This window comes from Schistocerca gregaria, chromosome 3 (assembly GCF_023897955.1).
Source record: "Schistocerca gregaria isolate iqSchGreg1 chromosome 3, iqSchGreg1.2, whole genome shotgun sequence".
Classification (NCBI taxonomy): domain Eukaryota; kingdom Metazoa; phylum Arthropoda; class Insecta; order Orthoptera; family Acrididae; genus Schistocerca; species Schistocerca gregaria.
Window position 1 is genome coordinate 768180137 of NC_064922.1, and position 144179 is coordinate 768324315.

The 144179-nt window shown below is 43.1% G+C and overlaps 1 pseudogene; it reads right to left on the minus strand.

Annotated features, from left to right (window-relative positions):
* Nucleotides 1-55977: 55977 nt before the first annotated feature.
* LOC126356667 (5S ribosomal RNA) lies at nucleotides 55978-56095 on the minus strand (annotated as a pseudogene).
* Nucleotides 56096-144179: the final 88084 nt, after the last annotated feature.

Here is a 144179-nt window from a genome sequence, read left to right on the forward strand (position 1 = left end):
CAACTACGAATACTGGTATGTGTTGTCCATAATATACTTTAGATGTACTGAATTCAGTTTCAGTGATTATTTATTATCTTTTTGATGGAAACTACATTAAAGAAAAATCAAGAAAAATGAAAAATATGTGCGTTGGCTGTCTCAGCACTTTGCAAGGGAATCTGAAGTCTTGTTTTTTTGCCGAGTGTTGACGGTAACACTGAAGCAGCCGAAAGAGTTATAAATGCAACTGTAGCTCACTCGAGTACATACGCATCATGTATTCAACGAAAGCGAGTTGAACACAAACGGAAAAGCATTTACACAATACTGAAACAGCCGTAGTTCTTTCGTACCTCTGTTACGAAGTAAACCATCTACGGCCACACGCCAATGTCGTGCACGCGTGCAAGCAACCGCATGGCAATTTCAGATGTGTGTACCAAAGAGAATCCATGGCTTGAGCAGGGTAACCAGAACATGTAAAAATCTCCCAGGCAGGGAAATCCGAGTAGAAACGAAATCTACTGCTCTCTCTATATCATAAAAGACAGACGCAACACGTCGTACTCGTGAAGTGAATGACCCCTCAAACTGTACCATTTTACATCACACTACAGAAATTAAAGATTTTCCAAATTCGAGACAATATGAAGCAACGATACGGGACGTGTAATTGTATGGCGTCCTGGAGGATCCGACAAGTGTGATAGGATAAACTGTGAACATGATTGTTCGATTGTCGCAAGATTACCTTCAGAATTTGATGAAACAGCGAAACGGTAAAACACATCCGGAATTGGTTGAACTCATTGAAAATATTGTTCCTGTACCTATCAGTAAAATAAAGCAAACAAAACTGTGGTTATCAAATGGATATTTGTTAGCAGTAAGTGAAAAAGAAGTGAAAAATAGTTTACACAAGTACAAACAGCACTAACAGACTATAGAGTTTCTGAATTATATACATATTGTCAAAATTCTCAATTCTCATATGTATTTTTTGGATGACTTCTACCCTTCTTTAGACATGAAACGTCTCTGTCTAGTCGTTTCATAGGACACTTGTCTCCCTGGATTCTGTGCATCCTATTCTGTCCACCACCTGATTGCGGTTTATTAACTTGTGTTCCATAGGAAATCATGACCTGTATTTATTACGTTTTTTCCCTTCACCTTACCCTCTGTATGCGTGAATGTGACTGAATGAGTATTTTTATGAGTGGTTTCGGGTTCCTTTGTAGGGGATGCTGAGTTCGTTGTCGCCTGCTAGGCAAGTGATGTTTGCATCTCGTTTGGAGGGTAGCACAGAATGACCAACTTAGGATCCCAGTACCTGGACAGAGAGGTTTACCCCTTTTAGTCTGAAGCTGGTTTGTCTGTCAGGTTGGTGGCGGAAGCCTACCCCTCTGGTAGCTTCCGTTGCACTGGTAGTTACGCCAAGTTCGGTGGAGAAAGGACACTCTACAGCTAGCGGTTGGTGAGTACAGTTCGTAGCTCCTAGAGAAGGTTTCTGCTGATAGGAAATAGGTCGATTTAGAACTTCCCTATGTTAAACTCATGGAATATTTAAGTACTGCAGCTTAACTGAAGCGTGTGTAGTTACGTATTTTCGGAATGTGGCATAATCATTTTGTTAGAAAAATCGGCGAAGATGGTGGTTGAACTTAAAGGGGCGGAAGTTGCTTTGTTCCTTTCGGATATCATGGTGTGGAATTTCTAGCAGTGAATATGTTTAGGAAAAGCTAGTCAGGTGAACGTTAGAATAATAGTGTTTTCAAGCGAGTGTGATTTTTACAGGGTGTTTCAAATATGACCGGTATATTTGAAACGGCAATAAAAACTAAACGAGCGGCGATAGAAATACACCGTTTGTTGCAATATGCTTGGGACAACAGTACATTTTCAGGCGGACAAACTTTCGAAATTACAGTAGTTACAATTTTCAACAACAGATGGCGCTGCAAGTGATGTGAAAGATATAGAAGACAACGCAGTCTGTGGGTGCGCCATTCTGTACGTCGTCTTTCTGCTGTAAGCGTGTGCTGTTCACAACGTGCAAGTGTCCTGTGGACAACATGGTTTATTCCTTAGAACAGAGGATTTTTCTGGTGTTGGAATTCCACCGCCTAGAACACAGTGTTGCAACAAGACGAAGTTTTCAACGGAGGTTTAATGTAACCAAAGGACCGAAAAGCGATACAATAAAGGATCTGTTTGAAAAATTTCAACGAACTGGGAACGTGACGAATGAACGTGCTGGAAAGGTAGGGCCACCGCGTACAGCAACCACAGAGGGCAACGCGCAGCTAGTGCAGCAGGTGATCCAACAGCGGCCTCGGGTTTCCGTTCGCCGTGTTGCAGCTGCGGTCCAAATGACGCCAACGTCCACATATCGTCTCATGCGCCAGAGTTTACAACTCTATCGATACAAAATTCAAACGCGGCAATCCCTCAGCGCCGCTACCATTGCTGCACGAGAGACATTCGCTAACGATATAGTGCACAGGATTGATGACGGCGATATGCATGTGGGCAGCATTTGGTTTACTGATGAAGCTTATTTTTACCTGGACGGCTCAATAAACAAAACTGGCGCATATGGGGAACCGAAAAGCCCCATGTTGCAGTCCCATCGTCCCTGCATCCTCAAAAAGTTCTGGTCTGGGTCGCCATTTCTTCCAAAGGAATCATTGGCCCATTTTTCAGATCCGAAACGATTACTGCATCACGCTATCTGGACATTATTCGTGAATTTGTGGCGGTACAAACTGCCTTAGACGACACTGCGAACGCCTCGTGGTTTATGAAAGATGGTGCCCGGCCACATCGCACGGCCGACGTCTTTAATTTCCTGAATGAATATTTCGATGATCGTGTGATTGCTTTGGGCTATCCGAAACATACAGGAGGCGGCGTGGATTGGCCTCCCTATTTGCCAGACATGAACCCCTGTGACTTCTTTCTGTGGGGACACTTGAAAGACCAGGTGTACCGCCAGAATCCAGAAACAATTGAACAGCTGAAGCAGTACATCTCATCTGCATGTGAAGCCATTCCGCCAGACACGTTGTCAAAGGTTTCGGGTAATTTCATTCAGAGACTACGCCATATTATTGCTACGCCTGGCGGATATGTGGAAAATATCGTACTATAGAGTTTCCCAGACCGCAGCGCCATCTGTTGTTAATTGTAACTACTGTAATTTCGAAAGTTTGTCTGCCTGAAAATGTACTGTTGTCCCAAGCATATTACAACAAACGGTGTATTTCTATCGCTGCTCGTTTAGTTTGTATTGCCGTTTCAAATATACCGGTCATTTTTGAAACACCCTGTATTATTCTTATTTTCTATGTTTTCGTGGAAAATGCTGTTGTCTCTTTGTGTTCGTCTCGTACCCGTATTTGGTAACCGATGATCCTTCTGGCCTACTACTGCACTGCACCAGGTTTTCCTATTACCAGTTCAATTGTTTCTTATATTATAATTTCAGTAAAATATCAGTTTTTCGTGCGCGTAGAGGAAATGTTTGCAACGGTTTGTCTCTGAACGGTGCACGTGTAAGTTGATACGGTTTGGGGCGTTCTGCCTTGCCAAGTTAATTTTATTTCGTGGTGACAAAATCATTGTGGTATTGCACCATTAAAATTTCTTACATTTGTGCTTGGTTTAATGTCTTAATTTCTGAACAGTTAACTCCTAATCAAGTTTACAACGTGCTGTAGTTCGGCAGTTCGTAAGCGGCGGGAACGGTTTCTTCGTCGTATATCTACTCTATAAAACCTTGCGAATCGGATAAACCTAATTCCAGGCTAGTGCATAAGCATAATCGTGAAAGGTATCTCTCTGATACATTTTTGTCGTGGGTATGTAGATGGAATGATTGAATTATTGTGCTACACTTCTCTCTTGTGTGTTTTTCCTTTTTCACTGGGCTATTCCATCATTTTTGCGGATTATTTAGTTAAATTTTTTTCAGACACCAGTCATGTGCATCAAATTCAGTCATGAAATAAATGTGCCACCTAAAAGACAAATTCAGCGCCCTCTAGCTATCTCATTGATGCCACTTTTCAAATTAATGTTCTATTTCCTGATTTTTTTTAAAAAAAGTTAATCTGATTGCTTGTAATGAACGAAAACGGGAGAAAAAATCAAAGTGAACGGTGTACTGTCTCAATATTAAGGAATTCACATTTAATTAAACAAGCTTATCGATGTAAGACATACAATTCTGTTCATATTGTTAGTTTCTTTGAAAAAATTGCATTCTTATAATTAAATTCTTAATTTAATTAAACTGATAATTTTAAGTTCGGTCTTTTCTTAATTGTTAGGAAGGGCTTGGGCTAGTGGCAACCCTGTAATTTTTTAATTTATAATTGTCTTTGTGAGGTGGCTTAACCAGAAATTGCGCACAAGGGTTACATCTCCATTATTCTTGGTACGTAAGGTACGTCCAGCCTTGGCTAGGATCCGTTTCCAGTTCTAAATACTTACTTTACAGACGAATCACTGACTTACCCGTATTGGAACACATCAGTTTGATTCAGATGATGATAGAATTACTGATTTAATCATTACTGAATTCAGTTTACTAAATAACAACAATGGGAAAAAGTTGCGTAGCTCTAATCGTTGAACTAAATTTGTTTAAAAGTACCTTCACAAGTATTGTTGCTTCCTCTATCATGAGTAGTGGTTATCACACTGAAAACAACAAACTTGTAAATTTTGATATGCAAAAATGTGCTTTGTGAAGATTAATTATAACAGAAGATACATATTTTAATAATGATTCTTTGGAAAGACTGAAATGTGTATTTTCAGGTAGCAGTACAAATATTGCTTTTTTATGAAGCCGGTTTTGTACTTACAAAAATACATCTTATTTTATGTAGAAATTCACATACGCACGAAAGGAATGTATGGGAAGAAAGAATTGTAAAATGTCATTGGAGAAAATGGAATAAAATATTTGGAAAAGAATTTCATCCAGTGTGTACATACAAAATACTTACTGATTTGCAGTTAATAAAAGAACAATAATAAAATGTTTACAAACTTATTTCACATTCAGTCATTCAGCATTAATCATTTCCACATCCTCATTCCTTTTAACAGTTTCATTCTTCATTTTATACAAATTTTCTGGTTTTGATACACTTCAGGGAGAGGTGCTGTATAGGCTGCCAATGAATTTGGTGAAGATTAGACATCTAAATCATAATTAGTTTCGTAGAGTTTTCTACCTGGTGTATCTGGTTTCTGTTTTTATTTTATATAACTCCTGCTGTTGTAGTTCCCTGTTTGTAAACGCGGTTGGACACCGAGAACGGTGAACTGCTTAACACACACACACACACCAGCGTTTCAGTTACTAATGGTAGGACATATTTCTTTTAAAGCTTTCCCATCTACTGTGAGTGAAGTAATAGAACCCAGTACGTTGTCCCCGATAGTGAGTGTTCATCGCAGGTGAGGATATCATCTGGAGTTCCTCAGGAAAGTGTGGTAGGTCCGTTGTTGTTTTCTATCTACATAAATAATTTTTTGGATAGGGTGGATAGCAATGTGCGGCTGTTTGCTGATGATGCTGTGGTCTACGGGAAGGTGTTGTCGCCGAGTGACTGTAGGAGGATACAAGATGACTTGGATAGGATTTGTGATTGGTATAAAGAATGACAGCTAACTCTAAATATAGATAAATGTAAAGTAAGGCAGATGAATAGGAAAAAGAATCCCGTAATGTTTGAATACTCCATTAGTAGTGTAACGCTTGACACGGTCACGTCGATTAAATATTTGGGCGTAACACTGCAGAGCGATATGAAGTGGGACAAGCATGTAATGGCAGTTGTGAGGAAGGCGGATAGTCTTCTTCGGTTCATTGGTAGAATTTTGGGAAGATGTGGTTCATCTGTAAAGGAGACCGCTTATAAAACACAAATACGATCTATTCTTGAGTACTGTTCGAGCGTTTGGGATCCCTATCAGGTCGGATTGAGGGAGGACATAGAAGCAGTTCAGAGGCGGGCTGCTATATTTGTTACTGGTAGGTTTGATCATCACACGAGTGTTACGGAACAGGGGTGGGAGTCTCTAGAGGAAAGGAGGCGTTCTTTTCGTGAATCGCTACTGGGGAAATTTAGAGAACCAGCATTTGCGGCTGACTGCAGTACAATTTTACTGCCGGCAACTTACATTTCGCGGAAAGACCACAAAGATAAGATAAGAGAGATTAGGGATCGTACAGAGACACATAGGCAGTCATTTTTCCCTCATCCTGTTTGGGAGTGGAACAGGGAGAGAAGATGCTAGTTGTGGTACGAGGAACCCTCCGCCACGCACCGTATGGTGGATTGCGGAGTATATATGTAGATGTAGATGTAGGTAACAAGTATGGGAACAATGTATCTGTAATTCTTGAACTCTTGACCGCGGTACACAGCTCAACACTCTGAATGTTCTAGCCTGACGTAATCTCGGCATAGCGAGGACGCCAAGACTTTTTGCAGAGGAAACAGAGGTAGCACTCTACCTAAATGAACTGTCTCGCTTTTCCTATGGGGCCGCATTTCATAACCGCTGCGTCACAGAGCGAGCGGAGCAGCCGAGCGTTGCGGTAGTCTACAGCAGCGCCAGCGGCAACCATCGAGATCTTCAGACCGCGCCAAAGCAGCCGCGCAGGCCAGCCAGCGGTGAAGGAAGACCTCACGGCTCCGAGAACATCGCCTGCACAGTCTCGCCAGCAACATTACCGCTTGCCGTGCTGGGGGAAAAAAAAGCAGAAGTACTGTCGTGACAGTGTCGCCTACGGCTCAGAAGAAGCAAAATTGTCGTCTGCTACCGTAACTGGTAGACAGCAAATTGTCGTGTCTTACACACCCAGTGTCGTACGACAGATCAGATCTGTCCCCTCCCCCCCTTAAATAGGGACTTATCCGTGCCAGGGCCCGTGGCAACGCCCGTATACCCGCGCACGTGTATTTAGGGCTGTGGGAGCGCGGATACCTTCAGGCGAAGTGGATGCCAATACGGCGGAAACAAGCAAGGTGCCAACCAAGCGCGAAAACAGCACTCTTTTGTACGACCACACTACTGACAAAACTACAATGGACAACCGGCAGAACTACGGCCAGCCCCCCCCCCCCCCCCCTCCACCAGCACCGCCCCATGACAACGGCAACTCACCGCAATCTCCTGACGGAAGTTACAGACCCCACTCCCCTTCCAGTGTGAACTCGTCGGGACGAAGCAGCCCCAACAATTACTCAGAGCCCCTCAGCAACTTCCATGTCACCACGTATGTCATTACGCGGCTTCCAGCGGAATGCACTCAACCAGAACTAGCTTCCCTCATACGCAGGTTCAAAGATAATATTAAACACCTTACCTTAACCAGGGACCACAGAACCAAGGGCAACAAGGCCTTCCTAGACATTAAGATGAAGAATGTAGAGACTGAAATACGCCGCAAGATACGCGAGTCAGGCTACCCAGAGGCAGAAGTGCGACCACAAAAACCCCGCGACGGAAGGGGTACAGTCAGACGCAAACCAGAACCATCCCTAAGTGTCGTCCTCAAAAAAATCCCGGTAAACACCAAGGATGATTCAGTCATCGAACAACTCCGCAATCAGGGTCTAAAAATAAAGACTGCATGGAGAATCACCTCCAAGGCAAACAACGCCCCAACTGAAAAATACAGGGTCATTACGCACGACCCGCAAACAGTGGACAAAATGCTGGCGGAAGGCGTGGTGATAGACTACAAGAGAAGAACAGCAGAACCCCCACATGACCCCCTCCACAACCGGCACAGTGCGGGAAGTGCCTCACATTCAGCCACACAACAGCCAGATGCACTGAACAGGTGAAGTGCTCGCGATGTGCAGGCGCCCACAGCCTCTCCCAGTGCAAACAGATGGAGAAACAACAGTGCTCCAACTGCGGCGGGGAACACTCGGCACTGTCTTACAAGTGCCCCCAGCGCCCAGAAAAAGCCACCAACAGTGAAACCACGGCCCCCATCAAAACAATTGATGGCCCAGCGCCCCTCCCAGCTGAAGAAATCTTCCCAGAAGAGGTAGTACTCAAGGACGACTTCATCAGGCTCCTCACGACGGTCTTGGTCTATTTATTCCAAGACCGCCGTGACGAAGTTAAAAGATCCATAGACAGAGCGTCCAAACAAATCCTCCAGAAGGGCATGTTCGCCACACAAGCGAGAAACTCACTACACATAACAATAACTGACCGATGGGACCCAGAACTCCACACACAATGGCACCCACAACACGACCACACACCACGACACCGCTCCCTCTCTCCCACCCCACCGCAAGACCCACGACACCACAACCACACACAGAAGGAAGTAGAAAAGTACACCCCGCCCACCTTACCTCCCCCCCTTAACATGGATGAGGCTAGAGAAGTAAATCACCTGAACCTTCTTTTCGCAAATACGAAAGGAATAAAATACAAACGCCCCATACTAATGCACATGCTCCACCAAGAGAACATACACGTCGCTGCTTTCGCCGAAACATGACTCAAAGATGCAGTCAAATGCGATCTCCCAAAATATAATACATACGGGAAAGACAGGCAGGACGGCAGAGGAGGGGTAGCCATCTACGTCAGCAACTCAATTGCGGCGAAAGAGGTCACCCTCCCTGCCGCCTTTGACAACACAGAAGCCATCGCGGTTGAGATAAAAGACAACAACAGGTGAACACTCAAAATAGCGTGCATGTATAACCTCCGAGGGACTGCGCTACAGGTCCAGTTCATTCAGTACTTTACTTCACTTCCTTGATCTATCCTAGTAGGAGACTTCAATGCCAGACACCACAGACTTGGCGACAGAGTAGACAATGGAAACGGACGCAGACTATTTGACCTCCTGACCACAGACCCATCCCTCCGACTCCCACTAAACGAACCTACTTTCATAGGACACCAGGGTATCTCAGCCCCAGTCCACATCCTACACAGCCCCGACTTACACAATTTTCTCCAACCACCCCGGATCGGAGACTCCATTACCAGCGACCACCTACCCATCCTCTTTTTCCTCATCCGCCAACCTCCCCCCTCCACCCCATCCCCACAGACGGACAATAAGCCAGTACAATAGAGCAGACTGGGAAAAATATCAGGACACTATCAACCAGGAGCTGACGAAGAAGGCTTACATCTGATCACCAACAAACTCGAAACGGGTATCACGAAAGCGGTCCAGGAAGCAATCCCCCACCAAATTAGTAGAAAATTGGAAACCCACCATCCCAGAAGCAGCACTAGAACTAATAAGTCAGAAGAAACGACTACAGAGACAGATGAGACGAGACGACAATCCAGACCTAAAAAGACAATGGAACAGAATAAACGCCCAAATCAAAAGACTAATATCTCAACACAGACAACGACAATGGGACGACAGATGCAGCAGACTGGACTACAGGAATGGGGGAAAGTTCTGGAGTAGCTTCAAAACACTCACAGGGCAACGCCAGACACACACCAACACCCTGACAGTAAACAATGAACCTTCAACAGACCCCCTCGAGCAAGCAACAGCCTTTAAAGAAACACTGCAAGACGTATACTCATTCCCGAACGACAACAGATTTGATGCCATATTCAGACGACAAGTAGACATGCAACTAGGAACCCTGATAAACGCTCCAACAACTGAAACCGAAGAACAGCAGGCCCTCACCAAAGACATCACAGACGCAGAAATAGAGAACGCAATCTTCTCAGGACGCAACTTCGCCCCCGGACAGAATGAAATTAGACGTATTCACCTACAAAAAGTCCCCCTCCACGTCATAGTCCACATCCTATCCCTTATCTTTAATTACTGCCTACACAATGAGACAATACCAACTAACTGGAAGACCAGCAAGACTATCATGATACCTAAACCCGACAAACCCAGGACAGACCCAAAATCATACAGACCAATATCCCCACTGGACGTGATAAGGAAAACATACGGACGAATAACAACGGACCGCATAAGGACTTACGTCGAGACGGGAAACCTACTACCCCTCACACAAGCAGGATTCAGACACAACCACTCTACTAATGACCCTCTCCTTAAACTGACAGACAGCATCACGAAAGGATTCAACCAGGGACACTGTACACTGGCAGTGTTCCTGGACATAGAACGGGCCTTCGACAAACCATGGCACCAGGGCCTGCTGTTCAAACTAATCAGCATCGGCATCCCAACCAAAGTAGCCAGGAAAATCCAAACATACATCACCAACTGGACCTGTAGGGTGCACGTCGCCAATCAGGTTTCAGAAGCCTTTACCCCACAAGCTGGCGTCCCCCAAGGTGGCATCTTGTCCCCACTACTGTACACACTTTAAACTGCTGACATACCTACTGTAACGACTCCACACGAAGAAATGGGACCATATGCAGACGACACGGCTTACTGGTGTACAGAACTACGCACAACGACACTGCAACGAAAAACGAACACATACCTCCACCGCCTAGAAACCTGGATGGCAAAATGGATGATACGACCAAACCCAACCAAGACACAGACAGTCCTCTTCAGACACAGACACTTAACAAAAAAGAAACAACAGAACGAACAGGACATCCGACTAACCCTCTGGAATAGCCCCCTACAACTAAACGACACAGCTAGATACCTCGGAGTACACCTAGACAAACATCTCAACTGGAAAACCCACTTGACGTACCTCCTTAACAAAACCCGACTCAGACAAAACCTAATACGACAAGTGCAAGGACGCTTCCATGGCTGCAATACTCAAACAGCACTACATACCTACAAAACTTTCATCCGACCAGTGCTAGAGTATGCTGCAGCCCCCCTGGGAGGCGTACATGCACCGACTGCAAAAAGACTGTTCAGCACAGAACGCAGACTAATACGAAGTATCGCAAGGCTACCGTTTCTAACACCAAGCAATGAAGTATATGAGACAGCCAGAATAGAGCCTCTACAAACAAGGTTGGCCAAAATGAGAGCCAGATACGGAAACCACATCCTAAACAAAAGACCGGACATGGAGGACCTAATCACAGTCAACCACAGAACCAAAAGGAAACCCAAATGCAAGTACACAACACCCTCCCACACAATCGCCCACAACACAGCGAAGACGTACCCCGATCTCGCCCCAATCCTATCACCACTAACAACAAACACCACCATCCCCCCACACCTAGACGAAAGGACCCGAGAATAAAACACTAACACCACCAGGTACACAAGAACATGGCCCACAGAGAACCACCAAAATAAACCAAAAACAACTCCCACTCCCCCGCCAACCCAACTCCCTCCACTCCCCCTCCCTCGCTCTGTACACCAAATATGAAACCTAAAACAAATGCATGTGTATAGTAGAATAAGTACTTACACATACTACAAGATATCTATAATTGTTAACTATTAACGACAAGAACAAATGCATTGTAAAACAAACCTGAAATTAATAAAAAAATCGTAACTTTAATGTAATATTAACAGAAATTTTTAAAATATCATTGTAATTGTTAATATATCACAAAACTGCTAAAATATCATTGTAAATGTTAAAATATCTAAAGATCTCTGTAATTGAAAATGACCAAAAGGAAACTTGCACTATGTAGCAAGACAAATGTAAAAAAAAAGTTTAAAAATAAATTGTATAAACCCATGGCTGAAAAGGGCAAATAGCAAGCCCTAAAACAGCCCGCTCTGTCCCCTCAGAGCAGAGAATGAAATGTGCTAAAAAAAATAAAAAAAAAAATAAAAAAAAAATAAAAAAAAATAAAAAAAACCTCGTCTGGATTGGTGACGCTGCGTCGACACGCAGCGTCTTCGTTGTGGTCGATTGCTGGTGTGAAGTTATCGATGACTGACGACGCGGCACCTGCTACTCCACCGACACAATTGTATTTAAAAACTGGTATCCTGTACGCAAAAGTTTCAAGTGCGTTGCATGAGTAGGACTCAAGCCAAATTTAGGCCAGTGTACCATTTATGAACTTGTTAATGACCAGCACTGAAAAAAATCATGTGTACATGTTCTGTTACCTGATTCGCTCCACATCATTTCGATAGTTTTTTGTTTGCTGTTTTCTTTTAGTCTTTTGTCTGCATACAAGGAAAGAACATATGTTGCACGTGAATGGCATAAATATAGCACATAATATTGTAACATAATTTCAGATGTCTTACTGTAACAAAGCCTCATGGCGTTTAAGGAGAACACTTCTACATAAAAATTATAATTTACAAATATTGCTACACTATTGGTCAGTAAAATTGATAGACCAAGAAGAAATGCAGATGATAAACGGGTGTTCATTGGACATATATATTATGCTAGACTGACATGTGACTACATTTTCACGCAATTTGGGTGCGTAGATCCTGAGAAATCAGTACCCAGAACAACCACCTCTGGTCGTAATTACGGCCTTGATACGCCTGGGCATTGAGTCAAACAGAGCTTGGATGGCGCGTACAGGTACAGCTGCCCATGCAGCTTTAACACGATACCACATTTCGTCAAGAGTAGTGACTGGCGGACTGTGACGAGTCAGTTGCTCGGCCACCATTGACCAGACGTTTTCAGTTGGTGAGAGATCTGGAGAATGTGCTGGCCAGGGCAGCAGTCGAACATTTCCTGTATCCACAAAGGCCCGAACAGGACCTGCAACATGCGGTCGTGCATTATCCTGCTGAAATGTAGGGTTTCGCAGGGATCGAATGAAGGGTAGGCCACGGGTCGTAACACATCTGAAATGTAACATCCACTGCTGAATGCGCCGTCAATGCGAACAAGAGATGCCCGAGACGTGTAACCAATGGCACCGCATACCATCACGCGGGGTGATGCGCCTGTACGGCGATGACGAATCACGCTTCCAATGTGCGTTCACCGCGATGCGACCATCATGATGCTGTAAACAGAACCTGGAGTCATACGATAAATGACGTTTTGCCAATCGTGCACCCAGGTTCGTCGTTGAGTACACCATCACAGGCGCTCCTGTGTGTGATGCAGCGTCAAGGGTAAGCCCAGCCATGGTCTCCGTGCTGATAGTCCATGCTGCTGCAAACGTCGTCCAACTTTTCGTGCAGATGGTTGTTGTCTTGCAAACGTCGCCGTCTGTTGACTCAGGGATCGAGACGTGGTTGCACGATCCGTTACAGACATGCGGATAAGATGCCTGTCATCTCGACTGCTAGTGATACGAGGCCGTTGGGATGCAGCACGGCGCTCCGTATTACCCTCCTGAACCCACCGATTCCATAGTCTGCTAACAATCATTGGATCTCGACCAACGCGAGCAGCAGTGTCGCGATACGATAAACCGCAGTAGCGATAGGCTACAACCCTACCTTTATCAAGGTCGGAAACTTGATGGTACGCATTTAGTCTCCTTACACGAGACATCACAACAACGTTTGACCAGGCAATGCCGGTCAACTGCTGTTTGTGTATGAGAAATCGGTTGGAAACTTTCCTCGTGTCAGCACGTTGTAGGTGTCGCCACCGGCGTCAAGCTTGTGTGAATGCTCTGAAAAGCTAATCATTTGCATATCACAGCATCTTCTTCCTGTCGGTTACGTTTCGCGTCTGTAGCAGGTCATCTTCGTGGTGTAGCAATTTTAATGGTCAGTTGTGTACTTGCTTAGTCTATGTTCATCCGGAATCCAGAATGTACATACTTTGGGTGTACTGTACTACTCGGCATTTCTGCATCACAGATTTTGTAATGTATGATTCTGGTCGACTCTACTACACAACACTACACTACACAACACTACACTACACAGCACTACACTTCACTATTGTTGTTTGTATTAGAACCGAGACAATTTTTCTCATCTGCCTGGATAATTATCTCCTGGCGCACTGGACACAGCTCGGAAGTCGCAGACTCTGTGCTGCTGTGCCATGCAAGGTGTATGGATTGGGGGATAGCTGCCAGGCTCTCAGGAAATCCTTTCTGGTCCTCTCCGAGGCTTATTTCCTCACTACTTCTTCTTGGTTGTCTCTCAGCCATATAGGCTTGGAGTTCATAAGCTGACATCTTTGACACTGTCAATGGGGAGATACGCGCCTAATTTATGTAAAACATTTACGGATAAAAATTTAGATATCAAATTTTTTTCATCATAGGATTTCGACTCACTGACGAGCCGTCCTCAGATCTAAAAAAAAATTGTCCAGTGCATGACATTCATTAAAAATTGTCGTATTTTCAGTGCTAAGTCACCCTAAAATGAAAAATCATAGTTGTTTATGTAAACTGATTAGTGATTAACGTTGTCAATTTACATAACCAACAACGACTTTCTATTTTAGGGCGACTTAGTGCTTAAAATACGATGATATGTAATGATTGTCATACACTGAACAACATTTTAGATTGATCTGAGGATGGCTCTTGAAGTCGGTAATTAGTGAAGAAAATTAACAATCTTCATATAGGATTTTGGATGCACACGCTGATATTTTGTCTGCCAATGAATTTAGCTTGCGCCACAGCTCCTGCCACTTCGATAAAAAAAGGGGTCAGATAATCTACAGAACAGTGGCTAATTACATATATGTTGTCTTTCGAAACTTTTCACTTATTCCTGGGACGCTGCTCGACAGATCCTCCAAGTTCGGATTCACCCATATACACACATCAAAAAAAAGTTTTGCATCATCTCCGTTCCAAGAGTTTCTGAACCTGTACAGAAAATTGGAATAGAGATCGTCATAAACATCATTTCCGCCCTTTTTATTGCTCATGAAAACCACACACTGCATGTTGTACCACCAAACAGACCTTCAGGGACTGTGGTCCAGATTGCTGTACACACCGGCACCTCTGATACCCAGTAGCACGACCTCTTGCATCGATGCATGCCTGTGTTCGTCGTGGCATACTATCCACAAATTCAACAAGGCACTGTTGGTCCAAATTGTCCCACTCCTCAACGGTGATTCGGAGTAGATCCTCAGAGTGGTTGGTGGGTCACGTCGTCCATAAATAGCCCTTTTCAATTTATCCCAGGCATGTTCCACAGGGTTCATGTCTGGAGAACATTGCTAGTCACTCTAGTCGAGCGATGTCGTTATCCTGAACGAAGTCATTCACAACATGTGCACGATGGGGGCTCGAATTGTCGTCCATGAAGACTAATGACTCGCCAATGTGCTACCGATACCGTTGCACTATCGGTCGGAGAATGGCATTCACGTTTCGTACAGCCGTTACGGCGCCTTCCATGACCACCAGCGGCGTACATCGGCCCCACATAATACCACCCGAAAACAGCAGGGAACTTCCACCTTGCTGCACTCGCTGGACAGTGTATCTAAGGCGTTCAGCCTGTCCTAGTTGCTTCCAAACACTTCTCCGACGATTATCTGGTTGAAGGCATATGCGACACTCATCGGTGAAGAGAACGTGATGCCAGTCCTGAGCAGTCCATTCGGCGTGTTGTTGGACACATCTGTACGGCGCTGCATGGTGTCGTGGTTGGAAGGGTTGGACCTCGCCATGGACGTTGGGAGTGGAGTTGCCCATCATGCAGCCTAGTGGCTGCACGATAAGCGTTATTCAACATGGTGGCGTTGCTGTCAGGATACTTCCGAGCCATAATCCGTAGGTAGCGGTCATCCACTGCAGTAGTAGCCCTTGGACGGCCTGAGGTAGGCATGTCATCGACAGTTCCTCTCTCTCTGTATGTTCTCCGTGACCGAACAACATCACTTTGGTTCACTCCGAGTCGCCTGGACACTTCCCTTGTTGAGAGCCCTTCCTGGCACAATGTAACAATGGGGACGCTATCGAGCCGCCGTATTGACTGTCTAGGCATGGTTGAAATACAGACAACACGAGCCGTGTACCTCCTTCCTGGTGGAATGACTGGAACTGACGGCTGTCGAATGCCCTCCGTGTCCGCAGCTCGTGGTCGTGCGGTAGCGTTCTCGCTTCCCGTGCCCGGGTTCCCGGGTTCGATTCCCGGCGGGGTCAGGGATTTTCTCTGCCTCGTGATTACTGGGTGTTGTGTGATGTCCTTTGGTCAGTTAGGTTTAAGTAGTTCTAAGTTCTAGGGGACTGACGACCATAGATGTTAAGTCCCATAGTGCGCAGAGCCATTTGAACCATTTGAATCCCCTCCGTCTAATAGGCGCTGTTCATGCATGTTTGTTTACATCTTTGGGCGGGATTAGTGACATCTCTGAACAGTCAAAGGGACTGTGTCTGTGATGCAATATCCACAGTCAACGTATATCTTCAGGAATTCTGGTAACCGGGGTGATGCAAAACCTTTTTTTGGTGTGTGTATTATTTCTGAAAGTTACAGTTTTCACAAACACTGATGCAAGACGAAGCGCGCCTGCCAGCTAGCTATGCAGCGTAACTAGGGCATAACAGCTGGGCCGTCTGTCCTGGACGGCATTTCGGGGAGGGCGCAGTTTTTTAAGAAGCGAAAAAAATTATGAAGGGCAAAAGAAAAAGAGAAGATGCAGGGCAAAGGAGTAGAAGAAGTAGAACTGAACTGATTCTAGGGCACTAAAATGGGAGTGGGGATGGACATGTGTGAATCATGTGTTCTGCAACAGTTCCATAAGACACATCTCGCCCTGGTACGGCGACACTTCTTCCTCGTTTTCGGCTGCTAGATGGAGCCTCTCTCGTTACGCCAAATGAACCGACGCTACTGAAGTATAAACCGTAAATTTTGTGCTTGCTTTGTTTGTTACGGCTTTGCATTGTTCAGTAAGGGAAAACCAATCACGTTATTGTTGCAAGAAAGGGGACGTCGGAATGTGTGTTGCTCCACGTTTTGAATCGTATCAAATAAAAATAAATTATCGTAATATGTAACTGTTACCCAATTGTTAAGTCATGACGATCTCAATAAGGCAGTAAGGAAAAGAGAGTGAAATTGGTCACTGCACCACAGGCGAACTACAACTAGGTGTCCAATACATTTACCTGGCAGAGTGCAGAGTTCAGCTTAAAAGCACATCGCATCCGTTTGGAAGACCGCTAATGCAGCTCGCCCAGCCGCCAGACGCTTTAATGTGCCGCTTCATCTCGTTGCGGGAAAATCGTGGCTCGTAAAGTTCTTAAGGAACTCGGAGTAGGTACTGTCCATAAAACATATTTTACGCTCCCTCGAAACGTCGGCTCCCATTATAAGTAACTACTGCTCCTATATCATCCTGACATACAGGTAATCAAATGAATCACTATTCCATTAGGCGCCTCACGAAACTTCGATTGGATGAAGAGCAAGTTTGGATATGATATTTGCCTAACCCACTTTCTCATTGGCTCTTCAGTAATGTCGTGATCCGATGAAATCTTCGCATTTCTAACAGTTAATTTCAGACCAAGAGTGACAAATTACCCGTTATTCCAACAGTTGCCTGTCAAGAATTCAGTGCAGCCTGAAAATATCTAGCATGCTTACGCGATAGCGTAGCCAACTTCCGTGACAGGATTATCTGATAAAGTAGGGTATCTCATCGTCGATAGCAGCATGAGTCATCTCTCACACGACCTAGTACACTGTTCTGTAGAACGGATGGATCAAGTTGACGAAGGAAAAAAGTTTACAATGTAGCATCCATTCTTCTATTCAGTGTTCTGTGTCTGTCACTTCGCGATTTGGTTCTCTCAAACGTGTAGTGAATGCTGAAGGTTTTTTTTTCTCACAGTTATTAATGCATGAACAGAACCTCTTTTTAAAATATATATTTCTCGATGTATATTTTTTCACAGGCTCTACATTTTAGCTTCTAAACTCCAGATAGAGAAAATGTTATGGGTTATTCCAGTGAATCACATTTATGTACTCTTATTGTGTTGTGTGATTTAAACCCGATTTTTAGGTGTTGTTTTTTGTAGTGCATGCTGAATTGTATCTGATACTTGTCACCAATAACCTGTGACAATGTGTTTGTTCTTTTTATTTTGAATTCGGTCAAAAGCAATTTCGTCATTTGATTTACGTTCAATCCTTTTGTTCATTTTGAAGTAAATTTTGTCGACAAATGGTGTCCATTGTAATGTGCTATGGTCTTTAGTGTGACAATTTTTGATTTAATATTATCGTGGCTTAGTGAGGATTTGTATATTCTGCTGATACAGTATTGAAAATAAGCTTCTTTATGGCTTCTATGATGGAAAGAGTTGTGGATCACTGTATTTGTAGTTGTAGGTTTGCTGAAAGTGTTGAAGATAATTGCTAATTTTTCTGTTTTGTTGTTCTCATCATGTTCAATTGTGTGACGTTGCTATGCAGTTTATTGAACTGTAATGGAATACTAATATCTCTTGTTGACAAAAAGGCTGTCAGCACCGGAACTCTAGCTTAGGTCAAAGAGGAAAGCGTTTTAGTCGCGGCCTTAGTGTGGTTTATCTTGGGACAAGAATGGATGGGGGGGGGGGGGGGGGGAGAGAGAGAGTTGGGCCTTGTAACATCTTTTATCATTGGTTCTTTTGCTTCTATTTGTATGTTGATTTCATTCGTTCTCTGATATATTGGCACTAACTGATTCGTGTTTTTTCACATATTTGCTTCTGAGCATGGAGTCTCGTGGTTGTCCCAGCTTGTCCCTTTTGAAAAACGAACATTTGGCGTATCAGCTCAGAATATGCCACGTTGAGTGTGGTGGAAGCATAACCCAGACGTCTGAGAATCGAAACCACGCTCTGCTACGAATTGAAATGGCGTCCAGGTGCTCAGAGTAAATTACATGGAAGAACTGGACTGGGTTTCAGGTAAACATAACTTACCATTTGTAAAACATTTATTACAAAAGACTAGAAAGTGCAAATTTCTGGTTTCACACTAAGTAAACTAATTCTAAGGTGCAAATTCCCAATTTCACATTAAAGAAAGCTTCTGCTCAAACACAGTGGCTACTGCTGCTTAATGAATTTAAAACAGAGGGAATCCAAAGAATTCTTTAACAATTTGAAAACAAGCCCACGGCGCCCTTAAATGAAACTGAACGAGAAGTAACAGAATTTAGTCTAGTTTTGAATTTTACGCATTTGGATGGTGTAATTATTCTGATAAAGAGGACCAGCTGGTGTTCTAGAATCTTATACGACAATTCAAATCCACAAACAGAGTCCAACTGACATAAAACAAAGGACATGATGGCTAATCAAGATAATTACTTATATGTTGCTTCTACATCTAAAGGCCATTTAATTAAAAACTTGGCCAGTACTAGATAACAAAAACGTAAGAAACGTCTTACCATAATAACAAATAGCCAATCATGGTTCTTCAAAAATTTAAACTTGGTCAGTTCCAGGTGATAAAATTCAAGGAAATTTAACAACATGAGCAACGGCCGTTCATGGCCGTGAAAAACGTTATCCGGACAGAGTAAAACTCTTAAACTCACATTAACTAAAACAGCCGATAGTAAGATGTCCTTTTTGAAAAAGGGGCAGAAAACAAAATACTACAATTGCTGTGGCACAAGCCCGTAAGAATTCCTTGTGACATGAGTTGGTGCAGGCGGTAGTAGGTTCGACGAAGGCAATGTCGGTAGCTGATGGAGACAAGAAGCATATCCACCAGAGCACTATTTCGTCAAAGGTTCGTTGTGCTCTCTGTGTGTCATAACAGCTGTAAGACTGGAACAAACTAAGGGAGCATCTATATTGCGGCACCACTAGCCCCTTTGAAAATATTCCATAATCAGCTGTTCAGTCAGGAAAGGCTTCCCTTAGCAGGTGTCATCTCCGCCAAGGTCAACAGTTCTCCGTACACAGAATCACCAGTCATTTACACAATTTTAAATATCTTTGCCTTGTCAGATTTACTGTTGTGCATACATTTACTAGAAACAGATCTCAGGCATTGTAACCCCTTGATTCTGTTCAGCACGGGGAGGTGAGATATCGGGACAGGAAGCAAACTCAACACCATCAACACGTTACCTTCTCCTGACAGCCTGTCTAATGTGCCTCAACCAGTACAGTATGTGCAACAGTACAGTGATCTCATAATCCAAAGACCAAAAACATCTAATGAATCAGACTCTCCAAAACACCAGACTCTCAATACATTATTTTGAAGGAACTGAATCTCCAAGTGAGAGGCAGATGACTTAAACCAACAAATGAAATAAAATTTGGATTTTGGCGCTCGTGGAACACACAGGGCCAAGATCGCTACCATAATGCGGACTCGGGAATAACGTCACAGAACCGCTGTGTCAAATGGTTCAAATGGCTCTGAGCACTATAGGACTTAACATCTCAGGTCATCAGTCCCCTAGAACTTAGAACTACTTAAACCTAACTAACCTAAGGACATCACACACATCCATGCCCGAGGCAGGATTCAAACCTGCGACCGTAGCGGTCGCGCGGTTCCAGACTGAAGCGCCTAGAACCGCTCGGCCACAACGGCCGGCAACCGCTATGTCAAGAGGCCACATACCAAATGCTAACAGCCAATGTGACTAAACTCGGGTCCTGTACAGCGCATCAATCCATGGCCAGCCGCGCCCCACTTCATTTCACACACGCCACACTGCCGCTGAAGGCCACTGTTTGGCCCCTCATAGCTAGAGAGCGTATATAGAGGGAGGGAGTGGCCAATGTTAATAGCGTCGCTGATTGGCTAAGGGTCGAGGACGCCATGTTTTTACCAAACTGACGCTGACTTGGTACGAGTGTAAGTAAATACTGTGTGTGATTCTGAACCATTGGTTCTCTTCAACGCTTCGAACGCCAATTCTATTGTACAATTATGTACAGTTGTAATACGGTAATACTGAAGGATTTTTGCATGTTCCCTGTCGGTTCTGTTTACGTAAATTACCTTACACTGACTCTGATGATCGGGTCTATGACTATATTTTTAGAACTTCTCAGCAATTTTAGAGGCAAAATTTATATGCAAAGTGGTTTACTGAGGATCACAGATAATATGAATTACAAATCATCAAGGACAGTCAAGAGGAATGCCCGGTTGCTCCACTGTTGGGTGCAAAAACCGAAGTGAAGATGCTCGTTTTCCCAAGAAATGAGGAAACTGTTAGAAAGCTCGTCTGCTTTCTTTGGGTATCGAACAATCAATTTCTTTCTATATGCTTATAATGCCTACAAAACGAAATTAAAAAATTACGGAACAGCCATTTTACTGATACACCCCTCCATACAAGTAAAAGTATATGAACACTGCAGTACTTCTAACGTGGCGTTGTAGCGCAGGGGTAGAGTTTCAACTTTGTAATCCAAAGACCGTGAATTCGGACCCTGCTCACTCCAATTTTTTTGGAACGTTATTTTCTAGACTTTTAATGGTTCTAGAGCGACAGTTCATGCTACACGGTGTGTTTTAACACGTATACGGAACCCTAAGTCTACATTCTCCCTACTGGCGACTCGCACTTGGCTCTGTAGTCTTGGCCACTCACATTCCTGTAAATTATAATTATCGTGTGGATATTCAGTTACCTATTTTGAATTACTTTCTGCTGTTTCAGTAGAGTACCTAAGTACTGATATTTTTCCGATTTTCTGTGGTATAGAGTTCCTAAAAGTGTGTACAGAATGACATGTTTTGCCAGCATAAGAAAATGTTGTAAGATCGGAACACTCTTAAAATGCTTTATGTAGGGACGAAAAGAGACAAGAGATTACCAATTTCAGCGATGAATATCCGCACGGAAAAATCTGAAATAGCATCACGTACTGTGAGATACATTAAATGAAACTTCTTTTTCTCATTAATCAGTTGTCAATGTTTATATAGCATAATAAAATACAGCTGTTGAAATTCGGCAGACATACACACTGCTTCAAGATACTTCCATTTGCTCACATATTTATTAGGCCTATATTAACATAGACGAATGGCATTTGTTTTAATCATGTACCGAGTATTAAGTTAGAAGATCTGCTTTGGTCTAATGCGTTAAACGCATGCCTTATTTTACTCATGAAATGGCTAGCTTTCTGCTTGCGTCGCTACCTATTTGCGCGTCCCGCGCGCGATCTGGTAAAAATATGGCGGCTACGGGCCGATTGGCCAATCTCTCCCTGTATAGGCACTTTACTCATGGCAGCATGGCGGCGCCCCCTTGCTGCAAAGCGCTCTTTGAGGCGAGAGACCGCCAGTTCTCTAGTGCGCACGGCGGATACCTGAAAGAAGAACGCTGCCATGGCTCAGAATTATGATTGCTATTATTACTATTATTACAAGAAACATTTTATATATTTAAATATTACTACCTGCTCATATAGCATGACGCACAGTGTCCTAGTAAGGAAGGTGAGCCGGATCCAGATCGAATCTGCGCCGCTGATTAATGACCGTGGCTAGTGCGCTGGCCAGCCTGAGTGTGGTTTTTGAGTCGGCTTCCCACGTTCTTTTAAGCAGATGCTGCGCTGGTCTCCACTTTCCGCCTCAAAAAATACGATGAACGATCAGTCGTAATACGATCGCACGTCCTTGGCGGAGTACAAGCTAACTAAAAGAAGGAGAATATTATTATCTCTGTCATGGTAAGCAAGTGACACACGTCTAAAGTGTGGGCTTCCACTAATTAGACTTGAGGGCGGTGAGAGACAATAACAAACTGTTATCCACCCTGTAGCCACATCTGTGGGTAACACTGCACTTCAGTTGGGTCGCTCTTGGTGTGAACGAGACTGTCCAGTTACACTAAACCCATAAGAAGCCTGAATGAATACTTTTTGCAGCACGGACCGCGGCAAGGCGTGCGGGAAGAGAGTTGCTACGAGTCTGGAGGGTACTGACAGGCATGTGGAGCCAGCTGTGCTAGGTTTTACGGTTGAGAATTCATGGCGCGAACAGCCCGATAGAGATGGTCCCATAGTTCTCGGCCAGCCGCTGTGGCCAAGCGGTTGTAGTCGCTTCAGTCCGGAACCGTGTTGCTGCTACGATCGCAGGTTCGAATACTGCCTCGGGCATGGATGTGTGTGATGTCCTTTGGTTAGTTAGGTTTAAGTAGTTCTAAGTCTAGGGGAATGATGACCACAGATGTTAAGTCCCATAGTGCTTAGAGCCATTTGAACAATAATTCTCGACTGGATCTAAATTCAGGGAGTTTGGTGCCCAGGGTAGTATGATAAACTCATCCTGGTGCTTTTCGAATGACAATCTTACATGCGACTTATGTGAAGCATTGCATTGTCCTGGTGGTGGACGCCATCGCTAAGAGGAAAAACAAACTACATGTGGCCGTGGACATAGTCCCCAAGGACAGATACGCTATCGCGTTCATCCAGTCTGCCTTCCAGAGATCGCCCAGGGAATGTCACAAAAGCATCCCCCACACCATATCGCTCTCCGCTCTGGCCTGGACTCTTTCGACGCTTTTTGCATTATGTTTACTTTCAGACGTTTGTCACCGGTGGAGCTTAAAACGTGATTCAGCTGAAAATGCCATTTGTCGCCAATCAGTGTATGTTAAGGTGTGGCACTGGCGCCCAAATTCCAGCTTTCGTCGCCGGTGAATAGCACTGCGTAAGAGTGCACGAACCAGACCCCTGCTGTGGAGACACTGTTAGCGGCCCCTTGGCTCGTACGGGCGGTTAGTTGCTCGCCAGTTGCACTTCTATTCGCCCGGACATATCTCCGCAGGCACCTTTCACCCCTCTCATCTACGGCCAGTGATGTACCACAGTTGCCTGGGCGCCAGTTTTGACTGACGGTATATATACTTCATCCACAGCAGCACGCGACCAGTTCACAAATTAGCTTTCCGGAAAGGCTTCCACCCTTGGTCCGAAAGCCAATGATTGTACCCATCTGCACGTCAGATAAAGCGCTCCGTTTCCTAATTACGACAAATACTGAGCTTTTCACGCATTCCTCCACTGTTTGGTGTGCCACGTGTCATCTGTGAGTGATTATTACACGTTGACGTACAACATAGGCGGTGGGCACATTGATGTGACTGGACCATTTAGTTACATTTACATTCGGTATCAATTACTGAGGACAGTTTTCTGTTCAAGAGATTTCCAGTAAATTAATGGGTAGTAAATTTCGTAGAGAAGCTGCTGTGCACTGGTGTACAAAACTTTAGGATGAAAGTAACTTTCGCTTGAAGTGTCACGGGCAAATAACTTACGTCGATGACACTAGAAACGGCTCTAGTACAGTAGAGGAGTAAATGAAGGAAATACGCCACGAGATGAACAAAAATGACACTTTTATTCAAAGACAATAATCTTGCTGAGGTCAATGCAATTTATAATTGGAACGTTACTTCCTTGTTTGAACTGCAATTTCCTTACCCTTTAATATAAAGGCAGTGGAAGGACTTGACCCATACAGTGACCATTTCAACATGTTTATTTGCATCATAGATAAATCATTAAGAGAATTACAGTCATAAATCAGATAATAATTTCTTTAAGAAACACTATTAAGGCAAACTTTATAAACTACTTGTTATATAAAACCACAAATGAATTAATCTCTTTGCAAACATTTAAAAAACCGCCACTCGGGCCAAGTGTATCTTTTAAAATAAACTTTACATCAAATAACCAGGAAATCAATTATTGTTTCCACACAGATTGAAAACCGCCCCTCCCGGGCGAGATATTAACAAACAACTTTACAAGGTTATAGACAGTTTGAGCAATAATAACCCAGTTATTTCCCCATCAAAATTGACATACGCCACTAAGGCTCAATTGCACCGCAATTTTAAAAAACGGTTTTAATTAAGAGACGTTCTTCTAGAAATCCCTCAAAATTCTTAAGACAAATATTTAAAACATGTAACTCGGGCAACCTTGCAGAGCCACCACAAGCTTTAAAAAACTACAGCTTGTACAATAACTGAGGCCCGAGATTGTGAGGCCACGGCTTGGCCACGAACGGTGGAGGTGACTGAGTACTTATCTTCGACTTAAGATGTATACTCCGTTTGTACTTCCAATACGTTCAGAACACCGAAATCGGAACCAAACGGCAGACGCGAGCTCAGGCGAAGTCCACCGCCCGTACGCCTGCTAGTAGAAGGGGAGGCTCTGCACTTCGGTGGCCCACTGCTTTCGATCTCTGAAACATAAATCAGAAGCGACAAAAGGGAACCAAACAAACCTTCCTCCACCTTAATACTCAAACTTATACAGAAAAGTACTTCGATAAAATTGACAAAATCTGATTTCATTCCTTTAAGCAGAACCACGTACACGAATGATGCAAACGGAACTGGCTCATTAAAACCCAAGCATCACATGGAGCACCTTATGTGGGGCCTGTAAGGTACCACACGGCAATCTTTAGACACAGAACAGATCGTTCGGTAGGGCTGCGCACACGTATCAATGTTTTAGACACTTGCCAGCTGAAGTAAGAACAATACTATTAAGGAGGGAAGCACACGCTTCATAAGAGGCATGAAATATCACATCACAGTCCTTGAAACGCTTTGCTGCCTCAAGAGCAATCATCATTATATTTTACTAACCGTTGGTAGGACTTGAATTACTTAACTTGATGCCAGCTGCTGGATCGATGTGGTGAAGACGCCAGTCCGACAGTGAAAGCGTGTTCCTTCACGGAAGCGAGCACATGCATAGCTTCACGAGGTTGCCAAGAAGCCACAGAGCCGGCCCGCTGTTACTGACCCCAGTACGATCAGGCGCTAACTGCCGCCCCTACTCAGGCACACCGTACTCGCTGTCGTCTCTCCAACGTCTCGCTAGTACGTGCACTTCCGCCCAACGTTGTTCTCCCGCTTCCAGTAGGTACTGCCCGCTATATCCTGAGCCGGCCCAGGCTCCAAAGGCAAACTTCTGCAGAGGGAATCGATAGTGCCTAACCAAAGATAACCCTGGCACTAGTCCCGCCACGGCTCAATAATGGTCCCCTGGACATTAAAAAAAGCAGGACACGATTCTTAATATGGTGTGTGTGTGTGCACCAGAGTCAGAAATGCACGCTCTGCAACGTGCTCCAATGCTGCCCACAAGATTGGTAAGGGGTTCTCGTGGTAGGGCGTCCCATTCCTCCACCAGCTCGTTTACCAACTGCCGAATGGTTGTTAGTGCATGTAGACATGTTGTAATAAATCTCCCCACATCATTCCACATTTGTGACATGGGATCTAACTCAGAGAAAAGGGCAGGCCAGTCCATTAGCCGAAGATCCTCTCCTTTCAAGAGCTCTTCCACCTGCTCTGTTCGAAGAGGTTTAGCACTCCCCTGCATAACAAGAAAGTCAGGGCGGAAATTATCCCTGAAAAGACGTCTGAGGTGAAGCGGTACAGCGTCACAATAGCGTACACCGTGTTGAGAGATTCAGAGGTCAGTACGCCAATTCAACATTACGCCTCCTGATACCTTAATACCTGGACCACCAGAACTACACTACTGGCCATTAAAATTGGTACATCAAGCAGAAATGCAGATGATAAACGGGTATTCATTGGACAAATATACTATACTAGAACTGACATGTGATTACATTTTCACGCAATTTGGGTGCATAGATCCTGAGAAATCAGTACCCAGAACAACCACCTCTGGTCGTAATAACGGTCTTGATACGCCTGGGCATTGAGTCAAACAGAGCTTGGATGGCGTCTACATGTACAGCTGCTCATGCAGCTTCAACACGATATCACAGTTCATCAAGAGTAGTGACTGGCGTATTGTCACGAGACGTTTTCAATTGGTGAGAGATCTGGAGAATGTGCTCGCCAGGACAGCAGTCAAACATTTTTTGTATCCAGAAAGGCCCGTACAGGACCTGCAACATGCGGTCGTGCATTATCCTGATGAAATATAGGGTTTCGCAGGGATCGAATGAAGGTTAGAGCCACGGGTCGTAAAACATCTGAAATGTAGCGTCCACTGTTCGAAGTGCCGTCAAAGCGAACAAGAGGTGGTCGAGACGTGTAACCAATGGCACCCCATATCATCATGCCGGGTGATACGCCAGTATAGCGATGACGAATACACGCTTCCAATGAACGTCACCGCGCTGTTGCCAAACACGGATGCCACCCTCATGATGCTGTAAACAGAAAATGGATTGATCTGAAAAATTGACGTTTTGCCAATAGTGCACCCAGGTTCGTCGTTGAGTACACCATCGCAGACGCTCCTGTCTGTGATGCATCGTCAAGGGTAACCGCAGCCATGGTCTCCGAGCTGATAGTCCATGCTGTTGCCAACGTCGTCGAACTGTTCCTGCAGATGGTTGTTGTCTTGCAGAAGTCCCCATCTGTTGACTCAGGGATCGAGACGTGGCTGCACGATCCGTTACAGCCACGCGGATAAGATGCCTGTCATCTCGACTGCTAGTGGTACAAGGCCGTTGGGATCCAGCACGGCGTTCCGTATTACCCTCCTGAACCCATCGATTCCATATTCTGCTAACAGTCATTGGATCTCGACCAACACGAGCAGCAATGTCGCGATACGATAAACCACAATCGCGATAGGCTACAATCCGACCTTTATCAAAGTTGGAAGCGTGATCGTACGCACCTCTCCTCCTTATACGGGGCATCACAAAACGTTTCACCAAGCAACGCCGGTCAACTGCTGTTTGTGTATGAGAAATCGGTTGGAAACTTTCCTCATGTCAGCATGTTGTAGGAGTCGCCAATCTTGTATGAACGTTCTGAATAGCTAATCATTTGCATATCACAGCATCCTCTTCCTGGCGGTTAAATTTCGCGTCCAGCACGTTATCTTCGTGGTGTAGCAATTTTAATGACCAGTAGTGTATTATGTTAAATCGTGTTCCTATGTGCGTTACGTAATACCATATGGCGAGAGGTGGTAATACACCGCGAAACAGCTGTCAACCGCGCTGGGAGACGAACACAACGGCCTACCACAAGAACTCCTTACCATCCTTGTGGCCACCATGGGAGCAGGCTGCAGGGCACGCACTGTTGTCCATAGTCATCACATTTACTATTAAAAACGGTGATCCGCCATTTTGTAATGACCAGTAAATCATTGAGAATTGCGGTTATTTCAGCTATAACTATTCCTATTGCGTTATTTGAACGAGCGTAAAATGAAAATCTATGAAGTTTCCAGCTATGCCTGAACGTGTCTGAGTCGGTGAAAGGGGGCGGAAGAATGCGTAGGTGCGTGAGGAGGAACTCGCTTCTATTTCGAAGCTGCCGCTATGCGCATCTATTCTGGTCCGCGACGTGAAGGCGGTGCTCCACTAGTTGGGTGGCTACGCCGGACGCACTGCGAGGCAGCAGATCCGCAGATGCAGGTACGAGCCATCGCTCGCTGATCTAGAGATAGCTTTGGAATTTCTAAAGATTTAAAGCAGAAGACGGAACGTAGGAGGTTTAAGTCTCACCATCTTCGGGGTCCCAACAGACAGATCATTAGATCCCGGCAGGGTTGGAAAATACATTCACCCTTGGTCTTATAGCAGGAAACATCCTGGAAATCACCTGAAGATTACGACGCAAGCCAATTTTCAGACATGGCTGAAGGTATGTTTCACCAAAATGTTACTTTATTTCCCGTTCCAGTCGCGTACTGAACGAGGGAAAAATGACTGGCAGTATGATTCTGTTCGTGCTGTAATTTCTGTCGTATAAGGAGACCTATAGCCGAAACAGTTTTAACGGAAGTCTAGAGTGAAGTTAAATTTCGAAAAACTACAATGGGTAATATGTTAACTTTGGAGATGTCGATACACAGAAGAATACGATTTGATAATGATATAAGTAGGCTGTTTAGGTTTTCTTATTGGTAACGCCACGTAGCGCTCTGTATGAAAATCACTGGCTGTGCTGTGTGCAGTCTGTGGCTCGTTTGCATTGTTGTCTGTCATTGTAGTGTTGGGCAGCTGGATGTTAACAGCGCGTAGCGTTGGGCAGTCGGAGGTGAGCCGCCAGCAGTGGTGGATGTGGGAAGAGAGATGGCGGGGTTTTGAAATTTGTAAGACTGGATGTCATGAACTGCTATATATAAATTATAATTTTTGATGACTATTAAGGTAAATACATTGTCTGTTCTCTATTAAAATCTTTCATTTGCTAACTATGCCGATCAGTAGTTAGTGCCTTCCGTAGTTTGAATCTCTTATTTAGCTGGCAGTAGTGGCGCTCGCTGTATTGCAGTAGTTCGAGTAACGAAGATTTTTGGTGAGGTAAGTGATTTGTGAAACGTATAGGTTAATGTTAGTCAGGGCCATTTGTTTGTATGCATTATTAAAAGTCAGATTGCGTTGCGCTAAAAAAATATTGTGTGTCACTTTAAGCACAATCATGTATAAATTGTTCAAAGGGGACGTTTCAGTGAGATACTCATAGCTTTTATCATGTTAAGACGTTTGAAATATTAAACAGGAAGAAACTGGTCAGTATTACAACAACAACAACAAAATGGAATTTCACGACACTTGACATTGGTAATAAAAAGTTTATACAATGAAAGTAAATCTAATTACTGGAAAGAACTGAAAAGGCGGTTTCGTGGCTTAATAATCGTTGTTGGTTTTCTAAATGGTTCAAATGCCTCTGAGCACTATGGGACTTAACATCTGAGGTCATCAGTCCCCTAGAACTTAGAACTACTTAAACCTAACTAACCTAAGGACATCACACACATCCATAACCGAGGCAGGATTCGAACCTGCGACCGTACCGGTCGCGCATTCCAGACTGAAGCGCCTAGAACCGCTCGGCCACTAAGGCCGGCGTTGGTTTTCTCTGAATTTGTTTATTAACTGTCATGACGCGTTTCGAGATTAACCCACCATCTGATAACCTATTAAAACAAACAGATGTAACAGATATTATGTTACAAACTTTGCAGAAACGCAAATTTTTATAAAAATTAGCTCTACACGAACAATATTCGAAAACAAAATGTTTTAAATACATACCATTTTAGACACAAATACAGAAGACTTTGATGTGGAAATCAAACACTGACATTACCAATATGTAGAATAACAGGTAACACCATTGACTGCACAGTTCGATCCAAACTGTTGAAATACCAAACTAGCAATGACCAGCGTCACTCAGGAAGGCTCGGTCACACTAGGTGGCGTAACCATGTCGATGCACTTTTAAAGACGTTTTCAGATCTTCACGACTAATCTTGTAATCAGGTACTACACATTTTCTTCTCTTTGTTACAAGACATATTAAAACATAGATTCTCTTTGTTGGGACAAGCTCGATATTATAAGGGACGATTAAAGAATTTTCATTCCTATGACGGAAGTGCAAAATGGCTAAGCAGGGATGGCTAGAGGACAAAGGTAAGGATGTAGAGGCTTATCTCACTAGGGGTAAGATAGATACTGCCTACAGGAAAATTAAAGAGATCTTTGGAGATAAGAGAACCACTTGTATGAACATCAAGAGCTCAGATGGAAATCCAGTTCAAAGCAAAGAAGATAAAGCAGAAAGGTGGAAGAAGTATATAGAGGGTCTATACAAGGGCGATGTACTTGAGGACAATATTATGGAATTGGAAGAGGATGTAGATGAAGATGAAATGAGAGATACGATACTGCGTGAAGAGTTTGACAGAGCACTGAAAGACTTGAGTCGAAACAAGGCCCCTGGAGTAGACAACATTCCATTGGAACTACTGACACCCTCGGGAGAGCCAGTCCTGACAGAACTCTACCATCTGGTGAGCAAAATGTATGACACATGAGAAATTCCCTCAGACTTCAAGAAGAATATAATAATTCCAATCCCAAAGAAAGCAGGCGTTGACAGATGAGAAAATTACCGAACTATCAGTTTAATAAGTCACAGCTGCAAAATACTAACACGAATTCTTTAGAGATGAATGGAAAAACTAGTAGAAGCCGACCTCGGGGAAGATCAGTTTGGATTCTGTAGAAATGTTGGAACACGTGAGGCAATACTGTCCCTACGACTTGCCTTAGAAGCTAGATTAAGGAAGGGCAAACCTACGTTCCTAGCATTTGTAGTCTTAGAGAAAGCTTTTGACAATGTTAATTTGAATACTCTCAAATTCTGAAGGTAGCGGGGTTAAATACAGGGAGCGAAAGGCTATTTACAATTTGTACAGAAACCAGATGGCAGTTATAAGAGTCGAGGGGCATGAAAGGGAAGCAGTGATTGGGAAGGGAGGGAGACAGGGTTGTAGCCTGTCCCCGATGTTATTCTATCTGTATATTGAGGAAGCAGTAAAGGAAACAAAAGAAAAATTCGGAGTAGGTATTAAAATCCATGGAGAAGAAATAAAAACATTGAGGTTTGCCGATGACATTGTAATTCTGTCAGAGACAGCAAAGGACTTGGAAGAGCAGTTAAACGGAATGGACAGTGTCTTGAAAGGAGGATATAAGATGAACATCAACAAAAGCAAAACGAGGATAACGGAATGTAGTCGAATTAAGTTGGGTGTTGCTGTGGGAATTAGATTAGGAAATGAGACGCTTAAAGTAGTAAATGAGTTTTGCTATTTGGGGAGCAAAATAAGTGATGATGATCGAAGTAGAGAAGATATAAAATGTAGACTGGCAATGGAAGGAAACCGTTTTTGAAGAAGAGAAATTTGTTAACATCGAGTATAGATTTAAGTGTCAGGAAGTCGTTTCTGAAAGTATTTGTATGGAGTGTAGCCATGTATGGAAGTGAAACGCGGACGATAAATAGTTTAGTCAAGAAGAGAATGGAAGCTTTCGAAATGTGGTGTTACAGAAGAATGCTGAAGATTAGATGGGTAGATCACATAACTAATGAGGAAGTATTGAATAGGATTGCGGAGAAGAGAAGTTTGTGGCACAACTTGACCAGAAGAAGGGATCGGTTGGTAGGACATGTTCTGAGGCTTCAAGGGATCGGAGGGCACCGTGGAGGGTAAAAATCGTAGAGGGAGACCAAGAGATGAATACAGTAAACAGATTCAGAAGGACGTAGGTTGCAGTAGGTACTGGGAGATGAAGAAGCTTGCACAGGATAGAGTAGCATGGAGAGCTGCATCAAACCAGTCTCAGGACTGAAAACCACAACAACAACAACAACATGACATTGCCAACAACTGTGTCCGCTTTCTTGCATCGTTCGTCTCCCATCGCCTATCCCATGTCACTGTTAACATCAATTCCTATACCCTCCACCGCACTGAAGGTGTGCCCCAACATTTCGTTCTGTCCCCCCTGCTTTACTTCTTACACATTGCCGATATGGCCAAACCACCTCCTTCCGTCAACCTCCTTCAATATACTAATGAAACCACTTCCCTCACTCTCTGTCCTACGCTCCAGAAATACCAAATTCACCTCAGCCAGTTTAACTCCTGATGTAACCAACGTCTCCATGAGGTTAGCCCCTCCAAATCCCAGGCAATAATATAGGCCATCCCCACCTGCACTTTCCGTCTCCACGAATTCTCCCTCACCATTTACGATCGTGCCACTTAACTAATACACTAAAATACCTCGGACAGGCAACTGACATGGAAACCTCACCTACTATCCATCCAATAGAAAGCCAACAATAGACTAAAACTACTAACTGGGCGGACTTAGGGATTTCACCTCTCCACAGCACCCAGAATACAAAACTGCACATAAAATTGTAGAATGGAGAAAATGGTAGGGGCCGACGTTGGGGAAGATCAGTTTGGATTCCGGAGAAATGCAGGAACACAGGAGGCAATACAGACCCTACGACGTATCTTGGAAGACAGGTTAAGGAAAGGCAAACCTCCATTTAGAGCAATTGTAGACTTAAAGAAAATTTTTGACAACGCTGACAGGAATACTCCTTTTGAAATTCTAAAAGTAGTAGCAGCAAAATATAGGGAGCGAAAGGCTATTTAAACCTGTACAGAAACCGCATGGCAATTATAAAAGGGGCATGAAAGAAAAGCAGTGGTTGAAAAGAGAGTGAGACAAAGTTATAGCTTATCCCCGATGTTATTCAGTCAGTACAGTGAGCAAGCAGTAAAGGAATCCAAAGGCTATTTAAACCTGTACAGAAACCGCATGGCAATTATAAAAGGGGCATGAAAGAAAAGCAGTGGTTGAGAAGAGAGTGAGACAAAGTTATAGCTTATCCCCGATGTTATTCAGTCAGTACAGTGAGCAAGAAGTAAACGAAACCAAAGAAAACTTTGGAGTAGGAAGCAAAGTCCAGGGAGAAGAAATAATAACTCTGAGATTTGCCGATAACATTGTAATTCTGTCAAAGGCAGTAAAGTGCTTGGAGGAGCAGTTGGATGGAATGGACAGTGTCTTGAAAGGAGGATTTAACACGAACATCAACAAAGCAAAACAGGGATAATAGAATGTAATCGAATTAAATCAGATGATGCTAAAGGACTCGAATTAGGAAAGTAGTGGATGAGTTGTGTTATTTGGGCAGCAAAATAACTGATGATGGCCGAAGTAGTGGGAATATAAAATGTAGAATGGCAATGGCAAGAAAAGCATTTCTAAAGAACAGAAATTTGTTAACATCGAATACAAAAGTGTTAGAAAATCTTTTCTGAAAGTATTTGTCTGGAGTGTGGCCATGTACGGAAGTAATACATGGACGATAAACATTTTAGATAAAGAGAGAATAGAAGCTTTAGAATTGCGGTGCTACAGAAAATGCTGAAGATTAATGGGTAGATCATGAGGAGGCACTGAATAGAATTGGGGAGACAAGAAAGCTGTTACACAACTTGACCAAAAGAATGGATCCGTTGATAGGACAGATTCTGAGGCGTCAAAGGATTATCAACTTATTGTCGGAGGGAAGGGTTGGAGGTGAAAATCGTAGAGGGAGACCAAGAGATGAATACAGTAAGTAGATTCAGAAAGATGAAGTTTGCAGTAGTTATTCGAAGATGAAGAGGCTTGCAGTGGATAGAGTGGCATGGAGAGCTGTATCAAACCAGTCTTCGGACTGAGGACCACAACAACAACATTATCTCATTGAAGAGCACATTCTAATAACGTACACATGATGATCTCTGCTACGAGATAATATAAATATTTATTAAATTGTGTCACAAAGTTTTAACGGCTGAAGGCCTTAGACAGGACGATACCCTATTCAAATTATTCATTCTAGTGGATGGTTTTACTTAAATATTCTCTGATTTTCACTGCTTCTTCCTTATCTTAATGCCCATTGTTTACAATTTTATTGCCTTCGTTCAACTTGGACAGGTTATGAACGATATAAATTTGTTTTATCCATACATTTTGTATGGATGTTGTCAGTTAAAAAAAAATATTTTAATGATGTGCTGAGGCGTCGTGGCAATTACACTAATCAAGAATGTATTGATGACATGTATTCTGTAATTACATTTTACTTTTGAACTTTGCTATAATTTTATGTGTAGTTTTGTATTTTGGGTCTATAATATGATTCTCAGAAGCTGTTGTACGTTGCTGCATTCACATGTGCTCGTGTGTTTCTGAAAACAATCAGCAGATAAAAAAAAACTTACGTATCTTGGCTTCAAAGATTTTCGACCCCTGAATATATTAAAAACGATTATTTATGCCTTTTCTCCACCACTACGTGCAATTCTATTGAAAATTTCTCTTTTAGTGTACACTTATCAGCCAGAACGTTATGATCACCAGTCTACTATCGATATAAATCCGCCTAGGCGATAGCAGGGTCACCTGGTGAGGAAAGACTGCTAGTCAGACACACGAACGGTGCATGTAGTATCAGTGAGTGAGCTGTCCGTGTGTAGAATCGGGAAGGTGCGCGATCTCTCTTGAGTTTCATCGAGGTCAAACTGTGATGGCCCGCAGGCTCGGCACGAGAATTTCGGAAACTGCATGACTTTTCTGCTGTTTGAGGATTGCTGTGATGAGCGTCTTCAGCATGTGGCGAAACAACGTTCAGATGTCGTTGTGCCAGGTGTCGTAGGCTTGGCAGACTGGTAAAACAGGGCACGTGGCGAACTCTGGCGGAGCTAACATCGAACTTCAACGCTCGCTGAGTACAAGTGTGTCTGAACACACAGTGCACTGAACACCCCTAATCGATGGGCCTCCGCAGCCAACGACCCATGCATGTACCAACGTTGACACGACGACAGCTCCAACTGTGATTGAAATGGGCACATGGCCACCGGCAGTGGACGTTGGTGCAATGGCAGAGCGTTGCATGGCCTGATGAATCCCGATACCTTCTTCATCATGCCGATGGAACGGCGCGAATTCATCGTCTTCAGGGGAGTAGCTCCTTGACATCTTTACCGTGGAATGGAGACAAACTGCCAGCGGCTCCTTTCTGCTATGGGGAACATACATGTGGGCATCCATGGGTCCAATAGAGCTCGTGTAAGGCATCATGAAGGCCAACGTGTACCGTTCATTTGTTGCGGGTTCCCGACGGTAGTGGCATTTTTCAACAAAATAATGCTCCATGTCACAAGGCCATATTGTAATTGAGTGTGAGTAAGTGGTTCGAGGAACACAAAAGCGAGCTCCAGTCGATCTGCTGGCCCTCAAACTCGCCAGATCTGAACGCGAGTCAACACATCTGTTGTAAGATGGCAAGAACTATGCCCCTTACATGAAGTCATTAAAGATCACCTAACTCACGCTGAGCGAACCGTAGGCTGAACAAAATGACCGACAAGGCACAATGCATCTTGTAGAGGGTATAATGTGGACGTATTGGAATAACTAATGTCGGGTGATGGCTTTAAAGTAATTCACACGACATGAAAACTTAGTAGAAACGCGTCGATTTACTGGAGGCTAGTTTACCCCGGGAAAGTACTCAGAACTGACCGTGGCCGCCGGGGGTGCGGCTAAGGGAAGCGACAATAGGCAGCTTATGGTGGCTCAAGCTCTGAGAAAGCGGTAACGCAGCGCGGCCTCCAGCCGCCTTAAGATGAGTGACAGCGTGGGTGATTGACCCCGACCCCATGCTGGTGTACCGGGAAGCAGCCGGGGAACTTGTACGCCTGTTGATAAATGTCCGTCGTCCCGTTTTCAGGGAAACATGCGGGAAAGCAGCGAAAAGTTACGGTGGAGCGGTCAACAGAGGTCTTCCGTTCCCAGACTGCCTAGAGTGCGGACGTGGTGTTCTTTACTCAGCTTGCCTGAGAAATAGTGAGCATCTCTGTAGTTTAGGACTTAGCAAAGGGAACGATTGAGCATGGAGATAGGAAGCTGTGGTTCAGCTATGTACTGAGCAAGATAGCTAGGGGTGAATAGACGAGCGCAGCCTTGCAGCACCACGAGGTCGGCCGACGTCCTCACAACGACGCCGCCCCGCCACGCTGTATTCGATGATATTGCGCCCGCTCCGATCACTGATTAATTTGTTGGATCACATCGGCAAAGTTTCCACGAGTGTTTCACGGACCGTGTACTGTAGAATTCTTCTCGCACTTCGCATTACGCCTGGGTCAGTCGATAGGAATTACTTTTTAGTATCGCACTTTACTCCACGCAAATGCAATTTATTACCACTGCCTGATAGGAGAGTCTTGTAATGTCATCATTGAAGGTCTTGAGTTAAAACAAATTTGTGCTAATCGACTGCATCTGTTTTCAATCAAGTAGTTGAAATCCCACGTCACTTTTTAAATTAATTTTATGTTCAACATTTGCATCAGGTGTTAAATAGCTGCATATAACAACAATGTGTACCCCTTTTTAATTAAAAGGGATCAATTCTGAATCAATTAATGTCAACACTGCCACCGCAGTTCAATCAGGAGTCACAGGGCCATATTAATTTTTTGCGTTATCCGGTATTGCGGCAGTTTTGCACTCTCTGTTGATCTGTTAGCCAGTGGAGAGAACACACGCCAAAACCAGCTAAGTGACGGGTGGAGTGTTACACTGTAATGTGATGAACGTGGCGTCTGAGCTCATCTCCCCACCTCCCCGGAATTTGCGGAAATTAAATGACTTGTGTGTGCAGATGTGATGCCAACTCTCTCCAGCGACCTATTAAGGCCTAATTGCTTCCATGCTACGACGCGTTACCGCTGTTATGGACATACCGGCTGTTACGTAGGTGGTCATAATGATCTGGCTAATCAATGTGGTAATAATGTTGTGGCTGATCAGTTTGCATGGCTGTAACATTGTCTTCTCTCTCGTATTCGTTTTCTCTAACAAGACTTGTCATTACTATACATTCATTTCTTCTTAAGAATTCAGCATTGTTCCAACGTCCGACGTTGTTCTCTAGGGATACAACAACAATGTGCCGATCCGTCGCCTCCCTTTGGCAGCTGCGACCGCCGTTGGCCACGGAAGACTCGTCTCGTTCCCAGTTACGCAGTACGTATATGAAAGAACGTAACATTTTTCGCAGGAACATTGTTTTTAGTTACATGCGCACCGATGGCACGAATCATGAGAAGGCTCAAATGGCTCTGAGCAGTATGGGACTTAACATCTTAGGTCACCAGTCCCATAGAACTTAGAACTACTTAAACCTAACTAACCAAAGGACATCACACAACACCCAGCCATCACGAGGCAGAGAATCCCTGACCCCGCCGGGAATCGAACCCCGGAACCCGGGCGTGGGAAGCGAGAACGCTACCGCACGACCACGAGATGAGGGCAATCATGAGAAGGTCTCGCGTAATTTGGTTCATTATTACCGTCATACGTGAGTGTCATGAGACAGTGAGTGCCCTCGTGGCGACACGTCAGAGGCGAAAAGCATCGATCGGCACCACAGGTTCCTCCATTTGTGAAGGACTAGAGTACACACTTTATTTGACTCTCTCTCTCTCTCTCTCCATCTTTTCCCATGTATATGGAAAAACAATTGAAATATATAAACAACGTAATCACTCTGCACAGAGAGAGGAATTCTAACGATAAGTTATTTGTAATCAAGAATGATGTCACTTGCCATCTGCATCCATCATGAAGTGACTTTTTGTTGCTCTCTAACGTACTTCCAGAAAATCCCTTAGTACGTAAATGTTGTTTGGCAAACGTCGCTCATTGTTGTTGTAACCGCTGGTGGCATCAGTTTGTCCGCAAGTTTTTATACTTCAAGAGTGAAAATGGACAGAAATTTAAGAAATTAGAATTTCGAGACCAAGGTAAGTCAAGAAAATTGTTCACGATTTCTTTTCAGTAGTAGGTACTAATAGATACGGACCTGGTAGCTTATAAATCGTGCAACAGAAACATTGTAGGTTATGTTTGTCGAGTAATGGCGTCTTTCGCTAATATCTATGGTGAAAATATGAGGGCGGCATCTGTCCCTATGAAAACGGACGTGACGCAGCCTTATTATGGGACAGATACCGCGATGCTTGCAACTCTAACAGGAGTCCATACGATTTTGTTTTACGGAAACATGTCGAGAAAACGCATTAAGACCACCACAGGAGAAAATGGAATTCAGAGAATCTTATACAGGTCGTGAGAGTAGTCGAAGAGGAAGGTAATGCTAAAATGAAAGCTTGAATGAAAAATATACCAGAACGAGCATTAAGGAGAAGACATGCTTCGCGCTATTTCAAGAAAACAGGGTGTGGACCATCGTCATAGTCGGATGACGATGCAGAAAGGAAATTAGTCGCGCACGTAAAGAAATTGCAAGCACGTGACTTTGCTCCCAAACCGCTAGACTTCAGGCCAACAGCTTTCAATTGAGCTGATCAGATGAGATTGAAAAATAAATTAAACGTACTAATGAAAATTACAGGGAAAAGTTAGCTTCTCAACTTTTTTAGAGAAATTCTCTCGTCCGACGACACATGAATGACACCATTCCAGGATTGGAAGACGAGTAGCAGAAGATGACCTTCATCGCCGGTGGGCTCCCAAGTCTTCAGACCCCACACCTTGTGAATATTATGTGTGGTGTTACGTAAGAGACAATTTTTTCCCCTACTCCTGACACTCTTGAAAGAATGTGAGATCACAGTGTTGAAGCTGCGAATTCGGTAACGAAAAACCAGTTGCTTCCATGTATGTCAGGAAATGAGCTACCGTTTTCATAGTTGTTGCGTAACAAATGGTGCTCATCCTGAATGCATAAAAATTTGAGCTTCTCACTTTCCGGGAACGTGAAAATTGTGTTTCTATCTTTTGCAGTTCTAAAGCAATAAATGTTTGAAATCTGTTCTTTCTTTTTGAATATCACAATATACAGTTCTAAAACTGGCAGTATACTTACAATGTGCAGCCTGTATTTTTGTAGGCCGTTCCGTCGATATTACTTTCGTCTACATATGAATATCTTTTCCGATATATCGAGATCCGATAATGACAATTTTTCAAATCGATATATCGATTCCCGTTTTTTTTTTTTTTTTTTTTTTTTTTTTTTTTTTTTTTTTTAAGATATCAGCTGTCCTAGTTTAAACACTGTTATTTACCGTCATGAAGCCGTAATCACGCCGGAAAATATTTCACGTGAATCACCCTACTACAAATGACATCTCCGCCATTGCACTGCCCTTTTATAACTTGTGCACGCGGTACTACCGCCATCAAGAAGGGACGTCGAACAGCTGTGCAGAACTATAGACCTATATCCCTAACGTCGATCAGTTGTAGAATTTTGGAACACGTATTATGTTCGAGTATAATGACTTTTCTGGAGACTAGAAATCTACTCTTTAGGAATCAGCATGGGCTTCGAAGAAGACGATCGTGTGAAACGCAGCTTGCTCTATTCGTTCACGAGACTCAGAGGGCCGTAGACAAGGGTTCCCTGGTAGATGCCGTGTTTCTTGACTTCCGCAAGGAGTTTGATACAGTTCCCCACAGTCGTTTAATGAACAAAGTAAGAGTTTATGGACTATCAGACCAATTGTGTGGATTAAAGAGTTCCTAGATAACAGAACGCAGCATGTCATTCTCAATGGAGAGAATTCTTCCGAAGTAAGAGTGATTTCAGGTGTGGTGCAGGGGAGTGTCGTAGGAACGTTGCTATTCACAATGTATACAAATGACCATGTGGATAACATCAGAAGTTGACTGAGGCTTTTTGCGGATGATGCTGTAGCATATCGAGAGGTTATAACAATGGAAAACTGTACTGAAATGGAGGAGGTTCTGTGACGAATTAACGCATGGTGCAGGGAATGGCAATTGAATCTCAATATAGACAAGTGTAATGAGCTGCGAATACATAGAAAGAAAGATCCTTTATCATTTAGCTACAATATAGCAAGTCAGCAACTGGAAGCAGTTAACTCCATAAATTATCTGGGAGTATGCATTAGGAGTGATTTAAAATGGAATGATCATATAAAGTTGATCGTCGGTAAAGCATATGCCAGACTGAGATTCATTGGAAGAATCCTAAGCAAATTCAGTCCGGAAACAATGGAAGTAGGTTACAGTGCACTTGTTCGCCCACTGCGTGAATACTGCTCACCGGTGTGGGATCTGTACCAGATAGGGTAAATAGAAGAGATAGAGAAGATCCAAAGGAGAGCAGCGCGCTTCGTTACAGGATCATTTAGTAATCGCGAAAGCGTTACGGAGATGATAGGTAGACTCCAGTAGAAGACTCTGCAAGAGAGACGCTCAGTAACTCGGCACGGGCTTTTGTTGAAGTTTCGAGAACATACCTTCACCGAGGAGTCAAGCAGTATATTGCTCCCTCCTACGTATATCTCGCGAAGAGACCATGGGGATATACGTATAGAGATTAGAGCCCACCAGAGGCATACCAACAATCTTTTTTCCCACGGATAATACGAGCCTGGAATAGAAGGGAGAACCGATAGAGGTACTCAAGGTACTCTCCGCCACACACCGTCAGGTGGCTTGCGGAGTATAGATGTAGATGTAGATCGGTATATGTGAGTATCGCTACCCCATGATTTATGCCCCATCTCAGTGTATGAAAACGTATCAGTGTTTGTTGTTAATTAATGAGACGTTTGTGGTGCTTTTTACGTCTGATCAGGTCACCAGGAACGATGCCAGTTCGATGACACTGTGGTTCCCTTTTCCCCAGCAGCGTTACTGTGGTAGATAAGGAATACGCATGTGGCCAAAGTGGAATTCAATTGAGAGCCTTGCGCCAGACTATTGAGCAACATGAATTTATAATTACTATGTCAAATCCATTGACAACACTTTCATTTACAAACATTTCTTGCCGTGGTCGTCACAAGAGCGACGACGCTGAGGAATCTCGCTGAGTCAGCCGCTGCCGCGCACGGTAGCGGATTCCCCGAGCGGCCGCCGGCGCCGCCCGCCTTACGCATGCTGATGGCGGCCGCTGATACCTCTCCCATTGAGTCGCGCCGGCCGCGTAATGCATTCAGGGCCGGCGAGAGTCGTGCCCGGGACAGCGCGGGGACGGATTTAGCGCCGTGCGAAAGTCGGCAGCGTGCAAATAGCGGCCCCGCGCATCCTCGTTTCGCAATGTCGTCACGACACGGCGCCGACACTGCGCCTGCACAAGGGACGGCGACGCATCGGGCCCTCTGCACTGCAGCCAATGTATCAGGGGGGGAGAGGAAAATAAACACCCCAAAACAACTGTCACTCAGAAATATGCAGGGCATCCATAATTAAAGTTCCAGTTTCAAAACGCTGTATGAAGAGGACCACTGCTCAGAATGAAATCAAATTTGTACAGCATATTATTGACACAGGGGAACACATGGAACAAAAAAAAGACCACATTACACCACTCGTACCGTTTAATGTACATGACTGCACAAGTTCGGCAGTCAACAGTTGAGGCACTGTAAGTTGGGTAACCCCATCCACCAAGGCAAGGTCGTAAGGCCGTGCCACATCGGATGGGAAAAATCGGCTTATATTTGTTCTGGGCCCAAAAGCCACATAAAAAGTAAAATGACTTCGGTTTTTACCTTTGTGAAGCTGGTGCAAGACGTAGTCTGTGTGCCTTTTCTGCCACAAGTTGAAATCGAGCAACAGCAAGTTTCACAACAGACCGGAGTATCACGTTCAGAATGTATTGCGGAATGCGTGCCATCAATTCACCTACGTTTGTCTTTGGAACACTGAACACATATTTCAGGATTTATTTAATTTTATTTATTTAATCGTATGGCTAGGGCCCCCGTTGGGCAGACTGTTCGCCGGTTGCGGGCTTTCAATCTGACGCCACTTCGGCGACGTGCAGTCGATGAGGATGATAGGATGATGATGAGAAGAGCACAACACTCAGTCCCTGGGCGGAGAAAGTTCCCCGACCCAGCCGGGAATCGAACCCGGTCCCTGAGGATTGACAGTTCGTCACGCTGACCTTTCAGCTACTGGGGGCGGACGTATGTCAGGTAACCCCCACACTCAGAAGTCAAAGAGAGTATGATCAAGTGATTTGCAAAAAGCACTCCGTCTTCAGGCCACAAGTGACGTACCGAGACCATCCGACCGCCGTGTCATCCTCAGCGGAGGATGTGGATAGGAGGGGCGTGGGATCAGCACACCGCTCTCCCGGTCGTTATGACGGTATTCTTGACCGAAGCCGCTACTATTCGATCGAGTGCTGAGTGCACCCCGAAAAATGGCAACAGCGCATGGCAGCGTGGATGTTCACCCATCCAAGTGCCGACCACACAAGACTGCGCTTAACTTCGGTAATATCACGGGAACCGGTGTGTCCATTGCAGCAAGGCTCTTGCCGCTGTAGGGACATAAGGGTTCATAGTTCTAGCACTTTCGAAATGCCTCTGCAGCAGCCGCTTCACTGGTGAGGCAATGTGCGGAGGAGCGCCATCTTGCATAAAAACGATGCTACCCACACACACATCCACTCTGTCGAGGGGTAGGAATGGCGTTGGTGCACCAAAGACTCTCACAGCCTTTACCAGCGACAGTGCAGGTAACAGAACTCCTCGAAAAGCTACGGACATGCATTAAACTATGCCGTTAGCCCGCATCACACAACAACCTTTGCAGAATGAAGTGGTACCGGTTGATGTGCGTGCAGATTTTCCGTTGTCCAGATTCTGCAGTTCTGCCTATTGGCATGCCCTGTTCACAGAATGTTCCACAGCCATTCATTGTCCACTTTCATGTGAGAAACAAATTCCATAGCGAACGTTTGTCTTTGTGGCAGGTCAACAGCAAGCAACTCTTGAATAAGGGTGATTTAGTATGGATTGTAGAGCAGGATGGTTCAAAATGGTTCAAATGGCTCTGAGCACTATGGGACTTAACTTCTGAGGTCATCAGTCCCCTAGAACCTAGAACTACTTAAACCTAAATAACCTAAGTACATCACACACATCCATGCTCGAAGCAGGATTCGAACCTACGACCGTAGCGGTCACACGGTTCCAGACAGTAGCTCCTAGAACCGCTCGGCCACTCCGGACGGCCTGCGCAGGATGTTTTGTAGGATTTTATTCACTGGGCTCGAAGGCATGTCCAACGTACCGGCAATTCCGTGTGCACTTCATGTTCGCACACCACCGTTCTAACTCTCTTGCAATGCTGTGGCCACATCTTCGGCAAACGTCGGCTCAACAGCTTTCCTTCTGCTACCGCACAGCACTACAAAACAACCAGTTTTTTCGAATTTTGTAATCATTTTCTCCAGACCCTCAGCATACATAGGACCAATACCTGTTTTCGGACGTTTGAGTGTCCGGAACTTCTGCAGGACTACTAGCACACAGTCATCATTCTTTTAAAAAAGCTGTACCAGAAGCGTACGATCCTTCATCGAGAGAGTCATGTTGGACGTATCGGACGCAACCTGAGGAACAGCCGTGAGCCGCGCTTCTGTTGATTTGGGTGTTCTGACGCTTACAGCGCCATCTATTGGTTAAACTGCCGTTAAACTGTTTTTTTTTTCCATAACGTTTCCTCCAGCGTCAGTAATATGCTTTTCAAATGTGACGTCATTCTGAGCAGTGGTTCTCTTTCTGCTGCGTTTTGGAACTGGAACTGCCTGTAAATTGCTGCCCATTAAAGTTGGAACGCCGGGAAGGACGGAAGTAAAGAAATTTTACCTGATGTGCTTATGCGGCATAGAAAGAAGAACAGATGATTAAATGTACACGTGATTTGGGGCTACATCGGGTTCGAAATTTAGTACGCAGCAGACCTGCACCACCAAAAGGTACAATGCTTCTAACTCCTCTGGAGATCAAGCATCGAGCTGAGAGAAATGGTTACATCATGAATGAAACGCGAATGCAGGCAATAACTGAACATTTATGTTATTGGACTAGAGGGTTACCAGCAAACAGAACACAGTATGTCATTCTCAACGGAAAGAAATCGTCAGATAGTACCGTACTTAGAAATATATGCTACCGCTCGCTCTTCGGAAGATCCGTAACTAAAGACTGGAATGTTGCACAAGTTACACTAATGCCCAAGAAAGGAGATAGGAGTAATCTGCTAAATGACAGACCCGTATCACTGACGTCGATTTGTGGTGGAGTTTTGGAACATATACTGTGTTCAAACACTATGAATTACCTCGAAGTAAACGATCTATTCACAAATAGTCGGCATGGATTAAGAAAATATCGTTATTGTGAAACACAAGTAGCTCTTTATTCCCACGACGTAATGAGTGCAATGGATAGATTCCACATTTTTAGATTTCCAGAAGGCTTCCGACACCGTTCCTCATAAGCGTCTCTTAATCAAATTGCTTGTCTGTGGACTATCGCCCCAGTTGTGTGACTGGATTCGTGATTTCCTTTCAGGAAGGTCACAGTACGTAGTAATTGACAGAAGTCATCGAAAAATACAGAAGTAACATCTAGCGTCCCCCAAGGAAGTGTTATAGACCATATGCTGTTCTTGATCTACATAAACGACATAGGAGACCATCTGAGCAGTTCTGTTAGATTGCTAGCAGATTATGAGTTATTTACGGTCTTGAAAAGTCACCAGATCATAAAAACCAATCGTAAAATAATCTAGACAAGATATTTGTATGGTGCCAAAAGTGGCAATTGACTCTAAATCAAGAAAAGTGTGAAATCACCCACATGAATACCAAAAGAAATTCGCTCAATTTACACGATAAATCACACAAATCTAAAGGCTCTAAATTCAACTAAATACTTAGGTATTAATTACGAATAACTTAAATTGGAAGGATCAAGTAAACAATTTTCGGGGTAAATCAAACGAAAGAGCAACTTATTAGCGGAACGCTTAGAAAGTGCAAGAGCTCTACTAAAGAGACTGCTTACACGACTCTTGTCCACCTTCATCTGGAGAACTGCCACGCGGTGTGCGTTCCGCATCAGATGGGACTTACTGAGGACACCGAAAAACATAATATGAAGGACAATCAAACAATTTAAAATCTGATAAACTGAGTGACAGTCCAATTCCACAACAACTGTTGATGTTTGTTTTCACTGTCATAAAGTTAAAAGAAAAACAGAGAGCTATTGCGGATCTGAACTTCCACTCAGTTTAATTTAGGCCATTTTACCATCTCTGATTTTAAATTGTGTAGTTGTCTTTCACATTATATACAAGTTTTTCAGCTGTGGTTGCCCGACCTATCAGGTTATTTGTAATACACCGAAGAAGTTCAAAGAATGGCAGCTCGTTCTGTACTACCGCGAAATAGGGGAGAGTGTGTCACGTACATGATACGTGAAATGGGGTGGCAATCATTAAAGGAAAGGCTTTTTCGTTGCTGTAGGATCTTCTCGTGAAATTTCAATCAGCAAAATATTCTGTTGGCGCCCAGCTAGACAGGGACAAATGACCATCATAATAAGAGAAATCAGAGCTCGCACACAAAAACTTAAGTACTCGTCTATCCAACGCGCCGTTTGAGAGTGAAGCTTGAAGGTATTTCGATGAATCATCTGGTAGGTACTTAATTGTGAACAGCACAGTAATGCCGCAAGGGAGTGTTGGTGGACCAATACTGTTCACACAGTATTTAAATGAATTAGTGGATAACGTCGGAAGTTCCACGTGGCTTTTCGTAAATGATTCTGGTAACTGACCTTCAACATAAACAAACGTACTGCAGTAAAAACCATTTATTCTATGGTTACACGATTGCACAATAATCAGTGGAAGCAGTCACAGACATAGAAGTTCTATGAGGAAGCGTACAGAGCAATTTGAAATGAGACTACCACATGAAACTGTTAGCAGGTAAGGCAAGTGCCAGACTGAGATTCATTGGAAGAATCTTTCCTGTAGTCCACCCGGAAAGGAGGTAGCTTACAATAGCCCCGTTCGACCAATACTTGTATGCTGCTTGTAAATCTGGTGTCAGACAGGACTGATAGACAAAATAGGGAAGATCCAAAGAATAGGTGCACATGTCGCTGCAGATGCACTTAGTAAGTACGAAAGCATCATCGAGATGTTTAGCTAATTCCAGTGGCAGACACTGCAAGAAAGACGTTCTGCACCATGTGTATGTATTGAACCAGGGACCTAGAAACGACGGAGAGGCTTCGTCCCACCGTAGCCTTCAATGGTTCACAATCCCACAACAGGCCACAGCAGTTCACCCATCCCACTGGCGCCTAACACAGAACCCAGGGTTATTGTGCGGTTCTGGCCTCAGTGGACCCACCCGCGAGCGTCTCGAACCAGACGAGTGTAATCCCAAACGTCTGAGTGGCAGAGTAATTATGCTGTACGCGTACGTCGAAACGGTGTTTGCGCAGCAATCGCCGACACAGTGTAGCTGAGGCGGAATAAGGGTAACCAGCACGGATTCGCCGAGGTAGAAGGAAAACCGCCTAAAAGCTATCCACAGGCTGGCCGGCACACTGGTCCCGACACTAATCCACCTGGCGGATTCGTGCCGGGGACAGGCACGCCTTCGGGAAGCAGCGCGTTAGACCGCGCTGCTAGCCGGGCGGGCTTTCTGCACCATAGTGTGGTTTACTGTTAAAGTACCGAGCCCGTACGTTCCTAGAAGAGTCATTTAATATATTGCATCCTCCTACGAAAATCTCATGGAGAAACCATGAGGATAAAATCAGAGATTCGAGCTCTCGTCGATACTATCCATCCAGAAATCGCTCTTCTCGCGAACCACCTGTCACTGGAACAGGAAAAGAAGGAAAGTCGATTGCGGAGTGGAGACATAGTGTCATTCCTCATCTCCTCTGCTCTACGCTACAGATCATGAATGATACATAGTGGCTGCCTAGTGGGTGCGTGCGTCTGGCAGTAACCCGTGACCAGATGTTTCAAATGAGTCAGAGATGTGTAAAATTTGCTGGCCAGGCCAACAACTTTCGATCGCCTTTTATATCGAGGTAGGTTAGGGCAACACATGTAACATGCAGTCGTGAGGTATCTTGCTGAAAAGTAAAGTTACAAGTACCTCTAAGACAGGCCACAACCAATGGCGTTGAAACGTCCCCTTAGAAAAATTTATACACGACTGTGCTTAAACTGAAACACAATTTTTTTTAGCGCAACGCAATCTGACTTCCAAAAATCCCTACAAAAGAATGGCCCTGACTAACATTAACCTATACGATTCACAAATCACTTACCTCACAAAAATCTTCGTTACTCGAACTACTGCAATATAGCGAGCGCCACTACTGCCAGCTAAATATAAGATTCAAACTACGGAAGTCACTAACTACTGATAGGGATAGTTAACAAATGGAAGATTTTAATAGAGAACAAACAATGTATTTACCTTAATAGTCATAATATATATAGCAGTTCATGACATCCAGTGTTACAAATTTCAAAACTCCGCCATCTCTCTCCCCACATCCACCACTGCTGGCGGCTCACCTCCAACTGCGCAACGCTACGCGCTGTTAGCATCCAGCTGGCGCTGCCCAACACTACAATGGCAGACAACAATGCAAACCAACGACAGACTGCACACAGCACAGCCAGCGATTTTCATACAGGGCGCTACGTGGCGTTACCAATAAGATAACCTAATCAGCCTACTTACATAGCCCCCACGATCCCCACAAAAAATTTTACAAATTGTTTTGGGCAGTGGCCAATACAGATTTGAAAAAAATTTTCATAATTACAATTACAAAGATATGAAATGCACACACTTATTGATACAATGTTGGTCAGAAGCTAAAATTTTCTCACAGTGCATAAAGACAGTCCTGATCGTTCATCACAGTAAAATAGCAGTGTTTTTGCTCCATGTCTGAGCAGTAAAAGAAAATGCAAATGGAAATAGTGGATTTCCATGCAGTCTTGAAGAAGTAGTGTTGTCCTTCCAACGATAAGACAGTGCCGACCCTTGACATGCAGACAGGTAATGGGCCACAACAGAGCAAACCCACAGCAGAGTCAGTCGAAGTTTTGAAGAATATTCGTAGGTAGGTCAACACAGAGTAGACCCATTGTAGTCCTGGTAGAGATTATGTTATTGGTGGGCCACCAGAGGTGCAGACCCACTGCAGTCCTTGTAGAAATAATGGTATTGGTGGGCCATCAAAGGTGAACACCCACTTCAGTCCTTGTAGAGATGGCCAGCAGCCATCTGTTTGACTGTGCAGGCGCACAATCACCATTGAAGAGTCTTGCGGATAATATAGCAAGTCCATAACCACCACTTGTGCACTCACAAAAATTGTTTTTGAAATGTCCTTAGAATGAGCAATGCTGTTAACCAGTCCCTTACTGAATTATCAACACATGTGCAAACACTAACAGTCCCTACTTCTCACATATTGTCCATATACTATGACCAACAGAAATGTGTGCAGTGAAATGATACTTAATTTGAAGAACTGGTGTCTATACAATTATAAATTTACAACATAAAAATACAATTACAAAGGCACAAAATACATCATTAAAGAACATAACAATACAGATAACATTTGTAGTAAAACGGGCTTTACAAAAGAATAGAAATAAACATATACATCAGTGTTACAGGAATTATGGCATAAGTAAATACATAAAAGATCAGAATAACGTTTGAAACATCAACTTCACACATGAGCATTAAAAAAAACAGAATAAATAATGTCTAAGCATATTTACAAAGAAAATAACATAGTATTTGAAAAATTCTAAAACATAAATCTTATTAGCTAAACACACAAAGACAGGAAAAAGACAAATACACAAGGTTACATAAACACACTGAAGAATAACACAGGAGGAAAGGACAGATTTTGTTTTCAGTGTAACATTTCCTCTTTCAAAAATAGTTTTTCTCCACTGTACACTACTTTTTTGGCCAAACCATTTTCTTATAGCTTCTCAATGCTTTTCTTCCAATTCATCATAGTTAGTTTCTTATATAGTCTATCCCCTCTTAAGCTAACTTAAACCTACTGAGCTCAGATGCTAAACTAAGGGACGACGCAATGCAGCAGCACAAAACAATTAATACAAACAGCAAAGACAAAAAAAAAGTTCAAGTAAGCAAAGCAAGCAGCAATAAATGTAATAACTTATATCTAAACATGACAAACCCACAAGCAGAAAAAATAGTACACAAAGACAACAACGCAGATAAGGGAAATGTATGTTCACATCTTAATGTCTATAAAATTAAAATGGTGCACCACTACTTATTCAATGAAATAAATTACCAAGTACTTGAAAAGAAAATTATATATACAGTTACTGTTATTAGTCTCTTCTTATTGCTCTTTCCATTCCAAAAGCTCCTTTTTCGCAGAATGTGGATCATAAAATAATTAATTAACAGATCTGTCGACAGAAAGTGTTCACATTAGCAAATGCATTTAATTTTATAAAACCAAAGCTGCAACACAGCTGGAAAACAGATATCAAATGAAATAAGCAACTATGGACAAAGCATAAAAATATCATTCAATAGTCATGTGACATTTTATAAGTTAGTAGAATTCTCTCAACTTTCGTAGAAAGACGTTTGTTATAATCAGGTGTCAGATGTAAGTATCTTTCTCAGTAATGAGCGTGTCGTATTTGCGGTGCTTTCTACAAAGGAATGTCAATAGAGAGGATAATGGCCTTTTTTTTTACCTGTGCCTCTGAAAGGCACACACTAATGGCTTTCTTTTGTCAGGTGGTTGTCGCGCAGCTGGGTGCCCACGACGCATTACATGCAGGTGGTCACTTAACTGTCTTAACGAAATATTTACGACACCAGTTTCCGCTACAGTGGCAGTCTCATGTAAAAATTTTCACAGGTCAAGAATTTGCGTTACACATCTGTAGAAACAAAATTCTATTAATATAACAGTGTCCAAAAATTTTTGGCGGCCTTGTGATACATTCACGCGTATACACACATTTCATAACTCTTAAAGTACGATTCTTGGTTTCCAACATCCTTTTTCACAAACCAGAGTCCCTAACCACTACTCATTATTCCTTATCTTATTACACATATGTATATTCGTCGACACTTCTTCAATATGTCATCATAACAGATACATAGCATAACTCATATAGCATCAGCTTAAACATACCTCAGCAGCATAATTCACATCGTCGTCGTAATAATAACATCATAACACCTCAGTCAAATCTCAAAAATGTCATGGCTTTCTGCAATAATTTCAAAGCCTAAAAAAAAAATTCTCTGCTCATGTCAAAAGTGTCATCTGCCTCAAAAGTACTTTAAAAATCATGATCTCATACCAAATATGTCATTCAAAGCTCTCATAGTATCACAATGGTTCCGAAAAAATATGAACAGTTCACAAAATACAACTTCGTAAGTGTGAAGTTATCCAATGGTGTAATTACGTAAACATCTGTCACTGATGTAGTAAAGTAAATGTTTGTCTCTCTCAGTTAAATGATCAGATAGCTGTGTAATTTATGTGTTAGAGAAATATGGTACCGATGTCTAAAGTTGTATAAACAAATACCATATTAGCTAGGGCTCCTTGTGCTTGCCAAACACATGGTACACAAAGTAAGCGTGTACCCCCCTGAGGATTAATGTAATTATATCCTCAGGTGTTACAGATTACTGCAATGGAATGAAATGTATCACGGAAAACCTTTGTATCATTGTACTTCAAATATCTTTAAAAATAAATGTTTTAAGTACAAAATTAATCACTCAAATACGTGTACTGTAGCGCTAAACTGTGCGTCTTGTTGTAAGATAATCTCTGTGCTGTGGAAGTGTCGTAGTTATCGTCCTCCGAAAACTAAGTTCTGCAGAAGTCAATGTACTTACCTCATGATAAACAAAAGTGAAATGCTTTGCGTATAGATATCTTAGTTATTACGCTTATTGCCGTGATGAAGAAAGTACTGTGCTGTAACGTATCGTTGTGCTACGGAAAAGGCTGTCTCATTGTAGCTATACCACAAAAGTTACTACTAAAACATGTTTTACTTTCCAGAATAATTCAGAAACACTGTGCAGATATAAAACAGAAACACCGCAAAAGCAACATTGTAAGTTGTCACTCATTAGTAGCGTCGTGATATAATCGTGTAGCTGTCAAATAAACTAACCACTGTGTCATCTGGTATCTGTCAGAAAGCACGTTAAATCCATAATGTATTTTCAAGTAAACCAAAATGTTGCATTAAAATCTCATTAGCAGTCCTGTTATATGTTCTAAGTATGTAAGCCTGATAGTCGTTATGTAATCGTGCAACTAACAAGCAAGAATGTATACACACAATAACACTGTGTTGTCTGTTCACTATAACAATGCAATCGTAAATACTGTCTAAATAAATTCTGTAAGTTCTAGACTGGATAGTTAACTTCAAAACATTGTTGCATGTTAACAGATTCTAAGTCTGACAAAGCATACTAGTAATGTGAAGTGAAAAATTTTATATCAATGGCTAAATTAAATAGCAGACCATCTCTCAATAAACGGTTTTACATGTGAAATGTGGTGTAAACCGTTACTCTTCCTAGTATGCAGAGTTTCAACTTCAACGCATTTATCATGTGGTATCTAACTTTCGAAGATTTTCCTCCATTGTGTGTAACTTGTGAAGATTTTGTTCCATTGTGTCTAACTTTTGAAGAATTTGTCTCATTTGTTTCTGATTATGTTCAAGCATTGTGTCAAACTTTTGTAGCCTTTGTTGCATTTGTTGCATTAACTATAATAACAATGCACTGGTGTCTGAAACATGTTCCTCAGTGCTATTCAGCACTGCATTTGAACCGACAATATTCGCAGTTTGAAAAACAGAAAATGTGTCTTGACTTATTTGAGAAAACGGTGAGGACGCAAAACCTGAATGTACAGTATTTGCAATATTGTGTCCTATCATTTCGGAATCCTGAGGCGAACTGTTGCCGACCGATCGATCGATAACTCTTTCCTGTTCACTAATTGTTTCACTGCCTTCACCATTATTTGCAACCCGCTCCATTTCCCTATGCACAATTACCAAATTACTACTTTGAACATTAGTTAATTCATTACATGGTGGCGCTAACACACTGCTTTCGTCTTCACTGTCATTTTTCAGTTTACTTTGGAGCCTAGTATTACGTTTTTCACACGCCATTATTGTCACAATATTTCACACGACAACACAAAAAAAGCACAATTTGAAAAGCAAAAATAAGAGAACACATTAACATATCACTGAAAATACTATCTAGTTAATTGCAAGCGCAGCTGCGAAATACTTGGTGCAAACCTACATGAATGCCACAACTGTTTTACTGTACAACAATGAAAAACTACAACTAAAAAGGAAATTCTCTCAATAATTACACGCTAGCAATAAACAAAAGCTACTCTAATTACACAAACAACAAGAAAAAAATCAGAAGATTCCAGTGAGGTATCCTCGGCTAAGGGTCGACATATGAAACGTCCCCTTAGAAAAATTTATACACAACTGTGCTTAAACTGAAACACAATTTTTTTTAGCGCAACGCAATCTGACTTCCAAAAATCCCTACAAAAGAATGGCCCTGACTAACATTAACCTATACGATTCACAAATCACTTACCTCACAAAAATCTTCGTTACTCGAACTACTGCAATATAGCGAGCGCCACTACTGCCAGCTAAATATAAGATTCAAACTACGGAAGTCACTAACTACTGATAGGGATAGTTAACAAATGGAAGATTTTAATAGAGAACAAACAATGTATTTACCTTAATAGTCATAATATATATAGCAGTTCATGACATCCAGTCTTACAAATTTCAAAACTCCGCCATCTCTCTCCCCACATCCACCACTGCTGGCGGCTCACCTCCAACTGCGCAACGCTACGCGCTGTTAGCATCCAGCTGGCGCTGCCCAACACTACAATGGCAGACAACAATGCAAACCAATGACAGACTGCACACAGCACAGCCAGCGATTTTCATACAGGGCGCTACGTGGCGTTACCAATAAGAAAACCTAAACAGCCTACTTACAGCGTTAACACGTAAGAAACTGTGGGTGTCAGTTGTAGGTGGAGCATACTGCTATGATGCATAAAACCGAATTCTGGAGACCAACATAGTGAGGAACCTTCGGGAATGATCATCATCATCATCCTTTCAAGGAATAATCCTGGAAGGGATTATAACTCTAAAGTATAATCTTCGCACCGGTTGGTGGAGAGGATGAAACACTGTAGCGTCAATAATTCACGGACATGACTCATAACTGCGTAAGCTGTTAGTTAAATACTGACAGGACGCAGAGAGATAGGAGCAAGTACCATAAAATTGCCAAAATGTGCATTAAGAGCAACAAGCTGGATGCATACTCGGCTCCTGAAGGCAGCAAATTAACTTCGCGTCTGCACGACGTTGGGGGATGCGACGAAAGTCCGTCTTACCAAACCCGCGGAACGTGAATACGGTAGTCAGTGGCTGCAATGGCTGGAGAATGTGATTTCAGCCTTCACTCTGTACTTAATGCTTGAATAGGGCCTATCTTCTAGTGTCAGCAAGGCTCGTCTGCTCAGTCATCTCTTCTGTCCTAACCTGACCTCATCAAAAGCCTAAACTGAAGAGGTTTGCTCTCTGAAAATCGAAAGGGACGTTCTCCTTCTGGTCGCTCTGGGACGTTTCTGTTTTTGATCAGAGCAGTGGTGGCAAAGATTTTTAGCGCCGACCAGTAAAAAACTCAAGTGAAGGTGTTAAGCACTTTCCTACTATCGTAGATTTTCTCTTTGAGAACCAATAGGGATCTTAGGGCTAAGGAAGTGAGAAAATCTCTCCCACTCCATGCCACAATTCGAGAAAGGGCCTATCAGATGCCCTGCACATAAAATCCGTGAAAAATCGTGGGCTCTCCAGAAAACAACAGTAAGCCTCCAGAAAACAACAGTAAGAGTATTCTCAAAACAACAGTGACGTTACTTGGTGTAATTCGTCGATTTATTCAAGCCTCTCATTACAGCCATTAGAAGAAGAGTTCTCGTTACCGAGAGAGTGTGATGAGTGGAGGGCTTGCTCGTCGCAGTCAGTTTGTGGAAGTCCTTGAGGGCACTATGGATGAATCACTGCCAGAAACGTGTGCTGTGTTCACCGTGTGACCAACACGGCACCTTGTGATGTAATCAAGCCTGATATACATTTAGAACCCTTCGATACCAATGGGTATCGATTATTTCTTTTATGACAGAATGAAAGCAGTTTATGGTGGTTTTGCTGATGTGAGTAATAGGCATCGTTGGACGAGCAAGTTTAAAAATGTTGAGGCAGGAACATCTGACCCGCGTGACAAACAATGAGTTGGACGTCCTGTGACAGCAACCACAGAGTTTCACAAGCAAAATGTTGACAGATTGATTCAGGACGATCTTCGTATCACTCAGAGAGAAACTCCAAGCACAATCGGCATTTTACAAGAACGTGTGGACCACATTATTGCTGTACTTGGCTATCAGTAGATTTGTGTACGATGGATACCCTGGGTGCTCGCTCACTCCTGAAATGGAAGGGTACAGACTTGAAAATTGCCAGGAACACCTCTCGCGTTACAAGAATGAAAACGCACACAATCACCATAAACTGCTTTCATTCTCGGATGAATCTCCTTTGGCACGACACCTTCTGCTGTCAAGAACACAATGACTGTACGTTGCTTAAATCGCATTGACCGACCGTCTGCGCGGGGTTCCACACTTAACACTGTAACAACACAACCGTTCAATGCTAACGTTCAAATGGTTCAAATGGCCCTGAGCACTATGGGACTTAACATCTAAGGTCATCAGTCCCCTAGAACTTAGAACTACTTAAACCTAACTAACATAAGGACATCACATACATCCATGCTCGAGGCAGGATTCGAACCTGCGACCGTAGCGGTCGCGCGGCTCCAGACTGAAGCACCTAGAACCGCTCGGCCACTGTGGCCGGCCAATGCTAAGGCTTCCCGCCAACTGAAGCTGTACAGAAGAGGCTACGGAACAAGCTAGTACCTGCCGCATACCAAGCTGCCAACTGTTGAAGAGTTACGAAGGTGGAAGCATTACTTTTCAGTCAAACCTCGTATAAGAGATGCACAAGTGATAACAGTTGTCAAAAGCACATATATTTTTTATAGCGGGAGTAGTTTGTTCACAAGCTACACAAGGCATGTAATTTTAAATGTAAATAATACTAGAAAGGTGGTAATCATTCGCAAGCCATTATACGAGTCCTAACGTCTCCTGTGTAAAGTTATCTGAGACAGTATAGGATGCACAGGAACTGAAAAAACGATCTCGAGTTACGAGATCGTTTTTATAAACCAATGATTACAACTTTTTTTTCTTTTTTTGCTGCTTGCGGTTCCTCTGTCAAGCATTATGAATTTTCAAAATAACGACATTGCACAAAACTGACTGAATTTAGAATCTATATTTTTGTTTTTACATTTTCGGCCATTACAACATACCATCTGTAATTGCATATCATTGTAACTCTACATTTGAAATACTTACAATTTACGAACAAACAGACTAGAACTCAAGCGAAGTTCAGATAACACACAGAACTCTGTTTTCAGGCCACAAGTGGCCGATCGGGACCATCCGACCGCCGTGTCATCCTCAGCTGAGGATGCAGATAGGAGGGTCGTGTGGTCAGCATACAGCTCTCCCAGTCGTTATGATGCTTTTCTTTGACCGGAGCTACTGTTCGGTCGAGTAGCTCCTCAGTTGGCATCACGAGGCTGACTGCACCCCGAAAAATGGCAACAGCGGATGGCAGCCCAGATGGTCACCCATCCAAGTGCCGGCCACTCCCGACAGGGCTTAACTTCGGTGATCTAACGGGAACCGGTGTATTCACTGCGGCAAGACCGTTGCCAAGTTAACACATTGCTATGAACAAATACACAGCGTCTAAACCCTAAATTGGACAAACGTTAAATGATAATTGTTATAGAACAGTAGTACTTGTGAGCACAATCACCACATTCTTACCATATATAGTCATTTTGAATACACATGACTTCTAAGGGGATAGTGGAATAACCAAATAGTTTTTTTCAGTGCAGATAACATAACGTTTATATTTTGATATACAGGGTTTAAATTTTAAGTTGACAAACCAGAATAACTCGAAAAATAAGCTCCACACGAAAAAATGTGTAGCCTCCAAAGTCGATTAGTTTTGGGTGGGAGAACACCGAGGGGGAGAACACCGAAAAACCTAACATCAGGATTGATGGTAACGAAGTAGATGAAGTGAAGGAATTCTACTCTCTAGGTAGTAAAATAAGCAATGACGGACGGACCAAGGAGGAAATCAAAAGCAGATCACCACTGGCGAATAGGGCATTACTAGCGAAGAGAAGTATCAAACATATGCCATAATTTGAGAAAGAAATTTCTGATAATATACGATTGGAGTATAGTACTGTCTGATAGTGAAACATGGACTCTGGGAAAACCGAAACAGAAGGAAAGCGAAGCATTTGAGATGTGGGGCTACAGACGAATGTTGAAATTACGTAGGCTTATAAGGAAAGGAATGAGGAGGTCTAGCGGAATCGGAGAGGAAAGGAATACTTGGGAAACACTGACAAGAAGAAGAGACAGGATGATAGGTCATCTGTTAAGACATTAGGGACTGACTTCCTTGTTACTAGCCGGCTTCGGTGGCAGTGCGGTTCTAGGCACTTCAGTCCGGAACGGCGAGACTGCTGCAGTCACAGGTTCGAATCTTGCCTCGGGCATGGATGTGTGTGATGTCCTTAGGTTGGTTAGGTTTAAGTAGTTCAAAGTTCTAGGGGACTGATGACCTCAGATGTTAAGTCCCATAGTGCTCAGAGCCTTGTTACTAGAGGGTGCTGTAATTCTTCATAGAAGGTTCTAAACTAATCATTTTCCTTCTTTCGGTGCATATTGTGGCGTTGCCTCTTCTCAGTTTCAGTCTGACTGGATGTATACTTTCGCTTATGTATATGTAATCTTTGATCTCTTTTTCCCACCTCTTATGCAAGAGTAATGGCACACCTCTGCTTGCTCTGTAATTTTGTTCGACGCCTCTATAGAACATAATGTAATCGCATACATATTTATTATCCCTCATTTTAATTTTTTTTCCTGTGATTGTTACAGAATCGATATTCCTGTCTTTCAGTATATTTGCTAGTTCTAACCCTTTTTTTGGGCGTGTAATGGCTGTACGTTACGTACAGGAGAGGATGAAAGGCGAGTTTTGTTGCTCCTCTAAATAACCAGAACATATCGACTAAGGGAGATAACTCCGAAAGAAAATCCTGCTCCTGCGGGGTGGAGGCGTAGACTTCTCGGCTCTTCTGGCGAACATGAACTTTGCAGTCATGGAAAGGGAGCTCTCCCTGGCATGGTATTTGTTTGAATAAAGCGGCAGTTGTTACTATCCTGTTCTCAGCAGCTTAAACAGATCACATGTGGACTTAAGACCACTCACATCCAAACTTAGGGTGACCGTTGTTTAAGATTAATGTCAGAGGAGTGGGGGGAATTGCTTAAACTTAGGACAGCTGGACTTCAGCTTGGGCAAGTGGTATGTGACGCCATGAGAAACTTGTTGGCCATCATGGATCTTGTACTTAGAACAAGTGACCTGACAACCATGACAGCAAGTGCCTCCACGTTTGAGTGAATAACAGCCTGGGGAAAAGGTGTTAAGCGCCTTTCATGTCGCTCAATGTATTCCTACCTGCAGGCTGAAAAACATTTTCACTGAAACTAGTATTCTTTGTTTACTAGAAAGGTTTGGACCTGCAGGGTAAACTTTTGCCTAGAACTGATAAGGGGGGGGGGGGGCGGAAATTGTCCTTGCCCTTTGCTCTATAACCACAGGCTTGGGCCTATGGGTGAAAGAAACATTATTTGTCTCAACTGGAATGCCCAGGGAAATAGGCAACAATGTATGCTGCATTTAAATTCCATGTCAGACATTTTGGATTCTATTATCATAGAGCTGCATCAGTATTCAGGGTTAGCCATCAAGAATTCTGTATTCACCACAACTAACATAGCACCAGCATGGCAATGTGCCACCTTGATTTTTGAATTTCCCACCAGTCTACGCTCAGTGCTATTATCAGTGCTATTATAGCAGTGAAGAGGGGGGGGGGGGAAGGAACCCTGTAGCAGACACAATTGGGCTATTTTTGAATTTCCCACCAATATTTGTATTTCCTATCAAAACTGTAATTTCCCACTATTTTATACATAGGGTAATTGGCCTCTGTCAGAAATTTGGCAACAGTGCATGTCATTATATGCCAAGGGAAGGGGGAAATCTGGCAACCATGCACTCTGCACAAGTACATCCACTACCTGTCTACTGTCGCATCCATCAACACCTGAAGCAACACCATCTCCTTTCTGTCAAACTGAGGCTTCTGTCCCCGTTTCTCCTCCAATGACCCAATGACCTGCTCCTACCTGTCACTCACCTCGGATTCCACCATTTCAACAACCGTTAAGCTTCCATTTCTGCCTCCCTTGACCTTGAGAACGCATATGACCATGTATGGCATTCTCGTCGCCAGTTCAGAATCCAGACATACGAACTTCCAGTTAACTATGTCCATCTTATTGTATCTTTCCTATCTAATCGTCCTTCGTTTGTCACAATTAATAATGCCAGTTCCGGTACCTTCCATACTACTGCAGGTGCTCCCCAAGGCGCCATCCTCTCTCCTGTCTTTTATCTCCCTTACCCTGCTGACATGCCCAAACCACCTCTGCCAGTCCATCTCTTTTGGTATGCTTTGACTTGCCTTGCCCTCCACCCTCCACTCCAGAAATTCCAAGGAGCCCACCTAAACCCACATCAGTCAGTTCACCTTTTGGTGCAAGCAGTGGCTGCCCATGGTCAGTCCCTAAAAGCCTAGGCAATAATTATAGGCCCAATCATCTGCTTCTTCCATATCGATGACTTTTGCCTTCCCACTTACGAATGTCTATCCATTTAACTAATACATTAAAATATCTTTGATTATCCCTTGACTGGCAACTGACATGGAAACACTCTTACTAAATATTCAACAGAAATCCCAAAATAGATTTAACCTACCAAAACAGCTAAAAGGCAGAATAACGGCCTTCTGTTATCCTTCACACCTTTAAAACCTTGATATGTTGTAGCTTCTCCTATGCCACTGTTGGGTGGTTATCTACACCATCAAAGTTTTATAACTCTCTCTAAGCGCTTTAAAGTCATGCAATCCACTTTTCGTTTAACTTCTTCCATGTGGATCCTGTACTCTCTCATTAAATTACCACCTCGCCCACATCAAATATCTCCACATAACCTTCTCTATCCACAAATTAGATTCCAATAGTTCTATTGTTTCCCCACTGAACAGCTATCCCAGAATGCTGCCACATCTTTACAAACACATCCCATTTTCCCTACATCTACACATACTCCACATCCTCTCCCAGTGCAGCTTCAAGTGACTCCCTCTCCCAGACAATGAGAACGGCCTCGACATCTGTCTTTTCTACCAACTACAGCTTCTCGACTTACTCCAATTCGAATCACGTCCCCCTCTCCCTCTACCTTTCCTCTATCTAACTCTCCTCATGCTGTCTCCTCTCTGTATTACAGCCCTGCCCTCCCACCAGACTCCTCCTAGCCTGTATTCCCTTCTACTCCAACATCTACCTTCATCTCCATAGTTTTCCTGCCTTACAGACCCCCACATACTTTCTATCCACACATCAAACCTATACAATATATTATTTGCTCTCCACATCCTCCTAGAGCATGTCTTTCAGCTGTTAAGTTGAAGTGCAGTGCTGCTTCTTAAAGCAGTGTCACCCTCCTCGTATGTGTTTTTTAAATTAACATATTTTGTGTTTTTTGACTTTTAACCCTTTGATTGTAAACCAAAAGTAAAGACAGCTGTATTACTGTTTTTATACAAATAGCAACAAAACTCAGTGTTTTTACAGTTCTTAAAAACCATTGAAAATTGTCTGCCTTTTATTAATATTTGCTTTTGCTCTGATTGTTTCCTAAAACCTCTTGCTTGCCTCGAAAATTTTGGTAACACTGCACAATTCTTGCTCCAGTTCTTAAACCTATCAATGGGAATGCTGTGTGCTTGACTTTTGCCACAATTCCAGACATAAAAATCTAGACGTCTGAGGTCAACTGGTCCTGATGACTGAGAAGTGCATAGTTCCACCTATCCATCCTGGGCCATAGTGGCGCATTAAATCTCACATCAGCAACAAAATGTAGTGGTGTCCCGTTATGCATTCCCCAGCTATGAGTCACAGCTGAAATCTGAGTCGAGTTAGATGAAGACCTTATCTCTAAGTCTTGATATTTCAGATTCATTTGTACTATCTAGGATAATATTTTATACTGAGTCAGCTTCAGCTCTTGAGCATATATACATATTTACGTCATAAGCTGGTTGCTCGCGGACCCGTGTTTACTAGTATGTTTTTTCTTCTAATATCTTACACTTTGATCCACGTCAGTTTTCGCTTTTAATTATGGTATACACTGTAGCTCATTTATGCCAGGTCATACTTTTAAATTCGTTCCAGTATATCACTGGAAGTTTCACGAGGCGTAAGACTTAGTTGAAATGCAAACATTGTTAGAGTAACGGCCGAAATTTACAGTTTCCTGGTTGTGGAACGAGGAATTGCGTGGGGATTTTTCAAGATCTCTGTTCATTGTCCTTACAAGTACCTCGCAGATCTCACCATTACGCCACGTCTGTGTCAGTGGCAGAGAAGGCGCAAGTCAACTTCAAAAGTATTGATCGTTCAGCGCTGTTCCCGTAGCGACCATTATGGAATGAGGAAATTCCTGTTTGTCACATCCCGAGCTAAGCAGCGGTACTTCCGCCACTGATTATGACACACTACATAGAGCGCCAAAGATGAAAACCAATGAACGTAAATTACTATTCATTTACACTGAAGCCAAGAGGCCGTTAAGTACCACTGGAAGAAAAAGCTGGTCACCTTAGCTTTGGTTCGATATCATGTGTAGGAATCTGTAGATATTACGCTCTAATAAACAAAAGAACTACACAGTAAGCTGGAGGGCCAGAGGAATGCATTTCAAGGCGAGAAGGCCGCAGCACCGTACGATGTTAATATTCTATAAACTCAAGAAGCTAGATGGTATCTTTCCTCAAGTCAACCGTCATAGTTATAAGCATTGGCCAGTATCACACACGATATTTCTATAATCCAATGTACACATGGCATACTCCTCGAAGGTGATTTACCAGCACCAGGCGAATATGGACACAGTAGCAGTGTGCGAGTTCTTCAAACACGTTGTACATCTCAACAGGAACGATCAAACGGAGACAGGGTCAGTATGTACTGAAACGAAGGCGCTCTCTGTTCAGTGTATTTCTTGACACGTTGTCATCCAGTCTGTGTGACAAGTGGACTAAGTAACGCCAAGGACGCTTTGTTCTCACCTCTTTCGCTTCATTCTAGCGCCGAGTGTGGGTTAGCAAGTGCCCCATTGTTCTACTTCCTCGTGTTTAGATGGTTTAGCTTATGAACTACATCACACAGTACACAGTTGTAATTATTTTTTATTTTGTCAGTCGAGTTGGATCACATTTTGACCATTCTTGGGCCACAAAAGACATTATGCAGAGAACTGGAAAACAGTATACTTCTTGATATTTCATTTTGGTATATAAGCTTATTCGGCTTTATTGTCCTCATCAGTACATATCCTGAAGTTGAAAAGCACATATGTTAACTTCAAGTAAATCATTATCGCTGTCTGTAGTTGTTGGTTGTAATATTATTTTCAGCAATATTTTGAAAAATGGCTCTGAGCACTATTGGACTTAAGTTCTGAGGTCATCAGTACCCTAGAACTTAGAACTACTTAAACCTAACTAAGCTAAGGACATCACACACATCCATGCCCGAGGCAGGATTCGAACCTGCGACCGTAGCGGTTGGCGGTCCCAGACTGTAGCACCTAGAACCGCTCGGTCTCCCCGGCCGGCAGCTATATTTTGAAGCTGTTCAATAATTTGCTGTTGCACCTATATTATAATAATTGTGTTGTTGTCTGACAGTTGCATAAATTTTAAGGTTGATAGGTAGTTGTTTAATCAAAGATATTTGTGTTGCTGCAGGTCTCTCAATAAATAAAAATAAAAGACGTATTTAACTAGGGATTCCACAATGGCAATAACTAATAATTCTTGAAATAGTCAATTTAGGTATAACGTGTTATATGACAGAGGTGAACGCAAATGGAAATCCCTGACGAAAGACGACGTTTTTTTCGCTATAAGCTATTGAGAACATTTAGAGAACTGCCATTTGCAGCTGACTGGGCAATGACCTACTGGCGCCAACGTAGGAGAGATGTTCAATGAGTAATGCAGCACATTTTTTTCTCGGCCAGTTTCGGTTGAAAAAATGCTTAATTTGTTGGGGGATATCGTGGCATATTCCCGCTTCAGTCCCTAAAGTTTCATGAAGTTTTGATAGGCAGTACGAAGCCATCAAAGTGACTGTAACGGACGTGGTTTCAAAGCAGACAGCTGCCATTGAGCTTCTTTTCGCGGAAAACTAGAGCGTCGCATATATTTATAGACATTTTCAGAATGAATACGGAGATCTGGCAGTGAACAAAAGCCACGGTGAGTCATAGGGCGCAGCGCCTGCCATCATCGCAACAAGGTCGTGCAAACCAATCCTACCCCCCGCGTACCGGCCGGCCGTACACAGCTGTCACTCCCGCGGTGTTGGAGCGTGCAGGCTCTCGCATTCTAGGTGATCGACGGATCACAACCAAACACCTCGCTGCACAACTGGACGTCTCTGTTGACAGTGGTGACTCACTCGTCCATCAGTTGTGGTGCTCAAAGGTATGTGCCCGCTGGATTCCACCCCGCCAAACAGAAGCAACATCTGAGCCGAATTGCTGGCACTGATCGTGACAACTGTTTGTCGAACATCGTCACATTGCGATGAAAAATGCGTTCCTTTTTATTTGCGGTAGGGACTGAAAAAGGAATGAAGTTTCTGAATCCCGCCTGGAAGGCGGCGCGTGGGTCTGCTCCTGAAAACTGAAGGGTAGGCCGAATGCAGGATGCTATGAGGAGCAGGTGAGGTAGAACACTTTTTTCTTTATTGTATTTCAATTCCCCATCGGGATGGGCTGGCAGCAGCATATGCGCTCCTCTTCAGCCGAAAGACATAGAAAAAACAATAGAAGACAGTGAAAAATATACAAAGGAGAGAAATGGCGAACATAGATATAAAAAAGGGGGAACATCATGGGGGGCAATAGACAAGAAAAGGGGCGACTGTAAAATGGAGATAAAAAACTGTAAGTAGTGCACACAAAAAGCCACACACTGCGAGAATTAAAAGAACACAAGGCACAGTATGACTGGAGCATAAAAAGTATTGACAGATGGCGTAGCACATAACAAACACTGACAGCGAACCTCAAGACAGTACACAATTAAAATCACACCTCTTGACGCACAGGAGAAACAGCACTAAACACAACCACAACACTGTTGTGGCACACTGGCGATGAACAAAATGGAGGATCTGCCAGGTGCAAGGAGATGAGGCAGACCAGAAGGAGGGAGGGAGGGAGGGAGGGGAGGAGAGGGGGGGATGGGCGGGGGGCGCTCTGAAGAGGGCCAGGTAGGGAGGGATGTGGGAAGGAAAGAGGCAAGTATGGTGGGGTGCAGGGTCTCGGGGTGGGGGGGGGGAGAAGGAGGAAAATCCGCTCTGGGAGGAGGAGGGGAGAAGAAAAAGGGGGAGGGGGGAAGGCCAGGTTATAGTTGGAAGGAAGGGTAGATGTCACGGCGAAGTTCGTCATCCAGGAGGGGGAGGCGCTGGAAATTGCCCTGATGAAGGAGAGGGAGCGTGTGGAGATGGAGAGAGGGAGGGATACAATGGTAGAGGCGCGGCAACGTGCGGGGGTGGAGAGGAATTTGGAAACCAGAGGGTGGGGGGGATCAAGCCTGCAGACAATGTAAAGGATGCGGAGATGGAGGAGGAGTTGGGGGAAGGGATCAGTTCATACAGGAGCTGTGTAGGGGAAGGAAGACGGATACGGAAGCCAAGGCGGAGCGCATGGCGTTCAAGGATTTGGAGGGCCTTGAAAAGTGGGTAGGGGCGGAGATCCAGGCAATGCTGGCATAACAGAGGATAGGACGGATGAGCGATTTGTAGAACACTTGGTACTGCAATTTAAAAATGGTTTTACTTAACTTTGGCTGAGATGAGCAAGTAGGTGCAAAGCCGTACAGGTATCAACGCTAACTGCTACTATTAGTTGGACAAACTATCATTGAAGTAAGTGAAGTAACTAAGTCTGTAATGGCCCCCTATGAAGTAGAAACAATATTGCTAGGTCGTCTCCTCGGAATCATATGGGCTGAATCTTCAGCGGCGCTCGTAGAGCTGCACAGCGCCGGCTAGAGGGCGCTGTCGACAGTGTCGGTGTCGTAGTGCCAGCCTACGAACTTGCACCTACGCCGTGGCATCGTAGCTATCGATACCACAGAAGTCAAGACTACAAATGAAAAAGTCTTTATTTGGTTTGATTACTAGTTTCGGCTAACAATCTAGCAATCAACCCAATCGAGTAATCAGTCTAAATAAAGAACATTTCTTATGCGATCATGATTTTTCAGTCTGTAACATAAAAAAAGCTGCAACAGGTTGCGTGCCTCATGGCTGGCAATGTCAATAAAGCTGATAAATATGAGTTCAGCACTTGGAACCGGAAACGAAACGGCAATCCATGAAGTGGCGTCACACCACCTCTCCTCCAAGGAAAAATTTCAAAGTCGCGCCCTCAACATGGCGACAGTCTTATGGGACTCTGAGGGGTTGCTTTTTTGATGTCCTGCCTCATAATGCAACGATTAACTCTAAATTGTATTGTGCTACCCACAGGAAATTGAAGAAACGACTTCAACGTGTTCGTCGCCACAAAAATGCATATCAAATTCTCCTTCTCCATGACAAAGCAAGGCCTCACTCAAGTCTGTACTCCTGAGACAAGCTCACAAAATTTGACTGGACTGTTCTTCGCCAGCGGCTGTGGACGAGCGGTTCTAGGCGCTTCAGTCTGGAACGGCGCTGCTGCTACGGCCGCAGGACCTACTCCTGCATCGGGCATGGTTGTGTGTGATGTCTTTAGGTTAGTTAGGTTTAAGTAGTTCTAAGTTCTAGGGGACTGATGAACTCAGATGTTAAGTCCCATAGTGCTTAGAGCCATTTGAACAATTTGACTGTTCTTCCTCATCCACCCTACAGCCCGGATCCCGCACCCTCCGAGATCCATATGTTTGGCCCAAAGACGGATACTCCCCGCGAGAAGCAGTATATAGGTTATGGGGAGGTTATTGATGCACCAAGAGTGCAGTTGTGTGGTTCCATGCGAGCACACAGGCTCTCTCTGTAAGCTGGCTTAAAACCGTCATGCGGGTTGCAGATTATGCTGAAAAACAAGGCTTTGTAGCCAGAAGAGCAGGGAATAATATCGTCTGTTGGAGTCTCGAATAAAAGCATTCGACTTTAAGAAAAAAAGGGTGTCGCATTACTCTTTGAACGCCCCTCGCACATTTCTCGTAAAGGTGCAAAAACAAGACATTAGAAATTCTCGTACCGAGGCACAAAGACAGTCGTTTCTCCCTCGCTCCACTTGTGACCGAAACCGGAAAGAAAATGAATACTTGTGGTACAGGGTACCCTCCGCCGTGCACCGTTCGGTGGCTTGCGGAGTATATATGTAGATGTAGATATAGGTCACAATCATGTACGTCTGTCTCCTAATGTAAAAATTAATTCGCTTTTTGCAATTCACTCTCACCTAGTTTGACCTGTTTTTGTGCACAAAACCGAAATTTAGGGGAAAATTTGCGTCGCCACGCTGATCGAGAGATGTGAAAAACAGTGTATATAAATACAGTAAACGAAGAAAGCACACCATAGACATATTATACATCCGAAAATATGACATGCTGTTAAGCAATTCAAACCTATCAAGTCAAGCCTCTCTGTACATTTCAATTGTCATAATTCAGGTAACTTCAGAAATAAAAACAGACACACTGAAGGAGACATACATATTTAGAAGCAGAATAGGACAAAACAATTACAGTGCGTTTCATTGAAGGCGGCGTTTTAAAAACTCAAAATTAATTCGCAGTTGCGGAGTAAATTGCCAACTGGCGCTTCCAACCCCCACAAGATGATTGTTAATGAAGAATCATCTAATGACAAATGTTAGAACTACTTTAATAGCATGAAGATTTGTAAATTATAATATTAAGTGTTTTCAGGGAATTATACATTGGACAGGAGTGAAATCAGAACTTGCAGTATGAGCGTTTAAAAGCCCCCACAGCCCTAGTTTCTTCCCTGTCACAGACAGTGCTCCGTAGGCAACAATTGTGGCTGTCTTCCCGATGGGGACTAAACTTCTCACTGAAACAACTTCCAGCTCCTCTTTAACATCGCAACTTCGAGTAGTGTCCTTCACTGTGACTAGGTCTATGAACCCTTTCACCCCTACGAATATGCCAAGTTAGCGTTGACACTCGATCAAAGTCACTGCTAAAAACTCACTAATATTTTTTTGCAAGTAACTTACGTCACCGCCTCTGATAACAGAAACTAGCCTCCAGCAGATGGCATTTGGTTGACTATTTTTCGCAGTTTCTCATATTCTAAAGTAGAAACAACTTGTGTAATTTTCTTTTATATTAGGTACCACGTCTGTGTAAGGTTCCTTTGCTTTTGCAGTACTAAACGTCAGTAGTGCTTGCTTCATAAACGTGGACATAACTCCTCTTCGAAATTGAAGCAGTTCGTACAAGGTCAATTTAGGTTTCCAGAGCAGAGAACCAACAGGATACATTTTACCGATACATCTACGGTTACTGTTAGGATGGCATTTCAGATCAATAACCTTCAAATGTGACAGCATTATTTGACACAAAAGGCACATTGGTTAACCGTTTCTCCCCACAAAAACGAATCCGTCCGCCCAAGATTTATTAATCACTACTTTCTACATCACATTTACGCTTCTTAGGCAACATTGTAGCCGTCAGGGCACCACAATAATCGTAAATTACTGCATGAAGAACAACATTTATGTTAATCGTTGGAAGTGCGGCTGATACAGATTGCTGCGTTACGTGTTATGAAGACGACGAGAACGCTGCACGTGTTGGCAAGAAACCTTCAAGTACAAAGGAGTGAACCTAGTGCTACTCACTGATTTCTGACACGAGAAACGTCGATGCTCCAGAAGACTCACGAAAATTATAATAAGATGCCTCATCTTCAACCATGGCTCTTCCACGAAGGAATTTACATTGTCTTGGTCTTGTCGCATCTCCACTGTGCGACTGCAGTAAGGGAGAAGATGTCAACCTCACCTTCTTTGCCTGCGCGAAGCGATGCAACATTACGAGTCGCCTACTACAAACGCCTGGCCACCATCAGTTGCTGTTTACCGACTTGTATCGTCGTCTTGATATACTTGAGAGACTTGAGAACATATCGCCTTTTTATATGCCTTTCTGTTAGATGAGCAGTTCAACTTATAACATGATTGTACTGTAATTTCATGTTGAGGTTGTTGTCAGTGTAGAAGTCATCACTCCTGACGCTGGCTTCGTGCAGCTCTTTCCGCTACTCAATCCTAGTCAAGCTATGCCAAAAATTTCTTTGTTCCGCAATTCTACATGTATTCGGTACCTATTCGTTGGTTGCGTGAACTACCCATCTAATCTTCAGCATTCTTCTGTAGCACCACACTACAGAAGCTTCCACACTCTTCTTGTAAGATCTGTTTATCGTCCACGTTTCACCTCTATGCAAGGCCCCTACGCAGACAAATACCTTCGGGAAAGGCTCCGTAACACTTATATTTCTTTTCTTTGGAAACGCTTTTCTTCTCATTGCCAGTCAACACTTTTTATCCTCTCTATTTCGTTCATTATCAGTTATTTTGTTGTCCAAATAGCAAAACTCATTTACTACTTTAAGTGTCTGATTTCCTACTCTAATTCCCTCAGCAATGTCTGACTTTTCGACTACATTCCATTACCGTTGTTTGGCTTTTGTTACCGCTCATCTCATATCTTTATTTAAAGGCATTTTCCATTCAGTACAGCTGCTCTTCCAAGTCCTTGGGTACCATTTCCTATTCCCTTCAAGTACATTTCTTTTTTATAGCCCCTCTACAGATTCTTTAAATCTTTCAGCTTTCCCTTCTTTATTTAGTACTGGTTTTCCAACTGAGCTCTTGATATACATAAGCTTCTTTTATTTTCTCCAAAGATCTGTTAAATTTTCGTATAGCATATATCAATTTTTCCCTGGTTTTAAAAACTTCTATATTTTTACACTTGTCCTCTAGCCATTCCTGCTCAAGTATTTTGCACTTTCTATCAGTCCAACTTTTTTTTAAACGTATATGTTTCCTGTCTTCCTTTCAGCTGCTGCATTTTTGTATTTTCTCCATTCGTCGATTAAAATCAATATTTGCTGTGATATTCAAAGATTACTGCTAGGCCTTCTATTTTTACATGTCTGATCCTCAGCTGTCTCCACTATTTCATCTCTCAAAGCTATCTGTTCGTCTTCTACCGTTTGCCTAACGCTCCCTCGAAACTCTCAATAACCCCTGGTTGTTTCAACTTGTCTCTTACCTTTTTTCCTATTTATTTAGTTTTAATCTACAGTTCATAACTAATAAATCACTCTCTTACCATTATATAATCAAACTGAAAATTTCCAATGTCTCTAGGTCTGAACCGCGCGACTGCTACGGTCGCAGGTTCGAATCCTGCCTCGGGCATGGATGTGTGTGATGTCCTTAGGTTAGTTAGGTTTAAGTAGTTCTAAGTTCTAGTGGACTGATGACTACGGATGTTAAGTCCCATAGTGCTCAGAGCCATTTGAACCATCTCTAGGTCTCTTAAACTACTTTCACGATTCTTAAACCAAGTGTTAGCTGTGACTAAGTTATGCTCTATGCAAAATTCTACCAGGCAGTTTCCTCATTCGCTCCTTTCCCCCTAGTCCTTATTCATGTACAAGTACTTTTCCTTCTCGTCCTCTGTCTACCACCGAATTCAAGTCCTCACAAATAATTATATTTTTCTCTCCCTTAAGTGTCCCAATAAATTGTTTTATCTTATCATACATTCTTTTAATGTCCTCATCATCTACAGAACTAGTTGGCATATAAATTTGTTCCACTTTAGTGGTTGTTGGAAGAAACAGGAATCTATGCAGAATGAGGATCCAGTATTGGAATCAGATTTTAAAAAAGCTTTAGACGAATTTCCCAATCGTTTTAGAAATTCTGATGGGATGTTATCTAACACCCCATCACAATTTCTAGAATGACTAATGAAGTGGCTGCAAAACGACCATTGCCGGCCGGTGTGGCCGAGCGGTTCTAGGCGCTTCAGTCTGGAACCGCGCGACCGCTACAGTCGTAGGTTCGAATCCTGCCTCGGGCATGGATGTGTGTGATGACCTAGGTTTAAGTAGTTCTAAGCCTAGGGGACTGGTGAACTCAGATGTCAAGTCCCATAGTGCTTAGAGCCATTTAGAGCCAAAACGACCATTCGCGTTGGTGTGTAGAATCTATGACACTGGAAATATACCTCTACCTCTACATCTACATCTACATCAATACTCCGCAAGCCACCTGACGGTGTGTGGCGGAGGGTACCCTGAGTACCTCTATCGGTTCTCCCTTCTATTCCAGTCTCGTATTGTACGTGGAAAGAAGGATTGTCGGTATGTTTCTGTGTGGGCTCTAATGTCTCTGATTTTATCCTCATGGTCTCTTCGCGAGATATATGTTGGAGGGAGCAATATACTGCTTGACTCTTCGGTGAAGGTATGTTCTCGAAACTTTAACAATAGCCCGTACCGAGCTACTGAGCGTCTCTCCTGCAGAGTCTTCCACTGGAGTTTATCTGTCATCTCCGTAACGCTTTCGCGATTACTAAACGATCCTGTAACGAAGCGCGCTGCTCTCCGTTGGATCTTCTCTATCTCTTCTATCAACCCCATCTGGTGCGGATCCCACACTGCTGAGCAGTATTCAAGCAGTGGGCGAACAAGCGTACTGTAACCTACTTCCTTTGTTGTCGGATTGCATTTCCTTAGGATTCTTCCAATGAATCTCAGTCTGGCATCTGCTTTACCGACGATCAACTTTATATGATGATTCCATTTTAAATCACTCCTAATGTGTACTCCACATGTGTACACACTTTCGGAAAAACATCGTCCACCCAACTCCCAAAGACAACAAGAGCCGACATGTGTGAATTATTGCATAATCAGATTAACAGCACGTGCATCCAAGTTGCTGACAAGAATAATATTGTATTGTATTGAACTAAAGAGCTAGAAACAACAGAGAGGCTTCGTCCCCGCCGTAGCCTCAGCGGTGCACAACCTCACAACAGGCTACAGTAGTCATTCCTCCGCTGCCCCACACCGAACCCAGGGTTATTGAGCGGTTCGGCCCCCAGTGGACCCCCCCCCCCCCCCCTCCAGGAAACGTCTTACACCAGACAAGTCTAACCCCAATGTTTGATTGGTAGAGCAATTATTGTGTGCACATACGTGGAGTAAGTGTTTGCGCAGCAATCGACGACGTAGTGTATCTGAGGCGGAATAAGAGCAACCAGGTCGCATTCGCCGAGGCAGTTAGAAAACTGCCTTAAAAAGCATCCACCGACTGGCCGACACGCCGGACCTCGACACTAATCCGCCGGGAGGATTCGTGCCGGGGTCCGGCACGGCTTCGCGCCCGGAAAGCGGTGCGTTAGACCGCAAGGCTAACCGGGTGGGCAGAATTATACACAGAAGACTTAAAAAGAAAAACTGAGCATCTGTTAGACGTCGGTAAATTAGGCTTTAAGAAGACTAAAGGCACCATAGGGGCAGTTCTGATAATGTGGTTGATAATGGAAGCAAGACTGAAGAAAAATCAAGACAAAAAAAAAAAAAGAACAATGGTTCAAATGGCTCTAAGCAATATTGGACTTAACATCTGAGGTCATCAGTTCCCTAGACTTAGAACTACTTAAACTAACCTAAGAACATCACACACATCCATGCCCGAGGCAGGATTCGAACCTGCGACTGTATCAGCAGCGCGGTTCGGGACTGAAGCGCCTAGAACCGCTGGGCCACAGCAGCCGGCAAAATCAAGACACGTACATAGGATCTGTCGTCCTGGGAAAAGCGTCCTACAATATATATAATTGTGCAAGACATTCGAAATTCTGAGAAAAATAGGAGTAAACTATAGGATAGACTGGTAATATATAACATGTACAAGAACCAAGTGGGATCTATAATACCGGAAAACTAAGAACAAAGTGCTCGAATTAAAAATGACGGAAAGCAGGGTTGCAGTTTTTCGCCCTATTGTTCAATCTCTACATCGATGAAGCAATGATAGAAACAAAGACAGATTCAAGATTGGTATTAAAATTCTGGATGAAAAGATATCAGTGATAAGATTCGCTGATGACATTGCTATCTGAGTGGAAGAGCAGAAGGATTACAAGATCTGTTGAACTGAATAAACAGTCTAATGAGTACAGAATATGAATTGACAGCAAATGAAGACAGACGGAAGTAATGAAAAGGAGCAGATATTAAACCAGCAAAAAACTTAACATCAGAATTGTGGATTACAAAGTAGGCGAAGTTAAAGAATTTGCTACCTAGGCAGCAAAATAGCCCATTATGGAAAGGGCGAGGAGGACATAAAAAGGGTATTCGTGGCCAAGATAAATCTACTAGTACTAAACACAGGTCTCAGTTTGAGGTATAAATTTGTAAGAATGTAGGTTTGAAGCACAGGATTGTATGATCGTAAGGAATGGGCTGTGGGAAAACCGGAAAAGAAGAGCATTTAAACGTCTGAGATCTGGTGCTACAGAAGAATGTTGAAAATTTGGTGGACTGATAAGGTAGGGAATTAGGAGGTGCTCTGCACAAGTGGTGAGCAAAGGAATGTGTGGGAAACAAACGCTGGAAAAGGAAGGAACAAGCTGACAGCACATCTGTCAAAACCTCAGGATATAGCTTCCAGTGGAGGGGTAGAGGGTAAAAACCGTAGAGGATGACAGAGGTTGGAATACCTCCAGAAAATAACTGAGGGTATAAATTGTAGTTGCTAATATGAGATGAAGAGTTTGGCACAGGAGAAGAATTCGTGGCGGGACGCATCAAATCAGTCATAAGACTGATGACTCAAAGAAAATACAGGTGGAACCACTAGCGAACGTTCAAAAGGATTATACGAAATTTGAAGGTGATCCAAAGGAGCAAAGGGCGTTAATGCTTTTTCAGCCTTCCTGTATCACGCCCTGCTGTGGTTTGACCAGAGGGGTGGCGCGGGAGAGCGGGGGTGCATTCTTAAAGTGTTCAACAAAAGTGAACGGGCGGCACTGAGGCTGTTGCCAAGCTGGGGGACCTCACAGGGATCCTCTGCCATTTCATTCGTGCGTGTGTCAGTGCCGCACCCCCATATGTACACGCCACAGGAGGACTTGGAACAGGACGGCTGGGAAGGTGTAAACGTTTTTTGCTGCTTCGGGTAAGGTTCAGGTCGAATGGTTTTGAGGGGTCACTACTGGTTGCACCCTGTGTACCAGAAAAAATACTGCGGTCAAATTACACTCCAGAAAGGTCAGATATGTTCAGTTGGGTTGCAGCCCCACGATGTCTTTAGAGAAAGACTGAATCGTTTGGGGGGTGTGAGCAGTGTCAAAGGTTGTCAAGGACGCTGTTCTGCTGCGCATCGCACTGCGAAATGTCGTTTTCAACCGCGAGATGGGTGTGAATAAACGGCCCGAGGGAAGAGGTGGTTCCGTTGAGACTGTATACCTCCTGAGATTATTTTGTGCTGAAATGTTTTCCTCACTCTACCATAAGAAAACCAAGTGCTATCAGCGCTGAGCGTCGCGGTTTTGGTCTTAATCGCAAAGGCGTCAAGATGTGGGGAAGAGGGAGGGGTGCGGAAGGAGTGGTGCGACCTCCTCATCGTGTGACACGTCCACGGCTGCGTTGGGCAGAGTTGTGCTGAAGTTTGGTGCCAAAGTGATCTCATTAGTTCACCTTGCGCCACACTGCCAAGTTGTAAGCTCTTCTGTAACATTAGAGAGGAAGGTTGTAGGCATCCTTAAGCCAAATCTCACACCTCTGCGTCGCAGTGTGTGAAAATAATGGGATTTCAAAACTGGGTCCCATTAACACTTTTGCTCGTTTGTATATCTACATCTACATGTACATCTACATCCATACTCCGCAAGCCACCTGACGGTGTGTGGCGGAGGGCACCCTGAGTACCTCTATCGGTTCTCCCTTCTATTCCAGTCTCGTATTGTACGTGGAAAGAAGGATTGTCGGTATGCTTCTGTGTGGGCTCTATTGCCCTGTATGCTCTCCAGTTAATACGCCATTGGGCAAAAGTTAAAATCAAGCAGCAAACATGTACTGTCAAACATACGGAACTCTTCCCAGATATGTAACACTCTCCCTCGTGCATCTCACATTGGCGCATTTCACTCTCACAAAACTCAGCTATTAACTAAAGTCATCTGCCGTCACATGACCCTGATGCAGGAGTAACGGGAAGTTTAATCTTGTTTCACGGAAAAAGTGCAGTTGACGACATTCACTTAGACTGATCTGATGACATCTGCAGAGGATTAATCAGGGTCCGCCAGTAAACGTTCCCGAGTACATCAGCGCAGCAATGCGTTGCGTGAATTGACTCACGCACCGCACGTAGGTAATAGTGCGCGAGTTATGTCCGCTGTAGCGATTGAGATCACGCGCAACGCCACGGGAGCTCCGAGGACGGACGAGAGGAACATTTCAATGCTAATAAGGAACAGTTATCGATCCGGACGTTAGCATCTCCTCAGCTGTTGCAGAAACAAGCGGCCGCAGCCCGGAATGTTGTGGTGCATGGTGTGGACATAGTGCGACTCGCTGGTCGCCGCGCACAGCGAGACGCGGGCCGTGTGAGAACGTCTGCGGGCGCTGATTGCGGGCTCACAAAGCGGTCCTCAATGGCCGCAAGTGGGCGCATTAGGACCGCCAACAGACGCTAACAGGGCCCGCCGCAAACAGCCCGCCGCACCGCGAGCGTCTCAGTTCCACAGCGTGCTGCGCCTTGGTTCCTCCCCTGCGCCTCTCTTGTGTTCCCATGCAAACACTAGATATCTGCAATGGACAACACGACGCTGTAACTCAAGTGCATGATTCAGCAGGCAAACATCGCCAGATACTCTCGGTTACTAGGACTTCCTTCCCTCTTAGCCACCTCAACAGTAATGGGATACTTGGTAAATCACAGTTAGGATTTAAAAAATGATAGATTGACAGGGCACTGAAAGACCTAAGTTGAAACAAGGCCCCGGGAGGAGACAACATTCCATTAGAACTACTGATGGCCGTGGGAAAGCTGACACTGACAAAACTCAACCATCTGGTGAGCAAGATATATGAGACAGGCGAAATACCCTCAGACTTCAAGAAGAATATAATAATTCCAATCCCAAAGAAAGCAGGTGTTGACAGATGTGAAAATTACCGAACTATCAGTTTAATAAGCCAAGGCTGTAAAATACTAACACGAATCCTTTACAGGCGAATGGAAAAACTGGTAGAAGCCGACCTCGGGGAAGATCAGTTTGGATTCCGTAGAAATGTTGGAACACATGAGGCAATACTGACCTTACGACTTGTCTTAGAATCTAGATTAAGGAAAGGCAAACCTACGTTTCTAGCATTTGTAGACTTAGAGAAAGCTTTTGAAAATGTTGACTGGAATACTCTCTTTCAAATTCTGAAGGTGGTAGGGGTAAAATACAGGGAGCGAAAGGCTATTTACAATTTGTACAGAAACCAGATGGCAGTTATTAGAGTAGAGGGGCATGAAATGGAAGCAGTGGTTGGGAAAGGAGTGAGACAGGGTTGTAGCCTCTCCCCGATGTTATTCAATCTGTATATTGAGCAAGCAGTAAATGAAACAAAAGAAAAATTTGGAGTAGGTATTAAAATTCATGGAGAATAAGTAAAAACTTTGAGGTTCGCCGATGAAATTGTAATTCTGACAGAGACAGCAAAGGACCTGGAAGAGCAGCTGAACGGAATGGAGAGTGTCTTGAAAGGAGGATATAAGATGAACATCAACAAAAGCAAAAGGAGGATAATGAAATGTAGTCGAATTAAATCGGGTGATGCTGAGGGTATTAGATTAGGAAATAAGACGCTTAAAGAAGTAAATGAGTATTGCTATTTGGGGAGCAAAATAACTGACGATGGTCGAAGTAGAGAGGATATAAAACGTAGACTGGCAATGGCTAGGAAAGCATTTCTGAAGAAGAGAAATTCATTAACGAGTATAGATTTAAGTGTCAGGAAGTCGTGTCTGAAAGTATCTGTATGCAGTGTGGTCATGTAAGGAAGTGAAACACGGACGATAAATAGTTTGGACAAGAAGAGAATAGAAGCTTTCGAAATGTGGTGCTACAGAAGAATGCTGAACATTAGCTGGGTATATCACATAACTAATGAGGAGGTATTGAACAGAATTAGGAAGAAATTTGTGGCACACCTTGAATAGAAGAAGGGGTCGGTTGGTAGGACATGTTCTGAGGCATCAAAGAATCACCAAATTAGTTCAAAAATAGTTCAAATGGCTCTGAGCACTATGGGACTTAACTACAGAGGTCATCAGTCCCCTAGAACTTAGAACTACTTAAACCTAACTAACCTAAGGAAATCACACACATCCATGCCCGAAGAAGGATTCGAACCTGCGACCGTAACGGTCGCATGGTTCCAGACTGTAGCGCCTAGAACCGCTCGGCCACTATGGCCGGCACCAATTTAGTACTGGAGGGCAGCGTGGGGGGTAAAAATCGTAGAGGGAGACCAAGAGATGAATACACTAAGCATATTCAGAAGGATGTAGATTTCTGTAGGTACTGGGAGATGAAGAAACTTGCACAGGATAGAGTAGCATGTAGAGCTGCATCAAACCAGTCTCTGGACTGAAGACCTCAACAACAACAGTAACAACTTCCTTTCTCCACTCCGGAACCTCTTTCTTCACATGCTCGTCGCTTGAAAATTAAATTCTACTCATCTGTGGCTTCAATGAGGTGAAAAGATCATTATAGAAAGGCGCCAAGTTAGAAAAACACGGGAGCGTGGTTCAAAACGGGCTTTGTCGTGCACGCTCCTCTCGCCAGCATTCCCCTCCTCAGGCTTTGAATGATGCTTTTGAATTTTTTTAGCTTTCACAATATAGCTGTGCATTGATGGTCTACCTCTGAGGCAAAAATTCGATCAAAATGATGCCTCTTCGGACCGGAAACAACTACGCCATGATCTTCTTGACCGAAATCGTGGTTTTGAATTTTTTCACAGACGGGGAACTAATGTGATGCCACTGTGACGGCTGTGGTTTAGTCTTAGGAGTGTAATGAGCCACCAATATTTCATCTCCAGTCAAAATAGAGCTCAGAAAATCATCTTCCATTAAAAAAAATGGTTCAAAGGGCTCTGAGCACTATGGGACTTGCACGCAGTTTCCGTTATCCTGGCAGTTCTGCTAATGTCACGTAAGGGAGAGTTCTGGAGAGTTGTGGAAACATCGCAGAAATTTCACCCACTGTCGATCAGCGGTCATCACGAAGAGTTGTCTCAATTTTTTGCACCAACTTATCATCAAAATGTAAGGTCTTCGAGTCCTCTGTTCGTTATGAACATTTGTTCTCCCGACTGTAAACTCTGTATATCACTTAAGCACACTTCTTTTGTTCGTAACATCTTCGCCATAAACTGTTTTCGTACAGGAAAAAAATTCTGTAGGTGATATTGCTGCAGCCTGTAGGAAGCGGATTACAGCACGTGGCGCTTTCGCGCAACTGGACACACTTAACGTGTATTTACGTACTACCACGTTCTACCACTACGGTCGCAGGTTCTTATCCTGCCTCGGGCACGGATGTGTATGATGTTCTTAGGTTAGTTAGGTTTAAGTAGTTCTACGTTCTAGGGGACTGATGACCTCAGATGTTAAGTTCCATAGTGCTCAGAGCCATTTTTGTGTGTGTGTGTGCTAGATTCGGTTCCGGTAGGTTCCAAGAACACGCAAATGTTGCAGAGATTCTTCGGGAACTCAAATGCGAATCCCTGCATGGAAGACGACGTTGTTTTCGAAGAAACCGGTTCAGAAAATTTAGAGAACACGCTTTGAAGCTGACTGCTGCAGAACGATTTTACTGCAGCCGACATATATTTCGCGTTAAGGACGACGACAAATTAGAGTTCTTACGGAGGCGTGTAGATATTCCTTTTTCCTTTGTCCTATTTGCGACTGGAGCAGGGAATAAATTGACTAGCAGTGGTGCAGGATATCCTCCGCTGCGCACCGTACTGTGGCTTGCGGAGAATATGTGTGAATGCACAAACTAATTTCCTACAAAAACATCCTGTTCACTTTTTTCTGTGGAATTAATAATTTTCGCTTTGTTTTCAAAGGCCAGACATAACATCGCGGGTTGCATAAAGCTACGTCGGTAGGGCAACTGAATCACTCTGTATGTAAAGAAAACATTACCCAGCGAGTTTCTCATTCAAAAATCATGTGTGAATGATGGTTATAAGAAAAACCTGTTATGCCGGTATTCTAAACCAGAAGGATTGCGGGTTCCGATTATCGTGTCGCTATACTGATGCAGCTGAAGTGGATGAAATTAAATCGGAACTCATCAAATACAGTGGAATGTCAGGTCTTAAATGGCTACACAGGATAATTGAATTGGCCTGGGAGTCGGGACAGGTTCCTTCAGACTGGACAAAAGCAGTAATCACACCAATCTTTAAACATGGAAACAGAAAAGATTGTAACAACTACAGAGGTATCTCTTTAATCAGCGTTGTGGGTAAAATCTTCTCAGGTATTGTTGAAAGGAAAGTGCGAGTATTAGTTGAGGACCAATTGGATGAAAATCAGTGTGGGTTTAGGCCTCTTAGTGGTTGTCAGGACCAGATCTATAGCTTACGGCAAATAATGGAAAAGTGTTATGAGTGGAACAGGGAATTGTATCTATGCTTTGTAGATCTAGAAAACGCATATGTTCGAGTTCCTAGGAGGAAGTTATTGTCTGTTCTACGAGATTTTGGAATAGGAGGCAAACTTTTGCAAGCAATTAAAGGTCTTTACATCGATAGTCAGGCAGCAGTTAGAGTTGACGCTAAATTGAATTCATGGTTCAGAGTAGTTTTAGGGGTAAGACAAGGCTGCAACCTGTCTCCACTGTTGTTCATATTATTTATGGGTCATATGTTGAAAACAATAGACTGGCCGGGTGATATTAAGATATGTGAACACAAAATAAGCAGTCTTACATATGCGGATGACTTAGTTGTGATGGCAGATTCGATTGAAAGTTTTCAAAGTATTATTTCAGAGCTAGACCAGAAATGTAAGGACTATGGTATGAAAATTAGCATCTCCAAAACGAAAGTAATGTCAGTAGGAAAGAAATACAAACGGATTGAGTGCCAAATAGGAGGAACAAAGTTAGAACAGGTGGACGGTGTCAAGTACTTAGGATGCATATTCTCACAAGATGGCAACATAGTGAAAGAACTGGAAGCGAGGTGAAGCAAAGCTAATGCAGTGAGCTCTCAGCTACGATCTACTCTCTTCTGCAAGAAGGAAGCCAGTACCAAGACTAAGTTGTCGGTGCACCGTTCAATCTTTCGACCAACTTTGTTGTATGGGAGCGAAAGCTGGGTGGATTCAGGTTACCTTATCAACAAGGTTGAGGTTACGGATATCAAAGTAGCTAGGATGATTGCAGGTACTAGTAGATGGGAAAAATGGCAGGAGGGTGACCACAATGAGGAAATCAAAGAAAAACTGGGAATGAACTCTATAGATGTAGCAGTCAGGGCGAACAGGCTTAGATGGTGGGGTCATGTTACACGCATGGGAGAAGCAAGGTTACCCAAGAGACTCATGGGTTCAGCAGTAGAGGGTAGGAGGAGTCGGGACAGACCAAGGAGAAGGTACCTGGATTCGGTTAAGAATGATTTTGAAGTAATAGGTTTAACATCAGAGAGGCACCAATGTTAGTACTGAATAGGGGATCATGGAGGAATTTTATAAGGGGGGCTATGCTCCAGACTGAACGCTGAAAGGCATGATCAGTCTTAAATGATGATGATGATAATACTGCTGCTCGCGATGTTCTGGATCGCCGCACTGTTACACGAATATAGTTAGAAAGTTTTCTAACAGACAGGGAGCAGTATGTTGTCCTGAACGGGGTGAGTTCAACAGAAACACGAGTAACTTCAGCTGGGTCCCAGGGCAGCGTAATACGTCCTCTGCTTTTTACGATTTACATAAACGTTTTGGTTGATGGTATTGACAACGGCATTAGACTGTTTGCCGATGATGCTGTAGTCTACAGGAAAGTAGTATCACACGAAAGTTGTAAACAAATCAAGGAGGATTTGCATAAAATAAATGCGTGGTGTAATGACTGGCAGTTATCTCTCAATATTAGTAAGTGTAACCTAGTGCGTATAACAAGGCGAAAATCCCCATTAATGTATGAGTACAAAATACATGATCAGTCTTTGGAAGCGGTAACATCAGTCAAGTATCTGGGTGTGACTATTCGAAATGATCTCAAATGGAATGATCAGATTACACAAGTAAGGGGAACTGTAGAGTGCGGTTTATTGGTAGAATCCTGAAGCGATGCAGTCCTTCAACAAAGGAAATAGCTTACAATATGTTAGCTGGTCCAGTCTTGGAGTATTGTTCGTATGTATGGGACCCTTACCAGTTGGGTCTGATTCAACAGATTGAGAAGGTCCAAAGAAGAGCGGCAAGATTCGTGAATGGTACATTTAGCCATCGCGAGAGCGTTAAAAATCTCATAGAAAGTTTGAAGTGGGACACACTTGGAGATAGGCGACGCTCTAAACAGAAGGGGCTACTCACTAAATTCCGAAATCCAATCTTCACAGAGAATGTAGAGCATATATTATTACCACCAACTTTCAAATCGCTTAGATCATCACTCAAAGATAAGGGAAATAAGAGCTCGTACTGTGGCGTTCAGACAGTCGTTTTTCCCTCTCGCGATCAGCTAGTGGAACAGAGGGGGGAGTATGACTTTGGCGCGAATTGTGCCCTCCGCCACACACCGCTTGGTAGCTAGCGGAGAATATATGTAGAGCGGCCGGCCGCGGTGGTCTAGCGGTTCTAGGCGCTCAGTCCGGAACCGGACGACGGCTACGGTCGCAGGTTCGAATCCTGCCTCGGGCATGGATATGTGTGATGTCCTTAGGTTAGTTAGGTTTAAGTAGTTCTAAGTTCTAGGGGACTAATGACCCCAGATGTTAAGTCCCATAGTGCTCAGAGCCATATGTAGAGCGATGTTATCGGTCGCATCGGATAATGGAAGGATGGGGAAGGAAGTCGTCGGTGCCCTTTCGAAGGAACAATCCCGACATTTGCCTGAATCGATTTAGGGAAATCACGGAAAACCCAAACCAGGGTGGTCGGATGCGGGTTTGAACCGCCATCCTTCCGAATGCGAGTCCAGTGTGCTGACCACTGCACCAACTCGCTCCGTCACGAACATGGAATCGCTTGTTTAAGGAGGCCCACACTCAGTGCCATGCAAAAACTAGGCCCGAGATGTCAAACATTTTGTTCGCCCAAATAAGACTGAAGAATAATAGCAAAAACAGACGCTGCCGTGCAAAATCGTACAGCCACGTCACGCGCTTGAGTCAGAAAATGGATTTCTTCGCAGCAAGACAAATATTCACATGGACTGTGCGATGGCGTCAGGAGCGCTACGGGTAACCAGTGTTAAGGCTTCTCTTATGGCGCCGACTGTGGAGTGCCCAACAACACGAAAGTGGCACTGCGTGGTCTTTCAGGACGAGTCCAATTGCTAAGTACAGTGTCACAATGGACGTTTCTGTACTTGGACACTCCAAGTATATAATGAATGTCGCCAGCTCCCAGCATTTGTTATCTTCGTACGGGTTCTTTAACTGCCATGATGGTGGGCTGCGTTGGATAACAACAAACCGACTCCGGATCGCCCAGCCGGTAATCTGGACAGCACCTGTTACTCCTCTCACGTTTTAAAGCCGGCGACAACGCCCTATCTGTGACACAGGCTTACTAAAAATAACTAGACTACTCACTGGCGCGTAGCACTCCCATTCTAAAGCCGCTGTTTGCAGGGCAACACTGTGTTTACGCTTTAAGTGATATCTAATATGTGATAAAACGCACGCACCATGACTTAGCAAATGCAAATAGCGTTCATAATGACTCCATATCCCTGTCGTTAGAAAAATTGTGAAATGGAGTGGCTAGTTTAAGTTATATTACAGATTACAATTATACAAGTTCAAGTTAGTTGAATAAAAAATAAGATAACACTGGGGAAAATAAGGAAGATAAAATTATGCCCTACAGCAATAAGACTGAAGAATAATCGCAAAAACAGACGCAGAGCATGTGCCAGGAAATTTATTTATTCGAATCACCCTTCTGAAGGTACGATAAGCCAATTTTGGTTTTGTTTCATTGTATTTAATTTTCGTTGCTCCCAGACTTCCTTCATCCCTTGAGAATGTTGTTTCTTTTCTTCCTGGGTCTGGTTTCTTCCTTTTGCAGACCTCTTTCTCTCCTGAAATTATGCCTTTTGTGTTGCTTCTCTAAAAAGTATTCTGTTACTTATTATGTCCATCAGATTCCTGTGTTTTTCATGTCTTTGTCAATTTCGGTGAACCATGTGGGTTTGGATTTGTAGCTGTTTAGTAAATTGAAGATCTGCTTGATTAGTCTGTTTTTATCCATTCAGTATAAGTGGCTATAAAACTGTAATCTGTTTTTCCTCATTTCGTCAGTTAGGTTTTCCAATACCAAATAAAGCTCTCTTTTTGATCTTAATTGGTATTCGATACTAGTATAACTTTTAGATACCCGTATTTTCGTTAGCATTCTTCTTTCAACTTTTTTCTGTTTTTAGAGATCCCCGAATCTTGTCAGTTTAAGTGTTTCTGCTACATATATTGTTTCAGGTCTTACCACTGCTTGATAGTGTCTTAATTTTGTGTTTCGGGGTGAAGTTTCCTTGTTAAAGAAATTTTTTGTCATTTGGAATGAATTTTCTGTTTTATTTACTCAACATTCCATGGCTATCTTTTCTGTTGTGTTGCTCGTTATCCATTATCCTAGGTATTTAGAACAGTTTGTTTTAGATATTGTGTTGTTATAATTTTTAAGATTTGGAGGGGCATCATTGATATTTGTCATGAGGTGTGTTTTTTTTAAATGATATTTTTAGTCCTATTTCGTCTGCTTGTTTCTACAGTTGTATGATTTGTTCTTTGGTACTATCCAGTGAGTCGTAATTAATGCCACATCATCTACAAAGCTAGACAATCTGCAGTGATTTTATTTGCGTTTCTTCCTAGCTGAATACCGTTAGTATTGATTGATTTTCTCCATTCTCTCTAATAATGCACAATTAAAAAGTAAGGGTGATAAACTGTCTCCCTGTCTTACCCCTGATTTTATTTCAAAACGTTTTGACACTTCCTCCACAAATTTTATTTTTGATGTTGAGTTTGTTAAAGTTCCTTTGATTATTTTTGTTATTGTATTGTCAAGTCCAAATTCCTTTAAAATGTCGATCAGTGCGTTACTATCAGTAGAATCATATGTTGCTTTAAAATCTACATAAGTTATCACATATTTCAGGCTTCTGATTTTCCTCATTTCTGTTATGTTCTTTAGATTTAGTATTTGCTCAGCATAAGACATTCGATTCCTAAATCCTGCTTGATACTCTCCTAGTTGTGGGTAGAGTATTCTTTCAGCTCTCTTTAAAAGTGCCATGGGCAAGATCTTATATGCCATTGGTAAAAGGGAGACCCTTCTACAATTCGAACATAGTATTATACAGCCAACTGGTAGCAAATAATTGTCTGGTTCATTGACCTACGTTTCGACACCTACTAAGAATGTCTTCATCAGGATGAAATTTTGAAGAACCGTAAAATTACATTGAGAGAAAGCAATGATCAGAAATTAGAGCAGCTATGCTCATGTCAAAAATAAAATAAAACAAGTTCCAGCTTTCTGTAATCGTTAGGATCAGTTTTACTTCCTTTTTTTACATAACGGATACATTAATGACGATGTCCATTCTGATAATAAACTATTTGTTGTTCAGATTTCATTAATGTTTTCTGTTGGATATTGAACAATATTGCCACTAGAGTGTTTTCACAATTCAGCAACTATATTGTCTCGTCCTGATGCTTCGTTATTTTTAAATTGTTTTATTATATATTTATTTCATCTGTTGATGGTGGCTTTGTGTCTGGTTGTATCTGGATTACATTATCAAAACGAAATTCTTCTTTTGCTGGATCGCAGTTGTATATTTCTTTGACGTAGTTGGCAAGTATTTTGCAGTTCTCTGCATTATTATATGCAGTGTTTTGTGTTTTTGGATCTATAAACTGTAAACTTGTTTGTGTATACTTTTTTAAACTATTTTTTGATGTTTTATAAAAGGTCCTTGTGTCGTTCAGCCCAAAATGTATCTCAGCTGACGTTATTTAATCTTTTATATGTTGCTCTCTTATCTTTTTGAGATCTTTTAACCCATGTTTCCTTGATTCTATATTTTTTCTGTTCTTATCATTTTTATTTGTGTTCCGGATATTCCAAGCTCGATGTTTCTTTATGAGTGACTCATGACAATCATCAATCCACCAAGAATTTTTCCACATCTTTTTAAGAGGAATAGTTTCTTCCACAGTGTCAATAATCACTTTTTGAAGTCATTTCCAAAATTTAGGAATTCTTTTTACCAAATGCATTTTGTAATCATTTTCTCAAGTTAACTTCTATATGTCAAACTTTCTGGGTTGGTATTGGTTCTTTTTTCTAAATATTGGTCTAACCTTCAATTTAATGACAGATAAGTGGTGATCTGAATCTAAACTGGCGCTCTTGGCGACTTTTACATCGAGTTCCTCCATTGCAGAGTGTCTTCTTATAGCAACGTGATCGAGTATGTTTTTCACCCCTGTAGACCGTTCCCCAGAAAATTTTCGGAAGGATGCAGATTTTAGTACTATGTTGTGCTGCCTGAATACGCTTAAGAGTCTTTCTCCGCTTGAGTTGGTTAGTGTAGGAGCAGGGAATTTTCCTACTGTTGATCTGTATTGACGTTCTTTGCCAAGTTGAGCGGTAAAATCTCCAAGTAGCAATACTGTGTTTTCCAATGGCATGTGTCTAGAGTGTTTAACACAGTTCCCCAAAAATTTTCTGTTTGCTCTTTCTGTGTTCTGTTTTTTTCTGGTTTGTTGGCGCATGACTTTTCAAAGTAGTGTAAACTTCGTTTGATTAAACAAGAACGGAAACCGACAAGATTACTGAATAAGAAACTAATCTATCTGTTAATTCATAAGTTTCAGACAACTATGTTGACTAGAAAACTTGAAGCATATTCACTCGTACTCGTAGGAAACGAATCCTACGTTCTTAAATAAATGGTTCAAATGGTTCTGAACACTGTGGGACTTAACATCTAAGGTCATCAGTCCCCTAGAACTTAGAACTACTTAAACCTAACCAACCTAAGGACATCACAAACACCCATGCCCGAGGCAGGATTCGAATCTGCTTCCGTAGCAGTCGCACGGTTCTGGACTGAAGTGCCTAGAACCGCACGGCCACCGCTACCGGCACGTTCCGACTTGTGATGGAGACCTGATACAGAAAACTAGGACACTTCAGCCATTTAAGACCGACTCTATTACTCAGTAGGAAGTAAATATAGTTTTCTTCTAATTCCTTGTTTGCCTGGAAAAATACACTATATCGAAACAGTCAACGCATATGTCAATAGTAACAACTTATCATGATTTAAATAATTCAAAACTGTATCAGTCAGTTACTTTTTTCAGGCTTAACACAATGCGTTACGAAAATTTATTCCCAGTTTCATATGCGTTTGTTTACGTAATTATTTTTTTGTGATATTTGCATGTGGGATTTTCTATGTCTCTTCAAACAACACAAAGATATTTATTCAAACAAATGTACTTCAAAATGAGAATAAATTCTCGAAACGCAGTCTCCTAAGCATGAAAAAGTAAGTAACTGGTACAGTTTTTCATTTTTTAAATCATGAATGACACAATTACCATAAAAGAAATTAAGTACATATCAGTTTATATTTTACAAGAAAACCTAGATGCTCTCTAAAAACGATTTGCATAATGGTTGCGTATTCTTTTCGCGTCTCTAATTATCAGTCAGTACTTTAGTCATCAGTCAGTCAGTACTTTTGTGTCAGATCTTTACTCCTAATTCTAAGATTCTCTAAAGTTACGGAAGGTCCAAGAAGCGAGGATCCTAACAGTTTTCTCTCGGCTGCCACTTAAGTGTGTCCCATAATTTTCTGTTGTGCGTAGTTTCGTAGGTAACAAACTCATTTTAATAAAATATTTTTCCAAATGGCCAGAGATCTGCAACAGAAAATACACTTCTCTGTCGCAAAAGGCACCTATTTCATTCTGAACTCAAGAGTTGTCGAAAAAGAGAAGGGTAGGCCACGACGTTCGGATCACGAATGTACTTCGAACTATGTACACTGTTAATTGTCAGTTAGGACAAAATAATGTGCAATTAGTGAGGCGTAGTACTTAGGCGCTTTCGAGAAATTCTAAAGATGCAGTGATCCCTGTGCGTTGCATTTCTCACTGATAGCTTGCGGCCGTTATGTGGTTAGCGTTTTAGCTCCGTAATCAGTGGCTCTCTAGATCGAGTACCGGTAATTTTTTTAACTGATTTTTTTTTCAGTAGTAGTCATACTTATTACATTTGAAAGGTAATACGACGTAAAGACACGAGACTTGGCATGAATTTTTATTCATTTTCCAATCTTATTTGTCTGTTTACTAACTTCTGTTACGGACAAACATTGTGCGACATTTATTTCTATACACAAGTTGAAAACTGCATCATGTTCCTTAAAATTTGTTCATATTTGATTGACAACATCTGTCAGGAAGTTTCAACAAACAAGAAACTGCTTCTCGTGAAGATGCTATTGAAGTACATTCAGTCGTACATCACCAATTTCCGCCACCGATAATTATGAAAATACAGCGTTACGCGTGCTTTCGATCCTTATCGTCGGAAGAGAGTAAAAATTTTTCGAGATGGCAGCGTGTTTTATTTTTCCTTAGAAATTCTGAAGATTCCTTTTGAATACAGGGAAACTGCATTCATTTGATGTAGTAGATGCCATTTTATGTTACGTTTTCCGTGTCTATATGGATAACAGAGCCTGCTATGCAACTTAAGACTTGCTATGTCGAAAGCACGTCCGACGATTAGTCGTACATTGCCGTCATATTCTAGCACATTGTAACTCATTGTATTACTGAAAGAAGTTATTTACACCTTTATACACGGATGTTTGGCTTGGGCTTTCAAAGCCTTTGCCTCGTCCTAGAAACCTGCCTCTGCAGAAAGAAACGCAAAGGTGAAAAGCAGGTATAAGGGATTTCGGAAATTACAAAAGGCATACATTTTCAGGGAAAGATAATGCATTTGATCGTTCACTTGTCGACACTTATAATATTTGTTGTGACAATAAAAATCAGCACACTACCAAATAACATTGAAAATCAAATACAGATACATTAAGATACACGTGTCTTTTCATCATATTACCTCTGAATTGCAATATGTATGAGAAAACATGACTAGTGTAAAAAAAAATTATATAAATCGAAAAGCAAAGGTGAGCGGGAATCGATAGAGTGATCCATCGATCATGACGCTTGGACGCTAATCACCTGACCGGCTCCTTCTCTTGTTACGGGTCGCAACGCAGCGGCACATCACTGACGAGTAAGTCCTCAGCTCGTGGTCTAGTGGCTAGCGTTGCTGCCTCTGGATCACGGGGTCCCGGGTTCGATTCCCGGCCTTGTTAGGGATTCTCGCTGCCTGGGACTGTTTGTGTTGTCCTCATCATTTCATCATCATCATCATCTTCATCATTTGTGACAGGACTATGTTGGATTGTGAAAAAAAATGGATGTGTAAAAACTGGGACTTTGTACGTGCGCTGATGACGGCGCAGTTGCGTGCCCCACAAACCAAACATCACTGACGAGCAAAACTTCCCTTGCGATTTTCGCGAAATCGCCGAAGTATTACGCCTTACTACTTGTGCATTATGTTGTTCTAACGGACTTCTAAAAGTGTAGAAAGATTGAAGTAAACCCGAGATCAGAACGTCGTGGTTTCCCCTTCATAGATAATTGATACTACTCTGTCTTGTTCACGTGTTTTTTGAGCGATAACAATACATCATTGGTTCTCTTTCCTGAGGACTTAGTGGTTTACACTCCGCAGTAACTTCTGGTTCAAATGGTTCAAATGGCTCTGAGCACTATGGGACTCAACTGCTGTGGTCATCAGACCCCTAGAACTTAGAACTACTTAAACCTAACTAACCTAAGGACATCACACACATCCATGCCCGAGGCAGGATTCGAACCTGCGACCGTAGCAGTCGCACGGTTCCGGACTGCGCGCCTAGAACCGCGAGACCACCGCGGCCGGCGTAACTTCTGGACTATGACCCTTTCATGAATGCACTTCAGTGAAACCTCAGCTATCTTTTTGTACATCTTAATGCTTGCCAACTCTAGAAGACGTTATCAATAAACCACAGACAACTGTTGCAGCAAGAAACTCTTAATCCAATTAACCGCTACAGTTCGTGGACGCATGCAACATGCAAATTTCTACTGCAGTCGTTGACAGTATTAAAGCTTATTATCTACTGAAGATGGGTATTATTCACCACGGGGTGCGGGCACGCACAGCCGTTTTGATAGAGAAGACATTACGCACAATTCTGCAGTGTAAGATGTAATGTTTATGTGAGGCGCATAGAATTACATTACTGCGGCTACGAACGCCTCTACGTCAGCGGTAATCGCAGCTGCCGTCCCATTCTCACTACACTTCGCTCGTCCAACACCGACTCAAAGGAAGGCCTCGGCGCTTGTTGGTGACGTCACGACTTCTAGGCACGGCGAACGCCAGGTCTGTTGCAGGCAGAAACGCCTGGGTGTGCTTATCACTATAAATCTCTTATTTTTGGACAAAATGTTTGGTATTGTTTTGAATTCTGCGGTTTTATTTAGATGAAAGATTTTCTTACAATCGTAATGTTGTGATTAGCAGGAGAGCCAACACCGTGTTACAAGAGGAGACCGAAAGGCACGCGTTTTAGCTCACGCAGGCTGGCGTGAGGTCTGGAACAGGACAAGGAAATTAGACTTTAGAAAAACGGACGTAGCTGGTGGAATACATAACTTTAATCCATTAATGATGAACGTCGGTTTTGACGGTACATAGTTTACAAAATCAATAGTAACTGATAATGGCGCCTTGCTAGGTCGTAGCAAATAACGTAGCTGAAGGCAATGCTAACTGTCGTCTCGACAAATGAGAGCGTATTTATTCAGTGAACTATCGCTAGCAAAGTCGGCTGTACAACTGCGGCGAGTGCTAGGAAGTCTCTCTAGACCTGCCGTGTGGCGGCGCTTGGTCTGCAATCATTGATAGTGGTGACACGCGGGTCCGACGTATACTACCGGACCGCGGCCGATTTAAAGGCTACCACCTATCAAGTGTGGTGTCTGGCGGTGACACCACACGTAAAGCTACAAATAAAGATCATAGTTCTGTAATACTGAACCCCGTCGAAACAAACATAGATCAATATGAGAAGATGCTTTGCCCCATTGCAAGCTTCGGAAATATTACATTTCTTACAATCGTAACAATACAAATCAAGATCATAGTTCCGTATTACTGAACCCTGTCGAAACAAACGTAGATCAATATGAGAAAATGCTTTGCCCCATTGCAAGCTTCGGAATTTTTACATTCAAGTAACTATATTTACTTGATCCATTTTGTTATCGAAACTTACCCCAACCCTCTTACAATGAACTCGTTTCTTTTATTTATTTATTTTCGTTTGACACCGTCACTGGAAATGTGAACTAATTTACATGTGTAAATGTCCAACTGTTGCCAGTCATTAGATTACAGTCGTTTTCAACTAAAGGAATTCTAAACAGGAAACAAAATAGCTTCATACATCGAAAATACTGCTGAGCTTGAACTTTCTTAAACAGGCACATTAGCAAAGATAAATATTCCCCTCTTGCAACTGAAAGGAGAAACTTTATAAGATAAAAAAAAATTTATTTGATAAAACAAGAATCTCTCTTTTGCCTCTTCTTCTGTCCCCCACCCCATCCCTAAACGTGTACAATCGCAAGATATTTCATTAACATTCAGTGCTCCTCACCCCATAGTCAACCAAGATACCTGAAGAAGAGCACCAATATGTTCACAGTTTCTTGTAAAAACAACCCAGTACAAACGTAACTTCCTCAGATTTACAAATAAGGTAAAGAAGCACGAATTCTGTTGCTGCTGGACCATGCAGTTGTTTTTGTATGTCAATCCTTAAAACAGGTGGAAATCTAAGTTCAGGAGTACACTATTTGTTTAGAAGTGTAATGAATTGCACAATTAATTGATTGCAGAAATCTCTCAGAGCAATGTGTGTTGGTCAACTACAGCCAATAGTTTCACATTTTCCTGTGTCAGAGAGGGATACACCACCATTTTGAGTACGCCTGCAACAGACCTGGCGTTGGCCGTGCCTAGCTGACGTGACGTCACGAACAAGTGCCGAGGCCTTCCTTTGAGTCGATGTTGGCTCGTCATTTGCGCTCAGCAGCTATCTGTTCCCGTCTAGTCATACCAGACATCTTGTCTACGTGGCCTCCTATTTCTCAGAAGAATATACTTCCATTCAGCAGGCTACATGGTGACACGTATTTCTTTCTGAAACGCAACATCTACACTTCAGTTTCTGCAAATTACTGAAGAGTGCATGACACAGTCTATTTCATATTGTGCCATACGTTCGGGTTCACTGCCGTTTTATTTTCGAAAGGAGGAAGAGAAGATGGATTGCTTGTGACGCGGTGCGTACCTAATTTTACCTGCGCGAGCGATTCGTATGGCTTCTGGAGAATATCCGTAGGTTTCGCCTTGATAATCGATTATTGGCATATTCCTAGGAGATACATTCGAGTCTTTCCGCCGAGTGTCTGTGTAGATTATCTGTTACTACGAAGTCTATGAAAAGTCTCCTGAGAGGATAGTCTGACGTTGCAGTTGATAATGGAAGCTCGACTGAAGAAAAATCAAGACACGTTCATAGGACTTGTCGACCTGGAAAAAACGTTCGACACTGCAAAATGGTCCAAGATGTTCGAAATTCTGAGAAAAATTGGGTAAGCTATACCGAAAGACGGGTAATACACATTATGTATAAGACCCAAGAGGGCTCAACAAGACTAGAACACCAACAACAAAGTACTCGTATTACAAAGGGTGTAAGTAGGCTGTTTAGGTTTTCTTATTGGTAACGCCACGTAGCGCTCTGTATGAAAATCACTGGCTGTGCTGTGTGCAGTCTGTGGCTAGTTTGCATTGTTGTCTGTCATTGTAGTGTTGGGCAGCTGGATGTTAACGGCGCGTAGCGTTGCGCAGTAGGAGGTGAGCCGCCAGCAGTGGTGGATGTGGGGAGAGAGATGGCGGAGTTTTGAAATTTGTAAGACTGGGTGTCATGAACTGCTATATATATTATGACTTTTGATGATATTAAGGTATATACATTGTTTGTTCTCTATTAAAATCTTTCATTTGCTAACTATCCCTATCAGTAGTTAGTGCCTACCGTAGTTTGAATCTTTTATTTATCTGTCACTAGTGGCGCTCGCTATATTGCAGTAGTTCGAGTAACCAAGATTTTTGTGAGGTAAATGATTTGTGAAAGATATAGGTTAATGTTTGTCAGGACCATTCTTTTGTATGGATTATTGAAAGTCAGATTGCGTTGCGCTAAAAATATTGTGTGTCAGTTTAAGCACAGTCTTGCACAATTTTTCTAAGGGGACGTTTCAAGGGTATAGGACAGGGATGAAGCCATTCGGCCCTACAGTTCTATCCACACGTCGAAGGAGCGTCGATGAGAGTAAATCGAATAAAGACGAAAGTAATGATGAGTAGCAGAAATGAGAACAACGAGAAACTTAACATCAGGGCTGGTGGTCACGAAGTAGATGGAGTTAATAAATGCTGCTACTAGGCAGCAAAATAATAAATGAAGGACGAAGCAAGAACGTCATAAAAAGCAGACTGGCTCTGGCAAAAAAGGCATTCCTGGCCAACAGAAGTGTACTAGCATCAGCCATAGGTCTTAAATTGAGAATGTGCGTTTGGAGCACAGTATTGTACAGTAGTGAAACATGGACTGTGGGAAAACCGGAACACAAGAGAATCGAAGAGTTTGAGATGTGGTGCTACGGACGAATGTTGAAAACTACGTGAACTGATAAAGAAAGGAATGAGGAGGTTGTGCTAAGAATCGAGAGGAAAGGAATATGTGGAGAACGCTGACAAGGAGAAGCGACAGGATGATAGGACATCGAGGACTGACTTCCATAGTACTGTAGGAAGCTGTAGATGGAAAAATTAGCAGAGGAAGACGAAAACTGGAATACATCCAGCAAGGTTGCAAGTGATACTCTGTGATGAAAAGGTTAGCGCAAGAGAGGAATTCGCGGAGGGCCGCAACAAACTAGTCAGAAGACTGATGAAGAAGAAAAAAAGAAAAAAATAACATGGCTTTCGGCGATTTACTATCGTTTTCCCTAATGGATCATTCACCTGTTGATCTTCCATTTCCACTAAAAGTGTTTCGTCGCCAAGTAATGAGTTAATTAAACATAGATGGCCAGCAGGAAGCTATAGACCTATGAAAGTGAGTAGACTCTGGTAATGAAATCATATAAGTAGAGATTAACACACAAATGCGAGGTAGCCCCGTCAAGAGCCTTTCTTAAAGCATCACTCAAATAATAACTTCTAGAAGAGCATCTGACTCGCTGTAGCACAAGTCATAATTTACAAACTGTTCTATAAACAGATGCAGTTACGGTATAAGTCCAGTCCCTAGAGGCAAAGTTTATTTTATTTAATCGTTTGGCTGAGTTAGGGAGAAGCTTAAATAGAAGTCTGGTAAATAATGGTCAGAAGCACAGACTCAGGGAGAAGCTTAAAATGAAGGGTGGAAAATAATAGTCAGAAGAACAGATGAAAAAACACGGAAAATTCTTGAAGAGATTTCGGCAGGTTAAGAATGCTGTTCTAAACCGTCGAGCAAGATTAAATGTGCTGCTTACATGGGAAAAACTATAACGGAAGAAGAATAACAATGTGAAGCCTGCGCAAGTTCACTATGTTTTCACATGGCTTTTGTTTCAGTGCCAATAAAAGAATGCCGTGTGACGAGGGCCTCCCGTCGGATAGACCGCTCGCCTGGTGCAAGTCTTTCGATTTGACGTCACTTCGGCGACTTGCGCGTCGATGGGGATGAAATGATGATGATTAGGACAACACAACACCCAGTCCCTGAGTGGAGAAAATCTCCGACCCTGCCGGGAATCGAACCCGGGCCCTTAGAATTGACAGTCTGTCGCGCTGACCACTTTTTTTTCTTAATCTCATTTTGTTCGCTTTTGTTCGTTGCATCCGCTCGGGGCGGACATCGTAAGACAGCCGTTTAAGTTCGTTGATCATCGATTAAGTCAGTTTTTTTATTACAGAGGGCAGCAAACCATCTGACCGGACACGCTGAGCTACCGCAGCGGCGATCACTCAGCTACCGGGGACGGACAGTGCCAATAACAATTCTGAACTTGGAATCACGGTGAGTTGTCTGTTGATAGGAAATGTTATTAATTATGCTGATAAGAAGGACGAAGAACCGCTTCCCAATCTGTTGGTTACCGTTCGTTTCTATAGTCCCTGGTCGTATAAGCAGAAGTTTCGTGTCGTGTGATGTAAATACCACATTTTCTTGTCAGAACAAAACAAAACACTTTTCCCGACGTAAAACGGACGCACCTGATTACCGCCACACTGCGAGAGTCTATGAAGTAATGTGTGACTGTGACAAAATGTATATAGGCGAATCTGGAAGAAAATATGTCCCCAACAGTAGCCGAAAAAATTTCAGCCAACAACCGAAGTTTCTCAGAACAAGCACGAGAAAATTTCATTTCATAATTGAAGGCCATAATGGCGTTCTGCAGTATTGATTAGTAGATGATGTGTAAGGTTCCAGCAGAGGATTCGAAAGCTAGGAGATTGAACGTTCAATGTAAAGTAGTGCAGCCAACATTTCATTATAATTTTAAGGAGATTTTGGCCGCAATAAATTTCAACTGCTCAACTACGTCACATTTTCTTCGAATGGGTGACAGTGGAGATTTAAATACTAAAAAGTAAAAACCTAGCATATTTTGCTTAGTTTTTCTCTATTCGTCATATGGTATCATACTTTGGGGTAACTTCAAAAACCCGGAGAAAGCTTTTAGAGAGCAAAAACTTGTAGTAAGACTCATTTACGGAGCAAATTTAGAAATGAATGGTACATGCAACTAATCCAAATATACTTGCTATATTATTTGTTCTGACATGTTAGACAGCTACAAGGATACCATCATTTTTGAGCGTGTGGAACGAAAAATTAATCTAATCTAATGTAAACAATTTATTTGATTATCACATATAATACAGAAATATAATCACAGATCTGCACCTTTAAGTTTCGTCTACCCTAAAGTACTTATTTGCAGAAACTGCAGAGCTTTATTTCTTTATCTTCCTGTGCAAATTTAAAAATTCTGTGCAGTTATAATCAAAACTGATTTAAGCTGGTGCTGATTCTCTGATCAGTGCACTTACTGTTCCTAAGATAAAAATTCTTCCAAGTATTGTGTAATACTGTTGCTTTGTGTAGGTCAATTTAGAAATATACAGGGTGGTCCATTGATCGTGACCGGGCCAAATATCTCACGAAATAAGCGTCAAACGAAAAAACTACAAAGAACGAAACTTGTCTAGCTTGAAGAGGTTAACCAGATGGCGCTACGGTTGGCCCGCTAGATGGCACTGCCATAGGTCAAACGGATATCAACTGCATTTTCTTAAATAGGAACCCCCATTTTTTATAACGTACTCGCGTAGCACATAAAGAAATATGAATGTTTTAGTTGGACCACTTTTTTCGTTTGTAATAGTCACAAACATATGGATCACAATTTTAGACAAACAGTTGGTAACAGGTAGGTTTTTTAAATTAAAATACAGAACGTAGGTACATTTGAACATTTTATTTCGGTTGTTCCAATATGATACATGTACGTCTGTGAACTTAGCATTTCTTAGAAGTCATGCTGTTACAGCGTGATTACCTGTAAACAGCACATTAATGCAATGAATGCTCAAAATGATGTCCGTCAATCTCAATGCATTTGGCAATACGTGTAACGACATTCCTCTCAACACCGACGTTTTTGAGATTCCCGATTCTCGCGCTGTTTGTCTGCTACTGATGTGCGGATTAGCCGCGACAGCAGCTAAAACACCTATTTGGTCTTTTGTTGCAGGTCGTGGTTGGCGTTTCTCATGTGGCTGAACACTTCCTGTTTCCTTAAATAAGGTAACTATCCGGTGAACGGTCCGGACACTTGTATGATGTTGTCTAGGATATCGAGCAGCATACATAGCACACGCCCGTTGGGCATTTTGATCACAATACCCATACACCAACACGATATCGACCTTTTCCGCAATTGGTTCAAAAATGGTTCAAATGGCTCTGAGAACTATGGGACTCAACTGCTGAGGTCATACGTCCACTAGAACTTAGAACTACTTAAACCTAACTAACCTAAGGACAACACACACATCCATGCCCGAGGCAGGATTCGAACCTGCGACCGTAGCGGTCGCGCGGTTCCAGACTGTAGCGCCAGAACCGCTCGGCCACCAACGGCCGGCTTTCCGCAATTGGTAAACTTTCCATTTTAACACGGGTAATGTATCACGAAGCAAATACCCTCCGCACTGGCGGAATGTTACATGATACCACGTACTTATACATTTGTGACTATTACAGCGCCATCTATCACAAAGCGAAAAGAGTGGTCCAACTAAAATATTCATATTTCTTTACGTACTACACTACCATGTAATAAAAAACGCAGTTGATATCCGTTTGACCTATGGCAGCGCCATCTAACGGGCCAACGATAGCGCCATCTGGTTTCCCGCTTCAAGCTAGACAAGTTTCGTTCTTCGTAGTTTTTTCGTTTGATGCTTATTTCGTGAGATATTTGGCTCGGTCACTATCAATGAACCGCCCTGTGTAACTTAATGAGCGTGTTTAGACATGAGTTTCTCTATAAACCTCTTTCGCTTGTCCTTGTTGCTTCCAGGTGTTGTTTGTATCACAGCTGATTGGGACGAGGCGAACGCATCGGCGGTTTGCCAACACTTACTGAGAAACAAGTAGACGTTCACCCCCTAAAGTCCCTTCTACACACGTGAGCTCTGTCAGTTTTTCTGCGCTCCTCTTATTTTCTTGTGCCCATATGGTTTCTTCACTCAGAAACGCGAACAGGATACAGACTGCATGTCGATAAAAGTATCGATTGTTATATGAAAATTATCCGATATCTATCGAGCGTGGAAATGGAACTATCGATAGTACTTCATGGGATTAATATTTAAAACAATGACCAGGAACGAAATATAAGGGAGAAACAGGAGGACAAAAGTCATATTGCTATAATGCGGGAGGTACCAGAAAATACGGGAAACTTTGTCACCCAAATATAAAGCCTGTTCCCGTACGACGGTTGGTGGGTGGGACATAAGGCGGCGCAACGCTGCAGTGGTGTGGGTGTGGGCGTGTGTCCTTCCCGGGAATGTCTGCCGGCGCAGCGCGGCGCTGCGCGCAGTGGTCGACCGCGGCGCCACTATCGATCCGTGGCGGGAGCTGCAGCGGCGACGGCGACGGCGACGGCGGCGGCACACAGCCACACCCACCCGGCGGCCGCGTTGCCACGTCGGTAGCCGCCGGCCGCCAGCCGGGGCGAATACTGCCGGCTGTGCTACTGCACCTGCCCCAGCTTAGCTGCGCTGGTCCAGCTCTCGGCCGATGCCGAGCTGGCCGGTGCGCCAGGGCACTCTGTTCATCGCCTACTGACGTTCCGCTGGGTACCATATTACGACCAATACTGCTCCTGATATACGGCAATTACTTTCTCAGTAGAGTTACTCTAAGGGAAAACTCTCTCTTTGCTGATGAAAACAATATTATAGTCACCGAGAAAACAAGGGAACTTCTAGCAGCAAATGAATTTCTCAAGGATAAATTAAAACAGTTATCGCTGTCAAGCACTTTCATTTTGTTTTAAAATCAAATGTTCAAATGTGTGTGAAATCTTATGGGACTTAACTGATAAGGTCAGCAGTCCCTAACCTTACACACTACTTAACCTAAATTATCCTAAAGACAAACACACACACCCATACCCGAGGGAGGACTCGAACCTCCGCCGGTACCAGCCGCACAGTCCATTACTGCAGCCCATAGACCGCTGGGCTAATCCCGCGCGGCTTTTGTTTCCAAGAAGCGTTTCAAAGGTTTATACTTTCAGGTGGATCAGTAGTTTCCGTGGCTGAGAATGTAGCGAGTTGTCTGCTTCGTGCTTCAGTTTGTTACAAATCGGCCCTCTTAAAATGGCGTAAAACATTGACCAGCCAGAAAATTGTGAACACCGACCAACTACCGATATCAGCCCTTTCTGGAGATAACAGTGTGAGCTGCCGAGGAATGACTGCTACAGTGCATATTGTATCAGTGAGAGTGTTTTTCGTGTGTACAATGGGGAAGAAGCGCAATGTGTCTGAGTTTGGTCGAGGGAAGATTATGATCGACCAGAGGCTCGGCACAAGCATTTCGGAAACTACACGACTTCTTGTTTGTCCGAGGACCGATGTGGTGAGTAGATTCAACACGTGGCGAAACCAATGCAAAACCACGTGCAGACGTCGTTGGCTTGGGTCGCCACCTGTGAGTTCACGAGCATTGCGGTCTCATTTAAATACAGGGTGCGTCAAAAAAATGTATACACGCTTTGAAGCGCTATAGAAAATTTATTTTCCGTTCTACAATGTTAAATTCCTGGAAACGGAAAGCTTAAAGTCCAATTGGAAGAATACATGTACTTTGCAAATGTGATTAATTTTCAGACTGCTGGCCTTAAGCATCAATACATTTCTGAGAACGAGTCACCACTGATTTCGTACATCGTACCAAAGTGTCCAATGAGATTACTGCGCACACCGCCTGAATCTCATTCCAAAGTGTGTCCAGATTACGTGGTTTACGTTTGTACACCTCATCTTTTACTGTGCCCCATAAGAAGAAACCCAGCGGCGTGAGTTCTGGAGAGCGTGCAGGAAACTCGATTGGCCCCTGCGTCCTATCCACTGGCCTGGCACATTGTGCTCCAGGTATGCTCCTATGTCCCTCTGATAGTGCGGCGGGGCGTCATCTTGTTGGAAATAAAACTCATCATTACCGTATAATGCACGAATGGCAGGGAATATGGAGTCAGCCAGCATTGTTAGGTACGTTTCTCCACTAACAGTACCTTCAAAGCGGAAAGGCCCAGACAAACCGCACCACACATTTGCATCAGGAAAATTCACAGCCTTTTCAACTGTAATGTAAGGATTATCTTCAGCCCAGTACACACAATTGTGCCTGTTGACAGTTCCACTGAGTTTGAATTCGGCTTCATCCGACCAAATTATGCTACCCATAAATCCCGGTTCACGTCTCAGCATCTCCTTGCGAGGTGCCGGGGCTAACTGTGTATTTAACACTAAATTCTTCTCGAATCTACATATGTAAATGATGCTCTAAGCCCCCCTTTTCTAACTCCGACTTTTGCTGTTGCACATGATTAAGAAGAAACGCGAACTGACTCTAATCGATCCTGCAAGTGGAGTAGAAAAGAGCTTGTCACCTGCAATAATTTAATTTGATAAATAAGTTTCATTAACGTGGTAAGAAATGAAAAGCTTGCTCTACCGATCTACAGAATGCAGTTCTGTCCAAAATAACAATTTGATTTATTATGACTAAACTCAAAATAATAAACACAACGCATGAAACATTTACAATACGTCAAATCGGATGCTGTGAAGGTGAAGTTGTCCGTAAACTAGCTTGTGACGTTTATGACCAAGTGGTATGTGGAGCCAATTCCTTGCAACTCAAATCTTAAGAGAAACACCCAGCCAACCCAACATTAATTTCTGTTACCGTAGTGAGAACTCAGACAATGAACACCCAAGACAGAACCACGTAAGAAAAGACCGGAACAGGCGCACTCTGCTGAGCTCTGATTATGCTGCGGACATACATTACCAAGCTGTCTTCTTAACTGCAAGGACACGATCTGGCGTACCGGAAGCGATGGCTGGTTGCTTCGACGTCCCGTCGTGGTGATGATAATGTCGCGGGTATAGTCCGAAACAAATTATCCTGGTCTGGTTGTTCCAGACTAAAGACTTCCTATCAATACAAATGCGTCTCTGAGGGAGACAGAGAAGGCTCGCCACACAATCACTGACGGTACAGTGATTGATTTTAACAAGCGAAGTTACACAGTAACTCCGATACAGTCTACTTCAGCCAAAACTGCTCAAAACGGACAACATAGGCCGCTTGTACGCAAAACGCGGAACTGCCAACTGTGCTCCGAAAGTTACGTTGAAGCCGAAACTTCAGCAACTTAGTCAAACAGTTACAAGTAAATGAAAGTATATTAGACACCCAACGGAAGGCAGGCTGTCCAGAGCAGCGAGAGCTCAGTCTTGTAACCTACTTCGACCGAAAGGCGAGAGCCGACCCTCTCAAGAGCACCCCGTACAAGCCGAACACAGAACATTCCCCCCACGAAAGTGGCCGTTGTTAGACGTTCCAATCAGCAACTCTAAAAATGGCGGAAAAATCCCCTCTATTGCCGACGCAGTACTATTCTGCCAATGGAGATACTTGGCGCCAATATCTGCGCCGATTTTGCTACTTCACGAAGCTATCCCCTGGGCAAGCCCATCACAGTTAACGATTTTGCAGAAAACGCGGGAATTTGCCCACCAAGACTGCCTGGGAACACAAGTCATTACCACGCCTCGCTGGTAGCCGTCCAGAAAGTGTTTTCACTAAGTTTCTGCGAAGTAACGGAATCTCTAGCCCAGCCGCTCAGTCAGACCCCTGTGGGCGTGACCCCCCGCTCTTATGACAATGTCGGCGTCTGGAAAGCATCTACTCGACTCCCTCACACCCGTCGGCTTAACCCTTTCAAGATCAGCAGAACCCGCCTGTCACCGGACCACCCGGGTGACGAGAGACGCTGCGTGGCAAGTCCAAGTGTGAAGGAATAGCAACTTCTCACCACATGCAATTAGAGAGGAAAATCGAATTACTCAGAGTAAGAAAGAAATATAAGAGGGGGCTCATGCCACCTCTCATCCTGAACCCATTCACAAAATTCTAACCTTCGATCTGGATCGTTGTCACTTAACTGCTGCATCAGCATTGGAATGTACACACGAAACCTGCGTTTCTTCATAATGTGTAGCACACTACTAGCACTTACATTACTCTCACGTACCGCTTGCTTTGAAGACTTTTGAGGCGAGCGCTGAAACAGTTTCAAGACCACAGTTGTGGAATCATCACTTGTAGCTGTACGAGGTCGCCCTGATCAACCTTTATGAATATATCACACTGTTCCATGAATTTCGAATTTGTCTTGTAGACGTGTAATTGTTAACCTTGAAGGTGGTTCTGTACCATACTCACTTCTCCACTGTCTTCGAACCGCAGCTACACTGAAAGGTCTCTGTTGGATTCCTTTCATGTTAATTTCTCGAATCTGTTGTCATTTACGGCGTAAATTCCTCTTCTAAATTTACTGTGGCGTTTCTGACTATCTGCGAGGAGACTGAGCAGTGGAACGTGTTACTTTTACACATAAACAAGAACGATCTGTCACACTACTACACTTTAAAGCACAGTTTGTATCTAATTCATGTCACACCTACATCCGCTTTCTTTTATATACGTATATGATAAGATACTGTCATCCCCCTTCCCTTCTGTGTGAAAGAATGAATGAGCAAATGTATTTCTAGTTGCATGCTTGATGGTAGCAGACAAGCCTGTCTGCTAGAGAACAGTAGGACCAACGTCGGAACAGGTAGCTACGCTTTCTAGAAGCAAAGAGGTTTCTATTCTTAGTATGGTCCTGTCCGTCCCTTGTCATGTTGCTATAAGGAGCTGCCTCTCTGGTCACTTCCGTTTTGTATTTGTGAAGCACGCTCGGTAGTGGGCCAGGTCAGTCCGTCCGCGGCGAGCGTCTGAAGTGGTAAGATCTCCGGCTAAGCGCGTGTCTGCTAAGTCCGTAGGACAATGGATTTCTTAAGTTCAGCCTAATTGAAAATTTAATCACCTTTATTTCAGGTTTTAGCTCTAAAATATCTAATGTTATCTTAAATTGCAACGCAGTGTATTTCGAGTGTCAACTTCAGAATATCTTCCAGTAGTTGCTTTGTCACTACTTTGTGAGTAAAGTGGAACCACGTGTTGATCAGAAACTCTAACTAAGATCATCAATCTTAAATGCGAATGTGCGTGAGATTATAACGTCTCGTCTTAACAATATTTTTCAATATAGCATCTTTTCTTTATGTTCAACCCACGTGGGGTGTACTTTGTGAGACCAGTACCACGTGCTTATACAATTGTTTGACTCATCAGGTTAATAGTAAGACGATAGTAACCAGTTCGAGGTTTTTCTTTTGTAAATTGCTTTTCGATCTAATTTAATTATCAAAATTATTGTGGAGTTACACTCTTTGTGTAAACCAAGTTGAACACGTGAAGGATGTGGTGTAATCTTCAAAGTAGCCCTCAGCTATTCTTTTCGGTAAGATTTCACAGAGAGTTAGTATGAATTTAGTATACCAGTGTGTGGTAATTACATGACGGACAGGGTTGCGCTACGAACGTAACTTCTTTGGGTGAAAATTGAATCGGTTGGTGGTGGTTAATTTCCTCTTGCATATGTTTCAACGTTCTTCGTGTGTTATTTTATGAATGTAGTGTTGTATGCAGCCTCCCAATCTTGGCTCCATATTTGATGTTTTCCGTAAGATTACAAACTCGCATTTTCACAATCAAATTTCCAAATATAAACTGATTTCTTTTTATTTAAATTCTCTTATATATATATATATATATATATATATATATATATATATATATATATATATATATATATATATATATCACCGGTTGTCGTATGACGATTAAAACATTATAATTAATGTTAGTCTGGTTTGGAATTTCGTAAGCTAGACTGGATACCTGGTGAAACAGTTCCTCGGTAAAGCAAGGTTAACTTCCCCAGACAGCTCACAGCTTTTAATCCGCTTTTATTGTCTATCAGCACCACTTTCACATCAAATTAATGCAACAACATTCTCAAACTTCCAGTACCACTTAATTATCTGCTTTCGCGCTTCAAAGCTCAAACGCACGTCCGCCATGTTGCAGTTACTTCCTTGCCACTGCTGCCACCTGTTGAAGAAACATAACATTACTTTCTCACAGATATTTAACCTTCTAGAACGGTAAATAAATTGTCTATGACAGTGCAAAGAGTGTATACATTTTTTTTGACACGTCCTGTACATGGCGGCCGGGGACGGGCCGACGGACAGGGCTGGTGCAGATGCGAAAGCGGACAGTTTGGCCGGAGAGACCAAAGGATACAGTTCGGATGCAGACGCGGAAGCGGATGGTCGGTTACAGTACGCTTGTTCTCCCACTGCTTGAATACTGCTCAGCAGTGTGGGATCCGTACCAGATAGGGTTGATTGAAGAGATAGGGAAGATCCAACAGAGAGCAGCGCGGTTCGTTACAGGATCATTTAGTAATCGCGAAAGCGTTACGGAGATGATAGATAAACTCCAGTGGAAGACTCTGCAGGAGAGACGCTCAGTAACTCGGTACGGGCTTTTGTTAAAGTTTCGAGAACATACCTTCACCGAAGAGTCAAGCAATATATTGCTCCCCCCTACGTATATCTCGCGAAGAGACCATCAGGATAAAATCAGAGATATTAGAGCCCACACAGAAGCATATCGACAATCCTTCTTTCCACGAACAATACGAGACTGGAACAGAAGGGAGAACCGATAGAGGTACTCAGGGTACCCTCCGCCACACACCGTCAAGTGGCTTGCGGAGTATGGATGTAGATGTAGATGTCGGTCATTAGGCAGCTAGAATGTGAAACGACTTGGAAAATTTCGCGTTGTGTGCTATCGCGGGACTTAGTCTCTGAGCGGTGAGCAGCCGCGCGCCTGGTGTCAACTCTTAACTTTTCGCGTAGATAACTTGTATTTCGCAATGAGATTGTGAATGATCGAACTGTGTGAAATAGATATGCGCTCGAGTGTAACAGTAACTCTAAATACGAACACTTTCTATTAGTTTGCTTTCTGAATAAATATTATTCTTACCAAATCGCAACTGTGTAGCCTACATATTTTATGGGTCGTTAATTTAGTTCCCGATATTATTATAACTGTTATTATATGTTATATTAACTTTGCATTTCCCAAACGTGCCATAAGCCAGACAATTTAACTAAAGGGTCACAAGTGTCTAATTTAGGACGTGTATTGAGACACGTGCGTTTGAACTCCTAGACGAGTTTGGGCCAAGACATTTCGACGAAAAGGAGCAGCATGTGAGCCCGAACATCTTGGCGATGTTAGCTCGCACACCCCTCATGACACATGTCGGACGTCGTAGGCTGAGCAGACTGATAAAACAGGACTGACGGGGAACAGACTTTAATGCTGGTCAGAGTACAAGAGTGTCTGAACAGACAATGCACCGAACATTCCTAACAATGTTCCTATTCAGCTGAAGGCCCATGCATGTGCCAATATTAGCACCATGACATCGGCATAAACGACTGAAATGGGCGTATGACCAGCGGCACTGGAGCTTGGCGCAGTGGCTGAGCGTTGCATGGTCTGATTAATCCCGACACCTTCTTTGTCATGCCCATGAGAGGCCGCGAATCTGTCGTTCTGTAGGGAATTTATTTATTTTTATTTTGCGTTCGATATGCCAGATACTTTACAGTACTATACTCATTCAGCAGGGAGAACTCAATTAACTTGCAAATTTAACGAAACATTATTCATTATAGATTTAGTTATACATATTACAGTACTTATAAACCTATAGTGCATACATGTTGAAATCTGTCGAAAAAATTAACTATTAAACAGAAACACTTAAATTACAAAGCCAAGAAATTCCACAGTCTGTGAGTCTATGCAGACCCTCTGGTGAACCGTCTCGAAAACCATGAATTTCACACTCGATTATGTGCTGCATCGCTTGTATTTCACCACAGTCACAGTGAGGATCGCCCACATAGCCCCACTTGGCCATCAGCTCGTTGCACCGTCCAACACCAGTTCTCAATCTGTTTAGTGTCACCCAGGTTCTTCGAGGGATGTTGAGGCCAGGAACACCATCAGCCAGTTTCTTAATGGGGTGTCCCCTTGTTAACATATGCTTATTGCAATAGGCGTTTCCATCGTGCTATGGTTTCCTTATTGTTTGAGGAGGTTCCATAAGGGATTTCTTGACTGTAATCGTGTTGAGCCATGCAGATCAGCGTGTACTGGGAGTGTGGTGTCAGCAGCAACTTTTGCATTTCTCTTTGGATTGTCTGTTGTTTGCGGAGTGAGGGTGGTTCACTGTTTGCCAACACAGAGGGCCGTGGTGTTGAGGTAGGTCTCACTGTTCCAGTTATTGTTCGCAAGGTGTCATTTAGGCGAACATCTACTTTATTGACTTGCGAACTGTTGGCCCATACAGGCGCACAGTATTCTACAATGCTGTGTACTAGAACCAAGGAGGAAGTTCGAAGCGTCGTAGCATTACTTCCCCAGGTAGAGCCTGCGAGTTTCTAAATGATATTGACTGTGCCTCTGAGTTTTCGGCTGACACCCTGCAGCTGTTCTTTGAATGTTAGGTTGCGGCCCAGACTAGCACCCAGGTATTTTGGTGCTCTTTCATGTCTTATATTCTAACCTGCTATATTCAAGGGTAGCTTCCAGTCTGCTTGTTTGTTATTCAGTTGCATCACTGTATTTACTGTTTTTGATGCATTAAGGTTCAGATGCTCCTGTAGTAGTTAAAATCTGCACCAAGTCAGAATTTAGGCCTTATTTCAATTGTTCCAATGACTCACCATGCAAAGCAATAGCCAGATCATCGGCATATGCGAACTTCCATGATTTGAGTTCTGGCGTATCAGAGATGCACAAATTAAATAGTAGAGGAGATAGCACAGAGTCTTCTGGAAGTCCATTATTGAGGACTTACTGACTTCCTCACGCAGCAGGACACGGTGTTTTACCAAAGGAGTGTCTTTAACTTAACCCCTCAATGGGATGTTTGCCTCGATTCCCATGGCTATTTTGCCAGATTAGATTGCCGATTCTGGACTCTGCTGCCTTTTTGATAGCCCCTCACAGATTTCTTAGCGATTGGATCGATGAACACTCGAGTATTACGTAAATGTTACGTAAACTCAAGTGGGAATTTCTGGAGCAAAAGAGTCGCCCGTTTCTTGAAACACTATTGAGTAATTTTGGAGGACCGCTATCATTTTTCAAGTAATTCGTGTCCTTTTCTTGATGGATTACCAGAGACCCAACATCCCCCCAAGTTTGACACAATTTGCAGTCGCTCTTTACATTTTTAAGTATCCGAAATATATTACAGTCTCACCTTAAAACGTTTTTTTTATAGGTTTACCGAACGAATATCCCATCTTAAGAGTGCACCGTCAACCTTAAACCGAAGCGGTGAGATAAGTGAAACAGACTTCGACACAAGTGACGCAACTGAATCGTTAGATCAGCTGTCACCATATGACAGTTTACTCACTTAATGGTTTGTAAGTCTGAAAGTATTCCTTGGTGATCCCAGTGCCAAAGTAGGAATAGCGGCCTTCCTGAGACTCTATACTGGCTCCGATAGTCGACTCCTTCAACAATAATGGAATGAGACTACTCAACCTGGAAACTTAAGAAAAGCTAAGGATTATACATACCTACTTTCCTCACATAAATGTTTCTAAGATAACCTGGAAACCACCCGACCAAAACACTCTGAACCAAATAGACCATAATAGTAGATAAAATACAGAAGTTGTTATTGAGGATGTAAAACGTCAAAGAAGGGTAGAAACAGGATCAGACCACTAGCTCGTGCTGACCACTATTCGTGAAAGGTCAGAAGGCAGAGAGTGCAGGAGAAGGGAAGTAGACCAGAAAATAAACGCAGGTCTATTAAAAGAGGGTTACTTTAAGGACAGATATGCAATCTCAATTCGTAACAGTTTTGCTACCTGGAAGAAGAGGGAAATGATGTGGACAAGTCCTAACTCGAGACTGAAGTCAGATTCGCTGCAAATGAGGTGGTGAAACAATTCGAGAGAAGGAAGAGGCACAGAGGATATTTTAATAATGGTTATAAAGGTACAATCAACAAGATAAAAAGAGGCTAAAATGTTATGTTTGAAAAAGAAACGTGATGAAAGGTCAAGGTTTGGATACACGGAAGTAGCCAGAGAAGCAAGGAAATGGTACTGTCCTGTAACCGAAATAAGACCAGAGTTAGAAATACCAGTCAAATCGGAATAATTAATCTCCACTGATAAATGAGGTGTGCATCAGTAACAGTGACTTCCAGTACTTAATTAATATTGATTACATTGTCACAGTGAATTTTGAACGCATATGGAGCTAGGCTGCAAGCGCACGTACATGTAGGTCACGTGAGCCAGACAGGGAAGGCTGTCGCCAACAAATTTCCCATAAAGACTCAATGGCAGTGGCGGAGATCAATGCTACTAGGTCATCCGGCCATTCACCAGAAGTCACATTGCGGATAAGCAGTGCAGGGTCACCGACAGAGTCTGTGTTTAGATACCTGAATGTGGATGGAGCGGAAGTGCCATTTTTGGTGATGCCTGGAAAATTGCTGTTGCGAACAGAACATAAAAAGCAGAGATTTTTCGAAATACACCACCCGCAATAGATAACATCAGAAAGTGGAGTGGGAACTTGGGAGCTAGGCATGTGCCGTCGCTCAGGCAAACACCAAACCCTTAACAGAGTGTAAGAATGCCCGGGTCTTATCCATGGTCGAGAAGTCATCAACATGCCATGGCTCTCAGATTCGAACCTAGCCAGAAGTGGATACTGGTTCAGGGCACTCTCTTGCCCTTCGGGCGGGAAACTGCCCATAAAAGGCTGAAGAATCAACAATGACCAAAAACTTGAGGATGCAGAAGTTAATGGAAATCACTGAATTAAAAATAATGTTTCCACAATGCATGGCTGCAGTTGGAAAAGTGTCAAGATTTTTTTACTGACAAAAGATTCTGGATTAGCCCCCCCCCCCCCCATTCAGATCTCTGAGAAGGGGCTGCGAAGGGAGCGGTGACTATGAGACAATGATCGAATAACGAATGAAGGGGTAACATTCTACGAATCCGAACATGGAATGGCAGCAGTTTAAACTTGGAAAGAAAGCTAGAAATTCTGAAAAGGCAAAGTGAAATGAAAAGGAAAGAATATAAGGACGTCTGGTCAGACGAATATAGGGTCGTACCAGCATCAGCAAAAAATGGTGTAATGGGAATATGTTAAGAACAGAAAACTAGGGTAGAGAGCGAGCTACTGTGAACAGTTCAGAGACAGGATTGTACTCACTAGATGCGACACCAAACTAACGCCAAAAATGCTCGTATTTACATGCCGACATCGCAAGCAGAAGATAAAGAGACATAAAGAATATAAAAGGATAATGAGCGGTTAATTCAGTATGTTAAGAGAGATGAAAATCTAATACTCATGGGCTAATGAAATGCGGTTGTATGGGAGGAAATGGAAGAAAGGGTCTCAGGAGAGTATGAGTGCGTCATTAGGAATTAGAGAGAATAAAGACTAATCGAGTTGTGCAATAAATTTCAAATGGTACTACCGAATACCATCGAATACCCTGTTCAACAATCACGAGAGGAGGAAAGATCCGAAGATACGGGAAGATTCCAGCTGGATTACATCATGGTTAGACAGAGATTCGTAATGAGATATTGAAATATAAGGTGTAGCACGGAACAGATTCAGATCACAGTTTGGTAATGATGAAGAGTAGGCTGCAGTTTAAGGGATCGGTCAGGAAGAAATAGAGTGAAAGGAAGTGGATACACAGTGATGAGACATGTCCGCAGTTCACTATGTATGTGAGTACTGCGGTAAGAGATACTAGAGTAGGCATTTCAGTTGAAGAGAAGTGAACATTTCTAAACAGAGCAATCTCAGATGTTGGTCAGACAAACATGGGTATAAGGAAGGTAACTGCGAAGAAACCTTTGGTAACAGAAGAAATTCTTTAGTAGCTCGTCGAAAGAAAGGAAGTACAAAAATGCTCGTGGAAACACAGAAATTCAGCAAAAGAAAACACGTATGAATGGAGTAATAGGAAGTGCAGGGAAGTCAAGGCTAAATGTCTGGAGGAAAAATGTGTAGAGATCGAAAAAGAAGTAATTGCCGGCAGAACTGACTCAGCATACAGAAAAGTTAAAACAGCGTTCGGTGAAATTAAAAGCAAGTGTACTAACATTAAGAGGGCAATGCGAATTCCACTGTTAAACGACGAGACTAGCGTGATTAGGCGGAAAGAGTACATTGGAACCCTGTATGAGGGGTAAGTCAGAATTTAAAAGACCCCTGGAAGACTTGACACCAAATAAGGGACAAGGGATAGGTAACATTCCATCGGAACTCTAAAATCAAGGGGGAAGCGGCTATTCAAGTTGTGTTAATGGCGAGGTAACATCAGATTTTCCGAAAAACTTCATCCATACAATTACGAAAGTTCTGAGAGCCGACAAGTGTGAGAATCATCGCACAATCAGCTTAACAGTTCAAGCATCCAAGATGCTGACAAAAAATATATACAGAAGATTGGAAAATATATTCAAAGATCTGCTAGATGATGATTATTTTGGCTTTTGCCAGTTCTGAACTGGCACGTTGACAATGGAAGCAAGACTGAAGAAAAATAAGACACGCTCATAGATTCTGTCGACCTAGAAAAAGCGTTCGACAATGTAAAAAGGTGCAAAACGTTCGAGATTCTGTAAAAAAATCGGGGGTAAGCTATAGGGAAAGACGAGTAATATACAGTAGGTACAAGAACAAGAAGAAGCAGTAAGACTGGATGATGAAGAACGAAGTGCTTGGACTGAAAAGGGTGTAAGACAGGAATGCAATATTTTGGTAAAATTAAGCTTTACACGACCGGATGACATTGCTGCTGATAAACCTTTCGGGGTATAAGATCGTGGTCTACCATATACCCCGAAAGGTTTACCAGCAGCGAAGCAATCTTTTGCCATTACTGTTGAATCTGTACATAGAAGAAGGCGTGTCGGAAGTAAAAGATTAGTTCATAGCGGGATTAAAATTCTGACTGGAAGGATATCTGTGAAAAGATTCGCTGATGACAGCAATGTCACGAAAATGAAGAAGACTTACAGGTTTTGCAGAATGGAATGAACAGTCTAACGAGTACAGGATATGCATTGAGAGAAACCGGGAAAAGATGAAAGCAATGAGTAGCAGCAGAAATGAGAGTAGCGAAAAACTTCAACTCAAAACTGGTGATCACGAAGTAGGTGAAGTCATGGGTTTGGCCTGGTGTAGCACTTAGAACGTTCTTAATAAATTATTTATTTTCTAATTGTTCTCATTATTTATTTTGTAGTGATGATATTGAAAGGGATCTGTCTGCTGATTCTAACTAGTTAGAGGGAACTACTTAAAGAATTTCTTAATAATTCTCGTAAGCATCACAACAGCGGCAAGGATATGTGAATAATACTCGTAACTAACATCTTCAAAGAACGTAAGAAATTGTTGTGGTTGGGCCACAAGGAGATCCAGCAAAGATGTCACTTGGACTGAGTTCACATAAAAAATACACGACCTAAAAGGACAAAAACCAACAGCTTGGTCATATTGCTTTACGGAAGTGTTAGTTAGATTTACTGTCCCTTTCCACATGAAGTTTAATGAGTGTCCAGTCATTTTACCGTCCGTGAATGGTGTAGTTTGTTGTTTACTGAACTGTGTGGCGCCAATTTGTAGCCACGGTAAGTATTTTGTGATCCCTGAAATGCGACCACCAGCGACGCCTCAACGCACAGACGGTGCTTGCGGAGGCGTGGGTGGTGTCTGGTCGACGACAGGGTGAAACTTTGAGGAATATCTTGGAAACAATAGCTTGGCTCGAGAACAAAACCTCTCGTTTCCTGTTCTTCGGATTAGCGCGCCACCAAGCAAGCACGTCGCAGCAGCTGTATTTGTAACTGACATGTTCCCGAGCAGGCGAAACGGGAAGGCGTGTCTCGTCTTACAGCCTCGCGCTGTCGTGGCTACAACTCGCCACGCACGCCAAGAAATTGCATTTCTGAAGTGTCAACCCCTCTGGTCGTGCAGGCGTAACCAACCTTTCGTCTCCGTTAACGGTATAATTTTGTGGTACCAGAATAACTTTCCAACCTTAAGTAAGTTACGTACAAAGAGAGACTTTTTTTCCGAATGTGAGACTTGGCACCTGAAACGTTTGACATTTCCACTCTTCAAATGAACAGACCACTTTGACCACAGTGGCTATTATGGTCGTTTCTGCACTCTGGTCAATGGATCATAAGACAACAGATAACTGTATCATAGTAAAATACTTGGAAGGGTTAAGCAGCAAATGTAAGAATGAAAAATCCCAAATATGTACAGAGAAAATTTTCACAATGGGTATAATACTGACTATGGATGGATTCGTGACAAGGGACTGTTCATACAATAGCATTTGAGGAGGTGCTATTGTGTCGTGCGGGATAAGACTCATCAACAATTTAGCATAAGCTTGCTTGTGATATATATACCTCAAAGGATACAGAGTGGTAAGTCCTGTTGGTGAAGGAATCACATCTCTTATCGTAAACCCCGTGTGCATGTAGTGAATTCAAATGATTTTCAACCCATGTTCCAAAACAGGTCTATATAGTAACGCATGCACTGAGAATGGCTGGCCTTTCTACGATCTGAAATTGTTGCTATTAAGTGCAACTTGTTTGTGTCATTATAAAATTAAATTTTGTTTCTGCCCGTTAGTATCTTACCTTACAACAGTCACTTCAGGATCCTCTCCAACTTTGTCCCTAAATACGGCGCTATTCTAAAGGAAGGAGCAAATTTCAAATACTTATTGTTTCCAAACTATAAAAGATAGAAACACAATTACAACGTTCCTGGAAAGAGAAAAGTTCAAATTTTTATGCGTTCAGTGTGAGCATTATGTTTTATACGATAAACATCAAAACAGTGGCTCATTTCCTGCCACACACGAAGCAGCTGGTCTATCGTTATCGAGTTCTCAGCTTCAACAATGCGATTTCGCAGAGTTTCAAGGGTGTCAGGCACAGCGGGGATAAAATCGCGCGGTCCTTAACGTACCCCCCACCCCAGATAAAAGCCACAAGGTGTGAGGTCTGAGGACCTGGGAGGAACAGAAGATGAACTTCATCTTCAGACCTCACAACTTGTGACTTTTATCTGGGGTGGGGGGGGGGGGGGGAGGTTACGTAAACGATCGCGTTTTTATCCCCTCTATGTCTGACACTTAAAAGTTTGCGACATCGCATTGTCGAAGCTGTGAATTGGATAACGAGAGACCAGCTGCTTTGTGTGCAGGAGGAAATGAGCCACTGGTTTGTTGTTTATCGTGTAACACATGGTGCTCACATTGAATGCAAAAAAAAAAAAAAAAAAAAAAAAAAAAAAAAAAAAAAAATTGAACTTTTCTCTTTTCAGGAACGTTGGAATTGTGTTTCTATCTTATGCAGTTTGGAAACAATAACTATTTGACATTTGTTCCTTCTTTCTGAAAAGCCCTGTATTTCGCACAACGGCAACTGCCATAATACACTCGACCGCAGAATATTGTGCTCCTATGTAATTCAAAAGAGTGCGCGGTAAAAAATACTGTGACTGTTTAACTGAATACGTAAAACAATACATCACTTGAACTATGGCAGAACAGACAGCTTCGCGAAAGTGGAAGAAATTCCACGACTGACTATAGAACCTCCCCATACGAATGAGCAAAACGATTTACCACAACGTCAACTCAAGTACCAGAAACCGACCTGGGGAAGTATCACAGAACCTAACTTCAATGTAGAGAAGAATGGAACAGGAGATGAATAACAAGTATAAGTCACTTCGGTATTTTAAATACTACGCAGGGTTTTCCGGAAAAGGGTGAACGGAATAAGTAAAGGCCATGCGGGGGTGAAACTCTACGAAGCATCGAATTCTGCGTTGTGTGAATGCGGTTGACTGGAGGGGGGGGGGGGGGGGGGGGGGGGAGACTGTAGACCACGCAGGGCGGAATCCAGGTGATCGTTCCTCTGTCGTCTCAGGCAAAAGACAGGCCAGTTTTTGCGCCCCGTCTGTCCTGCGCCCTTGTAGAACATCTCGGCGCCCCCTCTGTATAGCCCCGAGGCCACATAATATAAGAGTGTCCAGCAAGGAAGTGTCAAGACTTTTAAGAGCTCTGATTGAAGCAACCGATAGTGGAAAGTGTCCTATTACGAGGTAACGCTTTTAAATTTAAAATTACCATTAAGTTGTCAGTCTTTAAAATACAGGAAACGTGCTATACTATACATAGGTAATGTTTAAATACTACCCTTGCAAAAAATCTTCCAATATTTTTCTCAATCTTTTGTAGCAGAACAGTAAATTAACGTATGTAATTTTTACCTCCGGAAAATATGGTTCCTAGTTTCTCCTTTTGGGGTTTCCTAACTACAAGTTGCAAATAAACGCGATAATTTGATTAATTAGTATCATGGCCTTTATTCGCACCAAGCGTTATTTTCAATTGTAAAGAGTACTGCATAACTGTCGGTTGCTCTGTAGACGCTTAAGCCGTAACAAGATAAATGCTCAGTATTTGTGCTTTATGATACAGAAGTCACACACAAAACTTTCGAAGTATCATCGACGACACCTGCGCAAATCTCACGAGACCGGCGAAAGAAACCCATGCACTTAATTCAGTCCTCCTTACAGGTATCACCTGACCACAGTTGTTCTCAGTAACGGTATTCTACGTCCTCTTCACATTCAGATGATAAGTATTTCAACATGGCTTCATCACCGCTTAAATCGGAGTAGCCCTCACTATGATCCTGCTGCTTCGTGACTCTCTGGTTCTCTCTTACGAAGAGGTTCCTTTTGGTAGCCCCAGATGTTAAGGTCTATCAGATGCATCAAATGAAGCTCCTGGAGTAGGTTTCGCTGAAGGTGATGTTTTTCCTATAGTCTTGGTAGTTGCTGTCTTTTTTTCCGTTAGCAAGGAACTGCTTCGAAGCCTTTTTAAAAGGAGATAACGTTGACACTACTGCTTTACCTGATCTTGACTTTTATGGTGGAGCTGCAGGAGGTGCGATGGTTTCAAAATTAGGAACCTCTGTTTCTTGCATTCCATTAACTTCAGTCGACAAAGGCCCTGTTGTGGCTTCTAGGCCATGATCCAATTACTGCAGATCGATGACGATGACTCACTGATGAAGGAACCAGGGGGTCTCATGGAAAGATCCCACATTTTTTGAAACCATTTACAACCATTTGTTGCGGCTCTGCAGCATGACAAACCCATCAATGATCCATTGTCTTTGTCTCTCAAACACCGGAAAGGTGGCATCTGGAATAAAATGCAGAACATCTGTTTGTATAGGCTGACGCCGAATTTCGTGTACCCGAAATAGTGCAACCTGTTACTATCCGCTATTAGCGACCATCCCTTGCTTCTATTGAGGCACAACCTGACCATTAAGTGAACTCCTTACTACACGAAACTTCCTGGCAGATTAAAACTGTGTGCCGGACCGAGACTCGAACTCAGGACCTTTGCCTTTCGTGGACAATTGCTCTACCATCTGAGCGACCCAAGCACGACTCTCGCCCCGACCTCATAGCTTTATTTCCGCCAGTACCTCGTCCACCACCGTAGCTCAGACATCAAAACAAATATTTTTTCCTAATGTCATTTTATCCTATGAGGATTATTTAAACCGGTGGAGGCCATATTACACTCTTCAGCTGTTAGAGGTCGTATTACGATGTTCAGTTGTTAGAGGGCGTATTACCCTCTTCAGTTGTAGGCAAGTGCTGTCGACCACTGTAGTAGTGCATTGTCCCTGTTTACTAATGGAGTGAGTACAGTGATATGGTTGGTGCGTACTACGTAGCGCACCACACGGACGAGCTGCACAGCGGGTTTATCAACAAAAATATCCTAATCGCCGTATCCCGCATCGTACAACCTTTGCTGCTGTGTATCAACGTCTGCTTGAAACCGGATCATTTAGCAGATTACCTGGACAGGGACGCCGTCGCATGGTAAGAACGCCGCAGTCTGAGGAAGCAGTCTTGCAGCATGTGGAGCGGGATCCTTAAATCAGCATTCGTGCAATTGCACGTAACATGGGGACGAATCGGACCAATGTCAGAACAGTCCTTGGAGAGCAATTGTTACGCCCATTTCACTTACAGCGTGTCCATAGCCTGGAACCAGTTGATTATCCACCCAGAGCACAGTTTTCGGAGTGATACCTGGAACAGTGTGAAATGCACCCTACATTTCCATCCTCTGTGTTGTTTACCGATGGAGCAACGTTCGGGCGTGATGGAGTCTTCAACATGAACAATTCGCATGTTTGGAGTGAGGATAACCCACATGTCACAGTTACTAGCGCTCATCAGGCGTTAATGTGTGGGACGATGTTGCGGACTGTTTAATTGAGCCGTATCTGCTACCTAGGCCATTAAATGGTAGACACTATTACAATTTTCTCGCGAGAGCATTGCCAGAATTGCTGGTAGACGTCCCGCTCCCTACAAGACAACGCATGTGGTTCCAGCATGACGGGGCCCCGGTACATTTCAGTCGTCGTGTGCGTCGATTCCTGGACCGACCGTTGCCAGAAACGTAGAATGGCAGAGGTGGTCCTGTGCCATGGCGTGCTCGATCCCCAGATATGTCTCCTCTGGACCTTTTTGTGTGGGGAGAGATGCGCAACCTTGTCTACGCAACTCCTGTTGCATCAGAAGAGGATCTGGTTGTCCTGATAGTAGCAGCAGCAATAACAATTCAGGATACTCCTGGGGTTTTGATCTTCTCAGAGAGAACATGATCCGGCAGTGTAACCTTTGTTTACGTGTCAATGGAGGCATTTTTGAAAGTCTACTGTAACTGAAATCACAGTAGCAGCAGCAGGAACAATTCAGGATACTCCTGGGGTTTTTGCCCGTGTCAGACAGAACTTGATCCGACGGTGTAACCTTTGTTTACGTGCCCCCATGAACAATGGACCTTGCCGTTGGTGGGGAGGCTTGCGTGCCTCAGCGATACAGATAGCCGTACCGTAGGTGCAACCACAACGGAGGGGTATCTGTTGAGAGGCCAGACAAACGTGTGGTTCCTGAAGAGGGGCAGCAGCCTTTTCAGTAGTTGCAGGGGCAACTGTCTGGATGATTGACTGATCTGGCCCTGTAGCACTAACCAAAACGGCCTTGCTGTGCTGGTACTCCGAACGGCTGAAAGAAAGGGGAAACTACGGCCGTAATTTTTCCCGAGGGCATGCAGCTTTATTGTATGGTTAAATGATGATGGCGTCCTCTTGGGTAAAACATTCCGGAGGTGAAATAGTCCCCCATCCGGATCTCCGGGCGGGGACTACTCAAGAGCATGTCATTATCACGAGAAAGAAAGCTGGCGTTCAACGGATCGGAGCGTGGAATGTCAGATCCCTTAATCGGACAGGTAGGTTAGAAAATTTAAAAAGGGAAATGGATAGGTTAAAGTTAGATATAGTGGGAATCAGTGAAGTTCGGTGGCAGGAGGAACAAGACTTCTGGTCAGGTGACTGCAGGGTTATAAACACACAATCAAATAGGGGTAATGCAGGAGTAGGTTTAATAACGAATAGGAAAATAGGAATGCGGGTAAACTACTACAAACAGCATAGTGAACGCATTATTGTGGCCAAGATAGATACGAAGCCCACACCTACTACAGTAGTACAAGTTTATATGCCAAATAGCTCTGCAGATGACGAAGAAATTGAAGAAATGCATGATCAAATAAAAGAAATTATTCAGGTAGTGAAGGGAGACGAAAATTTAATAGTGATGGGTGACTGGAATTCGAGTGTAGGAAAAGGGAGAGAAGGAAACATAGTAGCTGAATATGGATTGGAGCTAAGAAATGAAAGAGGAAGCCGCCTAGTAGAATTTTGCACACAGCACAACTTAATCATAGCTAACACTTGGTTTAAGAATCATGAAAGAAGGTTGTATACATGGAAGAACCCTGGAGATACTAAAAGGTATCAGATAGATTATATAATGGTAAGACAGAGATTTAGGAACCAGGTTTTAAGTTGTAAGACATTTCCAGGGGCAGATGTGGACTCTGACCACAATCTATTGGTTATGACCTGTAGATTAAAACTGAAGATACTGCAAAAATGTGGGAAATTAAGGAGATAGGACCTGGATAAACTTAAAGAACCAGAGGTTGTACAGAGTTTCAGGGAGAGCATAAGGGAACAATTGACAGGAATAGGGGAAAGAAATACAGTAGAAGAAGAATGGGTAGCTTTGAGGGATTAAGTAGTGAAGGCAGCAGAGGATAAAGTAGGTAAAAAGACGAGGGCTAGTAGAAATCCTTGGGTAACAGAGGAAATATTGAATTTAATTGATGAAAGGAGAAAATATAAAAATGCAATAAATGAAGCAGGCAAAAGGAATACAAACGTCTCAAAAATGAGATCGATAGGAAGTGCAAAATGGCTAAGCAGGGATGGCTAGAGGACCAATGTAAGGATGTAGAGGCTTATCTCACTAGGGGTAAGATAGATACTGCCTGCAGGAAAATTAAAGAGAGCTTTGGAGGAAAGAGAACCACTTGAATGAATATCAAGAGTTCAGATGGAAACCCAGTTCTAAGCAAAGAAGGGAAAGCAGAAAGGTGGAAGGAGTATATAGAGGGTCTATACAAGGGCGATGTACTTGAGGACGATATTATGGAAATAGAAGAGGATGTAGATGAAGATGAAATGGGAGATATGATACTGCGTGAACAGTTTGAGAGAGCACTGGGAGACCTGAGTCGAAACAAAGCTCCGGGAGTAGACAACGTTCCATTAGAAATACTGGCAGCCTTGGGAGAGACAGTCCTGACAAAACTCTACCATCTGGTGAGAAAGATGTATGAGACAGGCGAAATTCCCTCAGACTTCAAGAAGAATATAATAATTCCAATCCCAAAGAAAGCAGGTGTTGACAGATGTGAAAATTACCGAACTATTAGTTTAATAAGTCACGGCTGCAAAATACTAACGCGAATTCTTTACAGACGAATGGAAAAACTGGTAGAAGCCGACCTCGGGGAAGATCAGTTTGGATTCCGTAGAAGTATCGGAACACGTGAGGCAATACTGACCCTACGACTTATCTTAGAAGCTAGATTGAGAAAAGGAAATAATACTTTTCTAGCATTTGTAGACTTAGAGAAAGCTTTTGACAATGTTGACTGGAATACTCTCTTTCAAATTCTGAAGGTGGCGGGGGTAAAATACAGGGAGCCTAAAGCTATTTTCAATTTGTACAGAAACCAGATGGCAGTTATAAGAGTCGAGGGACATGAAAGGGAAGCAGTGGTTGGGAAAGGAGTGAGACAGGGTTGTAGCCTCTCCCCGATGTTGTTCAATCTGTATATTGAACAAGCAGTGATGGAAACAAAAGAAAAATTTGGAATAGGTATTAAAATCCATGGAGAAGAAATAAAAACTTTAAGGTTCGCCGATGACATTGTAATTCTGTCAGAGACAGCAAAGAACTTGGAAGAGCAGTTGTACGGAATGGATAGTGACTTAAAAGTTGGATATAAGATGAACATCAACAAAACCAAACAAGGATAATGGAATGTAGTCAAATTAAGTAGTGTGATGCTGAGGGAATTAGATTAGGAAATGACACACTTAAAGTAGTAAAGGAGTTTTGCTATTTGGGGAGCAAAATAACTGATGATGGTCGAATTGGAGAGGATATAAAATGTAGACTGGCAATGGCAAGGAAAGAATTTCTGAAAAACAGAAATTTGTTAACATCGAGTATAGGTTTAAGTGTCAGGATGTCGTTTCTGAAATTATTAGTATGGTGTGTAGCCATGTATGGAAGTGAAACATGAACGATAAATGGTTTGGACAAGAATAGAATAGAAGCTTTCGAAATATGGTGCTACAGAAGAATGCTGAAGATTAGATGGGTAGATCACATAATTAATAAGGAAGTGTTGAATAGGATTGGGGAGAAGAGAACTTTGTGGCACAACTTGACTAGAAGAAGGGATCGGTTGGTAGGACATGTTCTGAGGCATCAAGGGATCACCAGTTTAGTATTGGAGGGCAGCGTGGAGGGTAAAAATCGTAGAGGGAGACCAAGAGATGAATACACTAAGCAGATTCAGAAGAATGTAGGTTGCAGTAGGTTCTGGGAGATGAAGAAGGTTGCACAGGATAGAGTAGCGTGGAGAGCTGCATCAAACCAGTTTCAGGACTGAAGATCATAACAACAACGGAGGAATTTTAGAAAATGTACTGTAATTGAAATTGGGTTGTGCTAATGTGTTGTCTCTTGGTCTCAAAAAAATGGAAAAGTATTTGTTGATGTAATTAATTTTCCGCCAGATAATCTTCCTCTACCGGTTAAGTACTGCTCACAGGAATGAATGACATTAGGGGAAAATATTTGGTTTGATGTCCCCTACAACCTACCAGAGTTTGTCGGTTTAAATATTTTTCACCCTGTATAAATCTCGCAAACGCATCGTTTGCTGCCCCATGTTTACTAAAACATTTTTCCGTGTATAATCTTGTATTTTCGCCCGTTTCATTGTTCGGTAATTAGGGAAAGTCGTGTACTCAAAAAGCCTTACTACCAGTCGCTGTGGACTAATACCGCGACCAGAGAGAGTTCTGGAGCGCAGGGCTACTGCTCGGTGGTGGAAAGAACGGCAGGTGGCTGTGCGTGGGAGCACGACAGCGGTCGAGGTCGCGGCGCGGCGTCGGGCGGTATCGACCGGCCAGGGCGCACACGGCAATAATTGTCGGACCGCGGCGGCGGCAGCGGCAGTCGGACGTAGCGCGGTGGACGCAGCCAGTCCGCTCTGCGCATGCGCCGTCTGGCCGCCCACGTCAACTGGCCGCTGATGCGGTTTGCGGTACCCGCTGACGAATGTGGTGCGCGGCCGATGCGTAATGTGATTGCGACAGTAACAAGAACGCACACCAAGAGAGCTGCTTTGATCATCCAGTCAGACGGCGTCAAAAACACTCGATTCAACAGACTGCATCCCATAGTGCTCAGGGCTCAACAGACTGCACAAAAATATTTGTCTGCATCAACTTTGAATTCCATATGGAACCGTTGGGGGCAGCGGCTGTGTATTTTCGTGAGGGAGGATAGAAACAAAGCAATCAGTCGCAGTCCCACTGTTTTTTTTTCTCATTATTCTTGCATGTCTAAATTTCAGTTATAATAGCCATCTTCAGTGTAGTTGAGTGAGTTATAATCCAATAAGCTTCCAGTTTCACATGTCACCAAACGTCCGCCCCTGGTAGCTGAGTGGCACGGTAACTCAGCCTGTTTTTCTTTTTAATCTCATTTTTTTCGTTGCATCTGCTCAGGTCGGACGTCGTAAGACATCCGTTTAAGTTCGTTCTTGATCGATTAACTAAGTTGTTTTTATTACAGAGGACAGCCAACCCTCTGACCGAACACGGTGAGTTACCATGTCGGCTTATAAATCTCATTTTGTTCGCTTTCTTTCGTTAGTCTGCTCGGTCTGAGGGTTAGCTGCCATCTGTAATAATAGTAAAAAAAACTGAGTTAATGGATCAACGACGAACTGAAACGGTTGACTTGCGTCGTCCGCACCGAGCAGATGAAACGAACAAAGACGGACAAAAGGAGATTTAAAAAAGTGGTCAGCGTGACGGAATGTCAACCCTAAGGGCCCGAGTTCGATTCCCGGCTGGGTCAGAGATTTTCTCCGCTCAAAAAATGGTTCAAATGGCTCTGAGCACCGTGGGACTTAACTTCTGAGGTCTTCAGTCCCCTAGAACTTAGAACTACTTAAACCTAACTAACCTAAGGGTATTACAAACATCCGTGCCCGAGGCAGGATTCGAACCTGCGACCGTAGCAGTCGCGCGGTTCCAGACTGCAGCGCCTAGAACCTCTCGGTCACTCCGGCCGGCTTCTCCGTTCAGGGGCTGAGTCTTGTGTTGTCCTAATCATCATCATTTCATCCCCATTGACAAATCGAAAGACTTGCACCAGGCGAACGGTCTACCCGACGGGAGGCGCTCGTCACACGACATTATTATTATTATCTCACCAAACGATTTTAGTGGACGTCGTATGGTGACATACACCGCTGGGAGTTTCTTTGATTACAACTCACTCAAATGCATTGAAGATGGCTATTTATTACTGAAATCTAGGTATGCAAGAATAATAAACCAATGGGACTTCGACTGACTGATTTGTTCCTACCCTTATAACATTTTCCTTTACAACGCGGTTAGATGACTACCACAAAGGATTGTAACTAACGGAAATGAGTTAGTACCAGTTCATTAATTATTATATATTTAGTTTCTTAATTATTTGATGTTGCTGTGTCTGAAGTCCTCCCTTGGGAAGAGCGTATCACTGGACCGCTGAATCATCATTACTTGCAACACGCGTGTCTGTCACGCACAGTTGACATAAAATTAAAAAAAAAATGGCGTGCTTCGTTTCGTTCCATTCCACAGTGTGATACGGAATCCTTAATCGCGTTAACACAACGAGACACGCTATGTTTTCCGAGTACAAAAGCAGTGCGCATTATTTTTTGATGTGACTTCAAAATTGTCTTACAGAAGCTTGTTCAAAGATTTGGGGACAACGGCTACTGGTTCCGACAATGTTTATTCCATAATAAAATTTATCGATAATGATGAATCACTTTTTCAGACTAACTGCCAAGTTCATGGAATCAGCACTAAAATAAAAATAAACCAAATATAGATGTGAAGCCACGTGCTTTGAGCTCTAAAGGAGCCCGTTCTCTAGGAAAATACAGTATCAATAACTTGTCAGCAGCCATAAGAAGTTCACCTACTAAATATGTTTAGTTCAAGAGGAACCTAAGGAAATGCTTACCAAATCTTACTCCATCAACTAATTCCTTAGTTGAACTAATAGGTGTATACATTATTAATAGTATTAAGTAAAGCGAAAGTTATGTGTAATCTGAATGCTGCACATCTTCATTGCAATAACGCGATGTTAATAAATGTTATAAACTATTTTTACCTTAGATAACGCATGACTGTCTTAGCCTGTTGTTGTTGTTGTTGTTGTTGTTGTGGTCTTCAGTCCAGAGACTGGACTGCTACTCTATCCTGTGCAAGCTTCTTCATCTCCCAGTACCTACTGCAACCTACATCCTTCTGAATCTGTTAGTGTTTTCATCTCTTGGTCTACCTCTACGATTTTTACCGTCCATGCTAGCCTCTAATACTAAATTGGTGATCTCTTGATGCCTCAGAATATGTCCTACCAACCGATCCCTTCTTCTAGTCAAGTTGTGCCACAAATTTCTCTTCTCCCCAATTCTATTCAGTACCTCCTCAATAGTTATTTGATCTACCCGCCTAATCTTCAGCATTCTTCTGTAGCACCACATTTCGAAAGCTTCTATTCTCTTCTTGTTCAAACTATTTATTGTCCACGTTTCACTTCCACACATGGCTACTCTCCATACAAACACTTTCAGAAAAGACATCGTGACACTTAAATCTATACTCGATGTTAACAAATTTCTCTCCTTCAGAAACGCTTTCCTTGCCATTGCCAGTTTACATTTTATATCCTCTCTACTTCGACCATCATTAGTTATTTTGCTCCCCAAATAGCAAATTCATTTACTACTTTAAGCGTCTCATTTCCTAGTCTAATACCCTCAGCATCACCCGACTTAATTCGACTACATGCCGTTATCCTCGTTTTGCTTTTGTTGATGTTCATCTTATATCCTCCTTTCAAGACGCTGTCCATTCCGTTCAACTGCTCTTCCAGGTCCTTTGCTGTCTCTGACAGAATTACAATGCCATCGGCGAACCTCAAAGCCTAAGGATTATCATATGCAACTCAGTGTGTAGCACTGTTTATGACAAGATTATTATTATTATCTCTGAAATGAAAATATCTTTGAGATTTTTGACTTATTCCACATTCATGAGTACCAATCCACCTACGATTTGCGGAAACGTTAGTATGTCTCTGTTTTATAAATAAGTGTACATGTGGGCACCACTTTGATCCAACAGCCATTACGAATTAAGACACAAAATAATTACAGACATTGGCTGTGACCGGTCAGCGACTGAAAATTAACTCGGGACGGCCTATGATCTCTCCAGTGCAGACGCACACCAGGATCGAACTCTTACGAGGATTGACGAAATGCCACCAGCGATGAGGACAATGGGCAAGGAGCACTACATTATAAGTGTGTGGCTAAGATGAGAATTTGGGTGTGATGGGAGGCGTTCTAGGGAGCTCCTTGCAGTTGCAGTCTGGGCATATGGCTTAGTGGTCAGAGCATCTGCCTAATAAGCTAGAGACCTGGCTTCGAATTTTCAACTTCCCCCATTGACTTCAATCGAATCCTGCTCGCAGCCAATGTCTGTAATTCCTTTGTGTTTTACTTTATAAATATATATTGCGTATTCTTGTCTAATGACCCAGTCTACGTCCTTGAGGATGACTTTCCTGTGAATGCACAGAACAAAAATATGTGAAATTTAATCAGATGTAATCCAAAATGGGCGAGTCTGCGAACAGAGCTCTGGTGTACGTTTTCTGCTGATAACGTCGCGGCAGTAATCCGTGTGCTTAGCTATAGTCCAGTCTGATGCGATTCAGTCACTTCATACAAGAAAATCTGTAAATTAAAAGCAAAAGGGAATGTAAGTTGCATCAGGTGTATTAAACTGAGGAAAACAATAGCAGACATGTCAGTTTGTACACGTAGAATAAAAGGATTCTTATTGGCAGATATGACAAGCGTACACGATATTTTCAAGTAAATCTCTTGAGTTTTGACCCTTTTAAGAAATATCCTAGGCTATGTGTATGATCATATACTCAAGATCATTGTGTGCGGATTGCGTATATTGTCAAAGAATGATACATAAGACCACATTCTCTTTACCCATTAGGAATGACTTGCAGAGCGAAACGCAGTATCTTTTATTAGTCAGTACCACATATATAACACTAGAGTAATAAGTCTGGTGAAGGCAACAAAAAACATAAAAATAAGATTATATCTGTTCCGCAACAGCACGCTTAACCTCATGAGATTTGAATTGTGAGAATATGAAAAACTGAAATATGGGAAGTGACATGCAGATCTCCAGTGAGGATGCCCGGTGTTGTGCGCCAACGTGTGATGGTTTGATAGAATGGATGTCAAAATGAAACAAATTAATTAATGGGCTCAAACATGGTTCAAATGGCTCTGAACACTATGCGACTTAATTTCTGAGGTCTTCAGTCACCTAGAACTTAGAACTAATTAAACCTAACTGACCTCAGGACATCACACACATCCTTGCCCGAGGCAGGATTCGAACCTACGACCGTGGAGTATGTCTCATAGTGCTGAGAGGCACTCTGAAGCGCCTAGAACCGCAAGGCCACTCCGGCCGGCGTTCAAAAATGGAATATTTACATTTATTGTTATATAATTAGTACACATATAAATGTCGGGGTCGATGTATGTAGACGTAGGTACGATTCAGCACTTGACAGGCAAGATGGGGTAACGGACCATCTCGCCACTTTGCGGTGTCAGTTTGCGGCGAATGCGGCCAGATGCGAGGACCGCGGGACGCATCGATCAATCCGTGGTTGCATGGCGGTAAATTGACATACGACTGCTTTCGTCTTCCGTGTTCAGTGGCTTAGAGGTGAGGGCCTTTGGCGGTTTTGAGCCCTGACCGACCACAGGCTTCGATCCCCTTAGGGCTGCACGTTCGACGGACAACGCGGCGTTCCGGCGTCTGAGCTGCCCTAGGGCACTGTCCGCGGTAATTACCCCGCAAAAGAAGTCTTATCGGAAGTCAAGGAAAATGTAGTGTGCAGTAGAATTCGTAAGACCCAAGCACTGTTTTGCGAGGTAATTCCATCAAACATGAAGCGGGAAAATTGCCGTTATAATTGAAGTCTGGATCTGACTCAGAGTATGGAGATTGAGTAGGCAAGGGATCGACATGCCTCCAGAAGGCGAATTGTCTTATCGTTGTCCCGTCACTGTCTCCCTGACCACCTGAAATTCTCTCTGAATTCTGCCTCTCTACACGTAGTCTACAGACTGCCACAATTTTACTTCGTATTAGCGTCGCCATTCACGGGACTAATTTGCAGTTTCATCCAGTCGTCAACAAACGTTCCGTGACCTCGCCTCCCAGTCTTCATGAAAATTTTCGATCTTGCAGCCGACGTTTCTCTCGGCATCTCCGACTTGTTCTCAGATGCTCCAAGCATAATTCGCTGCGATCTTCTCACCGGATTTTTTCTTCGATGGTTTGGTTGCATTTCTGGGTTGTTAAAGACGCATTGACACGACAACGAATTGGTCATTTGTAATGGGAACTCTTCATGTTAGCGTCTGCGTACATCTCTCGGTGTCAGATTTTATAAAAGGTAACTTCATCGCGAGTAAAACAAACTCTTCAAAGGCCATGCTTGTGCGGCCTGTACTTAGTTCAAACGTCTCCGTCCTTCTCACTGGTCGCCAGACTTAAAGCCAATCAAAAACTTCAGTGGATGCCCCAGTCTAGTCTACATCTACATCTACATCCATACTCGGCAAGCCACCTGACGGTGTGTGGCGGAGGGTACCTTGAGTACCTCTATCGGTTCTTTCTTCTATTCCCGTCTCACACTGTTCGTGGAAAGAAGGATTGTCGGTATGCCTCTGTGTGGGCTCTAATCTCACTGATTTTATCCTCATGGTCTCTTCGCGAGATATGTGTAGGAGGGAGCAATATACTGCTTGACTCCTCGGTGAAGGTATGTTCTCAAAACTTCAACAAAAGCCAGTACCGAGCTACTGAGCGTCTCTCCTGCAGAATCTTCCACTGGAGTTTATCTATCACCTCCGCAACGCTTTCGCGATTACTAAATGATCCTGTAACGAAGCGCGCTGCTCTCCGTTGGATTTTCTCTATCTCTTCTATCACCCCTATCTGGTACGGGCCCCACACTGCTGAGCAGTATTCAAGCAGTGGGCGAACAAGCGTACTGTAACCTACTTCCTTTGTTTTCGGATTGCATTTCCTTAGGATTCTTCCAATGAATCTCAGTCTGGCATCTGCTTTACCAACGATCAAGTTTATATGAACATTCCATTTTAAATCACTCCTAATACGTACTCCCAGATAATTTATGGAATTATCGGCTTCCAGTTGCTGACCTGCTATGTTGTAGCTAAACGGTAAAGGATCTTTCTTACTATGTATTCGCAGCACATTACACTTGTCTACATTGAGATTCAATTGCCTTTCCCTGCACCATGCGTCAATTCGCTGCAGATCCTCCTGCATTTCAGTACAATTTTCCATTGTTACAACCTCTCGATACACCACAGCATCATCTGCAAAAAGCCTCAGTGAACTACCGATGTCATCCACCAGGTCATTTATGTATTTTGTGAATAGCAATAGTCCTATGACACTTCCCTGCGGCACACCTGAAATCACTCTTACTTCGGAAGACTTCTCTCCATTGAGAATGACATGCTGCGTTCTCTTATCTAGGAACTCCTCAATCCAATCACACAATTGGTCTGATAGTCCATATGCTCTTACTTTGTTCATTAAACGACTATGGGGAACTGTATCGAACGCCTTGCGGAAGTCAAGAAACACGGCATGTACCTGGGAACCCTTGTCTATGGCCCTCTGAGTCTCGTGGACGAATAGCGCGAGCTTGGTTTCACACAATCGAAACACAGGCTGATTCCTACACAGTAAATTTCTAGTCTCCAGAAAAGTCATTATGCTCGAACATAATACGTGTTCCAAAATTCTACAACTGATCGACAATAGAGATACAGTCTACAGTTCTGCACATCTGTTCGACGTCCCTTCCTGAAAACGGGGATGACCTGTGCCCTTTTCCATCCCTTGGAACGCTACACTCTTCTAGAGACCTACGGTACACCGCTGTAAGAAGGGGAGGCAAATTCCTTCGCGTACTCTGTGTAAAATCGAACTGGTATCCCATCAAGTCCAGCGGCCTTTCCTCTTTTGAGCGATTTTAATTGTTTCTCTATCCGTATGTCGTCTATTTTGATATCTACCATTTTGTCATCAGTGCGACAATCTAGAGAACTAAACACTGAAGCGGATGCATCTTTCGCATGTCTGCATAGTATAGTAGCGTGGGTTTGTGTTTCTAAATGTGCTGGAGGAAGATCTAAGAAGTATCTTTTACTTGTAACGTAACAAAACCGACCTCCCAATTCAAATTCAATCATCCCACTTTGCGCTCCATAAATGTCTGGTAACGCAGTGTGCCATGCACCGTGAGCTTTCCTGGTTTTACCCGACTGACTGCTCGAGCGGTGGCCATCATCTCCCCTTGCAAGAAAACGAGATCCTATCCTCAATGGGCGACCAGGCGCTCGTTTTCAGACTCACTCTTCCTGCGAACTCATGTATGTGAGTATGGCTGTATCGCCGGTCTATGGTTCAAAATGGTTTAAATGACTCTAAGCACTATGGGGCTTTATATCTTAGGTCATCAGTCCCCTACACTTAGAACTACTTAAACCTAACTGACCTAAGGACATGAAACACATCCATGCCCGAGGCAGGATTCAAACCTGCTACCACAGCAGCAGCGCTATTCAAGACTGAAGCGCCTAGAACAACTCTGCCACAGCGGCCGGCGCAGTTCCATGGTTTTAGTATATGTGAGGTTGCTTTGTGCAAGTTAGGGTGCTATTCGATATGACGGTATCACCACTTTTACGGTTAGTTGATGATCTAGTATACTTTTTCAGTATAACGTACAAGATAGTAAACATTTATGCACCAACTTTAGGTAATTTGAAATCATCTAGTTAAGGTAACAGTATACTACTTTCATTTCCTTTCATTTGTTCATCATAACAGGTTTCATTTAATATATAGAATATATATTTATAATGAATAAAAATGTTTCAAAAATGGAACAATTAACAATAAAAATAAAGAATAGGTGGATGGCATATATCAAAAGACATTAACAAAAAGCACAAAAATACAAAATTCTGGATATAATTTAGAAGAGATGTGGAAACATGATTGGATTAATCAACTATAATATAAAAATGTACAAAATTAAAACAGTATCCCAAAGTTATCAAATATATGAATACAACAGACACCTTTTATGGTACTCAAACAAATACAATGAAATTAAGAGCTAAAGCAGATGGTGGTGTCACATACACGAAATATATTGATATGTGTAGATTTTTACCTGACAGTGCAATATTATGATTATTTTCTAAAGTGACATCTAACAAAAGTATATTGACCAAGATATTACACTAAACAATGTTATGGATTCATAAAATGTAAAGTATCTCCTCTTAGAGAATTGTATCACCCAGTTTTGCCAGTACAGACAAAGATCAATAAAAGTGAAAAACTGTTATTTTCTTTGTGTGCCAAATGCACAGAAGGAAAACCAAATGAATGCAATCACAACATTCACAAAAGAAGTTTTATTGGAACCTGGACATCTCATGAAGTAAAGAAAGCTGTGGATAAAGGACATAAAATTTTAGGTGTCTATGATGTGTACGATTTTAGAAATGAAAGCAACATGTTTAAAGATTATGTAAAAGGCTTTATGAAAATAAAATTGGAAATCATTCATCACAATTTAGAATCCAAGGAGTTAACTTGGGTTATGATAATGTAAAGGAAAATCCAGGTAATCGAGACATTGCTAAGATACATCTGAATTTACAATGTGGAAAATTTGGACACCAGAAAAATATGAATAAAACAGAGTGTGTTACAGATTTAAAACAGTTTTATAAGACCTTATTGGATGATTGATTAGATAATATAAATATAACTTTTATTAATGTAAATGTCATGTGACTAGGGCTTCCCTTTGGGTAGACCATTCACCGGGTACAAGTCTTTCGATTCGACGCCACTTCGACGACTTGCACGTCGATGGGGATGAAATGATGATGATTAGGGCAACACAACACCTGGTCCTTGAGTGGAGAAAAACTTTGACCCAGCCAGGAATCGAACCTGGCCCTTAGGATTGACATTCTGTCACCCTGACCACTCAGCTACCAGGGCCAGACACTCTTATTAATGAGAATATAGTACAGGACAACTACAATTTTATGGATTACTGTATTGAAAATAACAGAGATACGGATGTTTTTGTAGCAGCATTCACTACATCACCATATTTTGTTACATAAATTAGATAATATACAAGATGTAGTTTTAGGTTTTGATACAGACAGTATAATATATATTTATAATGGTGAAAACACTGTAGACATTCAGAGTATGTTAGGCAAATGGACTAATGAATTGGGCATAAATTAGACCAAAAAATATTACTATTTTGTGAATAAATATATAATTACTTAATAAAGGTAAAAGACTATCATTTAAATTATAAAAATATTCAGAAATCTTAGCATACAATCAGATAATGTGAAATGTCATTACAAAAAATAAAATCAATAACAAAGTTAAGAAAGCATTATCAATCCATTATGATCAAAGAGTAGTTCTAGAAGGTTATGACTCACTGTTATATTGATATTAAAATTAGAATAAGTTTTCTTTGTATTGTAATGTAAAAATAAAATTTTATTGGGAATTTCCTTAAAACAATTATATAAATGCAATTATTATTTTGTTTGTTTCCTCTGTTTTCGAAATCTATTTCCTGTCTAGTCTTCTTTTTTAATTCATAGTTTTGACAATCATTATCAGAATCAGAAAGTAATAAATCTGAAAAATATTTTTATTTAACATATCAGGCTTTATTAAATTTAAGTATAAATTTTTTCCTTCTTAACCTAATATTTTTAAGCAAAGTTATAAGTATTATATAAGTATTCATATTTCTCATTTAGATGTTTGGTTATTCTAAATTTTTTATTCATTTTTCAGTGTTTTTCGTTTGTTTATGAGAATAAGAAATTTCTCCTATTTCTATTTTTTTCGCCAGGGTTTTGGAAAATAATTCTTTTTTAAAACAATGTGTAGTTGCAAAAATCTTATCTTTTCATTTAAATATTTTTTTGAAGATGTGTATATAGCTTAAACAGCTCAGTAGCTTGAACAGTATTGTTGTTGTCATCATTGCTTTCTATTTACAACATATATTTTTTTAATCTTAATAAAAATTTTCGCTATAAAATAGATACTTATCAGGAAACTCAAAAACGCTGGCAATTCCAATTTGCTTAAAAAAGTTGTATTCTTCAAATAAACGTTTCACATAAAATTACTGCACATGAATATTTGCATATTAGATATGGTGAAATAATTTGTATGGAGCTCAAGAATAATTTTAAAATTATTTTGCCTAACAGATACTAAAATTTAGTCTATGGCCATGATTTTTAATTTTGTGGTGACAAATATTTAAGTAAATTATAAAGGAATGAAGAAATATATATATAAAAAAGATACTGAATTTCACAACCTAGAATTTCTAGTATAATTAAAAATTTTACCTTGCTCACTTTATTTGATGAGAAAAAAATATTGATTACTAACAATATTTTATACTCTATTTGTTATAGTATTTCAGGCAATGTGATGGCAGTGCTTGAAAATTATTCAAAAATATAAAAGATAAGTAATATAAAGCAAATAAAAACTAAATAAAGTATACATTGTACCTAATATTGGCCATGTCCCTGCCCATTTAGTTATTTATTCGCCCATGACATCTCAGAGAGAAATGTTAGATTTTGTGTCCCTAATTATTATGATTGGTAGTTTCCCATACCTATAGAAAGAAAGGTTAAAAGAAAAAGAAAAAGAAAAAAAAACCTGAGTGCACTCAAAGTGCCCACTCACTACTCATGAGCGAGAGGTTAGTTCGAGTACAAAATCTTGCGTTGGCAACACTTTCGCAATTATGGACGGCTATAGAAGCAGTATGGCTTAATAATTCTGCTGGGGCCTTCAGAGGTCTTGTTGAGTCCATTCCACGTAGAGCTTCTGTGCTACGTTGGGCAAAAGGAAGTCAGAGACGTTATTACGAGGTATTCCACAGCTTTTGTAGCCTCAGTGTATGTACTGTATTCCGAGACATCTCTATAATGGCTTACACGAAGTTTACGGACTGACACCACCGATCATTATGGCCGCCATTTTCTGACATAAGAATATTCTTTGTGAGTGCATAAAGTTTCCCCAAAATATAACCACACACAAGATAACAGAGTGATAATAGGCAAAGTAAAGAAGCCATGACGTTTCAATGCCAGCGACAATGGAGACCACTGTTGCAGTGAAGACAAAACCATTGTTTCTGTACATGTCCTTGAGTGTGGTTCTTCCAAAAAGCCTTCCAGCTATCTTCAGTTCTACGAATTTAAATAGTCGACTTCATTGTCTGAGTGTATTGGGATACTAAACCTTCGATCTTGTAAGACTTCCCTCCCTTCCTGACTGCCCTATCAGCTACATCATATACGTGCAGGCAGATTCCGTGATGACGTTTCATACTTTCAGGTATGACGGAGATGGGTAAATGTATGAATTTGCGGTAGGGAACCAAGTCTGGAAACGACCGAATCGACAAGTACAAGTGAAAATCTACGTAAGTTCCGCCGTAACTTCGCGCAGCGTTCAGACTACGGGCCCCAACTTCCCAACCCTGACATTGACGAGAAATCCCGCTGAATACTCCCCAATATTCTCAGATAAATTCCCCTGCTGAAGGGCAAATAACGATGCATGTAACCTGATGTCGGAGAGACCGGAACTCCTAAGTCTACGGTACAGTAGTACGAATTCCATTAACTGGTATGTGTTTTACACACTCCACCATTCACAACAGTTGCTCAAAATGGGTTCCCCAGCGTCAATAAAGGCATGGAAATTTCGCACAAAGTTCTGTAGTAGCCCTTTTTAACATTCCTGGTGGCGTTTGGACGGTGCTGCAAGCAGCGAGAGCTCTTACCGTCCTCTTCATTTTCGACAGGCATCCCACACAAAAAAAAAATTTCGAATGGCCCTACAGGAAGAAATCAAGTGCGGTGAAATTAGGTGACACGTTAGCCAAGAAACAGGACTTTCTCCTCTTATCCACTTTGCAGGGTATGTCTGATCCAGCTGTTCACGAACGCTCAGCCCAAGGAGAGGTGTCGCTCCATCATGTAGGAACCACATGCGTTGGCGAATAACGAGTGGGGTATGTTCCACGATGATAGGTAGTGTACACTGGTGCATTCAAGCGGGGAAGAACGAGAAACGGGCCTCTACGTAACCACTAACTGTACCTGCCCACACGTTCACTGATAATCTGTGTTGACAGCCCTCACAACTGTAGCGTTCTGATTCTCGTCGGCCCAAACATGACTGTCGCTATTCCGTCTCTGATGAAACGGGCTTTATCCGTGAAAGGTACGTACACAGTAAAGTGAGGGTCGACTGTGTGCAAGAACCATTGCTTGAACACGACACAAGGTGCGAAGTTAGCAGTAGTCAAAGCATACACTTTCTCCAGAGGGTAGCGATGTAGGTGAATTTCCCCTAATATTCCTCACACAGTACTCTGTAAAACGTTCATTTGACGTGCAGCTGATTGACTGCTGATCGGAGGGGCCGCATCCCTTTTCAGAACGCACTGCCTCTTCTAAGTCGGGAGTTCATGTCGTTCGTTGTCGTTATCGGTCGTTGTATTATGATACTAACTGTTTTAGTTCACTTAATCGCTTGAACAGCCCTGGAAACATGGTGAGGGCCGGGTGTCTTCTGTATAGATATTTGGTCCTGTACACCCTTTCCGCTTTTCTGCTGCTTCCATTTGCTTGCCCATACACGAAAATCATGTTCGTAAGCCCGTTGCCGGCTACAGCCCCATTTGGTTAGGACTCGTCGACGTTAGTACTTCTACCTGTAAATACAGACTGCAGTCTACTACAGTACAGATGTTGCTCACCAGGATTACTCATGTCAGTATACAGTACGTCATCTGCATTGGGTTAGTTGGGTTTTCATCCCAACTTCTATACCTACTCGTAAGTGCTCGTCCGGACTGCATACCCTACAATCTTAGCAATAAAAGTGCTGGTACATGTGATTCACTGTCAGAGGTATCAGAATGACTTCCGCTTGCAACATTCGACTGGGTCATTTCTGGACCAGGGTTGCTTATCTCAAACTGATACATTTACGCTTCCCCATCATCCATGATGGTACAACATCATCACGGAATCACCCTACACAGGGCGTTGGGAAATTCCTGTTACAGAGTTCTAGGGCTTGTAGAGGGGAGTGGGTAGATAATACGAGGGTCGCTCAATAAGTAACGCTCCACATTTTTTTAAAGCCAATAATATACATAGACAAAGGTTGTTGTTGGTGCTTCACATTTGATTTTGTTCTGTACGCTGGTGAAGGTGCGAACCGCTCTGGCAGATGGCAGAGCCATAGTACAGCATCAAAATGGCGTCTACATACGACTCACATTACAAGCAGCGTGCTGTTATTGAATTCTTGTGTGCAGAAAAAGAAACCGTGGTGAACTTTCATAAGCGTTCGCGTGCAGTGTATGGCGATGTTGCAGTTGATAGGAGTACAGCTGGGCGACGGGTAAAGGAAGTTACAGCATCAGGAAATGCACAGAGCTTCATGATCAGCCATCCTCGGGACGTCCTGTCATAGCCACTGCTCCACACATGCTGAATCGTGCGGATGCCATTATTCGTGCCAACCGACGCATCACAACTCGACAACTGGCTCTACAGTTGTCGGTCAGCATTGGAAGTGCATTTGCGATGATCGAGACTTTCGGGTATTCAAAGAGGTGCTCAAGATGGGTTCCACGAATGCTCACAGCGGACCACAAGATTCAAAGAAAGGCCATTTCACCTAAATTATTGGAGCTTGAAGATTCTCTACGGGGAAAAGACTTTGAAGATGACGAGAGTGTCAGTCATGCAGTGAAAACGTCGCTACACCTACAGGACAAGAGTTTTTACCAGCAGGGAGTGGTTCAAATGGCTCTGAGCACTATGGGACTTAATTTCTGAGGTCATCAGTCCCCTATAACTTAGAACTGCTTAAACCTAAATAACCTAAGGACATCAAACACATCCATGCCCGAGGCAGGATTCGAACCTGCGACGATAGCGATTTCGCGGTTCCAGACTGTAGCGCCTAGAACCGCTCGGCCACCCTGCAGGGAATAGATGCTCTTCCACAACGTGGCGTATGGCAATAGAACGTCATGGAGACTACGTAGAAAAATAGGAGATGGACAAGAGATGTTGATGTATATTGTCACAAAATTCTGACTCTTAACAATAAATATGTTCTGAAAAAGAACTGTGGGGCATTACTTACTCAACGGCTCTCGTATTCTGAATTGGATCCCTTGTCCAGAAACGTACTGTTTCCTTGCTACAAACGTTTTAAAACATTTACATTTACAAGTAATTGATTAGGTGTGACCAATGCATCACTTCTTTCACAATTTCGCTCATTAAAAGCCAAAGAAATTGTTCGTTTACTCGTTGGCGGGATCTTCTAAACGAGATGCAGTACAGCCTCCTCTAAATAGGGTGTGCGGCGTCTGGTTGGAGTACGACAGTCACTCCTGCTGACAGTAAATGTGTCCTTTAGCGTAAACGTTGCGTAATTGTGGCGAGAAGGGTGAGCGATGGAGCCGGACGTTGTAGAGAGCGATCTTGGTAACGGTGACGAGCAGTTCTTCCATTACCGTGAGGCCGGCCGGAGTGGCCGAGCGGTTCTAGGCGCTCCAGTCTGGAACCGTCCTGCCACTACGATCGCAGGTTCGAATCCGGTCTCGGGAATGGATGTGTGTGATGTCGTTAGGTTAGTTAGGTTTAAGTAGTTCTAAGTTCTAAGGGACTGAGGACCTCAGATGTTCAGTCCCTTACTGCTCAGAGCCATTTGGACCATTACCGTGAGCATTGCCACTCAGAAAGATCATGTCGGTGTGTTCTGCAAACATGTATTCGACCTTGTTGTTCTGGAACTCACAGACACGTGAATAAAGCTCGAACCAGATAAGAGAGACATCAAATGCCAGCCGATATGACTCAACCACCCCCGCCCACCCAAGACTACCCTGTTGAATACCTATTTGCAAACATGTTTTCAGACGGCTGTTGCATGGAAACGGTGCATTTCTGGAGGTGTTTTACTATTCAAAAAAATATGTACTCATCTCTACATTTCTTAGAAATTTGTATCGGGAATTTCCGAACACCCTGTTTATTACGTTCCACGTGAGTGTGTTTCTTGTGTCGTCTGAAATCTGAAAATTTTTGTGTCTTCTCCCATGTTAAGTGGCAAATCACTGATGTATAGTGTGTCACGTGCATGGGTAGCAGGTCGCAATTTTAGGATCTTCAATGGGAACCCCCGATTTTTATTGTAGAGTACGACTGTACGACAAAATCTACATTGTTCTGTCTAAGGCATTTTCTTCGTTTCGCCACAGATGGCGCTGCAATCTGAGGTATAGAAATGGGTACTCAATCGGAAAATGAAACATGCTAGTCAGTGGTCCAAGAATATCCAGTGGCACGTGGGACGCAACCTCCATGCTGCGTGGGTATGACAGGCCAGTCTTTCATAACTCCTTATTGGAAACCCATCCACAACGCTGTACTTACTCCTCCCACAAAATGAACAGGGGGCTTCTCGACGCATCACTGTGGCCGTGGCTCGAGGCGAACGCTACTCTGCTTTTCCAATCAGAGTAAGTGTTCAAACGTAGCACCGCAAATTTCAATACACTTAGTGACCCGCTTTTTAAATGATCGTACACCCGACAGAAGCGTATCTGCGTGAATGTTAGCACAGGCATTTCTGCAGTCGACCAGGTCTTCGCGGCCTGTTGACACTTGCTGGTACACCTTACCTTTTAAATATCTCCACAGAAAGAAAACCAGTGACGTCAAATCCAGCGATCTAGTCGGCCAATTAACAGGTCCACCTCTGCCAATCCACCGACCGGTATAAACACGTTTTAATACCGCCGATGCTTCAATTGCGTAATGCACTGGGCAAAAGCCATGCCGAAACCACATGTTGAACTTCCAGGGCAGTATCGTACAGTAGTACCGGCAGTTCCTGTTCCAAAATGTTCGATATTTGCGTTCATTCAACGCACCGTCGATAAAATAGCGACCAGTGAGTTTGTTCACGGTGATGTTAAGGACATTTATGGTGAACTTGCCGTAACCAGTACGGATTGTCTGCACTCCAGTAAAGCATGTTATGCCCGTTAACGGTGCCTTGGTTTGTCAATGTACACTACTCGGAAAACACTAAGTCGGCAAAGAAAGTGGAGTCGTTTGCACTTGTTGAAGTGCCCATTCAGATGTTTCGAAATTCGTGATAAGGTCTTATGGGATAAAACTGCTGACGTCATGGGCCCCTAAGCTTACGCACTACTTAATCTAACTTAAACTAACTTACGCTAAATACAACACACACACACACACATGCCCGAAACACGACTCGAACCTCCGACGGGGGCAGCCGTGCGGACCGTGACAAGACGCCCTAGGCCGCGCGGCTACCCCCGCATGTCCATTCACAAAACTCTACCCGCTTATGGAAATCGGCGCCATCAAGTTCTTGATACAGAAACACGTGGTTTCTATGATACTAATGACGATGAGTATTGTGACAAAACTGCCTGCGGACCTACCGGAAACGAGGTGTACTGCCGAGCGCTTATCCGTGGATTGTAGTGCAGTGCCGCTAGTATAGCTGTTTCATTAGCTCCTCCTGCAACGCGTTTGCTTCCTTTCCTTTTGCCGTTCTGTACGCTGCCAAGAGACATAAAGCCGTTCACAACCTTGTAGAAGAACAAACGAGAGAGAGCTTTCTCTGGAAAAGTTCAGTGTACAAGGTAACAGCAGCCTCAAAATTTCTTCTACATTTCCGTAAATCAGGACCACTTAAGTTTTTTCTTCTTTGTTTGCAATATACATCATCGTCCACTTGCACCTCTGTTCCCCAAATGATAGACTAATGTGCAGGCAATAAACACTTCGGAAGTATTGTTATACAGTAAACTCCCGTTTATCCGAAATGATGGGGACGGCGGCCGTTTCGGATAACGAAAATTTCGGATAAGCCAAAGTCTCCCTGTTTTCACGCGTGAAATACCCTGAATTGCGTCAATACCGCGAAATATAATCGTAAAACGTGCGTAGGGTATGTAGAATGTTATTGATATGGTTGTGAATAAGCCAGCGTGTATCTGACTGAAAAAAATTGTGTTGACGTTATAAAAAGGCGCCGAATTATGATAGAAAACTCGAAGTTTGTAAATCCTAACTAACAAAGCTCGTTTATTTTGCGTTCTTACACAAAAAATCCGCCTTATTTGGTAGCAGGAAAAAACAGGAGTTTTAATTTTATTATGAAACAAATGTAGATATTACTCAAAGGTAGAAAAAGTTAGTCTAGATGAACTTCAAAGTAAAAAAAAAGGACCCTTACGGACGTTGAAGTTCTAGGACGCTTCACTACAATTTATTTTTTGGTAAAAAAGTCTGTGAGAAATTTTTGTTGCGGCAATGTATCTCAATATAAACAAACGATTTCGGGATAAGCCGCCTCCTCCTGATGGCTTCTGACTCTTTGATGGGTCGCAGTTCGGACGATTTCTTCCTCAGTCAAACCAAAAACGTCGTTTTCTATCCACACTGCATCGTCTTCGAAGTTCGCGTCTTCACAACCCAGTAGCTTCTCCAGTAAATTCATCAAAATTACGTCGTTATCAACTGTTTCTGGCCCGTCAGCTTGAGCTTCGGTGTTGCCACCTCCTTCCCACCACTGATGAGCTGAGTTATGATCTAACAGTTTCTTCCAAGACGTAACGAGGGAAATTGGACGCACTGGATTCCAAGCTTTAGCAATCCAGTGACTGACACTTAAAACATCGATTTTCTTAAGAGCCTGCTCAAAATCTTCTTCAGCATTAATCAGACCGATTAAGTATTCCAGCCGCTTGCGTCTATAATGTTTTTTTTCGCCTCAAGAATACCTTGGTCCATGGGTTAACATAGAGACGTGATGTTTGGTGCAAGAAATACAATTTTGATATCCCCATCTTGTAGATAATGTGGGTGAGAAGTAGCGTTGTCCACGAGGAAGTCTATTTTGTTCCGTGTATTTTTGTACAGCTGGAACAAACTCTGCCTGGAATCACTCATTGAAGATGTCATTGTTCATCCATGCATTGGATTGATTCGTGTACCACAATGGCAAAGTTTTATCAGCTGGTTGCTGTCTAAATGCTCTTGGTTCTTAGGATTTGCCAATTAAAGTAGGTCGTAGTTTATGACTGCCAGTGGCATTACTTCATGCGAGGACAGTAAAACTTCCTGCGATTTTTTATATCCAGATGCCATTTTTTCTTGTTTAGAGACAACGGTTTTTGTCGGCAACATTTTGTAGTTCAACCCAGTTTCAACTCAGTTGTAAAGCTGATCACCAGTATAACCTCCTTTGTCGAAGATTGTGTGCAGTTTTTTCTTAAAATCAGCGATAGCGGCTTCATCCCCGGATAATGATTCGCCGCTGATGGCAATTTCACGAATGCCATGCCGCTTCTTGAACCGATACAACCAGCCATCACTTCCGAGGAATTCTTGTGAAGGATGTGCACTTTTTCTCATTGTTTTTCGATATTTCATTGCGTTGCCTGACGCTTGGATAGAACAAAATTTTTCAATTTCTGATAAATTTGTCTTCCCGTCAGTAATCTATTCCTTCCAGCGTTCAAATCCGGAGCAACTTTCGCGGGTGGCTCACAAGCATCAATTGTCTGCAAAGCGCGAAGCTTTTGTTCCAACGAGATGACATTCTCTTTTTTCGTTTCGCACCCGTAGTCAGGTTCAGTTTTTTTTTTTTTTACCTATACTCGACTGATTCTTGTTTGGTTTTTGGCCACTTTTATCTCGGGACATCTTAAAGCATGAAGGGCGAGCACGAATCGTTAAACCGAAAACACACAGGCGCACGACTTAACAACACTCGAGACGCACTAGACAAAGCTTTTGACTTTTGAACCCAGCCCGTGGCAGCCATCGAATGAAAGCATTGGATACATGTATCCCCTCTCCCCTGTCCTACCCAATCTCAAGGGTCAACACAACAGTGCGTTGTACTTTCACTGTTAAATCGTTAAACGCTCGGCTTCATCTGATGTACCGACAACAGGCGCCGCTCTATCATTGGCGGTCTCGGCAGGGCTACGTCGCACTGCATAGAGAAATACTGTACGTACTGTCCTTTCAAGGAGTTCCAATAGATGGCAATGGCATGAAACCACGCAATACGAACAAGAAACACACTAACACTTCAACCAACACACGCACGAATTGACGACACTCGGACTTTTGACTCGCGCCAGTGCACTGACTAACAGTAGACTGCCGAAAGACAACAGCGAATGCATGGCTCCAGGCGCAGACAAGTTGAGACTTGTCAAGTGGCAGTCTAGGTAGCCAAAAGCGTAGCTGTGCGATGCGTCAGACAGAGCCAACGTGAGCCCCGAAAATCGGAAAAAAATTGTTCGGATAAAGCAGATTTCGGATAAACGTGATTCAGGTAAAAGGGAGTTTACTGTATTTCTGCATCTGCACGAGACGTGAGCTCTCATCGCAGTGTGCAGCCTGTTATGACACGTCGTAGATCGCTACATGGTCATGGTGGTGCGTCGAGTGGGCCCATCTTAGACCTGTCGGAGGAATAAAACGTTGCGAATGGGGTATCCAGCTAGAAGTTATGATATACTGGTCTGTACCGCCCTCGCAGATGGAGGTGGGGTCCCACGTGCCATTGGATATCCAAGGATCATGTCGTAAGTTACGATTGTGTACCCATTTCTATTCCTCCGACTGCAACGTCGTCTGTGGCGAAATGAAGAAGAAGCTTCAGACGAAAATGGTTCAAATGGCTCTGACCACTATGGCACTTAACATCTAAGGTTAACAGTCCTCTAGAACTTAGAACTACTCAAACCTAACCGACTTAAGGACATCACACACATCCATGCCCGAGGCAGGATTCGAAACTGCGACCGTAGCGGTCGCTCGGTTCCAGACTGTAGCGCTTAGAACCGCTCAGCCACACCGGCCGGCATGCTTCAGACAAAACTAGATTTTGCCACAAAATCGTAAATCTGCAATAAAAAACGGGGGTTCCCACTGAACAATTTCAAGGTCGCCTCCGTCACACGCAAGGGGTGTGTTCGCGAGTCGACTATGGTATCGCTGGGTGTTTTCCCCCTAGACAAATACACAACTGGCCATTAAAATTGCTACATCACGAAGATGACGTGCTACAGACGCGAAATTTAACCGACAGGAAGAAGATACTGTGATATGCAAATGATTAGCTTTCCAGAGTATTCACACAAGGTTGGCGAAAGTGGCGACACCTACAACATGCTGACATGAGGAAAGTTTCCAACCGATTTCTCATACACAAACAGCAGTTGACGCGTTGCCTGGTGAAACGTTGTTTCGATGCCTCGTGTTAGGAGGAGAAATGCGTACCATCACGTTTCCGATTTTGATGAAGGTCGGATTGTAGCCGGTCCTGATTGCGGGGTATCGTATCGCGATGTTGCTGCTCGCGTTGGTCGAGATCCAATGACTGTTAGTAGAATATGGAATCGGTGGGTTCAGGAGGGTAATACGGAACGCCGTGCTGGATCAAAACGGCATCGTATCACTAGCAGTCGAGATGACAGGCATCTTATCCGCATGGCTGTAACGGATCGTGCAGCCACGTCTTGATCCCTGAGTCAACAGATGGGGACGTTTGCAAAACAACAACCACCTGCACGAACAGTTTGACGACGTTTGCAGCAGCATGGACTATCAGCTCGGAGACCATGGCTGCAGTTACCCTTGACGCTGCATCACAGAGAGGAGTGCCTGCGATGGGGTACTCAACGACGAACCTGGGTACAGAAAATGTTGGACTGCTGCCCTGGCCAGCACATTCTCCAGATCTCTCACCAATTGAAAACGTCTGGTCAATGGTGGCCGAGCATCTGGCTCGCCACAATACGCCAGTCACTACTCTTGATGAACTGTGGCATCGTATTGACGCTGCATGGGCAGCTGTACCTGTACACGCCATCCAAGCTCTGTTTGACTCAAGGGCCAGGTGTACCAAGGCCGTTATTACGGGCAGAGGTGGTTGTTCTGGGTACTGATTTCTCGGTATCTATGCACCCAAATTGCGTGAAAATGTAATCACATATCAATTCTAGTACAATATATTTGTCCAATGAATACCCGTTTATCATCTGCATTTCTTGTTGGTGTAGCAATTTTAATAGCCAGTTGTGTAAAATGAAATCATAATGTTTTTGATCCAATGTGTAGTTTTAGAGATATTTGAATATCTTCAGTTTAAATAAACACCCTGTATACAAAATAGGCGGACCCAGAGCAGTATTTGATGTGTGTTGTTTGTGTTTGTGTGTGTGTGTGTGTGTGTGTGTGTGTGTGTGTGTGTGTGGCGAGGGCGGGTTGAACCCCTGAACATATGTGAGACTCGTGATGTAGTTTGTAAAACGGCATTGCTTCGAACTTCACTTATCAGAGGCTGGCTGTGTGGACGACGCATGGAGTCCATAAATAAAACAGAAAAACTTCTGCCTGCCACGTCCCCCGCTCCTTTTGCTGCAGACCACTCCACCCTTCACCTGTGTCGGGAGGTCGCTAAGGAACGACGAGGCGGTGGGAAGAGATATTACTCGCCATGTAAGTCAAGGGGTGGAGCAGTAAAAACGGAAACGCAAACGTGGAGCAGACAGTTTGATTATAAAAGTGCGGACGCCATTCGGCTGGCGCCGGGCGACCCGAAGCGCTCCCCGACCGCGGAATGTGGCCTCCTCTCCTCTCCTCTCCTCTCCTCTGCTCCTCTTCTAGTCTCTCTCCCTCTCTCTCCGCTTGTTTTGCCACGCGGCTATTAATCCTAACTAACGGCCGCCCGGCGACCGTAACTCTCGCCCGGAGTGTCGCCCCAGCCGCGTCGGCGTTATTCCTCCCCCTTCCCTTCTCCTTTCATTCCCTTTCCTTCTCTCAGCACGCACGTTCCTCTCCTTCACCTTGTTCCTTCAGCGCGTTAGCGCTCACGAGGCGCCGGGTAGGTATTCATCGCACCATTTCTTATTTCGTCGCGTTGACATCGGTGGTGCCATCTCCGACGTTGCCAGAGGCATAAATACCGCACGTGCAACACGACGGACCCTCAAAGATGTTGTGTGCTTTACGAGCTACGGTGCATGCTGCTACAAAAGCATCCCCCCAGTCTATGACAAGCACCTAGTATCCAAAACCGAGAAAGAAAAGAACTGCTCTGCCTGGTTTTCCAGTTCTAAAATTAGCCATGTTTACAGACTAAATTGCGGGGATTCAGGTCGTCTACTGTCCACACAACTGCTCTCTTTAACGTCCAGACATGCATCGCCACCTAAATGCGATCACCACGGATACATTTATTCAGTTCTGTTATCATTTAAAACATTTTTCCTTACATAACTGAATAAAAGTGCCAACTGATGTTAGCATATAGGTGCCGAAACTTAATTGGTCATTGAAAGAACAGTTGTTTGCATAGTAGACGGCTATGAACTTCCAGAAGCATAAACAATCAATAATTACCGTGTTTGAAAACGTTATTGGAGAAAGCAGCAATCAAAATATAATCCTTGACATTAATTATAACATTCCAGGTCACGATTTATTCAAAGGTGACCGGATTCGTCCATCACACTATCGTCTTCAGACCCAGACACATACTGATGGACAGTGCATGGAGCAGGGACCGCTGAATGGCGATGGTTAACTGCTCAGTTGACTATCGTCACTCAGCGGCTCCATGCACAGTCATTGTCAATCAGTATGGTTGTAGGTCTGAAGATGATCGTGTGATGATCGAAACCGGCCACCTTTGAATAAATCGTGCATTATGATCTAGACTGTTATAATTAATTTCAGAAGTTGCCATGTTAACATGATAACACATAAATATTTTTAATAACTTCCAAAACATGATACAGAAAACTGGGATACTTTATTAAGAACTGGAAACACTCGAATATATTTGAGTAGGACAGTGGTATCACAAAAATTAAATTTACCTGATTTTAGTGAAATGCTTCCAGTTAAGCCAAAGAACAAATAATCCTCTGTCATACAAGAAAATAAGAAATTTTTAAGGCAGTGCAAAAAACATTTGAAGCAAGATATACAAAGCTGTCTCTTTGTTTCCTGTACATGTCCTTTTTTGGAAGATGGTTTTAGACTCTGGTAAGAAAAAGGGTCTAACCCGTAGTCTAGGAAAAAAAGGGGGGTAGCGTCTTTGATTCATAATCAAAAAAGTCTTCGGTCCCGGGTTCGATCCCCGCCACTGCCTAAATTTTGATAAATAATCAGCATTGGCGGTCGAAGACTTCCGGCATAAGAAGTCAGCCTCATTCTGCCAACGGCCTTGTCAAAGAGGGCGAAGGAGCGGATAGAGGTTCAGGGCACTCTCTTGTCCTAGGGGTGGGAAATTGTCCCTAAAGGCGGAAGAATCAGCAATGATCAACGACATGAGGATGCAGAAGGCAATGGAAACCACTGCATTAAAGACACGTAACGTGTATCCACAGGACATGTGGCCTGTAGTTGAAGAAGTGTCACAATGATCTCTCTATTGGCAAAAGATTCCGGAATAGTCCCCCATTCGGATCTCCGGGAGGGGACTTCCAAGAGGGAGGTTACCATGAGAAAAAGATTGAATAATCAACGAAAGGATAATGTTCTACGAGTCGGGGCGTGGAATGTCAGAAGCTTGAACGTGGTAGGGAAACTAGAAAATCTGAAAAGGGAAATGCAAAGGCTCAATCTAGATATACACTCCTGGAAATTGAAATAAGAACACCGTGAATTCATTGTCCCAGGAAGGGGAAACTTTATTGACACATTCCTGGGGTCAGATACATCACATGATCACACTGACAGAACCACAGGCACATAGACACAGGCAACAGAGCATGCACAGTGTCGGCACTAGTACAGTGTATATCCACCTTTCGCAGCAATGCAGGCTGCTATTCTCCCATGCAGACGATCATAGAGATGCTGGATGTAGTCCTGTGGAACGGCTTGCCATGCCATTTCCACCTGGCGCCTCAGTTGGACCAGCGTTCGTGCTGGACGTGCAGACCGCGTGAGACGAGGCTTCATCCAGTCCCAAACATGCTCAATGGGGGACAGATCCGGAGATCTTGCTGGCCAGGGTAGTTGACATACACCTTCTAGAGCACGTTGGGTGGCACAGGATACATGCGGACGTGCATTGTCCTGTTGGAACAGCAAGTTCCCTTGCCGGTCTAGGAATGGTAGAACGATGGGTTCGATGACGGTTTGGATGTACCGTGCACTATTCAGTGTCCCCTCGACGATCACCAGAGGTGTACGGCCAGTGTAGGAGATCGCTCCCCACACCATGATGCCGGGTGTTGGCCCTGTGTGCCTCGGTCGTATGCAGTCCTGATTGTGGCGCTCACCTGCACGGCGCCAAACACGCATACGACCATCATTGGCACTAAGGCAGAAGCGACTCTCATCGCTGAAGACGACACGTCTCCATTCGTCCCTCCATTCACGCCTGTCGCGACACCACTGTAGGCGGGCTGCACGATTTTGGGGCGTGAGCGGAAGACGGCCTAACGGTGTGCGGGACCGTAGCCCAGCTTCATGGAGACGGTTGCGAATGGTCCTCGCCGATACCCCAGGAGCAACAGTGTCCCTAATTTGCTGGGATGTGGCGGTGCGGTCCCCTACGGCACTGCGTAGGATCCTACGGTCTTGGCGTGCATCCGTGCGTCGCTGCGGTCCGGTCCCAGGTCGACGGTCACGTGCACCTTCCGCCGACCACTGGCGACAACATCGATGTACTGTGGAGACCTCAAGCCCCACGTGTTGAGCAATTCGGCGGTACGTCCACCCGGCCTCCCGCATGCCCACTATACGCCCTCGCTCAAAGTCCGTCAACTGCACATACGGTTCCCGTCCACGCTGTCACGGCAAGCTACCAGTGTTAAAGACTGCGATGG